This window comes from Symphalangus syndactylus, chromosome 17, assembly GCF_028878055.3.
Source record: "Symphalangus syndactylus isolate Jambi chromosome 17, NHGRI_mSymSyn1-v2.1_pri, whole genome shotgun sequence".
Taxonomy (NCBI): Eukaryota; Metazoa; Chordata; class Mammalia; order Primates; family Hylobatidae; genus Symphalangus; species Symphalangus syndactylus.
This window is the reverse complement of record NC_072439.2, coordinates 11,021,176-11,131,598: the sequence shown is the minus strand read 5'-3', so window position 1 is coordinate 11,131,598 and position 110,423 is coordinate 11,021,176. Positions and strand designations below refer to the sequence as shown.

Below are 110,423 nucleotides of genomic sequence, written 5' to 3'. Positions count from 1 at the left end.
TGACGTGAATTAGGGGACTGCAGCGGGCTGGGAGAGACGCCAACGGGGCGGGCAGGGCATGGGGAGCTGCTGGGGAGGCCGAACATCCCTGGGGAGTGTTGGGGGAGAGTGCAGGGCTGGGAGGCCCCGGGGCAGGTCGCGCAGGCCCTGCGGGAGGTGGGAGCCACCGCGGGCTGTGGGCAGAGCAGGGCCGCGCCCGGCTCCAGGCTCGCGGGCGCCCGCTGGCGGCTGCGGGAAGAACAGGCCGTGGGCGGTGCCGGGAGAGGAGGGCGGAGGCGGCTGCGGGGGTCGAGGGCTGGATGATGGGGTGGAAGATGGGGCCCGGGCAGGATGGGGGCTGAGAGGGGTGTTACGAATTGTGTTAAGTCCCTGGAAACCAAAGAACGAGCGGCCGGAGAAAGGGGCGCCGCTTTAGCAGGGCGGCGGGGACAGGCCGCCTCCAGCAGGTGCCTCAGCTTAACCCTGGAGCGGGGACGGAGCTGTGCGGCTGCGGGCGAGGCTTCGGGGCCACCCAGGACTCCTGCTTCAGAAGTCAGGGGAGGGCGCCGGGTTCAGTGTAAACTGCCGTCCAGGCGGGAGGCCGCGGGGATGTGAGAAGCGGCGGGAACCAGGACAGGGCCTGAAGGCAGCTGACCCGCAGCGCCGGGGCCAGACCTCAACCTGATGAGGACTGAGCTGCCTGTCTGAGACGGCACGGATGGGGCCGGGCAGGTCTGGGAGAGTCCACGCAGATTCTGGAGCGGGGTGTGGGACCAGAGGGTAGAAACAGAAGCGTGGGGAAGGGCACGGTGGCTCCCGCCTGTAATCCCAGCACTTTGGGAGGCAGAAGCGGGTGGATCACTTGAGGTCAGGAGTTCGAGACCAGCCTGGCCAACATGGAGAAACCCCGTCTATACTAAAAATACAAAAAATTAACCGGCGTCGTGGCGCATGCCTGTGGTCTCTGCTACTCGGGAGGCTGAGCAGAATCGCTTGAACCCAGGAGGCGGAGGTTGCAATGAGCTGAGATTGTGCCACTGCACTCCAGCCTGGGCGGCAGAGCCAGACTCCGTCTCAGAAAAAAAAGAAAAAAAAAAAAAGAAACAGAAGTGCGGCTGTGGCCAGAGAGGCCTAGAGACAGAGCCTGGGCCTTGAGTTGGGAGTGGGGCCCGGCAGTGGCACCCTAGGGCTAGAAGCTCCCACCCCACCTCCTGGACACCCCCCAAATGCTTGTGGACCTAGGGCACCACCTGGCCACCAAGACATGTGTCTCTCTGAACCGGGGGTATCTTTTTGCTTTAAATACTAATACATATTTTCCCTGATCACACATGCTGGATTCCAACTGCAGAAAACCAAGGGAAGTACCCATTAGCAGCCACGTGCTGGCCAGGCAGGGGCATGTGCAGGGAGGGCTTCTATGGACAGGAAACTTCCTGTAAAGGTCCGGACAGTAAATTTTCAGCGTCTGCCTGGCAGAAGTAATACAGGTATGAATGGGCACAGCTGGGTGCCAGTAAAGCTCTGCAAAAGTGAAGTGAGGCCCGGCACCCATTCCCATTCCGCTTTCCTCAGGGAGGGGCCCTGGGGCTTGTTCCCAGCTAGCTGCCTCATGATGGGCGCGGCCCCACACATCTCTGTGTCATTTGCTCTGCAGATGGACCTGGTAGCTCAAAAGCTCTGTCATTTCTTTTTTTTTTTTGAGACGGAGTCTCGCTCTGTCCCCCAGGCTGCAGTACAGTGCAATAATCTCGGCTCACGGCAAGCTCCACCTCCCGGGTTCACGCCGGAGTAGCTGGGACTAAAGGTGACCGCCACCACGCCCAGTTAATTTTTTGTGTTTTTAGTACAGACGGGGTTTCACCATGTTAGCCAGGATGGTCTTGATCTCCTGGCCTCGTGATCTGCCCGCCTCGGCCTCCCAAAGTGCTGGGATTACAGGTGTGAGCCACTGCGCCCAGCTCCATTTGTTTTTTTTAGACGGGGCCTCGATAAAGACTTCAAGTGTGCACCACGGTGCACCACTAGCACTTTTGATTTCTAATGCTCAGGGTTGAAAACCATGTTGCAGATAAAGCTGTTTCAGCGGGGCATCCACTCATTTCCCACTTTGCTTATCTGAGGCGAAAAGCACCTAACACCTCAGCAATTTTTTGTTTGTTTTTTTTGGGTTTTTTTGAGACAACAGTCTCGCTCTGTTGCCCAGGCTGGAGGGCAGCACTTTCGGAGGCCGAGGAAAGAGGATCACCTGAGGTTGGGAATTCGAGACCAGCCTGGCCAACATGGTGAAATCCTGTTTCTACTAAAAATACAAAAATTAACCAGGCGTGGTGGCGTGCTTCTGTTAATCCCAGCTACTCAGGAGGCTGGGGCAGGAGAGTTGCTTTAACCTGGGAGGCAGAGGCTGCAGTGAGCCGAGATCGTGCCACTGAACTCCAGCCTGGGCTACAGAATGACAGTCTGTCTCAAAAAGAAAAAAAAAAAAAAAAGGCCGGGTGCGGTGGCTCAAGCCTGTAATCCCAGCACTTTGGGAGGCCGAGACGGGCAGATCACAAGGTCAGGAGATTGAGACCATCCTGGCTAACAGGGTGAAACCCCGTCTCTACTAAAAATACAAAAAAATTAGCCGGGCGTGGTGGCGGGCGCCTGTAGTCCCAGCTGCTCAGGAGGCTGAGGCAGGAGAATGGCGTGAACCTGGGAGGCGGAGCTTGCAGTGAGCAGAGATCGCGCCACTGCACTCCAGCCTGGGCAACAGAGCAAGACTCCATCTAAAAATAAATAAATAAAAAATAAAAAGAATTCTGAATGCTGACAACCGAGACTACAATGAGCCCTGCCTGCACACGCCTTCCCTCCCTCTCCTCAAGCTGGACCTGGGGTAGGCCTTTGAAGCTGGGTCCCATACAAGCTTCTGCTGTTCACGCTGAAGTGAACCTGGCCAGTGCTGCCCAGAGACCTCCGGCGGCCACCTAGCAGACAGACTGTAGCAGGATGAGCTGCAGACAAAACTCCTCAGACACTGAATTAAATTAGAGGTTTTTATTCGGCCAGCAGCGTTGGCAGACTCACGTCTTAAGAGCCGAGCTCCCCGAAAAAGAAAATTCTTGGCCTTTTTAAAGGCTTACAACTTTAAGGGTGAAAGGGTCGTGATACATCAAGCAAGCGTGGGAAACGTGACTGGGGGCTACATGCATCAGCTAACAGAACAAAAAGGTTTACAATGCTTTTTCATACAGTGTCTGGAATTTACAGGTAACACCAGTAGTTTAGGTCAGGGGTTGATATTATTATTACTTTTTTTTAACTCCTTGCACCGGGCAGTGGTGCCAAGATTGTCTGGCTATTTATCTTACTTTTGTTTTTTTCCCAACTTTTTGCATTTTCTCTCCTCCTGTCTTGTGAACTAGGCAAGGTGGCGGGAGGAAGGCAGCAGGAGTAGTAGTGGTCTCCTTCCTTCAGACCACACTCCAAACTTTGGACCGTTGGTTTCAAGCCCAGGTGGGTTCAGGTCAGCCCATACATGAATTTTCAAATATTCTACATATCTCAGGAGCTGCCAGCCAAGACTCGCCCCCACTACTGACTACCCAGCCATGTCCAGTGGAGGGCTTGAGAGGCACGGCCGAGTGCAGCACTGTCCCACTGGCTGCAGGCCCCTCTGTACCCCACCCAGGCAGGTCCGGTCCCATCGACTCATGCTGCCTGGGGGGCTCATGCTGTACTGGAGCTGAGCTTATAACCCTGGGCCGTCCTTCCTCTGTCCAACCCACCTTTTCCCAATCAGAGAGAAAAACACGGACCCACACTTTCTCCGTAATTTGATTCCAAACTGAGAAGTAAGAACATGAGCAAATCTTATTCTTTTTTTGAGGCAGAGTCTAGCCCTTGTCGCCCAGGCTAGAGTGTGATTTTTCACCTCCTGGGTTCAAGCGACTCTCCCGCTTCAGCCTCTCAAGTAGCTGAGATTATAGCCACACGCCACCATGCCCAGTTAGGCTAATTTTTTTGTATTTTCAGTAGAGACAAGGTTTTACCACGTTGGCCAGGCTGGTCTCGAACTCCTGACCTAAGGTGATCCACCCATCTCGGCCTCCCAAAATGCTGGGATTACAGGCGTCAACCACCGCGCCTGGCTGCAAATCAGGCTTAAATTTGAAGATAGAGCCAGGTGCAGTGTCTCATGGCTGTGATCCCCGCACTTTGGGAGGCAGTGGGAAGATCACTGGAGCCCATGAGATTTAGGCTGCAGTGAGCCATGATCACACCACTGTACTCTGGCTGGGCAACAAATTAAAAAAAGTGGAGAGACATGATAGAAGAGGGCCCACAGGAGGCTGTTGTGGGGCATTTGAGGGTGAGGGTGGGGCTCCTCACATCTCCCCTGCCCTCACCTGCCTGGCTGAGCTCTCACCCTCCTGTCCACTGCCCAAGGGGAGCCCCCCACCCGACATCCCTGGGCCGCTCTGCTGGGTGCTTAGTGAGCAAAGTTACCACCTTCCGCCTGGGCTGAGGGTGACTCCAGCACTGAACAGGGTTGTTCTCACGATGTTCTCCAACCCAAGTATGGCCATCAGAGAGCCCACGGAGGGCTGCACGGTACCCCCCACCCACAGGCATGGCCACTTTGCCCTGTTCTTTCAAGCATCCTGTGCAAAGGAGACAGAGCTGCCCAGGCCATGGATGGTGCAGCCTAGCCACAGGGCATGGCTCTCTCCTGGACGCGAAGCCCCAGGCTCGGGGGATGGGGCTGGCTGCAGCCATGGAGCCTGCTGGGAGAGGAGACCCCACCAGCGTGGTGTCAGGAGGAGAGTCAGGAGCTTCTAAGAAGCCAGGCAGGGGTGAGGATAGAAGGAAGGGGCTTCAGGTGGCCCAACGGTTCCTGCTGCTGCTTCACTTCCTGCGGGAACCCTCTGCAGGACATGAGGGAAGCCAGAAAGGAGAGAGCCCAGGCCAGATGGGGGCTTGAGAAGGGGCTGCGCTTAGCCCAGGAGTGGCCCCCTCTACGTGGGGCGCCCAGAAGACAGCGTGAGGCCAGGCAGCTGCCCCGAGGTCAAGAATGCTGAGGGGGCCAAAGGGACGGGGCCACACCTGGGCTTGGGCACCCAGCTCCACAGCTGTCCCTGCAGACAGGAGCAGGGGCGGCCGAGTTGGGACGGGGCCGGCACAGCTGTCAGTCTTAGACACACAGAGACCATCCAAGCAACACGACCACACACCCCTAAACGTCCAACCTGAACCTCCTCACACCACGAACCTGAACCAGGCCCAGGCCCCTCCGAGAGCCCCGGACGTCGGGAAGAACAAGCTGCGCAAAGGACTGGAACCATGTGCGCCTTTATTAGCTGTGCCACTACTTGAGAGGGATGAAGCGGGAGGAGTGGGTGGCCCCGATGCCAGGCCGGCCGTGCTTTACCGGCTTGTAGGTGATGGAGAACTCGCCTAGGTAGTGGCCAATCATCTCGGGCTGCAGGAGACCAAGAACAAAGCTGGGTGTCAGGTGATCCTGCCCGCGTCAGGCGACCCCAGCCCACCCCAGCCGGCAGGGACGGCCGCACGCACCTTGATCTCCACCTGGTTGAAGGTCTTGCCGTTGTAGACGCCCACCATGCTGCCCACCATCTCGGGCAGGATGATCATGTCCCGCAGGTGCGTCTTCACCACTTCCGGCTTCTCCATGGGCGGCGCCTCCTTCTTGGCCTTGCGCAGGCGCTTCAGCAGGGAGTGCTGCTTCCGCCGCAGGCCCCGGTTCAGCCGCCGCCGCTGGCGCGCACTGTACAGCTGCATCAGCTGCTCGCTGGGAAAGATGCACCAGGCAGAGTTTTGTGAGCGGCCCGGCCTGGGGAGACCCTACGCACTCCGGGGGACAGAGAACTAAGGCTTGGTTCTCCCCAGGGACACAGCCGCACTGGACTTGTCACTGTCCATTGTAGTGACTACAATGAACACGCCAAGTCCCTCTGGCACCCCCGCCAGATATGCGCGACTCACCGCTCAGATGCAAGAGCCACCGTGTGACTGCAGAGATTCAGAGAGAACAAGCGGCCTGGAGACCACAGCCTCAGACAAGGTGCTGCAGCGTACAGCTCGGGCCAAAGGCCTCTAAAAACGCAGGGGAAGGCAGGGAGGGCGCGGTGGCTCCCGCCTATGATCCCAGCACTTCGGGAGGCTGAGGCGGGAGGGTCGCTTGAGCCCAGGAGTTCAAGACCAACCTGGACGACATAGAGAAACCCTGTTTCTACAAATAATTAAAAAGCAAGGCCGGGCGCGGTGGTTCACGCCTGTAATCCCAGCACTTTGGGAGGCCGAGGCAGGTGGATCACCTGAGGTCAGGAGTTTGAGACCACCTGGGCAACACTGAAACCCGTCTCTACTAAAAATACAAAAATTAGCTGGACGTGGTGGTGGACCCCTCTAATCCCAGCTAATCCCCGCTACTCGAGAGGCTGAGGCAAGAGTATCGCTTGAACCCGGGAGTCGGAGGCTGCAGTGAGCTGAGCTGGAGCCATTGCACTCCTGCCTGGGCGACAGGATGAGACTCCGTCTCAAAATAATAAAAAATTAAAAAATAAAAGCGCAAACCAGTTGCCCACCACCACCCTGCCTGGAAAGGACCCAGCGACTGCCACCGCCCTTAGAATCTAAGGAGTCTAACGCTGCCCCTTATTCTAAGTCACGTGGGCTACAGACAGTGGGCTACACCTTCCAACTAAGCCGCGGAAAAGTTTGACAATGGGGGGGCAGGTTGAAAATAAGCAAAAACCTCAACGTCTCTGGACAGTTTTCTGGGCGCAAGACCACACTCAGTCCCAAACCCGGACGGAGACTGTGCTCGCCCACCGCCGCAAAGGCGCTTGGACCCCCGCCCCGCCGCCCTCGCCCGGACAAGCCCCACCGCTGGCCCAGCCCCTGCCCGCGACCCCGGCCGGCCGCCCTTACTAGGACATGTCCAGCAGCTGGTCCAGGTCCACGCCGCGGTAGGTAAACTTGCGGAAGGTCCGCTTCTTCTTCTGCTCTACTTCTGCCTGCGCGGGCGCGGGTCGGGCGTCAGCGGGATCCCGACACCCACCTCCCGGGACCACCGGACCCGAGGACACCGCGGAAGACGCGCGGCGCCGCCTGGGACAGAAGCCCAACAGGGACACACCGCCTCCACCCGTCCCTGGGAATCACGCGCGGCTCCGGGTTACGGGGACCCGGACATAAAAGCCCTGACAGGCCTTCCCGGCCCCGCGTCGTCCCGACACCCACCAGGTCCGCCCCTCGCCCCGACATCCAGCCGCCTGCAGGGTCGGGAGCAAGCCGCCGTAGCCGCGGGGACGAACTACAGCCCCCGCGTGACGGTCAGAGGTTGGATGGAGCTGGATAGACCAGACAGAGAAGCGCCAACTCGCAGCACTCACCATCTTGCCGGATCCTCAGAAAAGAACTCTCTGGTCCGCGCCTGCGCAGTTATCGCGAGACTGCCGGAGTGTTCCGCCCCCCTCGGCCGTGCAAGCACACGCGCTTCCGCTTTCCCGGCGGCGAACACGCGCCCTCTGCCGTCTGGAGGGCAAAACACAGGCTGCGGGGATTAGAGCAGCCGCCGCCTGAGGTCTGCAGAGCCGCTTCCTCCACGGAGTGGGAATTTGGACAAGTCGCCGCCCCTGTCTGAGCCTCGGGTTCGTGCTCCGTCACCTACACCATGGCACCCATCTCAACAAGTATTTGTGGAGCGCCTACTGTTTGCTCGTAGGTGCGGTTTGGCGGTTCAGGTCCCAGTGTGGGAGGAAGACAGGAGGTCATTACAGATACCGGAGCAGGGGGACAGGGCCTCGCTGAAAACCATTCAGGCTTTAACAGATAAAATTTTGTATATAAAGTTAGGGCAACATAGTGAGACTGCCTCTACAAAAAAATACAAAAATTTGTGTTTACAAAAATTTGTGTACACACGGACATAAAATAATAATAAATTCCCAGCTACTCGGGAGGCTGAGTCTCGAGCCGAGGAGGTCGAGGCTGCAGTGAGCCGTGATCGCGCCAACGGCACTCCAGCCTGGGCGACAGAGCAAGACCCTGTCTCAGAAATAAAGTTAGGAATATCACTGGGTTTGTTAAGATATGTAAATGTAATATGAATAATAAGGATAGCTCGAAAAGAAAACGGAGTAACTAGAACTATGTAGGAGTGATTTTTTTTTTTTTTTTTTTGAGACAGAGTTTCACTCTTGTTGCCCTGGCTGGAGTGCAGTGGCGTGATCTCGGCTCACTGCAACCTCTGCCTCCCAGGTACAAGCGATTCTCCTGCCTCAGCATCCCAAGTAGCTGGGATTACAGGCACCTGTCACCATGCCCGGCTAATTTTGTATTTTTAGTAGAGACAGGGTTTCTCCATGTTGGCCAGGCCATGTTGGTCTCGAACTCCTGACCTCAGGTGATCCACCCACTTTGGCCTCCCAAAGTGCTGGGATTACAGGCGTGAGCCACCGTGCCCGGCCTAGGAGTGACGTTTCTATATCTTACTGGAATTAAGTATAAAGTTGAAGGTGACTATTAACTACGACGTGGCACCTGGCTGGGCGTGGTGGCTTACGCTTGTAATTCCAGCACTTTGGGAGGCCGAGGCGGGCAGATCACCTGAGGTCAAGAGTTCAAGACCAATCTGAGGAACCCCAACTCTACTAAAAATACAAAAAATTAGCCAGGCATGGTGGTGGCATTCCTGTAATCCCAGCTCCTTGGGAGGCTGAGGCAGGAGAATCACTTGAACCTGGGAGGTGGAGGTTGCAGTGAGCTGAGATCGCACCACTGCACTCCAGCCTGGGCGACAGAGACTCCTTCTCAAAAAAAAGAAAAAAGAAAAAAAGCACAAAACCTCTGGGAACCCAAGCTTAGCTGTGGCACTGTCCAGGGAGCTGAGGTCTCCCCAGCCGTCCCCACAGTCCCAAGGGAAGCCAATTACACTGTACTCAGGGAGGGCCGAGTCTCCGTCCTGAGGAGCACAGGACCTGTGTGTCGGGCCCATCCATGTTGCCCATTTTCCTGCAGCAGATAGCGTCCTGGCTGGAAAGCTGATTTTGTGAGTGCTGCTCCTTGGCTGGGGGAGCTAATGTAACGGGAGGGGCTGACACTCAACACCATGATGACCTGTGGCGTGGAGAGACAGCCGCCCCCGCCGGGCCCTCCTGGGAGTTGGGGCAGCAGCTCCTGAGGACATGGGAGAAGGCTCTGACAGCAGGGAATGGAGCTGGCTTCCTGGGCTTAGGCGTTGAGGGGTACTGTCTCAGTGAAGAAACTGCACTGCACAGGGATGTTGGGGGTACCCCTTTTCTTGGCTCTCTCCGAACTAAGTCAAACCTTCTGTCCCCAAAATATGAACTGGGGCCGGGGGGGTGGTTCTGGCCGTCGCCTGCACAATCTCACGCCTGGCACACTGTAGGCTTCCAGTTTGGGACTTCACGGTCCTTTTTTTTTTTTTTTTCCTTGTTTTGTTTTTTGAGATGGAGTTTCACTCTTGTTGCCCAGGCTGGAGTGCAATGGCGAAATCTCGGCTCACTGCAAGCTCCGCCTCCCAGGTTCAAGTGATTCTTCTGCCTCAGCCTCCCGAGTAGCTGGGATTACAGGCACACACCACCGCACCCGGTTAATTTTTGTATTTTTAGTAGAGACAAGGTTTCTCCATGTTGGTCAGGCTGGTCTCGAACTCCTGACCTCAGGTGATCCACCCGCCTCAGCCTGCCAAAGTGCTGGGATTACAGTCGTGAGCCACCGCGCCCGGCCCTTTTTAAGTCTCGCCTTCCCTGCCAGAGTGACAGAGTATCACTTCCCAAAGATGCCCCGTCCTAATGCCCAGAACCTGGGGATATGTCACCTTCCATGGCAAAAGATATGATTAAAGGTCTTGAGATGGAAAAGCCTGGAACCCACATTCCCGGAGAACACCGGTGGTGGCCACGTCCTAAAAGTCACAGCATCCCAAGACCCACAGGGATGGGCCCAGCTCCCCATTCAGCCTCTGCCCTGAAGCCCACCAAGAGCCAAGGGCAGGGCGAGGGCGCCTCCGCCGCGTTTCAGACCTTTCCTAGGCACCGGAAGGGTAGGCACAGGCCAAGACCAAGGAGGGAAAAGACGGACACAAAGTGGTTTCTAATCCAAACGCACTTCTCTTTATTCAAACCAGGGTCAAACCGGTCAATGGGAAACGCCCTGAAGCCACGTGCCTGGGGAGAAAGGCTTCCTACTAGGTTCGGTTCAGCGCTGCGTGGGATCCACGCGGCTGGCTGTGCGCAACCCCCACAGTTCACCTCAGACACTACCAAGCAGGTCAGTCGACAAAAGCAAGGAATTAAACAAAAAACAGAAACACACTCAGTAGATTTCTTCTTGAAGCTCCCAGAGTTTCCGGACCACCAAGTCCCAACCCCCAAAGCCAGGAGCGAGGGGACTAACAGCGCACCCCCTCCACCAGTGCCGACGGAAACCCTGTTTTAAATTAAAAAATAAGCCAGTATACATCGTAGAAAATTTCTCTTAAAAATCTCACAATTTGTAAATGTATATTTTTTCTTTAACATAAAAGTTTACAATACACTGTAAAACAAAAGGCTCAGGGAAATAATTTCCAAAAAAAAGGAAGAAAAAGAAACCTGAAGTTCTGAATTAAAGCTGAAGACATTTTTTTAAACCCTGTTGTTGAACCAGTGACTTTTTTTTATTGTGCTGATGGGTTAGAGAAAGAAATATTTAAAAACCTCAGTCCAGACGACACCCACAGCCGCTCCAAAAGCCTCGCGCCCTCCCCCCGCCCCCCCCAAGGTTGAGTCGCTACTTTGCCACCACGTTTGTGATTGTCACGAGTTCACAAGTTTGGAATCCTGGGTCTGGGCCGTGCAGACATCGCGGCGCCGCGGGCTAGCGTCGGTAGGGGTGGAACCCTTGCACGTTGTGGTTCTGCCCTCGTCCAAAGCCGCTGCCGCCGGCGGGGGGGCCCCCCGACCCTGGCACGGAGGGACCCCCGTAGGAAGGAGGCTGCTGGCTGGGGTCCGAGAAGCCCTGTCCAAAGCCACTCAAGTCCTGCCCGTAACCTGCTGGGGGAGAGAGTCCTGTGAGCTCGGGGCAGTCCCCGGGCGGTTGGCACTGCCATCAAGCGAGGCCACCTGGACGCAGTTCTGCCGAGCCTGCCTTGAATCCACAGGCCCCACAGGGTGGGGGTGGGGCCCTTCTGAGGCCAGCACCTGGGCCAGGGAGAGGACCCCAGGCATGTTCTCTCCCTCAAAAACATGTGAGCAGGCGCACACACAGAGAAAAGCGGCTTCCGGAGCCCTTCATGGCCCACATAACCTCACCGCTTCCCTGTTCAATCCCGAAGACGTGGCTGGGGGGTGAGGGGAGGTGGAGAAGCCTCGGGGCTTGGAGACACACATGGCCAAGGCACGGCGGACCGGGCTTCTAGAAAGCTGGCTCTCGGAGTTTCAGAAAACCCGACAGGCCCTTGCAGCAATACCAGGCCTGCCCCTCCATCGCAGACCAGACCCCACGTTGTCCTTCCCGTCAGGGCACGTCCATTGGTGGCACGTGTCAGGGAAGGGTTTCTGGGCCCAACCTGACTGCTCCAGTGACACCACTGGCTGAGGGGCCAGCACACCCTGCAGCCTGTCCGGCCCACACAGCTGACCTCAGGAGTGTGGACAGCGGCGTCTTCACAAGGACAGAGCCGCTCGGACTGCTCCCCACCCGCTGCACGCCCTGCAGGAAGCCCCTCCCGTGCCCTCTGGGTTCCCAGTCGGGTGCACGCGGGCACAGGTGGGCGTGGGCTCTCTCTGGGGGATCCTGGGCCCACTGAAGGCTCGTGGCCAATGTCTTGGCACCGGCAAGGACCCCTTCCCAGAGGGCACCGCCAGCGTCCACCCCCGCCCGGGACGGCAGAGGAAGCCACGTCCACCTCCCGGTGCAGGCGGGTGGGAGGACCCTGGAGAAGGAGGCGGCACCTACCTAGGCCACATCACTGCTCAGCCTGACCATAAGACTGTAAACAAAGTGTGGGCCGCAGCCCGGCGGGGCTGGAGAATAGGAACCCAGGCCTGGCAAGAGACGAGACCGGGGTGACCAACCCAAGCAGCCGCCACCAAGAGCAGCGGCTGACACACGCCACGCCCCAACCGGGCGCCTCACGCCCCCCTGCCAGTCTCAGACACGCCAGGATTTGGTGGTGAGTGGGTCAAGAACCCACACATGCGGCAACCTCGGCCCAAGGCCTGGGCGTGGGGGCAGGGGAACCAGAGCCATGCAAGGTGGGTAGGCGGGCACCTCGGCCAAACACAGCTCCCACACCCCGGCCTCCACCAGGCCTAAAGGAAGCGTGTTCACAGGCACCCCAGAAGCCCGTGGCCACCTGGAGACAGGTGCCCCATGTTCTCAAACCCTGCTTGTGAATGACCCCTGGTGCTGGAGGAGCTGACCATGGTTGAAGCCCTGCCCACTGAGGCCACCGCACTGGTCCTGAGCAAGGCTGCTGTGACTCCTGGCTCGGTGCAGGGCGAGAACTACAGACATGCAGACCTTGACCCATGCTGACCCCGCCCCCCACAAGCTCCTGCCCCGGAAGCACATGCGCTGCCTGCAGATCACGTCCAGGCAGACCCAAGCCACGACAGCCATCCAGTCCAGCGCGAAGCCCACGTCCAGGTCACGCCTGCTACAGGCCCAGCTTCTGTCCCAAGCAGGGTCTGGACCCAGCGGGAGGCTGATGACGCCAGAAACTGGAACCCACCAAGGGGCCAGTGCACCCGGGACCCACACCGAGGGCCTCGACCTCGAGACAGTGATCACAGCCTCCTGGGACTCACTTCCCTCGACCCAGTCGCCACTCAGGTTCCCACACATGCACGCCCTGCAACACCTGCTGTGCGACGAATGCTCTGCTGCGACAAGACTCCCACGCTCCCTTCTGCCGGGCCCGAGTTGCCACGAGGTCTCTCCAACAACCCCTGCACCCCCCTCCCCCCTCTCCCCTTTCCCACCAGGTAAAGGCTGGGGGGCGTCCAGCAGGGGAGGAAGCAGAAGAAGGCAGGCCGTGCCCAGGGTCCTGGGGCCAGCGGGGACACGGCATGGCAGGAGACCACTTACCATACTGACCATAGGGAAAGTCTGGCTGAGCTGTCGGGGGCTTGCTCATGTCCGGGGCAGCCTGAGACGGAGGCGGTGGGAAAGCCAGAGGTGCTGCCCCGGGAGTGGCCGGTGGAGGAGGAACCCCGGGAGGGGCAAACTGATCTGGCGGTGGAGGTGGAGGCCCGTAGCCAAAACCTGCAGAGCCACAAGAGGGCAAGGCACAAGACACGTTGTGCAGCTGGGGGCAGACCAGCAGGAGACCCACGCCCAGCCCAGCAGGAGCTGCCCAGACGGGACTGCCACCCAAACCCACAGAACGCCCAGGCCTTGTGGAACCACAGAGCCACAGTCCCGGGCCGCCCCACCCCAGGAAACACATGCTCCTGGGAGCGTGGCGGGATGGTGAGCTGCAGCAGGGCCGCCCCGTTCCTCGCGGAGCAGCCGCCAGGTGGGCCTCAGACAGGAACTCAAGGAGCAAGTAACCCCGCAGCAAAATTGCTCTTTCAGAGGGACAAAAACCTGCCACCGTGCCTGGTCCCCATGTTTAGGAAGCTGCCACACAGGCAAGGGCCCATCCTGACGTGCTTGGAAGGGACTGCCATGCTGGAGGTGCTGCCACCCTTGCCCTGTTGCTGGATATCAGGCGGGCCGAGGTTCCACCCAGCTCCCCTCCTGTCAGTCATCTGGCCTACAGGCCTCCGTGTGCAGAGCCTGATCCAGGCCAGAGGATGGAACTGCCTGCTCCTGTGCCACGGCCACGTGGAGCCTCCAAACCCCCGAGACGGGACTAGCTCACACTGTGATATGCCCCAACTGTAAAACACCCCCAGGGCCCAGGGACCGCAGGTGACATCAGATCATGATACCGTTCCTGCTGGTTGCGTGCTGTGAGGTGCAATCCCTGGCTAGGCAGGTAAGGGACGCAAGGCTCCTAGAAAGGACACCCCACGTATGGCCCATGTCCCTTCTTCTCTACTGGAGAGTGCCAAGACCTCACCCTGGGGGCCCCGTCTAAAATTCTGGATGCACTGAGGTCAGGAGTTCGAGACCAGCCCGACCAACATAGTGAAACCTGTTCTGTACTAAAAATACAAAATTAGCCAGGCATGGTGGTGGACACCTGTAATCCCAGCTACTCAGGACGCTCAGGCAGGAGAACCGCTTGAACCTGGGAGGCAGAAGTTGTAGTGAGCCAAGATCGGGCCACTGCACTCAACCCTGGGCAACAAAAGTGAAACTCCATCTCAAAAAAATAAGGCCGGGCGCAGTGGCTTACGCCTCTAATCCCAGCATTTTGGGAGGCAGGCGGATCACAAGGTCAGGAGATCGAGATCATCCTGGCTAACACGGTGAAACCCCGTCTCTACTAAAAATACAAAAAAATTAGCCAGGCATGGTGGCAGCGCCTGTAGTCCCAGCTACTCGGGAGACTGAGGCAGGAGAATGGCGTGAACCCAGGAGGCAGAGCTTGCTGTGAGCCACAATTGTGCCACTGCACTCCAGCCTGAGCGACAGAGGGAGACTCCGTCTCAAAAAAAAAAAAAAAAAGAATTAGAGCTTGTGCACCCTCAAACAAATGCCCCCTAATCCTGAAGTACGAGGCTGAGAGACGAAGTCCAGGCTCTGTCTCCTGAGGAGCCTGTGAGAACTGGTCAGGCGCAGACATTCCTGCCGTGAGCTCTCCAACCCACAGGAGCCCGGGCCGCCCTTCAGCCTAACCAGCGAGGCCACAGGCGACGGAGCCCATCTGCAGGTGAAGGGCCTGGTGGCAGGTGACCTGCTGACCAGCCGGCACCCCACCTGTGGCTCTCCCTGTAACACAAGACTCCTCATCGCCCCCGCCCACCGCCTGGCGTCTCCGGAGCAGGTGGGAGGCCCTCTCACAAGGCCCCTAGACTTACTGAACTGTGGCGGGGCACCATAGCCCTGAGGGAAGCCCTGGGGAGGGGGAAAGCCTCCAGGAGGGGTGGACACGATGTAGGAGGTGAACGGTGGGGGTGGCGGGGGGGCTCCTCTTCCTGCAGGGGGCGGTCCGTAGCCACCTGAAACACACAGTACAGGGGTGATGGACAGAGAGCGCTGGACGACACAGCCTGGCCAGTTAGACCCAGGCCCCTCACCCTCTTCCTCTCCAGCACTCAGGACACAGGAACCAGGCTTTGCCGGCTGCCCCAGAACGCCTGGCGAGTCAGCCTGCCATGTGGCTTCTGTCCCCGCCTTTGCTCTATAAACAAGGACTTACCAATTGCCTGTCCTGCTGGCACCCACATTCCTAGATAAGAAAACAGAAGAGGAGGTTGGCGGCGTGTCCACCCAGCTGTCCGACGCAGAGAAGGAGCCGCAGAGCATGGATGTCAAGGGCTGGGACCGACCCCAGAGCCTCCTGTGCTTAGAGCCTGTTCATCCTGAGGGCAGCACCCCCTGAACCCTGAGCAGAGAGGCACTCCCCACCCCTTGTAGAACAGGCCTTAAAGCCACTCTCCTCTGTGCCCTGCCAGGTGGCGGGCACTGTGTCTACTGACTGGGGCACGGGCAACCTCCTGGCTCCACCTGAGGACCCCAGAGAAACCTGAGACTTCTAAGCCTCGAGAGGGCAGGGACAGTCCCCACAGCACCTCCGAGTTTCCAACAAGGGAGGCTCCAGAGAAAAACGTTTTAGACGAGGTGCAGGGAAGCCACAGTCTTGGGACCTGGACGAGGCACATCTGGAACCCTGACCCACAACTCGGTCGGGCTGCGGCCAAGCCCAGGGGTTCCGTGGCTGCTGGAAGCTCCGAGGAGGGCAGGCTGACCACACATGGGCCTAACCACAGAGAGCCCACGGCACTGCAGAGGGAACGGCAGGTGGCAAGGATCCAAAGCCTGCCGGGTCCTCACGGCTCCCGGGGGCAGCACCCCGATTCTGAGCTCAGCTTGGCAATGCCAGCCCTCTCAGGGTTTTGTGCTCAGACCCACCGTGGCACACGGTCGCGAGGCACAGACGCTCACTGCAGCTCTTCCCGGTGACAGTGAGTCCCAGGCCCCGGACGGGCACTTAAGCTGTGGCCACCCCACTACTGAGGAGGCTGCGGGTGCTGCCCGGGAGCTGGCTCTCAGCGGGCACCTCACAGGGACTCAAGGACACTGTGCCGCGCCAGTTCTGTGAACCACGGCTCTGAGCATGCACAGCAGAGGTGGAGAGGCCGCAGCGACAGCAGAGCCCAGGATGCCCGGGTCGAGTCTGAGAAGGGGGACACGCCCGTCGGCACCTCTGCGTCGGCCTTACCTTGCGGGCCATATCCTTGCTGCCATGTGGGCGGGGGCTGGCCTGCCCAGCCATTGGCAGCGTTGGGCACAACCCGGCTCCCCCACTGGCTGGCACCTGGCTGTCCCGGCGCTTGGCTCTTGCTGTCCCGAGGCTCAGCTCGTTTAACTTCCACCTAAACAAACCGAGCTCTGGTTTAGGGTGAGGCCGCGGGTCCCAGCACCCCCTTCCCTTTAGACACACCCTCGGGTAACTTACAACTACACTTAGCATCTTACAACTTAAGACTAAATACTTAACTATAAACCTTATTTAGGCCAGTAGCATTTTTTTCTTAAAAAATTCTTTTGTGTTGAATTTTTTTGTTTAAAAAATGTTTCTCAGGTACAACAGATGCAACTGTAAGACACACAGAGCCTGCCCGCTGCGGGGCAGCAGGACCGAGCCCAGAGCCCTCGGGGGTTTCGTGCGTGATGAAGGGTCTTTCACTCAAGTAAAATGGCAGCGTCCTCCTTCCTCTTGAAAACATGGGGACAAAAAGGGACCAGGATCTTCCCAGCAATCGGCATCCTCATCGCCCTCTGGACCGCTCGGAGCCCGCCCACCTGTGCTTTTAACTCATACCTGAGAAACACGGTTGGTGTTTTACTTAGATTTTTAAATTTAAAATGTCTAATGGAAGATAAAGACTTACCTTCCCCAGGCTAACGCTTAAAGAATCTCAATTAACTCAAAAATAATGTCAGAGGGAATGGATGTGATAAGAGAATCTTACATTACATCTAACAAAAAAAAAGTAACAAACATGCAATAAAATGGACATTTGGATCAGTAAGCAATCTTCATACTGTGTTCGCTCAGCAGCCCGGGGCCCTTCCTCTCTAGATGTGTCAGGAGCCACAGCCTTCTCAGGAGGGTGCGGGGCCGGGGACAATGGATGGAGCAGGCCTGACCTACTTATTCTAGGCGCAGTGGCTGACCTTCCTTTAATGCCTGCTTGAAAATATGGGCGGACTGACAACAGAAAGATCCCCCAATTCCGGGGCTGCCTCAGCATTTGAGAATCCTGAATTTGTCTTATTTTTCTGATAAACTGTAATGAGAATAAAGAGACAATGGATCCACCTGGCGTCAGCCTTGGGGTCTCAGTCTGGAGAGCTGCACATCCTGAGTTCAGAATCCCTCAGTTCTGCCCGTTAGAGAACAGACAGCAGCAGCCGCAGAGGCACGAAGCCCCCACCTGCCCAATGCCCCAAGGACCGGCCTATGATGGGAACAGGATCCGTTAGCTCAAGGCAGTGCGACAGCAGGACCAAGGGACCCGTTTCAAAGAACTTGAATAAGCGAGTCTTCACACACCCTCCTCAGGGGACTGCAGTTCCTGCTTACAAAGCAGAGCGGTCCTTGTACTTAAAAAAAAAAAAAAAAAAAAAAAAAAAAAAAAAATTCTTTCACCCTTTCCTACCTGAATGCAGCAATGCAGTCGCCTGGCATGGAGGGTTAACTACCGCCCGGGACCAAACACTCTACAAATGGAAAACCCCCATAAGGGGCTGGCGGCGACGCCAAGTGCTGGTCCAGCCAACCGGTGAAGGCCGGCGCCGGGCAAGCTGGACTCCAGCGACTGTCTGGCTTGGAAGGCAAGACCCACGCTGAGGTTGCCCAGCTCAGGAGCTCGCGCAGACCACAGTCATGGCTGGGGCGACCCAGGGGCTGCCCAGGGACGGCAGCAGGTGTGTGCACTGTACAGAGCTCTTTCTGCCCCATATATCAAGACCATGCTTTCCCCAAATTATCAGTGTCGTAGTCCCTTAAAACACTCAGCACAGACTTCTCGAACCCCTGCTTGTACTGTCGCGCACCCATGCAGCCTGCATGCTAATTTTAAACTACAAGCTGCACTGAATGTCAGAACAAGGATTGTGTCTCCTGTTTTAGTTGGGTTCAAATGGAATTAATGAAGTCTGCAACCAAATCTAAGCCACGTGTATACAAAAATAACTACACATGCTACTGTTTTTAAAAAGGTTCTGCTATCGAGACCTCTGGCTGGGGTAGAGGGCGGGGGCAGGAGATAAAGAGCGTGATGCTCCCTCCAGGACATTTTAATTGAAAAAACAACCATGGCCTTGTCAGAGGGGCTAAGCGCCTTCTGTTAACAGGAGCCGCTGCCGCACCAGGGAGGCCGGGTCAGAATCCCACTGGCTGTGTGAGGCGGCCTGGCAGAGCCAGCAGAGCTCCCTGGTTTGAAAGGATCAAGACAGGAATCCTGCAAAAACCTGGACCCCTAAGCTTTTGCTAACTGCAAGAAATTCCACACTGTAGAATTTCTACCAGTTATTTATTTCAGAGTCCACTTCTCAAGAACCTCCAAGGGTCCAGGTAAAACAAGGATTTAGGGACCTCTTTCTGACACACACTTTCCAAGGGCTGGCCTGGGGGTTGGGGGGTGGCCTCCTGTCCCTCTCACCTCCGGGGGTAACACAGTATGAAGATGACACAACCAGAGGTCACTTGACTGCATGGTGGCTGAGTACTACCGAGAGCATGTGGCTGGTGCCGGAGTTCCACAGTAAGTGACCCAATTCAAACAACCAGTCCTTCATGATGTTTCCACTGTGCTTTCGATTTTAAGCGGAACCTCGGCTCTCAAAGGTCCCTTGCTGATCACATTACAGGTCAGTGTCAGACAATGGGGATTTGCAGACATCTGAAGGAGTGGTCGTGGAAACCAAGCCTGAGGCAACGCTGCGGTTTCACTGGAGCCAGCCCCAACACCCACCGCCACAGCCTCCCAGCCTCAGCCCCCTACCTGCCCAGTCCCAGGTCACCCAGAGGGAGGGGCTCCAGGAACAAAGCTGGGAGACGCCCACCCCGCAGGAAGGGTGCTCGGGAAGGATGAGACCCTCCTCACGTCTACAGACCCAGGCCCACCTCACGCAGCGAAGGTTCACAGGATGAACTCGCCCGACCCTTTCTGTGAAGGAATGTTCCTTTCCAGTGAAACCCCTAAGTTGCCTAAGACTTGGTTTGGTCTTAAGGTAAAATAAAACTACAACTACACACTTTTTTGCCCATGATGTCGTGAAAATGCATGTTGACAGCCTGGTCCACTGATTGTTCGTCCTCGAAAGTAATAAATCCAAAACCTAGCCAACGACGAAGAGTGAATCAAGGTAGCAGGGTGTTGTGACACAAAACAGGATGATGAACAGTATTAGGGACGGGCCAAGGGATCGACCTTGGGTTTCAGCTAAGCTGTGTGTGGGGCGCTGCGGGCCCCTGGGGCAGCTGCCTCCCTCCCCAGGAGCCGCCACTCACTGGACACGGAGTGGACAGACAGTGACGTCTGCACTCCCGGTGACAGCTCTGCTAACTGAGGCCTGAGTCAAGCCTCCGCCCCAGTCACCTGGGGCTGGGGCTCCGTGTCATGGACAGATTTGGAACAAGGAGCACATCTTAAAAAGCAGCAGCGGAGACAGTGGAACAGTGAGGGCCTCCATTGCTACTGGCAGACAAAGCACCCCCCAGGGGAGGGTCAGAGGCCCGTGCTGGAATATTCTGGCTCTCGCCTGTGGAGACATTGCCAGTGAACCCTGCAGGCCAGGGGTCCGCGTGGAATGCGCCACCTCAGTCGGGTGTGCACCGTGGATGTGTGTCTGCTTCTCTGAAACCCAGGATTCTCCCCCTTGGCTTGCAATTTGCTTTGCAGCTAGTGCTGACAGCAGCCATATATCGTTCTAAAGCGTTAACAGTTACAGTATCTATCATAGCTGGTGCCTCGCTAGGCTTACGCAACACCGTTGGGTAAGCCCAAGGAGTCCTAGGAGAGGTCATATCGTAGGCATATATGCATATTCTATACAGGTAGATAAACAATGCACAAAGATACAGGCCACAACGGGTTCCAGCAGGTCAGACTCTGCTGTCAGCAGCAAGAGCGAGATGCACCATGGGATCAAAACAGAAAATTTTAAAGGCAAAAAAAATTTAGCATTTCCCAAACACGAGAGTGGCAGTATAAACGAAGTTTAGTGGGTCTGGGGTGGGCGCGGCCCCCCGGCTAACGGGGCGGGTCTCCTCCTCTAGGCGCAGGAGTGCGCTGGGCTCTCCAGGCCTCCCGGGCTAGGTGGAGCGCGACACCGCAAAGCACACTGTCCTCCCGAGGCGGGGCCCAGGCGGCACTAGCCCCTCCCCAGATGGAAGTGCGCGGCAGACAGCTGCCCAAGACCTCACAGAACAAAGACGGACGCGGGAAGAGCTGAGACCGGGCTGAAGATGGGCCGCCCGCGCCAGAGGCACAGGGTGCGTGACAAAGCACCACACAGCAGGGGACAGCGCAACACGGGCGTGAGGCGTGAATGAGCGCGGCAGAGAAGGGCCGTGGGGGTGGGAACAGGCAAGGGTCCCCGGAAGGAGCAGCCCACCATGGGGCCTCTCAAGCTGAAGAGACAGGGGCCAGGGCTGCTGTAGCTGGGACCAGGCAGAAACAGGTCAAGCAAAACTGGGGGTGGGGAAAGATGGAAACGGGGCAGAAAGGGCAGCTCAGACTGAGGGGACAAAGGTCACTGTGGTTCAGGAGCCTCCCACTGTCCTGAGCACACGTGTGCACCTGAGCGTGACTGTGCACGCAGTGTCTGCAACCAGACAGGAGGAGGAGGAGGAGGAGGAGGAGGAGGAGGAGGAACCAGGAGGGCAAGGCACACAGCGAGAGGAGCGCGGGATGGAGAAGACCTGAGGGGAGTGAGAGGCGAACGAGGCAGTGGCTGGAGCGGGAGGGCCGAGGGCAGACATGGGAGGGCCAAGCAGGGACCCGCACAGACACTGTGTGCCCGAGACACAGGCGGGGTCCCCGACAGGGACATGGTCATGACCTTCAGTCAGTGGAGAGGAATAGGGAGGAGCTGGCGGGGAGGGGGACATAGACCCGTCTCAAAAGATGCAGAAAGGCCAAGGGAAGGGGACACGCTCTCTGGGAGGACCCGCTAAGCAGCGCCGCGGCGTCTCTCCAGCCCTCCACTTGCCTGACACCCAAGGGACACTTTCAAAGCCCAACAGCTAAGGACATGTGGCCACGTGCTGGCCCCGAAGTGCTCTGTACACCAGTGTGGACTCAGCAACACTCGCCATGTCCCGTCCACACGGGACAGGACAGGACGCGAGGAGAAGGGGCGCCAGCTCTGGGCAGCCGGAGGGGGACCGGGAGGATCTAGAAGCAACCCTCAGATTCCCGCGCACTCAAGTCTCCCAAGATCAGAGGCAGTATTGGAACACAGCATCGGTGATGAAACAACGTATTTAGAAGTAGACATTTTCGCAAACTGCAGGAGTGTCTGAAACCACAGGGCTCGCCTGGTCCGGGCACAGTGCAAGAGGCGCTGGGTCCTGGGGAAGGCGCCCTGAGCGCTGTCTAGGAATGCGGCTGTCAAGAGGCGACATCACCACTGAGGAAGCGGGACAGAAACACCTGAAACTTCGTTTACACCCCACTGGAGCAAAGCCGCTCCCTCCTCTGACTGCGGGACTGGCCTGTACCTGTGTGATATAATTTAGCACCTGGAGAAGAGAAATCTAAAGAGATATCGTTAATCACACACAATTCACAGAGAGAAAAGGAAAAACAGCTTACTTAACATCACTGTACTTTACTATGAAACACTTAAGTACGTCACTAAGCATGTATGTCTAAATTAAGTTACGACTAAGACTTAACAGCGTAACCGACATGGAGGAGGAGCGCTCCTAACCGTGGGGAGGGAGGTTCAAATGGCAAACTATGCTCCAGCATGGCGGGCATGCTGCGGCGCCACCTGGCGCTCGGGGCTGCCCCGACTGACCTGGGCCGGTGGTGCGGGGGCGGCACGGACGCGGCGGGCAGACCCAGGCTGCAGATCTGCTCACGTGGCCGGCCAAAAGCAGCTGATGAACCAAAACCATGCGGGCAGGCGGGACAGACAGCAGCAGCCACGGAAAAGGGGCACAGAAACTGGGCGCCCATCGTCCCAGCTCCACAAACCAGCATGGATGGGCGTGCAGGAAGCTGAGGGGAGGCCCTGAGGTGACTCCTCACCCCTCCTCCCACCTGCCCTGCTGACTTCAGAGAGGGGAGAAAACCGAAAAAAAAAAAAAAAAAAAAAAAGACAAGAAAAGAAACGAAAAAAAAAAAAAAAAAAAAAAAGCATGGGATGGATCACGGGAAGTCCAAGCTCCACACGGAGCCAGCTGACCCAGCTGACGACACGAAATGAGACCGGCCACACTGGGAGGACTGGACGAGGGTGAAGGAAGGTCAAATGCAGAAGGACCACACTCTTCCGGACAGTGAAAAACAGAACCCAGGCCGAGACTCATGACAAGTCATAAAAACTTCAAAAGAACAAGCCAAAAAACAATGTGTGACGTCTGACCTCGGGAAGCACAGACAGGCTGAATGGGGTGCACATGAGGAGCCCACGTTTTAGTCATTTGTCTCCAAATCGTCCTTTCCTGAGGCTGTTTGCTACAGCCGCCACCTGTGTGTGCCTGGCGGGTGAGATAGTTTGCCATCTGAGGGAGGAGCAGGGAGAAGGCCGAGGACAAACTAGATCTGCCCTTACCTCGGGGCCTCTGCTTCTCGGCATCATAGATCATGACTACCTCCGTGACCTGGAAGGAGAGAGTGGCGTCAGCCCGGGCACCAGGGCCAGCGCTGCGGGTGCTCTTCCGAGGGCACAGCCTGTTCCCATGAACACAAACTCTCAGCATAGGGCGCGCCCTCCTTGAGCGGGGGAGGTGCACGGGCCATGGCTGCTCCATGGGGCTGCTGTCTGAGAAAGGCGGGAGCCCCAACACTCCCAGGGCCAGATGCAGGCAGGGAGAAGCAGCTCCAGGGCAGGCGTCTGGATACCCGCCCCCGGGCTGCCCATGACCCCGCTCACGTGTGTGCTGAGGGACGTGAAGGGCCAACGATGCCGACCACGCATCCTAGCAGGCGACGTGAGAGCCAGGAGACCCCACAGAAGCCCTTCCCACCAAACACGGGAAGCAAAGGGCACACTCGGCCCGCACTCGAAGTGGCGGGGCAGCCACACACAGCTCCTCTGCAGACCCTGGTCTTCCAGGCCCCGCTCAGGGCCTCTCATTCCTGGCCCAGGCCCGTGGCACCATCAGGTACCACCTGATGAACGTGCGCAGTACTCAGACATGCAGGGCTGTCCTGCTGGCGGGGCACGGCACGAGTCCCAACAGGACCTTGGGGTGACCACACGCCCCTGCCTCAGGTGACTGGGAGGGCTCCCCACCGGCCCCCTCCGGCTGTCCCAGCTCCCTCTGGCACCAGGCTCAACTGAGCTCGGGCATTTTCCCACCTGCCCACTGGAAAGTCAGCTGTGTGGGGCTGGCTCGCCCAGGCCACACTGAACCCCGTTTCCGTGTAACTGCCCCTCTCTGACACTTGACCCCACGGTGTTCACAATGGAATCGGGCGGCCGCCCTGAAGGCTGTCAGGCTGGTTCACTGCCCAACTACCCTACTGGGACATGAAATGGCCATGAAGGCAAAGCCTGGGCTTTCCGTCTTTTCGGAGGGCGCAGGCATTGGGGAAACACGAGAGCGCGAGCTCCCAGCCTGAAAGGCCTGTGCACCGTGGCTCCGCCACTTCAGCCCCAAGAAGGCCGAGGACTGAGCAGAAGCGGCTGTGTCCCAACAGTGCTGCTGGGGTGGGGAGAAACTCACCACTCCGAACTTCTTGAAGTATTCCCTGAGCTCTGTCTCACCACAATTGTGAGGAATTCCGCCGACAAATATCTTATTTGATTTACTGTTATCGCTCCTGGGTCCTTTCTGCTGTTGAAGAAGGGAAGGACAGTTAGTTCACGCAGGAACCCTCCAAACCCTCCCGCGAGTTGCGTAGGACATAAAGGCCAATCTGCGCTGGTTTTAAGAGTCAGATGAAAGCCAGAGCAGAACACTCCACAAGCCTGCTAAGTCCAAAGACACTGGGCTCTGCTGAGACGCTTTCTCATTTTTCAAGAGAGACCCAAGGAGACAGGGATTTAGCATTTTTGCAGGGCTGAATTTCAGCTAAACTGACACACAGCACGGTGTGTGCCTTGCCTTCAGTTATTCTGAATCGCAACCACTACAAAGTGGAAAAGTGCTTCCGTGTGAAGGCAGGGACTTCAGGATGGCAGGGGAAAGGCAGCAGCAACTATGAAATGAGCAGAGATGAAGCTGGATTTCAGGCTGTAGTTCTCCAGCAGGTGACAGTGATGACTGCGGAAACCTCCAGCAGCTCCAGAGCTGCGTGAAACACTGGCCCAAACCACACAGCCCCTTCTGCTGGCCTCCCACTGGCAAGGGCGCCTGCTCCTGGACACCACTTCCCGGGGCCTCGGCACTCACTGGGTGGCCAGAGCCAGGAGTCTCGGGTCCAGCTCCTGGGCTGCCCTTGGGGATGGGGTGCTCTCCTCCTGCCCCCACCCACCAACCATCCTTTTTTTTTCTTTCCTATCCAAGGCTATATCATATTTTAAGTTGTCCCAACTGCTTTGAATTAAGAGACTATAAATATTTGGGGGTGAGTGCTCGCTGCCGTGACTGTAGGGATGGTTTCATGAGTGTGTGCATGGGTCAGAATCCATCAAGTGGCGCAGTTTACTACATGCCCATTATATCTTAATAAAAGCTAGAGAGACATTAATTAATAACCAGACGGAATATGAACCTTGGATTCCAGTCTGAAAAAACCAGCTATGTGAGACACTTGTGAAACAGTTCTGGAGCTGGGAACATGGCCTGGACACAGATGACACGGGATTCCCTGCAGCCGCTTTCCAGCGTGCTGACGGTGGGTGCATGCGGGGGTGGCCGTCATTTTAGGAGACGCACCCTCCGGTCCTTAGGAATGGTGTATGTGGACAGAGATGGATGTCAATACATATAGATACATTTGGCAAAATATTAATAATGGATAAATCTAGATGGTATATTTAGATATTCTTTGTGTCATTCTTCTAATTTTTCTGTAGTTAAAAAGTTTCCCAATAAAAAGTTAAAAAAAAAAAAAGAACTGTTCCAAGTGTTCTGAAGCCTGCAGTAGACGGGATTCTGCTAGAAATGCAGATTCTTGGGCCCCGCCCTGCTGCCCACACTGTGGAGAGGCTGGCACCCGGTGCCTCAGCAGGCCTCCAGGTCTGCACTGTCCAGCACGTTCTGTTGGGCTAAGATCTCTTCCATCTGCACCGTCCCACCAGGCTCCAGGTGCCGGTGTGAGAACTGCAGGGCTGGAGGAAGGTGAGGTGTGAGTGGTGGTGCGATCCAAATGCCAAGGAGACCCCATGCCAGGACGGTGCCCTGTCGGCCAGGCAAGCACCAGGGCCGCAGGTCAGAGAATCCAAGTTGCCGCATCAGGGGATCTCAAGTGGAGCAGTAAAGTGGCCAGCACGAGCTGACACGGCCCGGCCCAGCCCCGGCAGTGGAAGGATGGCCCACCTCTGAGGAGGGCCAGGCAGTGGGAGGGGCAGGCCCGGCACAGAGGGCACACAGGGCACAGAGGGAAGATGACTGGCTCCTGATAATCAATGGCATGAGCTATCTTTTTTTTCCCTTAAGATAGGTAAGTAGGAATTTTCTTGGCTGTAACACTCACGGCACTGATAAATCTGGGTGATCCTCAGCTGCTCGAGTGCCAACCTAGAAGACCTGTGTCGCTCTCAATCTTAATGAGCGACAACAGCAGATTGAAGGCACACATTTCCTTTCCATGTGGAGTGGAGAACACACAAGGAGGCCGCCCAGCCCAGCCCCTTACCCATCCTTCCTTCGGCCGTGTTCTCTCTGGCTGCATCCCCCGGGGTGTGCATGGCTTGGGGTCGATCTGTAGGAAATTTCAAATCAGCTGGTTGTGAATAAGAGGCTGTTTCTCTAGGAAAGAAGGTGTCAGCACAACAGCAGCCACAGCACAGCAGCCCGGCCCGCCCTACCCTGCCCCGCCGGCTCCATTCACCCTGTATCCTCCTGCAATATCCAGCCTCAGCACCAAGGCTTAATCCTTCCCAATGAACCCCACGTTCAAACATGCTCTAACGCAAACATCGGTCGGAGTCCAGGAAAAAATGAAGCAGAGGAAGGACAGGCGAGACACAGAGCGGGTGTGAGCTCCCGAAGGGCACTTACGTTTCGGCCGTCTAGCGTGTGCGGTCTGCTGGCCAGCACCGTCCCCACACAGTTTGGGTCTTTAAATTTGACAAACCCAAAGCCTCGAGACTGGTTGGTGGTTTTATCTTTCATGATAACACAATCTACGACTTCTCCATATTGGGAAAAGTAGCTGCGCAGAGTCTCTGCTCAGAAATCAGGAAGAAAACAAACACACAGGGCCAGAGCATTAGGCACGTGCCTGGTGGTGCTGCCGGCATGCACCCTCCTCTAGTCCACCAGCCACACACTGAGCGACGCGGCACTGGGGGATTCTGCTCCACACACACTTGAGGTCCTCACGTAAATCAGGGGCTGCCAGTGAGCACAGCAGTGGCCAGCGGTTACAACCTGACTTTGTGGGCGTCCAGGAAGGCAACGTTTAAGGCAAGGCAAACACAACAACTCTGAATGCTGGCAGTGGCCAAGGAGCGCCGACTTTGCTACACACTCTTTCCTCCTGTTCTGAACTCAGTAACAGCCTGGCCAGCCCCCAGCCCCCTGCACTTCCAGACAACAGCTGTCTGCCTCCACAAGCCACCTCAGCCCGGAGCTAGGAACCTGCAGCTTGAAGTCTTCTCTGTAACTTGGGACGGAAGTACCAAATTAACAGTCTCAGAGCAAATACACTTGCTCTGCCCCAGCCAACTCCAATGTCCCCTGCCCAGAAATCAGAACAATGTCAAAAGGGCTTTAAAACATCCAAGACAGTAGCAAGAGGCGGGCAGACAGAGCTTGAAGGCCAAGGTCCTAGAGCCCTGTCTGCAGTACCCACCTGACAGCCCTTCCCCACCTACCTTGGGTCGTGCTCCAGTCAAGACCGCCCACGAAGAGCTTCCTGCAATTCAATGAGAAAACATTCAGGATCAAGACAGTGCTCACCTTAGAAACGCTCCCATCCGAGCCAAGCTGGTCTTAATTCAAGCCACAGAAGCAGTTTACGCGAACGTGCTTGTGCACGTGACAGCACACAAAGCTCACAGCAATGGCGAGTCAGCCTCGCCCATGCTGTCTGCAGACATGAAAGATGATCCCAAGCCTTGCCATGGGGAGAGGACTGTGCCACAGAGCCGCACGCCGACCTCAAGCGCAGCAAGTGACGAGTTCCTGCGACAGGCCACGCTCACCTGCGCTGCTGCCGAGTGGGACACAGGCTCACTTTCCTACAGCTTTTGCAAGTATTTTATAACCAGGAAAAAGAATGTAGAAGTCTAGATCTGAAATGATGCACAGTAAACTAGACGCCTATGCCACATGGCCTCTGAATTACAACCTGGGGCGGGGCTGGGGGGACACAGACAGAAGCCTCCCAATGAGCCTGCACTCACGAATGAACGAGGGGCCCACAGACGAAGGTGAAGACCCTGAAGCACCAGTCTCAGCACTGGCCCCACTTACTTATCCCCGACAAACCCGCGCCACCCCCATTCTGGGGCTGTCTCTTATTGGCAGATGAGAAGGGCCTGAAATTCAGTCTCAGCACTGGCACTTCCTGCCTGCCTCCCACCAAAGACCCGCGCCACCCCCATCCTGGGGCTGTCTCTTCCGGGCAGATGAGCTGGAGCTCTCCCAAGGCGTCTGCCATCGACCCTGAAGCGACGCCCGAGGGCCCACCCACCTTTCCACCTCACTGCCGCTCCAGGTGGCCCCAGGGCCCTTGGCTGTTCCAACTCCCAGTGGGGACTGTGCCACCTTGCGTCCGCCATGGCACCCACTGGGCATGTCTGAGACACATGGGCCACAAGGCTTACCCAGGCACGGGGCCTTAGATGTCATTCAAGCTTCCCCCAAACCCAGGAGGCAGGGAAGAGGTGGTTCTATTGGCGACTCTCCCATCCTGCCTGCTTTCCCTGGGAAAGAGGACACGTATTCAGAAATGAAGTCCCTGAGCTGAATCTCAGCGGTGACTCAGTGCCAGCCCATCATCACCCTTGGTCTCCAGAGAGCAAAACACCATGCAGGCCACAGCTCCCACCCGAGCCGCAAGAATCCTGAAAGCACCATTCCCACGCGGGGCCCGTGTCCCTGACGGCCAACACACCACCCTTGGTTCCCACGCGGGGCCCGTGTCCCTGACGGCCAACACACCACCTTTGGCTTCGGCCTTCAGCAAAAACACGTTACTGCCCCACCAGCACTCAGGAGCAACGTGCTCCTCCCCGCTCCTGCCAGCTCGCCAGGAAAGACCCCTGCAAGGCGGCTGGCACATTCATCACCTCTCATCAACCATCACCTGGGACCTGCGCACTCAGCCCCCACGAGTCAGCCCCTGGCGAAGTGTCTGCCACGGCCAACCGCCAGGAGCTTGTCTCTGTTCCTTCTTTTTCCCTAAGAAACGCTAATTTAAATTTAGTGTGTGAAAAACAAAGCATGTTCCCACCACAGGAAAGGCACCCACTGCCGTCTTCAAAATGTCAACAAGCAACCCCCCAGCCCCATTCTTCGGCGGGGAGGGCTGAGGCGGGAAGAATTAGAGGCCGGGTGTGCCAGCCGCCCTGTGCTTCCTGACCCTTAGAGACAAGATCTGAAAAGGCAAATTTCAGGGAAAACCATGCTGATCACGCAACAGCAACAGGCTTAGGTTTAGGCCTCATTAACTTAAAATCCTGCGTCTCCCACACACTCTTCGCAATCAGGCCAGGGAGCGTTGAGGTCAGGCCTAGAGACCGTGGGAGGAGCGAGGCCTCCGCGTGCCTCACTCCCCATAGGCTGTGCCCGCGCTGAGTCAGGGCCAGCCCCGCCCACATCCATGCCAGCAGGGCCCGGCACCCAGCAGGAGTTAGCAGCAGCCCCCACCCCATGAAGGAAGGGCCCTCAAGGCTGGCTGGAACTGACTGGAAAAATGCTCATTTACACAATCCTTTGGAATTAAAGTTCAAGCATTCTCAAAAAGCAAACAAACAAACAAAACACACACACACAAAAAACCCTGAAAACCAAACCAAACCCAAGTCACTTGAAATAGCCTCTAGTTGGCACTGCACCCACCAAACAGCCAGGTAACAGGCAGGTGTCCTCCAAGCAGTCCAGTCCCCCTCCACCCCCACCTCGCTGGCAGAAGGAACTCGTCAGACCAGTCCAGTTTCGGTCCTCATTTAAATTTCAAAAATTGTGTATTAAGGGGGAAGGGTTAGAAACGCACAGCTGAGAAACCTGAAACAGGGCCAGGGGGTTAGATAACCTGGTATCAATACTGTCTTTCTCAGCTGGGTGCAGATCACGCCTGTAATCACAGCATTACGGGAGGCCAGGAGTTCAAAACCAGCCTGAGCAACAAAACGAGACGCCAGGTAGTGGCGGGCACCTGTAGTCCCAGCTACTTGGGAGGCTGAGGCAGGACGATCGTTTTGAGTCGAGGTCAAGGCTGCAGTGAGCCGTGATTGTGTCACTGCACTCCAGCCGGGGTGACAAGAGATCTCATCTCTTAAATAAAATTTAAAAAAATAAAAAATATTCAAATAAAACTTAAAAAAAAAAAAACTTCCTCAATTTTTTTTTTTGAGACGCTGTCTCGCTGTGTTGCCCAGGATGGAGTGCAGTGGCACGATCTCGGCTCACCGCAACCTCCGCCTCCCAGGTTCAAGCGATTCTCCTGCCTCAGCCTCCCGAGCAGCTGGGACTACAGGCGCCCGGCCAGCTAATTTTTGTATTTTTAGTAGAGATGGGGTTTCACCATATTGGCCAGGATGGTCTCGATCTCTTGACCTCATGATCCGTCCCCGCCTCAGCCTCTCAAAGTGCGTGAGCTGCTGCGCCCAGCCACTTTCTCAATTTTGACCACTGTGCTGTGTTCATGTGAGAGAATGTCATTGTTCTTGGGAAACAACAGATATCTCAGTGTCCACATAAAGGGGACTGTATCGGTCTCCAGCTACTCTCAAATATTTCAGTAGAAACACACACAGTGGGGACGGGTGCAGTGGCTCAGGCCTGTAATCCCAGCACTCTGCAAGGCTGAGGTGGGCGGATCACCTGAGGTCAGGAGTTCGAGACCAGCTCGGCCAACATGGTGAAACCCCATCTCTACTAAAAATACAAAAATTAGCTGGGCTCAGTGGCACGCACCTATAATCAATCCCAGCCACTCAGGAGGCTGAGGGAGGGGTACTGCTTGAACCTAGGAGGCGGAGGTTGCATTGAGCCAAGATCGCGCCACTGCACTCCAGCCTGGGCTACAGAGTGAGGGTCCATCTAAACACACACACACACATACACACACTTCACTGGGGGTGGGGCAAGAGGCACCATGTGCCAAAGGGTAAAATGTCAGCCAATGGCGAGTCTGGCAGGGCCAGAGGATATGGGAATTTTTGTAATTTTCCTGTAAGTTAGAAGTTATAAGGCCAGGCGCAGTGGCTCACGCCTGTAATCCCAGCACTTTGGGAGGCCGAGGTGGGCGGATCACCTGAGGTTGGGAGTTCGAGACCAGCCTGACTAACATGGAGAAACCTCATCTCTACTAAAAATACAAAATTAGCCGGGCGTGGTGGTGCGTGCCTGTAATCCCAGCTTCTCGGGAGGCTGAGGCAGGAGAATCACTTGAACCCGGGAGGCGGAGGTTGTGGTGAGCCAAGATCGTGCCATTGCACTCCAGCCTGGGCAACAAGAGCAAAACTCCGTCTCAAAAAAAAAAAAAAAAAAAAAGAAGTTATATACACAATTATGGCATAAAAGACTTCCATTACTGAGAACAAGACAGAATTTAAGTTTCTTTTGAAATAAGTCTCATTACTTATGAAATCTGAGACAGCAACACATAGCTTTCGTTTCACATAGCTGTGTCTCGAACTCCTGACCTTAGGTGAGCCGCCCGCCTCGGCCTCCCCAAGTGCTGGGATTACAGGCGTAGCCACCGCGCCCAACCACACTGTGTTACTATTGAAATATCTGAGAGCAGCTTCCAACGCTAAAGCTTCCTGTGTCCATGTTTCTTTTACTACTGCTCAGGAGCCACCGGCTAACACCTTCTCCCTGGTCTACAGACAGAAGCCTCCAGGAAGTCCCGGAAGGCAGGGTCATCTCCTCAGTGGCAGGGACTGCCTCCAGGGCCCTGGCACAAAGTCCCTACTTCTGAGTCTCAGGATGTTTTAATCAATAAAATATGAAAGCTCCTGGCTCCCAACCTCACCAGGTCGTGAGTGAGAAGCCGGCACCCCAGAAACATGTGGGGCCCTGGGCAAGCACCTCCCAGACACTGTCCATCAACTGCCCAGGCAGCAAAACCAACTCTCACACAAGTAAACGTCGGAGTCCAGGGAGCCGGGCACGGGCAGAGGCCAACAGGAGGAGCTGCTGGCTCTCGTGGGCTTGCTACGGGGCTGGCAGTCCGCTTGTCCTCAGCTCCAGGCTTGCTCAGCCTGCACCTGGGCTGGAAGCGTGTGGACCGAGGACGTTAACGGGGCAATGCAACACTGGCCTATGCAGATGAAGGGGTCAGCGAGCAATGTGGCTCCTGCACTCTGCCTCTGAGGAGGCCCTGCCTCTGAGGGGCCCGCTGGGTGGGAGAGTCATCACCCAGCTGATGGCATCTCTGACACTGGAAGTCGCGGCTCCTACAGACCTCACACCCCACAAACCCAAAAGGGGTGTTCTCATCAGTGGGGGAGGCGTGGGGCGAGCTCCACTTCTTCCCTTGCAACCTGGAGTCCGGTGTGCAGTCTGCCCACCGAAGGTCATGATGAACATCTCCCAGGATCTGCAAGCCTGGCACCCTGGACCTGCAGCTCGACACCTGGCAGGTGCTCAATCCACGGTGGCCGGCGCAGCCACCCTCTTCTGCCTGTTAAAGCAAAAGCCGTTTTGGATGGCAACCTCGCTTGCTGCGTGCCATCGGGGCGGGGTGGCTGTGCGGTATTTATGCGTGAAGTCCATCTGCAGAGGCTTCCTCTGGCCCAGGCTGACCACAAAGAGCCCTGACCTCCTGGCAGCACCAGAGCGGGCTTCAAAAAGCGGCGGCCAGCCCAGCCCTTCGGGGCCAGCAGCCTCAACGGGGGCAGTTGGCAGGCGACCCTTCCCTTCCTGCTGGGCCGGGGGACCAAGCCAGGAGGAGCCTGCCTCCCCACAGACCCCACCTGGCTCTGGGCTCCGCCAGTCACACTCAGCTCAGTGCACAATCTCAAGAGGCAGAAGCCCAGGCCCAGTGGCGGCTGATGCATGGGGAGCCCTGCTCTTCTTCCAGAGCATGAGGAAGAACCTTTAGGGACTTTCCTGCCCCTAAGACCAGGTGGGAACCGGGACCACTTCACCCACTGCCTCAGGCCAGTGAGCCCAGCCCCACCCTCCATAGCCTGGCCTCCCTCTCACCAGCAGGGTAAGATGCCCTCCCCCAGCCAACGCCTGCAGGGTGTGGGGTCCACAGAACACAGGAGCAGTCCGTGAACAGGAACGCGCTGCTGTGCTGAAGGAGCCCATGAATGCCTACATCCTGGGTGCTAACTGGTCACCCTCATCCTCTCCCTGCCAGCCTCACCCTCCCAGGCGGACCAGTGTCCTCCTTGGCAACGCCTGGAGACAAGCTGGAAGCTCAGCCCATAAGCATCTGTCGAATGAGTGGCCTCTGCCAAAAGCCCTGTCACAGCTCTCAGGGATTCTGACATCATGACATGGTGTCACGGGGACCAGGCCTGGATGGGAAAAGGCCTCAGTCCACAGAAGACAGCACAACCTCAGATTGACGGGTCGCACCATGCGCACAGCCGCCCGACCAGGAGCGCCCTCCGTGCGGGGCGGGCAGTGGAGGAGTGTGGACTCCCAGCTCCGGCTCTTCCACTCCCTAGGGTGACCCCGGGCACATCCCTCAACTCCTCTGTGCCTCAGTCTCTCTGGCAAAGCCAAGAGTTAGAGCCAAGGCTACAAGCACAGCTGCGCACGCTGTGCGCTGCTGCTAGCTCTGGGCCACTGGGGAGCTGCTGCTGTGTGAAGGGCAAGGGCCAGGGGCCATGCTGCTGCCTTTCTAGACGCCGGCCTGCTCCAGACCATCGGAGCCAAGGCGAGCCAGTCAGGAGCTCATCCAACCTCACGGCCCATTCACAGGAATCAAAGGAGCCGACACAGGACAAGCCGTAAACCACAAGGAGCAGCTGCCCCCAGCGCAGGGGGAACCAGGCCAAAAGCACAGATGCTCCCAGACGGTGGCTCCCCCCCAGCAGGACACTGGGTGATGTCCGGGGACATTTGTGGTTGTCACGACTGGGGGTACTCCTGACCCGGAGTGACTGGAGGCCAAAGATGCTGCCCAGCACCCTGTAGTGCCCACAGTGCCCCAGAGTGATCCAGGCCAGAGTGCTGGCAGAGCCCAGGAGACCTGCCTCAGAGTAACCTCAAATGCACCAAGAGAGCCCCAGAAAGGCCGGCACAGCCCTATGAGGTTCCCCATCACTCCCCACACTGCAACAGCCTCCCCCAGATCACGGCCCTCTCTGGCCTGACCAACAATCCCTGCCAGGTGCTTCGTGCTCACTCTGCACAGGTACAAGTGGTCACGGCCTCTAGGGGCCCAGCCAGGAGCCCCACTCAGGATGTCTCCTTCCACAGCCACCCAATAAACCCAGAGACCTGCCATGGGCCTGCTCTGAGCTGCACGGCCCCGGCCACAGTCCCATGGGCACCCTCAAAGCTGCCCAGAGGCGGCTTTCTCCTCTCTCCGCTGTGTCCTTCCTCCCTCTGTGACTTCCCTACAGTATTTCCAGGTGTCCCCGTCTTACCATTCCCCAGTGTACCAGATAAAATCTTCCATAAACCTCTCTCCAGTTCCATGACCGCGTGCTGCCTTGGAGGCCAGCAGAACACAACGGCCTGGGCGCTGGAGGTGACCCCTCTGAGCCTCTGTCCTCTCCCCAGGAAGCCGGGCACGGGCCCTATCCCTGACACCTGGCCCACCACCCAGGCGCCCAGCATCCAGCAGCTACTCGACAGGATGCGGCGACCCCGGCTGCACTGTGTCAGCTTCCCAGAATCCAAGTCAAATGCGCTCAACCCAGACTTTAAGATGACTTCACAAGGCCAGGGAGGGCACACTGGAGACTCAGGCCTTCCTGATCACCTGTGCCCTGAGCGCTCCAGGCCACCAGCTGGTGCCAACCCTCTAACCCTCCCAACAGGTCAGTGCCTGTCCCCCACCCTTCACAAGAGGACCGGGACAGGCCCCGCTCCCAAATGAGGACACTGTCCATCATATCCACCACGTGGGGTCCATGTGCCAAACCCACCATGGTCCGGACAGGGACTCCCCACACCCCACCACTCCTATGCGCTTCCTCCCGCATGCAGTCCCCCTCCTCAAGCTGACTGAAGTCTGTGTGCGTAAGGCATCCGTTATCAGCGGCAGGCCTCAGCTGACTCTCATCCCCTATCAGGCTTTACATGGACTTCTAAGCCAGCACAGGTACCCTCGAAACTTGGGACAACTTCTCAGACTCAAAAGCAGAGCTTCCCCCAAGGATGGCTCCCTAGCCCACCTTCCCAGGGCAGCAGCTGCACGGCCACAAGTGTCCCAGAACAGGGGGCTGCCGAGCTCCAAGTCTCCTGAGGCGTTGACCCCGCACCCACGCGCGCGCCAGGCCCAGCCCTCCAAGCGGGGTCCGGCGGGATCTCCTGCCTCCTCCATGGCAGTGAGCAGTGAGGGCTCTGCATCAGGAAGAGGCAGCTCCTCAGGCTGCCGAGCCCCCCCAGTGGATAAGGGACACCACAGACCCATGGCGTCCTGAGAGCCGCCATCTGCTGCAGAGAAGGCCTGCTTCCATCCAAGCTCAGCACCCTCCCGCGTGGCACCCACCGCACCTGCAGGGGACCTGCCAGGAGGGCGCTTCGCAGGGTCACAAGCACTTCACCCACATAACAACTCCACACAGCAAGGAAGTCAGAGTAGACCCTGGACTCCACATAGAACAGAAGCTGGTCTCCCATGCGAGGTGCAGCTGTGGCAACACTTCTTGCCCACGGAGTCTGACTTAGAAAGCAGTGGACACTCCCGGTAGCCGAGGAGGAGAGCAGGGTCCATGCACTCCAGTCCTCCTCCACGCAGCCCGTGGCGTCCGGGTGGCCTGCAAGCCTATCTGTGCTGTGGGTGGGACCCCTCCAGCCCCAGCTGCCCCACTTCCCAAGGGTGTCCATGCAGGGAGGGAAGGGGCAGGAGCCCTCACCTCTCTCCAGCCTCCTCACAGCCACGGCTTGGGTGGAACAGGCCCACGTTCACCCGCGGCTTGAATGGACCTAACCCAGGTACCCGATCTGGGAGCCCTTTCCCTGCCTCACCCCAAAGTCGATGGCTCCATCCCCCGTGGCCGGTGGACTCCCTGCTCAGGCCCATCCCTGCAATGTCTCCCACACAGGCACACGGACCCTGCCAAGTCAAAGTGCCTGGAGAGAACTCACAGCACGGGCAAGGCAGGGGCTAAGTGCTTTCATCACGGTTCTCCAACGGAAGGTGCTCTTTTGTTTTGTCTGGGGAGGGGGAGAACCCACAAAACGCATTTCCCATCCACAAGTGTGACCTGTAGCTGGTGGGAGAGGGGCCTGCCAAGGCAACCCTCTAGCAGCAACCGGTCTTGCACTAGCCAAGCCCAGCGCTGAGAACACAGGGCGCTGCTCAAAGCTAAGGGCACCGAGACATTTACACCAGACCACTAGGAAACCCAACCCAGACTGTTTTGCCGAAGAATGCAACTCTAAAACAACGTCGCTGCTGCAGGAGCCGCTCCTACCAAAGAATGGAGCCGAGCCCCTGGGCACAGCGAAATGAGGTTTCCCGGCCCGGCGGGGTCCGGAGCAGGTCAGGCTCCTACGGGAGGGGACGCCTCGGCTCAGCAAAGATCCGCCGGCCCATCGCCGCCTCGGAAGCGCTGACTCTTCCTTCCGCAGCTCAAGCCCACCCCCGGCGGGGAGGCGCCGAGGCAACGTAAACATAGCAGGCCCCGGCTGACCCGAGCCCCCCGGGCCCTGGGTTTGCGAACTCCTCCCAACCTTACCACTCTGGGGGGGTGGGATGGGAGCGGGGAGCCGGGAGCCCCGAGTGGGATAAGTTGGGCGGTGGCAGAACCGGAACCCTCGGCTCGGCTCGCCACGTGCGCCGCCCGCCAAGTTTGGGCGCGCGCTGGGGGCGCCCCGGACCACCCCCCAGGCCACAGTTCGGGGTCCCCCGGCCAGGAAGCCGGGATGCGGCGGCCAGGGCGCCCCGGACTCCCCGCAGACTCCCTCAGGTTCTCATTCGGGGTCCCCCAGGCCAGGAAGCCTACAGGCGGCAACGAGGGCGCCCCAGGCCCCCCCAAGTTCCCGTTCGGGGCCGCCACGGCCGGGAAGCGGCGGCGGGGGCCCCCGAACCCCTCTGGCTCCCATTCGGGGTCCCTCAGGACGCGCAATCGGAAAGCGGCGGCAGGAGCGCCCCAGGACACCTCCCCGAGGTTGTCGTTCGGGGTTCCCCCGACCAGGAAGTCTGGAGGCGGCGGAGGGGCCCCCCGGACCCCTCAGGCTCTCCTTCAGGGTCCCCCAGGACGGGAAGCCGGGAGGCGGCGGCGGGGGCGCAAGGACCCCCCAGACCCCGGGCACCCGTCCAGGGCCCCCGGCGCGAAGCCGCGGCGAGTCCGGGTCCCGAGTCCGCCCCCGGCCGGCGTGACCTTGACGGGGCGGCCCCGGGGGGCGGCGTCTGAGGCCGGGCGGCGGGGAGCGGCGGGCCGGGCTCGGGGCGGAGACGCAGGCCCGCGCCGCTCGTCCTCACCCGATCTCGTCAGCGCCCGAGTTGTTCATGGCGGCGGCGGCGGCGACGCTCGGCGCTCCCGGGCCTCCTCGCTCGCTCCCGCCTCCGGAAGGTCACCCGCTCCGTCGCCCTCCCCACAGCCGCGGCCCGGATCTGCGCAACGGCGGCGGCGGCGGCGGCGGCGGCAGCGGCGGCTGCCTCCTCCCCTCGGCGCCAACGGTCACCGCGCGTCCCCGCGCCGCCGCGCCGCCGCCCCTGCGCACGCCCGGGCGCGCTCCCGCACGGGGCCTCCGGGGGCGGGGCCAGGGGTACTCCGTCTGTGCGTGCGTCCCTGCGGCGGATTTTGCGCCGCCGCAGTCGGGGCCATCGCGCGTTTTCCTTCCTCCTCGGAGGCTCCCGGCGTTGCCGCGGGGCACGCTGGGAAATGGAGTCCCTGCGCTGGCCCCGCCCCTGCGAGGGGAGGATGCGCGCGGGCCGAGCCACGTGCGTGCGTGCGCGCGCGCGGGCTTGCGTGCGTGTGCGCGCGTGCGCGTCCGGCGCACCGGGCTAGGCACGGCGGGCGCAGGCGCGGCTGCCGCTTCCTCTTTAAGTCTCCACTCGGAAGCGGTGGAGCCGCGTGGGGTGCTGGGGGGAGTGGGAGTGTCCCCGCCCGCACCCCAGGCGGGCGGACGGAGCGGGAACGGCACGTGAGCGTCCCGCGCGAGGCTCCTTCCCCTGTCCGCGTTTCACAGAAGAGGATCCCGAGGGTCCGAGAGGCTGAGTCACTTGGCCAAGGTCACCCAGTTCGGGGCTGAACTGGAATCAAATCAAAACAATTAACTAAATTCAATGACTATGAAAAGATATTATTGACCCCCCCAGTGCTATTACTATTAATAGCCAAATACTGTTTTAGTTGCATCTGTTAATTGCATACATCAGTGGTTCTTTTTCTGGGTGACTTTGCCCCCTAGGGGATAACTTGGCAATGTCTGAAAACGGTTTTGGTTGTCACAACTTGAGTGCGGGGTGCTGCTGGCATGGAGTGGGTCAAGACCAGAGATGCCGCTCAGCACCCTGCAGTGCACAGGACGGCCCCCCAAAAAGAATGATACCCGTCCTCCAATGTCAGCAGAAGGAGGTGGAAAAACCGTCTAGGCTGACGGTAGTAAACAGGTGACCCGCAGGGTTTTGTAAAACCGGGTACGTGCTGCCTACTGCTTTTCTCCTTAATCTCACAGCCCATTGACAACCTGATCGTTTGATTTATTCATCATCACAGAATTAAATAAATACAAGGAACAAGGCCGGGTGAGGTGGCTCACGCCTATAATCCCAACACTTTGGGAGGCCGAGGATCAATTGAGGTCAGGAGTTCGAGACCAGCCTGGCCAACATATATAGTGAAACCCCGTCTCTACTAAAAATACAATAGAAAATTAGCTGGGCATGGTGATGGGCGCCTGTAATCCCAGCTACTCGGGAAGCTAAGGCAGGAGAAATGCTTGAACGCAGGAAGTAGAGGTTGTAGTGAGCCGAGACCGCGCCACTGCACTCCAGCCTGGGCAACAGAGCAAGACTCCCTCTTAAGAAAAAAAGGGCCGGGCATAGTGGCTCACGCCTGGAATCCCAGCAGTTTGGGAGGCCAAGGCGAGCAGATCACGAGGTCAGGAGATCGAGACCATCCTGGCTAACATGGTGAAACCCCGTCTCTACTAAGTACAAAAAATTAGCTGGGCGTGGTGGCGGGCGCCTGTAGTCCCAGCTACTCGGGAGACTGAGGCAGTAGAATTGCTTGAACCCAGGAGGCAGAGCTTTCAGTGAGCCGAGATCGTGCCACTGCACTCCAGCCTGGGTGACACAGCAAGACTCCATCTCAAAAAAAAAATACAAGGAACAAGATCACAAACAAATAGTACAAAACAAAACACTTTTTTTTCTTTTATTTTGAGACGAGGTCTCACTCTGTTGCCCAAGCTGGAGTGCAATGATGCAATCATAGCTCACTGCAGCCTTGAACTCCTGGGCTCCAGCTATCCTCCCTCCTCAGCCTCCCAAGTAGCTGGGACTAAAACCCCATTTAAAATAAAACTGGCCGGATGCAGTGGCTCATGCCTGTAATCCCAGCACTTTGGAAGTCCAGATGAGAGAATCGCTTGAGCCCAGGAGTTCAAGACCAGCCTGGGCAGCATGACGAAACCCCATCTCTACAAAAAAAAAAAATAATAAGACAAAAATCAGCCAGGTTGCCGGGCGCGGTGGCTCACGCTTGTAATCCCAGCACTTTGGGAGGCCGAGGCGGGCGGATCATGAGGTCAGGAGATCGAGACCATGGTGAAACCCCGTCTCTACTAAAAAATAGAAAAAATTAGCCGGGCGTGGTGGCGGGCGCCTGTAGTCCCAGCTACTCGGAGAGGCTGAGGCAGGAGAATGGCGTGAACCCGGGAGGGGGAGCTTGCAGTGAGCCGAGATTGCGCCACTGCACTCCAGCCCGGGCGACAGAGCGAGACTCCGTCTCAAAAAAAAAAAAAAAAAAAAAAAAAAAAAAAAAAATCAGCCAGGTTTGGCCGGGCGCGGTGGCTCACGCTTGTAATCCCAGCACTTCGAGAGGCCAAGGCGGGCGGATCACGAGGTCAGGAGATCGAGACCACGGTGAAACCCTGTCTCTACTAAAAATACAAAAAATTAGCCGGGCGTGGTGGTGGGCGCCTGTAGTCCCAGTTACTTGGAGAGGCTGAGGCAGGAGAATGGCGTGAACCATTGTGCCACTGCACTCCAGCCTGGGCGCCAGAGCGAGACTCCGTCTCAAGAAAAAAAAATAATAATAATAATATATTTTTTAAAATACAGGCAGGGCATGGTGGCTCACACCTGTAATCTCAGCACTTTGGGAGGCCAAGGTGGGCGGGTCACCTGAGGTCAGGAGTTCGAGACCAGCCTGGCAACATGGCGAGACCCTGTCTGTACTAAAAACACAAAAATTAGGCAGGCATGGTGGCGGGCGCCTGTAATCCCAGCTACTCAGGAGGCTGGGGCAGGAGAATCGCTTGATCATGAGAGGTGGAGGTTGCAGTGAGCCGAGGTTGCGCCACTGCACTCCAGCCTGGGCTACGGTGCGAGACCCCACCTCAAAAAAAAGAAAGAAAAGAAAAGAAAGAGAAAGAAAGGAAGAAAGAACTAGAAGAGCCTACTTCTCTGCTTCTCCCTCTTCCCCATTCATTTCCGTCCTTCCACCCCAGGGCAAAGGCAACAAGAAAAAGGCTGTGCACATACTGATCTGAATTTACTCCCAGTGTGGCTATAAACAGATCCAACACACGGTATGTAGTTTTGGTCCCCTTTTTTTCGTGTAGTAAAATATATGTGACATAAAATTTTCCATTTTAATTATTTTTGTTTTTATTTTATTTTATTTATTTTATTTTTTTTGAGATGGAGTTTCTCTCTTGTTGCCCAGGCTGGAGTGCAATGGTGCGATCTCGGCTCACCACAACCTCCGCCTCCCAGGTTCCAGCAATTCTGCCTCAGCCTCCCGAGTAGCTGGGACTACAGGCATGCACCACCACGCCCGGCTAATTTTGTATTTTTAGTAGAGACAGGGTTTCTCCATGTTGAGGCTGGTCTTGAACTCCTGACCTCAGGTCCTCAGGTGATCCGCCCGCCTCGGCCTCCCAAAGTGCTGGGATTACAGGCGTGAGCCACCACACTGCGCCTGGTCAATTTTTTTTTTTTTTTTTTTTTTTTTTTTGAGACGAAGTCTTGCTCTGTCACCCAGGCTGGAGTGCAGTGGTGTGATCTCAGCTCACTGCAGGCTCTGCCTCCTGGGTTCACGCCATTCTCCTATCTCAGCCTCCTGAGTGGCTGGGACTACAGGCGCCCGCCACCATGCCCAGCTTATTTTTTGTATTTTTAGTAGAGCCATGTTGGCCAGGATGGTCTCAATCTCCTGATTTCGTGATCTGCCCGCCTCAGCCTCCCAAAGTGCTGGGATTACAGGCGTGAGCCACCACGCCCGGCCCTAATTTTTGTATTTTTAATAGAGACGTGGTTTCACCATGTTAGCCAGGCTGGTCTGGAACTCCTGGCCTCAGGTGATCCGCCAGCCTCGGCCTCCCAAAGTGCTCGATTACAGGCGTGAGCCACTGCGCCCGGCCCCATTTTAATTATTTTTAGGTGCACAGCTCAGCGGCATTAAGCACATTCCCACTGTTGTGCAACCATCACCACCGTCCTCTCCAGAACCTTCTCATCTTCCCAAACTGAAACTCTGCCCCATGAAATACTCACTCCTTGTCCCCTCCCCAGCCCCTGGCACCCCCCACCATCCTACGTTCTGTCTCTGTGGATCTGAGGACTCCAGGGACCTCCTAGGAGTGGAATCACATAGGATTTGTCCTGTTGTGACTGGCCTATTTCACTGAGTGTGACGTTCACTGCAACCTCCACCTCCCGGGTTCAAGAGATTCTCCTGCCTCAGCCTCCTGAGTAGCTGGGATTACAGGCGCCCACCACCACGCCCAGCTATTTTTGTATTTTTGTAGACATGGGGTTTCACCATGCTGCCAGGCTGGTCTCAGGGGATCTGCCCACCTTGGCCTCCCAAAGTACTGGGATTACACGAGTGAGCCACCGAGCCCGGCCCTGGCTAATTTTTAAAACATTTTTTTTGGCCGGGCGTGGTGGCTTACGCCTGTAATCCTAGCAGTTTGGGAGGCCGAGGCGGGTGGATCACATGAGGTCAGGAGTTCGAGACCAGCCTGACCAACATGGAGAAACCCCGTCTCTACTAAAAATACAAAATTAGCCGGGCGTGGAGGCACATGCCTGTAATCCTAGTTACTCGGGAGGCTGAGGCAGGAGAATCGCTTGAACCCAGGAGGCGGAGGTTGCAGTGAGCCGAGATCGCGCCGTTGCACTCCAGCCTGGGTGACAAGAGCGAAAACTCCGTCTCAAAAAAATAAATAAATAAAAATAAAACTTTTTTTTTGTACAGACAAGGTCTCTGCGTGTGGTCTAAGCTGGTCTTAACTCTTGCACTGAAGCAATCCTCCTACCTTGGGGTCCCAAAGTGGTGGGATCACAGGCCTGAGCCCCTGCACCTCCCCCAGGCATTGGGATCACAGGTGGGAGCTGCTGCAACCAGCCTATCAAGCATGTTCTGTGTGCCAGGATCACTGACAGCCCTGTGAGAGGGACGCTAGGACCAGGAAGAAATATCTTCCGTTAGTCAACTACCAAAGAGAGATAAAACAGCTTCTGGCCGGGTGCGGTGGCTCACGCCTGTAATCCAAGCACTTTGGGATGCCGAGGCAGGTGGATCACGAGGTCAGGAGATCGAGACCATCCTGGCTAACATGGTGAAACTGCGTTTCTACTAAAAATAAAAAAAACAAAATTAGCCGGGCGTGGTGGCGGGCGCCTGTCATCACAGCTACCCAGGAGGCTGAGGCAGGAGAATCGCTTGAACCCGGGAGGCAGAGGTTGCACTGAGCCAAAATCATGCCACTGCACTCCAACCTGAGCAACAGAGTGAGACTGTCTCAGAAAAACAAAAACAAACAAACAAACAGCTTCTGACCAGGACATGCCTGTCCTGGGGCAGAATGGGGGTATCTCCTAGAGGACACGAGGGCTCAGCTTGAGACAGAACGAGAAAGCGGCCTGACCAGGAGAGAGACTGTCTAGACAGGGGGAAGAGCGTGTGCCAAGGCCTGGGGCTAAGGAGCTGTGCAAGAGGTGGCAGGGACGTGTGGAGGTGTTGAGCACGCAGTGACGGGGCAGGCAGCTACACAGACGAGGTGACGCAGGGAAGGCCGCGTGTGGGAGCTGTTTCAGAGGCTGCCTGCATTCACACCCTGCCTCTGCTGCAACCTGTGAACCTCAACCTCTCCGGGCCTCAGTTTCCGTCATGTGTTAAATGGGGGTAATAACTGCACCTGTTAACCCACGCAGAGCGCATGGCAGGCAGGCAGGCAGCGCTCAGGGCTCATGACTGTGGCCCCACGTTCAGAGGGGGAAGGAAATCGAGTATCAGAGCCAGGACGCCACCGCAGCGGGCTTGGGGGCCCCCAGGAAACAGGCGGGGGATGTGCTTGACCCTAAGGGGCTACCCTGGGCTGGGGGAGGCCTAATTCCACCCCCGCACACCCCAGCTGCAGGGCCGCCCGAGGCAAGGGCACTGCTGGGATTGAGTCCTGGTATCCAGAACTAGAGGCGCCTTTGGGCAGAGCCCCCCATCAGGGACCCAGGGTCTCAGATGACCCCCAGCCTATGGGGGTGTGACATGGGCTCATGAAAGGGGGGCATCGGAGCTCTCATCCTGGGTCTCCACCCTCGTGGCCACCGGACCACCGGCTTTGCTTCTCAAAGCCTCAGTTTCCACATCTGTAAACTGACAGTTGGCTGCTCTGTCTATGGAGTAGCCATTCTTTTTTATTCCTTAATAAACTTGCTTTCAAAAAAGGAAGGAAGGAAGGAAGGAAGGAAGGAAGGAAGGAAGGAAGGAAAGGAAGGAAGGAAGGAAGGAAAGAAGGAAAGAAGGAAGGAAGGAAGGAAGCAAGGAAAGAAAGAAAGAAAAACGACAGTCATCACAGAACCTGGCGGGGCGGTGGCTCACGCCTGTAATCCCAACACTTTGGGAGGCTGAAGCGGGAGGATCGCTTGCGCCCAGGAGTTTGAGACCAGCCTGGGCAACATAGCAAGACCTTGTCTCTATTAAAAAAGGATAGAACTCACTGTAGCATCTTCTGAAGATTAAATGATTTTAAACATTTAAAACACTTCCAACAGCGCCTGGAAGATCCTCAGATTCTGACACCCCAGTGAGGAGGGGGCCTTTCTGCGGTGCTGACAGACGAAAAAACTATGGCACGTAAGCGGCAAGGCGGGGATTCCGGTCCCGGCCTGCAGGTCTGCGTCCCCGGGCGCGGGGCTGCGGTGCCCGCTCTGCAGAGGAGGCACCGAGGCTCCTTGGGGAGGGGGCGGCCGGGGCCCCTACCCCACTCCCGCCACCTCTCGCGTGGCCGCCGCTAGAGGCCGCTCCCGGAGCCGCGCGCGTCCTCTCGCGGGTCCGCCCCCCGGGCCTGTTAGACCCGCCCCCGGCCCACAAGGCTCTGCAGGGAGCGGGCCCGGGCGCGGCGCGATCGAGGTCGGGTCGCCGTCCAGCCTGCAGCATGAGCGCCCCCAGCGCGACCCCCATCTTCGCGCCCGGCGAGAACTGCAGCCCCGCGTGGGGGGCGGCGCCCGCGGCCTACGACGCGGCGGACACGCACCTGCGCATCCTGGGCAAGCCGGTGATGGAGCGCTGGGAGACCCCCTATATGCACGCGCTGGCCGCCGCCGCCGCCTCCAAAGGTAGCCCCCGCCCGGCCTGCACCGCCCCAGGGGCGCAGGGGAAACTGAGGCCGGGGCTGCCCCGACCCGGGGGCTCTGCAGCCCACCCTCCCGCTGGGGCGCCTCTGTCTCCTCGCCTGGGAAGTGGGGCTGCAGGTGGGGGCACACGGAGGCGTTCACGGGGAGTGCCGCGGGCGTGGGGCCCGCACACATTAGGCGCCGCCTAAATACCAGAAACTTCCTCTCCAGGGGGAGTGAGGCCCCCCGCTCTCCGGATGGGGACCTCAAACGTGAGACCTGGGTGAAACTGGGTGGAACCGGGTCCCCAGCTCCCTGTCTGAGGTCGGGAGGAAGGGGTCGTGCCAGGGAGAGGCTGCCCTTCTGCCTGCCTGGGACAGCAGCCCCGACTCGCCGGCTAAGAATAGCAGCCGGAAAGCTGAGCTCAGGGAGACAGCTGTCCCCGGGGTGGCCCTGGCCTGCCTGGCGTCAGAGGCTTAGGGCTGCTGAGAAAGGACTCCCTGGCCCCACACAGGCCCCATCCAGGGGTCGGGCCTCAGTGTTCCCACCCTGAAAATGGGCACGTCCAGTGTCCAGTGCCAATCAGGATTGAGGGGGGGCCCATGTGTGGCCCACTGGGGACCAGTCCTTCCCCTCCCAGATAGTCTCAAGTCCAGGTCTTGCCTGGCCACTCTTGCAAATCCAACTTTCGGTTGGAGGGAGGGGGAGAGAAAAGTAACCAACCCGAGAGATAAGGGACCCGGGACAAACAGCGTGGGCTGGGCTCAAAGTCCAAGGCCCTAGCCTCCCCACAGGCCTGGCCCCAAAAGCGGCCGTCTTCGGCCTCCCTGGCTGGTCATCCTCTCTCTGGCCGCTGGCCAGGGCCCACGCTGTTCCCGCTCAGGACTATTGTGTTCCGCCCGCCTCTGTCCATGCTGGCCCAGGGTGCCCTCCCGTCCTGTGGCAAATGTGACTCACAGCCCAGTCCAGCCCTGCACCCCCTCCTCCAAGCAGACCCCCAGCTCAGCCCTGCGCTCCTTCCTCCAGGCAGCCTCCCCAGCCCAGCCCTGCCCTACCCTGGGCCCCCTCCTCCAGGAAGCTTCCCAGCCCAGCCCTGGGCCCCCTCCTCCAGGAAGCTTCCCAGCCCTGCTCTGCACCCCCTCTTCCAGACAGCCTCCCCAGCCCTGCCCTGCCCTGCCCTGCGTCCCCTCCTCCTGGCAGCCTCTCCAGCCCAGCCCTGCGCCCCCTCCTCCAGGCAGCCTCTCCAGCCCTGCCCTGCACGACCCCCTCCAGGCAGACCCCCAGCCCAGCCCTGTGCCTCCTCCTCCAGGCAGCCTCCTAAGCCCGGCCCACCTAGTGATGCCAGGCGCCCTGTGTCTGCCCAGGGGGCCGGGTCCTGGAGGTGGGCTTTGGCATGGCCATCGCAGCGTCAAAGGTGCAGGAGGCGCCCATTGATGAGCATTGGATCATCGAGTGCAATGACGGCGTCTTCCAGCGGCTCCAGGACTGGGCCCCGCGGCAGACACACAAGGTGCCCCTCTGCCTGCAGGCCCTCCAGGACCCCCACTCCTTGGGGTGAGGGCACTGCTTCCTGGGGGTTGGGGGCCCGGGGATGCCAGAGGTGGAGGAGGTGGTCTTCTCTCTCGGGAGTCCCCCTGGCCGCTCCCTTTCTGCAGGTGGGGAGATCTTGGGGACCTCTCTACCCTGTCCTCTCTTTTTCTTTTCCCCTCTTCAAGGTCGTCCCCTTGAAAGGCCTGTGGGAGGATGTGGCGCCCACCCTGCCTGACGGTCACTTTGATGGTGAGGGGTGAGGGGACGTATCACAGGGTGGGCCTCCGCAGCTCCAATGCAGCCCCTCCTTTGCTTGTGGGGGGCCCTCTGATGTGCACTGGGGGGACAGAGCCCAGGTGGTTGTGGGCCTGGCTGTGAGGGCTGGCAGGGCACCGGGGATGGGCATGCTCACGGAGGGGCCCTGGAGGCAATCTCGGGGTTGTCAAGCCTGTGTGGGAGCCCCACCTCTACCGTCTCACTGCACCTCCACCCGCTCCGGGATGAGCTGGGTGAGGCTGGGCGAGGCGCTGAGCCCGGCTCTGACCAAGTGGGCTTCTGTCCCCTGTGCAGGGATCCTGTACGACACGTACCCACTCTCGGAGGAGACCTGGCACACGCACCAGTTCAACTTCATCAAGGTGGATCTCTCTGACTCGCTGGGATGTGGGAGGCCCTCGGGGAAGCCCCTCTGCCCACACCCCCACCTCCGTCCTGACCACTGGCCACTCCCTTCCACAGAACCACGCCTTTCGCCTGCTGAAGCCGGGGGGCATCCTCACCTACTGCAACCTCACCTCCTGGGGGGAGCTGATGAAGTCCAAGTACTCAGACATCACCATCATGTTTGAGGTGCGCCCACCTGGAGTTCCCCATGGGTCTCCAGGAAGTGACCTTGGATGGGGGTGGGAAGGGGCTGCTGGAGCCACCTTGCTACCTGGGGAGGGTCCCTTCCTGACCCCCTGGATGGGTTGGACTGTGCTGGTTCATTTAGAAATCAAAGTCCTTTGCCTGGCGGGGTGGCTGCCAGGAGCAGTGGCTCAGGTCTGTAATCCCAGCACTGTGGGAGGCCGAGGTGGGCAGATCGCTTGAGCCTAGGAGTTCAAGACCAGCCTGGGCAACAGAGAAAGACTGCATCTTAACTAAAAAAAAATACAAAAAACTAGCTGGGCATGGTGGCGTGTGCCTGTACTCCCAGCTACTTGGGAGGCTGAGGTAGGGGGATTGCTTGAGCCCAGGGGGCAGAGGTTGCAGTAAGCCAAGATCGAACCACTGCACTCCAGCCTGGGCAACAGAGCCAGACCCTGTCTCAAGAAAAAAAAAAAAAAGGCCGGGCGCGGTGGCTCACGCTTGTAATCCCAGCACTTTGGGAGGCCGAGGCGGGTGGATCACAAGGTCAGGAGATCGAGACCACGGTGAAACCCTGTCTCTACTAAAAAATACAAAAAAAAATTAGCCAGGCGTGGTGGCGGGCGCCTGTAGTCCCAGCTACTCGGAGAGGCTGAGGCAGGAGAATGGCGTGAACCCGGCAGGCGGAGCTTGCAGTGAGCCGAGATTGCGCCACTGCACTCCACCCCGGGCGACAGAGCGAGACTCCGTCTCAAAAAAAAAAAAAAAGAAAATTAAAAAAAAAAAAATGAGTCCGGGCGCAGTGGCTCACGCCTGTAATCCCAGCACTTTGGGAGGCCGAGGCGGGTGGATCATGAGGTCAGGAGATTGAGACCATCTTGGCTAACACGGTGAAACCCCGTCTCTACTAAAAATACAAAAAATAAGCTGGGCGTGGTGGCGGGCGCCTGTAGTCCCAGCTACTCAGGAGGCTGAGGCAGGAGAATGGCGTGAACTCAGAAGGGGGAGCTTGCAGTGAGCCGAGATCGCGCCACTGCACTCCAGCCTGGGCGATAGAGCGAGACTCTGTCTCAAAAAAAAAAAAAAAATGGAAATCAGGCTGGGCGTGGTGGCTCACACCTGTGATCCCGGCACTTTGGAAGGCCAAGGCGGGTGGATCACTTGAGCCCAGGAGTTTGAGCCTAGCCTGGCCAATGTGGCGGAATCCTATCTCTACTAAAAATATAAAAGTTAGCCAGGCGTGGTGGCGGGCGCCTGTAATTCCAGCTACTCGGGAGGCTGAGGCATGAGAATCACTTGAACCTGGGAGGCAGAGGCTGCTGTGAGCCGAGATCGCACCACTGTACTCCAGCCTGGGCAACAGACCGAGACTCCATCTCAAAAAAACAAAAACAAAAAAAATGGAAATCAAAGTCCCTCACCAGCTCAACAACCTCCCATGGCTCCCCAGTGCCCTGTGGTTCCGCCCAAGCCCCGCGTGTTCCCCTCCCTCCGGCCGCCTCCACCTGGCTGTCTTCGCTGGTTCAGCAGTGCTTGTCTCACTGTTCCCTCCGCCTGGTGGAGGCGGCCTGTCTGAGAAGGGCTCTGTGTGGTTGCCCTGGGCCACTGTTGTGAGAGCCGGCTGGATGCCTGTGGCCCTTGGGGCAGCTTTTCTTCCAAAATGGGAACTAGTGGCCTGTGTTCTTTTTCTGTTGTGATTCTTTGGCTTCACCCACCACACTGGCAAGGTCTGGAGAACTGTGGAGTAGGTGCCCTGGGGGTGGCTCGAGTGTGGGGCTGGGGTTCCAGGACAGCCGGGAAGCTGCTGCCCGCATTGGGAAGCTGGAGATTCCCGCTCTTTCCTGGGCTTCCAGGGCTGCCCTGCCACGTGCCCACAGGAGCTGCAGCTGCCCATCCGGGCCTTGCCATCTGTAAACGCTCTTCAATGAGGGGTGGGCGCCAGGGTGCACGTGACCCCCATGGCCCTCAGAGGTGACCTGGCGCCATCCCCGACCAGGAGACACAGGTGCCCGCGCTGCTGGAGGCCGGCTTCCGGAGGGAGAACATCCGTACCGAGGTGATGGCGCTGGTCCCACCGGCCGACTGCCGCTACTACGCCTTCCCACAGATGATCACGCCCCTGGTCACCAAGGGCTGAGCCCCCACCCCGGCCTGGCCACGCCACACCCATGCCTTCCTCTGTGCCTTCCTGGCCGGGAGCCCAGGCTGTCGCACCAGCCCCGTGCTGATCCCAGCTGTGTGTCACCAGCAGGTTTCCCAGCTTCTCTGTGAGGGTCACTGCTGCCCGCGGCAGGGTCCCTGAGGTGAAGTAAACGCCGGCGCTGGGCTTGGCCAGTCGGCAGTGAGTGTGCGACTGTTACTTCCAGCGGCTGCTCCCTCACCTCCTGCCCATCCCACGGACACAGGAAAAGTGGGTGACTCCCCTCCAGGTTTCTGAGCGGCCCCAGGATCCCCCCACTGTCTTGCCCATGGCAGACATCTCCAGCTGATGCCCGATGTCCCTTCCTCAGACGAAAGCCACCTGACCCTTTGCAGCGGGGTCAGGGAAGGGTGTAACTAGGTCAGGGTCTCAGAGAGTGGCAGCACCACGGCCGGGGTGTGGGTGAGACAAGGATCTTTGCCTACCCCAGGCAGGAACCCACTTCTCTGCCCGCCCCAGCACACCCTGAGCTCCCCTCCTCCCGCCCCAGGAGGGACGTGGCTGCTGACAGCCCCATGCCCCGAGCCTCCCATTTCCAGATGTGGTTTCCTCTCGGGAGGCATCGTGTCCTCCGCTGGGCCCATTGCGGGGGCAGCCCCACCTGCCGGGCCCCAGGAACATCCCGGGTCCTGCCTGTCCGTGCCCTTGTGCCCAGCTGGTCACCCCATGCCTCCCGCTTTGCCCCCTGCATCCACATGGGGGCAGCCCGCCCATCTTCCTGGGGCCGTCCTGCCCGCCCCCTCCACTGACCTCCTTGCCCTGAGAGAAGGCCGGCTCCTGTGCTCTGCGCTCTGGCCCAAGGCTTCTGTTCCGCTGGCTGACGCCCTGTCCCCACCCCAGCATGTCCTGCCTCTAGGCTGCTTGACCCGGCTGGGCTGGGCACCTGTTCCCCACCCCCGCCCCAGTCTCCCAGGCCCCATCCCAGCCTGGCCCATGATAACTGCTGGTCCCCAGAACTGTCCCTGGTGTGCAGCAGGCATGCAAGGTGGGCCGGCAGAGCGAGGTCCCCAGGACCGGTGGCGTGTGGCGCTGAACACAGGAAGATGGGACATTTGCTAAATCAGTGCACGTCCCTGATGAGGACTGGACTTCGACGGATGAAGGGGCTGGTGGGGTGGAGCCAGGGTCCCCCGAAAGCCCTGGGTGGAGAGGGTCCCCAAAGTGGGGTCAGATAGCCTGTGAGGCTCACAGCCCTGCCCTGCAGCCCTTTGGTTTGGACCAGGTACCACCTCCCCATCTCCCTGGCCCCAGCCCTCAGCTAACCAGCCCATCCCACCGCCTGGAAATGGGCCAGAGGGCAGTGGCGACCTGCCCAAGTCCACACACAGGCCACAGGCCACACTCTGAACCCCAGGGCAGGCTCAGACGGGCTTTGCTCAGCCTGCCTTAGGGCACAGAGGGAGACTGAGTCAGGGCCCTCCCAGGAGGGATGGGTGTGCCGCCTTCCACACTCGGGACTTTGGGCCATGATGTCCACCCCAGAGTCTTCGCAGAGCAACGGGAAAGGACCCTGCTGGCAGGCACAGTGCCCATCTCTGCCCCCGGCTCTGCTCCCACCGCCCCCAACCCAAGGGCGGCATGCCGCAGGGGGTCTGTGATCCCCCCACCTCCCCGGCTCCTTTTTTTTTTTTTTTTGAGACGGAGTCTCGCTCTGTCACCCAGGCTGGAGTGCAGTGGCACCATCTCGGCTCACTGCAAGCTCCGCCTCCTGGGTTCACGCCATTCTCCTGCCTCAGCCTCTCCGAGTAACTGGGACTACAGGCGCCCGCCACCACACCCGGCTAATTTTTTGTATTTTTAGTAGAGACGGGGTTTCATCGTGGTCTCGATCTCCTGACCTCATGATCCGCCCACCTCGGCCTCCCAAAGTGCTGGAATTACAAGCGTGAGCCACCGCGCCCGGCCCCTGGCTCCTTTCACCCACACACCACACTGGGAGGCAGCAGCCCGAGGGCAGGTTTATTGACAACCTCACGGGACACAAGCAGGCTGGGGACAGGACGGCGACAGGCTCCGGTGGCGGCGCTACCTGCGATACCAGATCTGCAGCCTCCGCTCCCGCTTGATCTTCCTCTGCAGCTGCAGGATGCCATAGAGCAGGGCCTCGGCCGTGGGTGGGCAGCCTGCGGGGACCTTGCCTCAGTTTCCCTCCCTGCAGCCGGAGCCTGTGTGACCGCGTGCACAGCGCAGCCGGCTCGGCTTTTGAGGGGTCTCCCATGCCGGCCTCTGAAGGTGGAAGCTGGCAGCCCTGGGTGGGCGCAGAGGCCAGGGGCTGGGAGCTGGCGCAGGGGAGGTCCCTGCAGGAAGAGTGGGGTCCTCCCCTGGGCAAGGCCCCACTGCCCTCCACCTGTGGCTCATCCTGGGCTGTCACAAGAACCTCTTGGACAAGACGCTGACCTCACTAAGCCGGCCCCTGGCCCCAGCCCTCAGGACTCCATGGGGGCCAGCACTCAAAAACACACTTAGCAGTGGGGAGCAGGGCCCGGGGCTGCCCTGGACGGAGATGGAGGCAGGGAGGCTGGGTGGAGGGAGGGGAGGTGGCCCAGAACCTGGGCATCCCACGAGGACCTGATGACCCCCTTTCTGAGCCCCAAGCCGGAGCTCTTTGCTGGGGATCCCCCAGTCCCGGCTGCTGCGCAGGCTCAGAGCAAAGGGCTTGAGCAAGAGGACGAAGCCCAGGGCCCAACGGGGACAGCAGGAGTGGAAACAGGTGGGAAAGGACAAGGCCACTGCAGGGCCTGGGAAAGGGCGGCCAGGCCCCACCTGGCAGAGCTCTGGCAAGTCCAGGCTGCTCCAAGGGAGGGAGAAGCACAGTCCGCAGGGAGGGAGGGTGGAGCACAGTCCCCAGGGAGGGAGGAGCACAGTCACCAGGGAGGGAGGAGCACAGTCACCAGAGAGGGAGGAGCACAGTCCCCAGGGAGGGAGAAGCACAGTCCGCAGGGAGGGAGGGTGGAGCACAGTCACCAGAGAGGGAGGAGCACAGTCCCCAGGGAGGGAGGAGCACAGTCACCAGGGAGGGAGGAGCACAGTCCCCAGGGAGGGAGGAGCACAGTCACCAGGGAGGGAGGAGCACAGTCACCAGAGAGGGAGGAGCACAGTCCCCAGGGAGGGAGGGGCACCATCACCAGGGAGGGAGAAGCACAGTCACCAGGGAGGGAGGGGCACCGTCACCAGGGAGGGAGGAGCACAGTCCCCAGGGAGGGAAGAGCACAGTCCCGAGAGAGGGAGGAGCACAGTCCCCAGGGAGGGAGGGGCACCATCACCAGGGAGAGAGGAGCACAGTCCCCAGGGAGGGAGGAGCACAGTCCCCAGGGAGGGAGGAGTGCAGTCTGCAAGGAGGGAGGAGCACAGTCCACACTCGCAACCTGCCCCTTTGGTCTGCACTGCAGGGGAAGACGCCAGGGGCATGGGCTGAGCTCCTGACCCTGGGATGGACCTCTCTGTGCTGACGAGAGTCACGGGGAGGCCCAGGCTGCCCTGTCCACTGCCCCCAGGTAACCTGAACCATGCAGAACGCTGAGCAAATCAATGCCCTTTCCAGGGAAGTGGAATCCAAAGTCAGAGCCTGTTCCTCCACTTTTGAGAGGTGCCGGGACATGCCTCTCGCTTGCCCAACTCTCCAGACTCAGGACTCGGCTGGGCTCTCTGCACATGCGCTAATGCCGCAGCACAGGGTGGCCAAGAACAGGACCTCTGTCCCCTGTCCCACATGAGCGCCACCTCCAAGCCTGACTACCGCTCCGGGGGGGTGGCCCTTGTGGGACCACGTGAGGCGCAAGAGTCCCACGGGATCACCAGATAATAAAGAATGTTCCCGGTGCGGTGTGAATTTCAGGTATGCAGCCAATACTCTTTTTTTTTTTTTTTGAGATGGAGTCTCGCTCTGTCGCCCAGGCTGGAGTGCAGTGGCGCAATCTCGGCTCACTGCAAGCTCCGCCTCCCAGGTTCACGCCATTCTCCTGCCTCAGCCTCTCCGAGTAGCTGGGACTACAGGCGCCCGCCACCAAGCCCGGCTAATTTTTTGTGTTTTTAGTAGAGACGGGGTTTCACTGTGGTCTCCATCTCCTGACCTCGTGATCCACCCGCCTCGGCCTCCCGAAGTGCTGGGATTACAAGCGTGAGCCACTGCGCCCGGCCCAATACTCTTTTTTAGTGTCACTATAGCCCAACTATTGTTGGGATATATTTATACTAAACAATTACTACTAATCGTTTTCCTGATGGTCAAACTCAACCTAACCTCACAGACAAACTGAGCCTCCCACGTTTGCATTTGCCAAATCCGGCCACCCCGGGTCCCAGGGAGTCCTGCGTGCCCTTCTGTAAGGCTGAGGGCGCGGGACGGTGTCTTGGCCTCCAAGAGCCTTCTGTCTTGGTATTTCTAACTGCAGGTCTTTGGTTTCTGTCAGGCAGGACCATATGAAACTGCTGTAAACCAGGCGAGTGTCAGGAATTCCACTCAGCCTCCCCTGCTCCCTCTGATGCCTGAATACATCGCCGACTTCTCATAGGGCACACACTCCTCTAAGAGGGAGAGCCCCAAGTCGGCCCATCCGTAGGATGGGGGAGCCCGCCGTCTGCTGGGGGTGTGGGACTCCCTCACTGGGCCACTGGGCTCCGTGTGGCACTGGCCCTGTCCCCAGCTCCATCCCGGCCTACCTGGGATGTAGATGTCCACGGGCACGATGCGGTCACAGCCCCTCACCACCGAGTAGGAGTAGTGGTAGTAGCCTCCTCCGTTGGCGCAGCTGTTGGGGAGGTGCCGTGAGGGGAGTGTGCTGAGGACCCGCCTGCCCACCCTCCACCCTCCCTCCTCACAGCTGTCGGGAGGCACCGTGAGGAGCACCTGCCGAGGACCCACCCCGTCCACCCTCTCTCCACGAGGCCTCACCCCATCCCCACCCGCCTTCAACTGCAGGCCGGGCACCAATGAGGCTGGAACTTGTCACAGAGAAGCAATGAGCAACCACGCACAGGCTCCCAGAGCCCCTGTGGAACCAGTGGGGCGCAAGCACACACGTGGCTGATAACTCGGGGAAAAGTGCTCCCCTCCCGAGGGGGCTCCTGACCATCGATTCCCAGGGCTGAGAAGTGTCAGATCACATGTGTCAACAAAAAGCCACTTCAAACAGCCACAGTGGCGACACCCAGCCCCTGTCTATGGGGCGGCTGAGCCTCACAGGAGGCCCTCGCCCGATTCCGGCTCTGTCAGCAAGGTACTGGCGTCCACCCGGGGCAGGCAGCTGGAAACCCCAGGCGACCACACAGACTCCACTCCCAGCACTGCTTTCCACAGCCGTAAACATGGACGTAACCTGAATGCCCAGCAGTGGGAGATGATTATGAAAACTCTGGAATATTCTAATTAATTGTTTAGAATTAGGTTAGTAATACATCCACACAGTGGGATATTATTCAGCCAAGAAAAGGAGTGAGGCTCGGACACAGGCCACAGCACGGATGCACCTTGAGGACGTCACGCTCAGTGAGAGACGCCAGACATAGAAGGCCACACAGTGTGTGATCCTGTTTCTGTGAAATGTCCAGGACGGGCCCATCCACAGAGACAGGGAGGGGAGGTGTGGGCACCGCGGCTTGGAAGGGGATGCAGAGTGACTGCTGATGGGGACAGCATTTCATTTGGGGGTGATGAGAATGTTCTGGAATTAGAGGTGGTGGCCTAAAAACCACTGAACTGCTCGCTTTAAAAGGGTAAACTTAGCAAGACCCAATCTCTACAAAAATTTTAAAAATTAGGCACAGTGGAGCACATCTGTAATCCCAGCACTTTGGGAGGCTAAGGTTGGGGGATCGCTTGACCCCAGGAGTTCAAGGCTGCAGTGAGCTATGACTGCACTCCAGCCTGGGCAACTCAGTGAGACTCTTGTCTCTAAAAAATAAAAATAAAAATAAATATTGGCCGCACAGTGGTTCATGCCTGTAATCCCAGCACTTTGGGAGGCTGAGGTGGGTGGATCACGAGGTCAGGAGATCGAGACCATCCTAGCCAACATGGTGAAACCTCTTCTTTACTAAAAATACAAAAATTAGCCAGGTGTGGTGGCGGGCACCTGTAATCCCAGCTACTCGGGAGGCCGAGGCAGGAGAATCACTTGCACCTGGGAAGCGGAGGTTGTAGTGAGGCGAGATCGCGCCACTGCACTCCAGCCTGGGCGACAGAGCTAGACTCCGTCTTTAAATAAATAAATAAATAAATAAATAAATGTTTAAAAATGTTAGGAGACTAAATACCTTTCAGTGTTATGGTGAAATGACTAAAAATGATGGCAAGGCCAGGCATGGTGGCTTATGCCTATAATCCCAGCACTTTGGGAGGCTGAGGCGGGTGGATCACCTGAGGGAGTTCAAGACCAGCCTGGCCAACATGGTGAAACCTCGTCTCTACTAAACATACAAAAATTAGCTGGGTGTGGTGGTGCGTGCCTGTAATCCCAGATACTTGGGAGGCTGAGGCAGGAGAATTGCTTGAACCTGGGAGGCGGAGGTTGCAGTGAGCCAAGATCATTCCACCACACTCCAGCCTGGGTGACAGAGCAAGACTCTGTCTCAGAAAAAAAAACTGATGGCAAGTTAGAAGGCTGAGATTATAAAACTATCTACAGCACCTGTCATCACTTATGTGTGAGTAAAGCAGAGAACTGGGTGGAATGTGGGGTCTGCTGCGTGGGGGTGGATGGGAGGAATCGTTTTGGGGAGAGGCCCGCCAGCCCATCTGCCTGGGGTGGAGGCACCGAGAGGATGAAGGGCAGCGCCGGGACCACGTGGGATTTCACTAAATGTAAATGACACTTTTTTTTTTTTTTTTTGAGACAGAGTCTCACTCTGTCGCCCAGGCTGGAGTTCAGTGGCGCAATCTCGGCTCACTGCAAGCTCCGCCTCCCGAGTTCACGCCATTCTCATGCCTCAGCCTCTCCGAGTAGCTGGGACTACAGGCGCCCGCCACCACGCACGGCTAATTTTTTATATTTTTAGTAGAGATGGGGTTTCACCGTGGTCTCGATCTCCTGACCTCGTGATTCGCCCGCCTCGGCCTCCCAAAGTGCTGGGATTACAAGCGTGAGCCACCACGCCCGGCCTGTAAATGACACTTTTGATAAGCGCCATTAGGGCACAGCCAGGCCAGCACTGACGCTACGTCCGTCCCTGGAGACGCCCCGCCCTGCACTCACCTCCCCATGGAGATCACGTAGCGCGGCTCCGGCATCTGATCGTAGACCTGGAAGAGAGGCGGGGTCCGTGCGCAGCTCACTCTGGGCGCGGCCGGGCGGCGGGGACGAGGCCTACCTTGCGAAGCGCTGGGGCCATCTTGTTGGTGAGTGTGCCGGCCACGATCATGACGTCGGACTGGCGCGGGCTGGCGCGGAAGACCACGCCGAAGCGGTCCATGTCGTAGCGGGGTGCGGCTATGTGCATCATCTCCACGGCGCAGCAGGCCAGGCCGAAGGTCATGGGCCACAGAGAACTCTGCAGAGGCCGGGCTCGGGTCAGACGCCACCCCCGGAGCCCCGCGTGGCCCAGCATGAGACTCCACGTGGAACACCTAGAACCCCCGACTCATGTCCCGCGACGGCAGCCGGCAGAGGTGACAGGCACAGCGGCTCCTGCAGGTGGCCTCCGGGCCCCAAGAGTTGTAAAGCGCGCCCCACCAGCCACATTCAAATAAATAAAATAGAAATGGGTGAGACCTGTCTTCATCACACAGTTCCTCGAACCTAGTGTATCCTAAGTCCCACCATTTCAACAGGGGTCTCCAGCCACTCTCTGAGCGCGTGGGCTATAGGCGAGTAGCGCAGGTCTAACCGGGTACTCTGCGTTAACGAGATCTGGGTCCGCATACCAAGTGCGACGCCTCCAGGAAGCCCTCTCAGATCTCCTTGGCCACTCCCTCCCCGCTCCTCCATCTCTGTGGCTTCTCATTTCCCCCATGGTTCTGGCTCTCCCTGCACGCGGCTCTGAGACCTGGCAGGGGCCCTGCTGCATGTGTTGGCGGGTGACAGGGCCAGGCTACAGAGTGAGGCAGGGCTGCCCGGGCAGAAATGGCCAGGCCCACCTGCCCGCTAGCAGCCTGTGTTGGGACGGCCCCTGGCCATGTCTCAGGTTCCCTCCATTAGAAACTATCCTGCAGTGGGCATCCTTGTCTCGACCACTGCAGCCCTGGCAGGACGTTCGTTGTGGCATTGTTTAGGAAACAAAAAACAAAAGGAAACAGTGAACGTCCATCAATGGGGGACTGTTGAACCCGGGCTGTCGCGCCAAGTGCTGCAGGAGCTGGAGGGAGCTGCACGTGCTCACGCTGCAGGGGGATGGCAGGGGCTGCGTGGGGGCTGGCGCCACAGGCAGGGGAGGCTTTAAACGGGTACTGAGAAGGATCTACTGCCTTCACACGCACTCCTTTTAACTTAAAACACTGCTTTCACCTTAAAAGAGAAACAAGAGGAACACACAGAAGCCAGAAAGAGAATGACGGAAAGGGAGAGGGTCACCTCAAGCAGGCTCCGAATCCTCAGATGGAACCACAGGCCACCAGGCCAGCACAGGGGCCTCCGGGAGGGTCCACCCTGCTCCACGGCTGCAGGGGTGTGTGTGCATCAGTGTGCCTGTGTGCATGCATGCCAATAGGTGCACATGCATGTGTCCACACAAGTACGTGTGTGCATGTGTGTGGGTGAGTGTGCATGTGTGCATATATGTGCATGTGTGCGAGTCTGCGTGTCTGTACACGTATGCATGTGTATGTGTGCGCATGTGTGCGTGTGTGCATGAGTGCGAGTGTGCATGTATGTGTGCATGTATGTGTGCATGTGTGCGCACACGTGTATGTGTGCGTCAGTGTGCGTGTGTGCATATGTGCATGTGTGTGCATGAGTGTGCGTGTGTGGTGCGTGTACACACATCTGTCCATACATGTGAGATTGCATGCACATGTGCACATGTGAGTGTGCATGCATGGGTTGTGTGTGTACGTGTCTGTACGTTTGTGTATGTGTGTGCCTGTGAGTGTGCAGAGAGGCCCTGGTGCTTGAGGACGGCCTGCAGCTCATAGTAGACTCACCCGGCGGGCCCAGTTGACGAGGTCATCCAGCTTGGCCACCACATACTCGCCCCGGCTGCTGGGTTTGGGAGCCACGGCTCTGGCCTTTGGCAGGGCAGGCTGGGTGCTGGCACACAGACACACGGGCACAGGAGGCGTCAGCCACGCAGGTGCTTCCCAGAGGCGAATGCCAGCCCCCGCAGCCGCTGCCAGAGGCCTGGACCCACATGAGGTCAGGGACTGGGATGTGCGACCCCCTCCCTGCCCCATCCAGGCACCCCAGTGGCTGCGGCACTGATGCAGAAAATGAGGAAGGGATGAGGGTGGGGCGGGCGGGGGTACGACCTCCCCCAGAAGGCCAGCTTCACCTGCTTGGGCCATCGGTGGCCACGCTCTGATGGACACCTCGTGCCTGCACAGCTGTGCCCACGCTGGAGCTGCCGGGAGATGGAACGTGGGTCAGTGGCTGTCCCAGGCCCCTCCAGCTCCCCCAGCCGCACTCACTGTTGTCCTGCCTCTCCCCTCCCTGCTGCGAGACTGCTCTCGCCTCTGCCTGTCAGCACTTGGGCCACTGGCCAGAGCCCCTGGGGCCGTGTGGCCATCGCCCTGACCCCCAGTGATGGCCCAGACTTGAATGGAATTTCTTTTGTGATGTACCCAGCAGGTCAACAGTGTCCAAGCAAGGACGGTCCCAGGATCATCCGCAGAAGGAAACTGGCACCAGGCCCTCCACACATGACCAAGGTCAGATCCCTGGGTACACGCCCTCACCACCCTGTCAGTTGCCTGGGTCTCCAGGAGGCCTGCCCCTGGCTGCCATCTGCACAGGGCTCACAGAATGCCTTCCCACCCCAGGTGGCGGTGAGCTCTGACGGCACTGAGCCGGGCCCACAGGGTTTTCCTCCTGACTGTCCAGCCTTTGCCACTGCGTGGACTGTCCCAGGGAGGGTACCGGCACATCACGGGCAGCGTGTAGACCGTCACCTGCATCCTGTCCCTAACATGCCACGTGACCTTCAACAAGGCCCCCCCCGCCACCCCCAGCCCCGTTCGTCTGTCGCTGCTGAAGGCCCCTCCCAGCTGAGGGCTGGAGACTCAGGCACTCACCGCAGACCAAGGATCCAGAAGCCGCGCAGGCCAGGAGCTGCAGAGAGGACCACAGGGGTGGGGACAGTGAGCTGCGGGCAGCACCAGGGACCACTGAGTCAGGATCCCTGGAAGGACCGCAAGGCCGGCCTCCAGGCACTTCCCCGTCAGGCTCCTGCCCACACGGCCTAGCTCTGACCCCAACTCGAGTACCACTTAACAAACGTTAGGTAACGAGGGGGTTTTCAGAACGTGAGCGAGTCTTGGTCCCCTGCTTGAGGCCCCATGGCCCCGGAAGGAACCCAAACGCTGCCCCGTCTCCCCGCCCTGGTGATCTTCACTGGCACATGCCGCTTTCCTGTGCCAGGGCCTCCGCACTGGCTGCTCCCCTGCGGGGGACACCCCGCCTCACACTTGCACACCGCTGGCCCCTTCTCATGAGGCAGGTTTCAGCTCAGATACCCGCGGCGTCCCACCTACACCAGCACCCCAGGTCCTCTGGTTGCCGGCACCCGGTTCTATCTCCATCTATGCGTGCTTGTGGAGTGCCTGTCACTCCAGCAATGCCAGGGCCTCCCTGGGCACCCAGTGCTCATCCTGGCCTCAGCTGTGCGTGACAAGCGTGTGCTGGGTGCTCCAGGCCCTAGCTGGTGCTCGGGGGTTTCCCACGTAGCTCAGCACAGGCCCCATCCTCCAGGAATCTGCAGTCTGCTGAGCAGGGAGGGCGCTGCCCACGTCAACCTACACAGCAAAGCACCCCTAGAAGAGCCAGCCTCAAAGTAAGCGCAGAGGAGGGAACACGCCTGCATGAAGGCTCCTGGGAGAGCCTTCCCGAGGCGAAGGCTGAGGCCAGAGCAGGGCCTTGCCACACCCCAGGGCACTCAGCAGGAGGAAATGCCTGGAGGTGCAAGGAATCCTGGCTTGCAAGGAAGAAGCCAGAAAGGCAGGTTTGGTGCTGGTGACGGCTAAACTGTGTCCCTCCACCCGACCTGCATCTGAAGCCCAACCCCAGGACCTCAGAATGTGACTGCTTTTGGAGATGGGGTCTTTAAAGGGATCATTAATGCCTGGGCATGGCGGCTCACGCCTGTAATTCCAGCACTTCAGGAGGCTGAGGCAGGTGGATCACTTGAGGTCAGGAGTTTGAGACCAGCCTGGCCAACATGGTGAAACCCCGTCTCTACTAAAAATACAAAAATTAGCTGGGTGTAGTAGGAGGTACCTGTAATCCCAGCTACTCGAGAAGCTGAGGCAGGAGAATCACTTGAACCCGGGAGGTAGAGGTTGCAGTGAGTAGAGGGTGCGCCACTGCACTCCAGCCTGGGTGACAGAGGGAGACTCCATCTCAAAAAATAAATAAAGGGTCATTATAAAGTACAGTGAGGTCATGAGGGTAGGCCCTCATCCGATATGACTTATGTCTTGTAAGAAAAGGTGATCAGGACATAAACACGTACAGAGGGAAGACGCAGGGAGAAGATAGCCACGGAGAGAGGCCTCAGCAGGAACCAACCCTGCTGACCCCCTAGTCTTGGCCTTCCAGCCCCCAGAACTGTGAGAACATCAGCTTCTGTTTAAGCTGCCCAGGTGATGGTACTTTGTTGCTGTGGGTGAGGTGAGGCCTGATGGAGAGGTTGTGGGCAGCCTCCAGGGGCCAGGGCCAGGGTTTGATGCCCCTGAATGCGGCGATCCATGGAGCCTTCTCCTGCCTCTGAGCCCCTCCCTCACCCCAGCCTTGGCCTCATCCAGGGTTGCTGTTTCCCATGGCCCCAGGCTGCAACTCTCTGAAGGACACAAGCCTGTGACCTACTTCTTGGCATGCCTGAGGCTGGGCACAGCAGACAGGCTAACTGCCCAGCCCCAGGCTCCGGTGGGAGCTGCCCCACTCCAGGTGTCAGTTTCCCAAGCTGAAAATTCAGGACTTTGGATAAGCTCCTAACAGAGGAAATGCTCATCTGAGAGCCTCTGAGGTGATCTGTGGGATTCTGTGCCTCTGGGTCCGGGGTTTTTTGTTGCTGTTGTTGTTTTTGTTTTTTTGAGACGGAGTTTCACTCTTGTCGCCCAGGCTGGAGTGCAATGGCACAATCTTGGCTCACTGCAACCTCCACCTCCCAGGTTCAAGCTATTCTCCTGCCTCAGCCTCCTGAGTAGCTGGGATTACAGGCGCCTGCTACCATGCTCAGCTAATTTTGTATTTTTTAGTAGAGACGGGGTTTCTCCATGTTGATCAGGCTGGTCTTGAACTCTCGAACTCAGGGGATCCGCCCATCTCGGCCTCCCAAAGTGCTGGGATTACAGGCGTGAACCACCATGCCCAGCCTTTTTTTTTTTTTTTTTTTTTTGAGATGGAGTTTCACTCTTGTTGCCCAGGATGGAGTGCAATGGTGCAATCTCAGCTCACCGCAACCTCTGCCTCCCGGGTTCAAGCGATTCTTTTGCCCCAGCCCCCCCAGTAGCTGGGATTACAGGCATGTGCCACCACACCCAGCTGATTTTGTATTTTTAGTAGAAACGGGGTTTCTCCATGTTGGTCAGGCTGGTCTCGAACTCCGGACCTCAGGTGATCCGCCCACCTTGGCCTTCCAAACTGCTGGGATTACAGGCGTGAGCCACCGTGCCATGGGTAGGTATTCTTAACAAGGGGCCTGGTGAGGATTCAAAACTGTGAATTTGCTTGGAATAAAAAACAATATGTCTTTGTTGTCACCAGCATCTTATGGAAAATTAGTCCTTCATTCAATTCTCAGCGTAGGCTGGGTGCCGTGGCTCCCAGCACTTTGGGAGGCTGAGGTGGGAGGATTGCTTGACCTCAGAAGTTTGAGACCAGCCTGGGCAACATGGCAAGACCCCCATCTCTACTAAAAATACAAAAACTAGCCAGGCATGGTGGCACACACCTGTGGTCCCAGCTACACAGGACACTAAAGTGCCAGAATCGCTGGAGCCTGGGAGGCACAGGTGGCAGTAATGAGCCAAGATGGCACCACTGCACTCCAGTCTGAGCGACAGAGGCAGACCCTGTCTTAATTAATAAATAAAATAAAAAATTCTTAGCATAGGCAACAAAATACGGCAGTATTAGCAGGACCTGTAACTTTTCACCAAGAGGAATCACAGATGTTTCCTAGCCATGGTGCAGGGGCTGCAGACGTTGCCGTATCATCAAAGCCTCATTTCAACTCCTCACTCCTTCCAAACCACAGTCGTAATTAGACCTGCCGCTAGATCGCGTTCATAAGGGAAGCACTTAGATTACTAAGTCGCCAATCAGGTTTCAAGACAATCTTTTAATAACTGCCTCTCCGTGTAACTGATTTCCTTGCAATTCTATGGATTTTATTCCATGCATTTGATAACTTTATCTGAGCAGGGGTCCGCAGGCTTCAGCTGATCCCAAAAAAGTCCCTGGAGCAGGACAGGCTCTGCGAGAGGCCCTTACCTCCCAGGGGTGGGGAGGGAGGTGGAGGGTCCAGCAGGGTGGCGTGGATGCCCTGGGTCCTGTTCCTTCCCAGGCCCGGCCCTGTGACCTCGAGGACCTTCAATGGGCCTCAGTTTCCCAGCCTGTCAGGCAGGCCCCGCTTTCTCTAGGGCATCTCAAGGGCAGCCTTGCAGACCGTGCCCTGGTCTCGGAGACGTGAATGGGGACCCTCCAGCCTCTGCCCCGAGCGCCCTCCTGAGGCTGGGGGCTTCCGTCATGACCTGCCGGGCCTCGGTTTCCCCGACCGTACCCTGGACGCAATAGCGGAGACCGTTCATCGCAAGCCGGGCGGGAGCCCGAGAAGCGGCCGGCTCGGAGAAGCCCGGAGAGGACGGCGGCCACGACGCCAGCACCGACCCCGGACGCCACCACGGCACCCGCGGCTCCTCCGGCCCCAGACCCGCGCGGCCCCGCACCCGCCGCCGGTACCGCGCTCACCTGACAGCGCCGCCATCTTGGCCTCGGCCTTCAGACAACCTCTAAGGTCCGTTCTCCTTAGCGCTCCGGGTTCCAGGGACCGTCGCCCAAACCGACTCGGAGCGCATGCGGAAACCGGAACCTGGAGCCGGGAGGTTCCGCTGCGCTTTCGGCCTCCGTGGTCGTGCCTGCGCCGTGCACCCCCGGATCACCCGAGACGGAAAGGTCATCGGAGTGCGCACATGGGGACCGCGGGTCTACGGCGGACCGACAAAAACAGAGGCGACACTCATTTTCTTATTATTCCAGGAGGGCAAAAGTCACCATGCGTCCCTGGGTGGGCTCGAACCACCAACCTTTCGGTTAACAGCCGAACGCGCTAACCGATTGCGCCACAGAGACAGCGTTGCGGCCGGGCCCCCGGGGACACCTTATAAAGGATACGGGGCCTGCTGACGCTAAACGAGTTGCGCCTGCGCGGATAAGGCGCAGCGCGGGACGGAGGCCCGGCGAGAGCGACCCCTACCGCCCAGCTGAAATAGCTCAGTTGGGAGAGCGTTAGACTGAAGATCTAAAGGTCCCTGGTTCGATCCCGGGTTTCGGCAAAGGTTTTAGCGCCCCTTGCGATCATTAGTGTCTTTTGTTCAGGACTGGTCCGGCTGCCTCTTAGCCATCCCGGGCCCCTTCCCGGAACACCACCCCATTCTGCAGAGGAGGAGTTGGGACATGGACTCATCCCAAGGTAGGGGGGCTCAGACCTCACAACCCCAAAGCCTCCTCTTCCAACCCCCAAGAGGTCATGATTTCAGCTCAAACTTCCCCCTTCCCTGACACACCCTCGATTTTCCATCTTGCTTAAATTGATAAGTTTACAACCAGTACTAATTATATAAAAACTAACACTAAACGCCCAAACTAGCAAAACAGAGTTTGCAGAATGCTTTCTGCATGCATATCATTTAATTTTCACAATCCCACTGGAGGTTTTGTCTGCCTGTTTTATGATTACGAAAACAGAGGTGAAGGCCGGCGCGGTGATTCACGCCTGTAATCCCAGCACTTTGGGAGGCCGAGGCAGGCAAATCACCCGAGGTCAGGAGTTCGAGACCAACCTGGCCAATACGTAGAAACCCCGTAACTAAATCCCAGCTACTCGGGAGGCTGAGGCAGGAGAATCACTTGAATCTGGGAGGCGGAGGTTGCAGTGAGCTGAGATCGTGCCACCGCACTCCAGCCTGGGCGACAGAGTGAGACTCCATCTCAAAAAAAAAAAAAAAAAAAGAAAAAGAAAAAGTAAAGAAAACAGAGGCGCAAATTAGGTGAACACAGGTGAGTAGCAAGACTGGGGGCCCCTTGAGGACCACAACAGGTGTTTACTGAATTTGTGCCATGGGCTGGGGACCCGCTGCTGAGCAAAGCCAGGCCTGGTCTCTGCTCTTGGGCAGCTCAAAAGGATTGGAGGGGCCCAGCATGGTGACTCACACCTGTAATCCCAGCACTTTAGGAAGCCGAGGCAGGAGGATCACTTGAAGCCAGGAGCTTGAGACCAGCCTGGGCAACATAGCAAGACCCCATCTCTACAATAAATAATAATAATAAAGATTTGGAGGAAAAGCTGACAGGAACCCAAGAGGTTGGCAGGTGCACAAAACCCTCTTCCTTCTATAGTTCTCATAGCTGCCCGTGCTGGATGGTTTTGGGTTTTTTTTTATTTATTTTTTTGAGATGGAGTCTTGCTCTGTCACCCAGGCTGCAGTGCAGTGGCAAGATCTCAGCTCACTGCAGCCTCCACCTCCCTGGTTCAAGTGATTCTCCTGCCTCAGCCTCCTTAGTAGCTGGGATTACACGCACACACTACCATGCCCGGCTAATTTTTGTATTTTTAATAGAGACAGGGTTTGTTGGCCAGGCTGGTCTCGAACTCCTGACCTCAGGTGATCTGCCCACCTCGGCCTCCCAGAGTGCTGGGATTCAGGAGTGAGGCACCACGCCTGGCCATGGTTTTGGTCCTAAATTTATATGAATATTTTTAGAATAATTTAGAGTTCTGAGTACCCCATGCCCAGTTCATGAGTGTGATACGTTTGTCACATGATACATTATTACTGACCAAAATCTACACTCTATCCAAGTTTCCTGGGTTTCCTCTATTGCCTTTTCCTGGCCCAGGGCTCCATCCGGGACCCTACGTGGCACCAGGTGTGGTGTTTCCTCAGCTCCTGGGACCGTGGCCGTTTCTCAGGCGTTCCTGTTTCTGATGCCCTGCACAGTTCTGAGGCAGGACTTACTGTGGAACATTGCTCATTAGGGATTTTGCTTGTGGATTTTTTTTATACAGTCAGGGACAGCAGAGTGCCTCCCCTGTCCCTGGCGTGCCATGCCGGGGTCATGTGTCAGCTGCCCTGGACTCTTCCCGGGAGGAACAATGAAGCCAGCCCAAGGGTTTCTGGCAGCTCTTAGCCCTAGTGGTGGTGGTGGGGGATGGGGTGGGGACTGCAGCTGAGCTCAGTGGGGGCCAAGGGGGATGGTCCTCGGGCCGCTGGGATGACAGGGCCCCTGGGATTGTGTCTGCTGTTCAGGCTCTTGCCTTCCTATGGGGTCTTTTTTTTTTTTTTTTTTTTTTCAGACGGAGTCTCTGTCCCCCAGGCTGGAGCCTTGCTCTGTCCCCCAGGCTGGAGTGCAGTGGCACAATCTCAGCTCACTGCAACCTCTGCCTCCTGGGTTTAAGCAATTCTCCTGCTTCAGCCTCCTGAGTAGCTGAGATTACAGGCACCCACCACCACACCCAGCTAATTTTTGTATTTTTAGTAGAGATGGGGTTTCACCATGTTGTCCAGGCTGGTCTCAAACTCCTGACCTCAGGTGATCTGCCCACCTCGGCCTCCCAGAGTGCTGGGATTATAGGCGTGAGCCACCGCGCCCGGCCCCTATAGGGTCTTCATGTTCAACCGGGGCTGCTCTGTGTGACCAACAGAATGGCGATGATATTCATGTGCGGCTGCTGTGGCTCCTGGGCCGCTGACCCAGAAGCAAGCTGGCCGTTACAGAGGGCGGGCACTCAGGTGGCTTGACCCATGTGGAGGAGAACCACGGCCTCCTTCCCATCCCTTGCCCCGAGCGAGGCTCCTCAGACCCCCCGCCCCATTGGAGCCTTCCGATGATGTGGCCCCAACGAGCATCTGGACTGCAGCCCCACGAACCACCCCAGAAACCCCTGGCCGGGCTGCCCTTAGATCCCTGTCCCACAGAAACTGTGTGGAGAATATTCCAGGCGCTGGGTTTTGGGGTGGCATTCTGCTGCAAAGGGGGCTGACTGATGGGTGGACTGGACGGAAGGGTGAGGTAGGTGGGGAGAAGAATCTGGTTCAGGAACTCGGAGCCCTGGAGGACACCCCTGAGACAGGGAACATGGAGGAGCTGGTTTCATGGGGCGGAGGCAGGACATGAGCAGAGGGCAGGCAGCAGTTCCAGAAACAGCTCGGGCCAGTGAGAGGTGAAGGACCCAGAGCGGGGTGAGAGTGGGAATTGGGGAAGGTGAGGAGGGGGCGTGAGGCTGGCACAGGGAGGGAGGCAGAGAGGCACAAGAACTCAGGCAGGCCAGCTGCAGTGGCTCTCGCCTATCATCTCAGCCCTTTGGAGGCCGATGAGGGAGGATCACTTAGCCTCGGAAACACAGCAAGCCCCATTTCTACAAGAAGCACAAAAATTGGCCAGGCATGGCGGTGCATACCTGTGGTCCCAGCTTCTTGGGAGGCTGAAGTGGGAGGATCGCTTGAGCCAGGGAGGTCAAGGCTGCAGTGAGCCACGTTTGCACCACTGTACTCCAGCCTGCGCAACAGAGCCAGACCCTGTCTCAAACCAACCAACCAACCAACCAACCAACCAACCAACAAAAGCAAAACAGAAAATGCCTCAGGCAGTGGGGCCCATGAGAGTGAGGTTTCTGTGGTTTGGAATTCTCACTGTGTGCCTGTGTTGCCCCTGTAAGATGGACGAAGTGCCCCGTGCGGCCACCAAGACCTCCTTGTTAGAAGTGATCAGACAGGTGCGGTTGCCCCAGTGAGAGGGACCCCAATTCCCCTCACACTGCTGGGAACAAGTGAGACCAGCTTCGGAAAAAGCATTGGCAGGGACATGGGGGTCTCTGTGGCTCAGTGAAGGGGGTTGGGGAGCGTGGACCACGTGGTTGGGGGGCTGGCAGAAGCATGCACCCAGGCTCTGAGACACCAGCTGGGCCAGGCCAGAGAGGGAAGAGGCGGGGGTCAGGGGAAGGACGCCATGGTTTGTGGACAGCAGTTTTCCACGGAGCACCAGGCCATGTCTGGGGACATCTGTGGTCAGCTCGATGGTAGAGGCAGGAGCTCCTGGCACGGAGCCGCTCAGCACCCAGCAGGACCTAGGTCCAATGTCCTCAGTGCCAGGGACAGGCTCAGGTGGGTCTGCAGGGTTGGCTAGCTGCCAGGAGAGGGGCAGAGCATGCAGGCTTCTGATGGCAGGGCTCCTGGCGTCTCCCTACGTGTGCACAGGATCAAGCCTGTCTTCCCGGGGCTCCGGCGGCAGTCGAGGCACGCCAGCCATGCTGTGGGGAGGGCGAGCCCAGGAACACCCATGCTGGCATCCTCAGGGCCCCGGAATGCTCCTCACTGGCCCCTGACTCCCACTCAACTGCCTGGCTGACAACCCAGAGCACCCACGACCCCCCATTACCGAGAGAAGCACCCAGGCAGGGCCTGCCCCAGCAGCCTTAACACCGTCATAGCCCACAGGACAGTAAGGGCAGAGGGTGTGGGTGGGGTGGGAAGCACAAGGGGGCCTCTGGCACGTTCTGGTTCCACCTGCTGGGCAGGGCTTTGCTGCAAGATAGGTGCTCATTGTCATTCAGGCTGGAGTGCAGGGGCGTGATCTCGGTTCACTGCAGCCGCAGCCTTGACCTCCAAACAAGTTATCCTCCCACCTAAGCCTCCCCAGTAGCTGGGGCCACAGGCATGAACCCCACTGAGGCCCCTGGCTGCTGTTTATTTTTTTGAGGCGGAGTCTGTGTTGCCAGGCTGGAGTGCAGTGGTATGATCTCGGCTCCCTGCAACCTCTGCCTCCAGGGTTCAAGCAATTCTCCTGCCTCAGCCTCCCGAGTAGCTAGGACTACAGGCGCCCACCACCACGGTCGCTAATTTTTTTTAGTAGAGATGAGGTTTTACCATGTTGGCCAGGCTGGTCTCGAACTTCTGACCTCAGGTTATCCACCTGCCTTGGCCTCCCAAAGTGCTGGGACTGCAGGCGTGAGCCACCGCGCCCAGCCTCTGGCTGCTGTTTCAACAGCACCCTAGGCCTGCCAGTGAGGTGGGAATCCACCCCAGGACCAGGCCGTGTCCCTGGGGATGGCAGGGTCACTCTCCTATTTCTAAGCTTGGACAACCCATGCAGTGGGATGTGTCAGGGGGTTCAGAAAAGACAAAACAGAGGTCTGGGAGATGTTTAATTCCACCTTGAACAACTTGGCAAGGTCAGCAGACAAGCAAATGGGTAAAAGTACTTCACAACAGCAGAAAAGTTCCAGCAGGGGTGCGTGATTCCCACAAAACCGTGGCGATGTGTCCTACCCTCAGGAATCCACAATGGAGGGCGGCTCGGGGGGATTTTCCATGAGGCAGTACGAGGCCCGTACGTGCAACGCTAAGCCCCGCCTCAGGCGGTGGTACTGGCCGCCCGGAGTCCCCGAAAGAGCGACCAGTAGGGGACCAAGGCCGACGACCCTGACCCCTGCCTCCTCTGGGGTCTGCCCCACTGCTCCAGACAAGACAGACCCCAGCGTGCGGGTAGGAGGCAGAGCTGCCAGGGCCGGGTTTCCTGGTCTCGGAATTGAGCAGAATCAAGCGCAACAAAGGCCAGTGAACACCGAGTTCAGAGCAGCGGCCACCTTTGGCACCTCCCGAGTCCCAAGGGCCCAATATGAGAGTCCTTGTGGCTCCGTCCTGCTCAGTGACCTGCATCCGAGACAATCGTGTTCTGATCTCCTCTCCGGTGGCTGTGGTCAGCTGGTGAGGGCCTGGGGGAAGAGGGTCACAGCCCCTCAAAGCAAGGCCTCCAGCTCGGGCCAGATGCAGCCCAGCCAGTGGGGAGAAAGCAGCCCCCAGGCCACTGGGCCCTGGAACCCTGGAAATTTCACCAGCACTGCTGTCTAGGTGCAGCCTGGAGCATCTGCTGAGAATGAACAATTCATCGTCTGTGGCTTTGCTCTTAACAGCACATCTGACCCTGCTGGAGCCTGGCTGAGCCCCACGGAGTCACAGCCTTCAACAACCTGTGGCCCGGGCACCGTGTTGTGGACCAGAGCCGAGCTGGCAGCCACATCCTGGAAGCCGTTTCTCCAGACGGGAGCGCGGTTGGGCTCCCACACAAAGGCTGTGCTTCTGTGATGGCGGGCACAGGACAATGCATTTTCTCACACCACCCTATGGCTCCCACAGTGACCCTGACTGCTGCGGCCACCCTGGGACCCCAGCATAGCCATCCGGGCCGACGACTGAGACGGCGGTGACTGGCCATGCAGTGACAACACAGTGCAGGGAAATTCACTCAGGACAGGCCAGGCGGGCAGGGGAGGTGGAGGTGGTCTGGCCCATGGCAGCCAGGGCATGTGGCTGCACGCTGCGGTCCACTCACACACAGTGCGGAGCACCGAGGCCCCTGGAAAGGTGCGTGTCCCGCTCTTCTCCCTGCGGCCACGGCAAACACGACACAGAGCAGCGGCTCGTCTCTGCTCCCGCCTCTAACGAAGGCTGTTTCCTCACAGCTGCAGAGCACAGTGAGTGGGAGAGCAAATTCTGCAACCATCACAGGCGGAAACCACACAGGGGGAAATACACAAAACAGCAAACCCGGAAGAACCATTCCCACTTCCGAAGCTCCATAATCACGGCAGACGCTTCTTAAATCCTCCCGTTTAATATCAGATGCCACACATACGAGATAAACGTGCACATCGGGAGAAAGCACAGCACAGCCACGAGTACTGGCACACAGTGAATATGCTTCCGTCCTTTCAAAAGCCTTTCCCGAACGGTATCTTGTAAAAAATGCCAAAAATAAAATGAAAAAAACTGCCAGAAAAAGAGAACTGGCTTTCAATGTTAACGAAATGGATTCTCCAGAAGTATGGAAATCAGGACTGCCACGCAGGAGAACGCACAGACAGGTCCAAACGCAAATGTGCCCCCGAGCCCCCATCTTCAGACACGCTCACACACACTGGAGGCGCCTCCACCGCCAGGCCCCGCTGACAGCACAGCCGGCTGCTCCATCACCGACGGCGCCGGTTCCGCTCTTCAAGGAGCTGGTTGTCAAATATTTCTTTTTCCCTTCAGAAAACAAGAGAGTCTTCATTTTAGTAATCATTGTGTGTTAAAGAATATGAGAGGACCGGGTGTGGTCGCTCACGCCTGTAATCCCAGCACTTTGGGAAGCTGAGGCAGGCGGATCACAAGGTCAGGAAATCAGGACCATCCTGGCTAACACGGTAAAACCCCAACTCTACAAAAAATACCAAAAAAACCCCACAAAAAAACAAAAAAAACAGCCGGGCGTGGTGGCGCATGTCTGTAATCCCAGCTACTTAGGAGGCTGAGGCAGGACAATCGCTTGAACCTGGGAGGTGGTGGTTGCAGCGAGCCAAGATCACACCATTGTACTCCAGCCTGGGCAACAGAGCTACGTTCTGTCTCAGATTAAAAAAATAAAAATAAAAAAAAGAGTATGACAGAGAGTCTGGGCACGTTGGCTCACGCCTGTAATCCCAGCACTATGGGAGGCCGAAGTGGGTGGATCACAAGGTCAGGAGTTCAAGACCAGCCTGGCCAAGATGGTGAAATGCTGTCTCTACTAAAAATAATAAAAATTAGCCGGGTGTGGTGGTGGGCACCTGTAATCCTAGCCACTCAGGAGGCTGAGTCAGGAGAATCGCTTGAACCCAGGCACAGTGGGGGGGTTGCAGAGGTTGCAGTGGGCCGAGATTGCACCACTGCACTCCAGCCTAGGTGACAGTGAGACTCTGTCTCAAAAAAAAAAAAGAAATATATATGTATGTGTGTGTGTGTGTCTATATATATATATAAGAGAGGGCAGTTGTTTGACGGGGACAGAGCTGCAATTTGTAAAGATGAAGAAGTTCTGAGATAAGCAGCAGTGCTGGCTGCATAGCACTGTGAATGTGCTCACCGCCATCAAACCGTACACCTAACAAGGTTAGGATGGTAACTTTTACATGATGTGTATTTTTTTTTTTTTGAAACGGAGTCTCGCTCTGTCACCAGGCTGGAATGCAGTAGCACAATCTCAGCTCACTGCAACCTCCCCCTCCTGGGTTCAAGCGATTCTCCTGCCTCAGCCTACCAAGTAGCTGGGACTGACTACAGGCACGTGCCACCATGCCTGGCTTTTTTTTTTTTTTTTTTTTTTTTTTGAGACGGAGTCTCGCTTTTTCACCCAGGCTGGAGTGCAGTGGCTCAATCTCGGCTCACTGCAAGCTCCGCCTCCCGGGTTCACGCCATTCTCCTGCCTCAGCCTCTCTGAGTAGCTGGGACTACAGGCGCCCGCCACCACGCCCGGCCAATTTTCTGTATTTTTAGTAGAGACGGGGTTTCACCGTGGTCTCGATCTCCTGACCTCGTGATCCGCCCGCCTCGGCCTCCCAAAGTGCTGGGATTACAAGCGTGAGCCACTGCGCCCGGCCTTTTTTTTTTTTTTTAAGTAGAGACGGGGTTTCACCATGTTGGCTGAGATGGTCTCGAACTCCTGACCTCGTCATCCACCCACCTCGGCCTCCCAAAGTGCTGGAATTAGGGGCGTGAGCAACCGCACCCAGCCTTAACAATGTTTTAAAATATTTATTTTTAGAGACAGGGTGTTGCTCTGTCACCCAGACCAGGGTGCAGTGGCATAATGGCGACTCACTGTAGCCTCAACTCCTGGGCTCAAGGGATCCTCCCACCTCAGCCTCTCAAAGTGCTGGGATTACAGGCATGAGCCACTGTGACTGGCTAAAAATAATTTTTTACGAAAGAGTATGAGATGCCAAACTGTCCTTACTAAATGACCTCCCTGTAAAGGAAAATTATAACAACTGCTTAGCTAGCAACCCCTCTCAGGAACAGGGCTGCCCCGGATCAAAAAAGATCAACAACAGCTGCTGGCTCTGATGTGCGCCCCAGCAGACCCGGAAATAGGGGAGAGCACACCAGCCGCAGCGCCAGAGAAAGGCAGGCCTGAGGAGGACAGCCTTGGGAAGAGTGCAGAGCGGCTCATGGTGCAACTCGAAAAGGACAAGAGGGCCTGGGAAACGCCGTGCAGGGGGCGGGGACTGGGTCCCAGGACACCCAGTGTGTGACCCAAGACTCAACTGAGGCCAAAGGTCAAATACGATACTGCTCACTGGCCTTGTTATTTTGACCACATCCCCGGCATGATAAAATGATGGCCTGTGTATTCAAACCAATTAACTTCTCCATCACAGCAGCAGCACCGTTCTCACAGTTCACTGGAGGTTTTGATGGTACCTGGAAGCCGTGATGAACTCCTAACGGGTTTTGATGTCGGCAACCCAGACTCAAAAAAATCAGGAGGATGGAAGATTTCCACAGATGGGAGTGGAGCGGTGAAGAGGTCTCTGAGACGGAGGGAGAGGACAAACCAGCAGGCTGGGTCCAGGTGTCCTGGCTCTGACCTTACCCCCCCGGACCTCACTTATTCTTACAGCAAGCATGATGGGGGAACCATGAAGATCCAGCAGAAAACACCCAGTTTCTGTATCCAAAGGCCTCTCCTGTTCTGGTAAGCCAGCTGGGCCAACACTTCCTAAACAAAGCCAAATTCCACCTTTGGGCAGCTCTGCGCGGGTGGCCTGCCAATGCCACCGAGGCCCCACACCTCCTCCCTGACCTCTCTAGCGGCCCCTACTGCCCTGCCCAGGGAGGACATGGGGCTGGTGAGGGAGTTCAGTGTCGTCACCACGAGTCTCCTGTGACTGTGGGCCCGGGAGACGTCGGTGGCTGCGCAAGCCGCCCTGGCCGGGGACCCTGTCCTTGACTCTAGTTGAGTCTTCAGCCTGTCACTGCCCCGTGGGCCCCGCCTGGCTCCCAACAAGGCCTGGCCGCGTGCCCAGAGACAGGATTAGGTGCTCTGGGGGCCAAACATCCAAGGGCAGCTAAGCACACGATGTGAGAGAAACATCTTGATCACAGCATTCTTCTGGCTGCTGGAAAGTACCGGGCCCTGCTGCTACTTAATCTTGCTGCATTTCTCACACAGCCATGGGGCTGTGGAAAGAGTGGAGGAAAGTTCAAAAAGCAAACATCAGCCCCTGCAAAAAGAGATTAAGAACAGACATGGCCCAAGCACGCGCCCATGGCCCCGCGGTGCCCACAGCGACCAGCTGGGAGACCCGGGCCCAGCCTTCCTGGGGGGCAGGAGTGACCCACAGGGCGAGTTCAGCGTATGTGATCAGCTCACCACCCAGCACCTGGGCCACCTCATGAGGGAGAGGGGCTGTGGCAGCCTGGAGTCAAACTGCCCGTAGGTGTGGAAACAGAAACTGCAAGGCAGAGATGCAAGTGGCTGGAGATAGCGCCGGAAGCAGCCTACCGGTAGCTCAGCGAAGGCCCCTTGATGTACTTCTCCTCGGCCGTCTTGTAGTCCACCTCGTCCACCGCAGAGATCGCACAGATGATGGCCTGTGAGAGGGCACGGGACTCAGCAGCAGCAGGCACTGCCCAACTGGCCCCACGTGGCCCGCGGTTAAGAAGGCCGCAGGGAGCCCGGGTCACCAGGTTCATGCCTCCAGACACGGTCTAGCTCATGGTTCAGAAGGTGCAAACCTAGTCCATGAATCCCTGCTTGAAATGTTTCTTAACTAAATCAGTATTATCTTTTGGACTAGAGACAATAGCTCAGATCACTAAAAGCAGAGAATAAAAGGCAAGACCCAAACCCACAAGTGCATTTCTGAAAAATTTTAAGTTTTTTTTGGTTGTTGTTTTTTCTGGGACAGAGTCTCGCCCTGTCGCCCAGGCTGGAGTGCAATGGCACAATCTCAGCTCACAGCAACCTCTGCCTCCCGGGTTCAAGTGATTCTCCTGCCTCAGCCTCCCGAGTAGCTGGGATTACAGGCACTTGCCGCCACGCCCGGCTAATTTTTGTATTTTTAGTAGAAACGGGGTTTCACCATGTTGGCCAGGCTGGTCTCAAGCTCCTGGCCTCATGATCCACCTGCCTTGGCCTCCCAAAGTGCTGGGATTACAGACACGAGCCACCATGCCTGGCCTTAAGTCTATTGTAAAAAAAAAAAAAAAAAAAAAAGAGTATCCTGAATACACAATACATACCTGACATTAAGAAATCATCCCTATTTTTGGCTGGGCGCGGTGGCTCACGCCTGTAATCCCAGCACTTTGGGAGGCCGAGAGGGGCGGATCACGAGGTCAGGAGATCGAGACCATCGTGGCTAACTCGGTGAAACCCCGTTTCTACTAAAAATACAAAATATTAGCTGGGCGTGTTGGCGGGCGCCTGTAGTCCCAGCTACTTGGGAGGCTGAGGCAGGAGACTGGCGTGAACCCGGGAGGCGGAGCTTGCAGCGAGCCGAGATCGCACCACTGCACTCCAACCTGGGGGACACAGCGAGACTCCGTCTCAAAAAAAAAAAAAAAAAGAAATCATCCCTATTTTTTACTATTGTGATTATGGTAAACACATTTTTAACAGAGTCCATTTGGTTCAGAGCAGAGCCTCTCCCACTCGGCCCTGTGGACGTCGGGGCCAGACTGTTCTCTGAGGTGGGGCCATCCTAGGCACTGCAGGGCACTTAGCAGCGTCCCTGCCCCAACCCACTCCCTGCCAGAAGCACCCTTAGCTGTGACAAGCACAAATGTCCCCAGACACTGCCAGTGTCCCCCAGGGGGCAGAATCACCCTCCTTTTAGAGACACACACCAAAGTATTTATGGGCTTAAAAAAAAAATGTGGCCGGGAGTGGTGGCTCACGCCTGTAATCCCAGCACTTTGGGAGGTCGAGGCGGGCGGATCACGAAGTCAGAAGATGGAGACCATCCTGGCTAACACGGTGAAACCCCATCTCTACTAAAAATACAAAAAAATTAGCCAGGTGTCGTGGCAGGTGCCTGTAGTCCCAGCTACTTGGGAGGCTGAGGCAAGAGAATGGCATGAACCTGGGAGGCAGAGCTTGCAGTGAGCCGAGACTGTGCCACTGCACTCCAACCTGGGTGACAGAGCGAGACTCCAACTCAAAAAAAAAAAAAAAAAAAAAAAGCTTGAGGGTTTTTATGCTCCAAAAAATAATTCCAGGCAGGTTATGGGCACATTAGAGTTCATTATGCTATTTTCTTTTTGGGTCTATTTGAAAATTCCCATAGTTATAAAGTTAAATAGTTTTGAGTATGTTTTTTTCCCAAAGATGTACACATATGCCCAGCAATGTCCTCTCTGAAATTTCAGATACAAACTTCAAAATCATCTATATTTGCTCTTCACCAAGCCCCAAATCCGCAGCTGAAGTTCGAAATCACAGACAGTCTAATTTGTGTGTTTAACTTACCACGGGTTTATCAGAGTATGAGGCGCATTATCCACTTACAGTTTTTCAACTTATAATGGGTTTATCTGGGTACTAAATGCGATTCTGACTTGGGAATTTCCAACTCGCAGTGGGTTTCCCAGGTCTGACCCACCGAGGCTGGGGAGCATCTGTGCGCCCCCGGTGGGGAGGGAGTTCGCACCCCCTGGTGCTGACAAGCTTCTAAGCAGCTCCGTCTCTGCACAGGGGTCACGTAAGCGGCTCCGTCTCCACACGGGGTCAAGCGCACGCACTCGCATTTCCCAGCACTGACGGGATGTAAACACAGGAGGCCTCCGTGCTCCGCCAGCCGCCGAACAGCCAGGGAGCAGGGGCGAGCACCGTGGCAGCCTCCTTGTGCAAAGTTTTGGAAAATCCCAGCGCAGGCCCCTCCCTGCCCACGTGACACACTGGTCCGCGGCTCACCTCGGGCAGAAGCACGTCCAGAATGAACCGGATCTGGTCGCCGTTGGTGCGCCGGAGCACCTTGGCACCCACCTCCTGGTAGACGCCCTGCAGGTACTTCACCACCAGGTCCAGCTGCCCCTCATCCTCCAGGTAGGTCTCCACGCAGGTCACGTACTGGCTGGAGTTCAGGAAGGACTGCAGCCAGCGAGACGGCTTCCTGCTCTTCAGGATGGCCCGCAAGTGGCTCTCCGCGCCCTTGGCCTTCACGATGTACTCCACCAGCTTCTGGTTGGCCCGGTCCCGGGCGGCCCGCGAGCGGTCGGGGAGCACTTTCCGGCAGGGCTGCCTCTGCCCCAGGGGCCACCCCACCACGGGCTCCTCGGGGCTCCCCTTGCTCAGTTGAGGAAACTTGGTCCCCAGGACGTCCTGCTGGATGGATTTTCGGACAGGATAGCCTGCAAAGGAAGCACCTGTCGTGGGACCCGTGCGTGCGCTGCCTTCCTCAGGCGGCTGTGGGTCAGGGCCGATGGGAGGCTGCGACATGGCAGGGGTGGGGGCAGACCCTAGCGCTCGAGCTCCTTGTCAGCACGGGAGTGGAGCGTTCACACTCCTAAAGACACTTCCTCTGCTGGAACCCCTGGCCTTGACCCTCACTGGGCCCTGCAGCCAGGTTTAACTCTTAGAGCAGAGAAAAGCGCCTGCCCGTGCAGCACTGCCCAAGCAGAATCAATTCAGCCACGTCCACTCCTCCACCAACTAGGAAGCATGGAAAACTCCGCTACTGTCGATAAAGGAAAATGCTGGATCGACAGTGAAGTGGTGGCCAAACATGCCGGTGTTCGTGCTGCACTGGGTCTTTTTTTTGAGACCAGGTCTTGCTCTGTCTCCCAGGCTGGAGTGCAGTGGTGCAATCACATAGGTCACCACAGCCTTGAACTCTCGGGCTCAAGCCATTCTCCCGCCTCTGCCTCCCAAGTAGCTGGGGCTGCAGGCGCGCAAGCCACACGCCCAGCTCATTTTTTTCTATTTTTTTGTAGAGACGGGGTCTTGCTCTGTTGCCCAGGCTAGTCTTGAACTCCTGGCCTCAAGCAATCCTCTTGCTTCAGCCTCCCAAAGTGGTGGGATTACAGGTGTGAGCCTCTGCACCTGGCCTACATTCTTAACAATATCTGATGTGTGCAGCCACCAGCCACAGCAGGGACAGGCTGGATGTGGCCCATGGGATGAGGGCTCCAGGGCAGGCTGGGGAAGCTGTGCCAGTGGAAACCAGCAGCCCCAGGTCCCAGGGAACCTAAGGGGTCACGTCAAAACCTCACAGGGGTTGAACAATGCTGTGTGGCTGTGGACAATGCCTTGACCCCAATGTCCCCTTCCACAGCTTCAGACGTACTTGACCCCAACGTCCCCTTCCACAGCTTCAGACATACAAGATTGTTTTTTCCAAAGGGCTAAAAGGCTGACCACCTTTTCCAAGATGTGCCTGTAGACTTACTTATATCAGCCGCGTAATATTCCAGGAAAGAGCCAGCAAAAGACCCGCAGCCTGCAGGGGGTGGAAGGGAGAGAGCATTGTGTAGACCTAAGAGGAGTCCCAGGAAGTGTGTTCCAGGGGCCGGCCCGGCGTCTCTGTTTAGGAAATAATCAGGCCAGGCCAGAACCCCAGCCCACCCACAGGGAATGCCCCAGGCCTATGGAAATATGCCCCGCCTCCAGGCAGCTCAGGCCCAGCCCCTCCGAGGGGTCTTCAGAGGCTGGACGCCTGCTGCCTGGTTCCACCCCTCCCCAGCACCCCACGTACCTAACCGGACCCTGTAGTCGGTGATGAGGGAGACGCACCAGCCGATGGCCTGGTCGAAGTCCTCCCTGGCTTGGTTCTACAATAAGACCCGGGCAGCAGGTGTCAGTGGGAGGCAGTGCCAAGCACCCTGGGTTCAGAAGCCACACAGAACCCAGGGACCAGCCTGGTGTCCAGGCTGCTCACGCTCCAGCCCACACCTCCGATCCTCCCTGACAAAGGGGGCTGGCAGACGCCTCACAAAGGGATCCCCTGGTAAATGGGAAACGCACCAGGCACAGGTCTGGGCCCTGAGCTGCTCAAATAGTGGGCACAGGGGACCTGATGGCTTGGGCTGATCTGAACGCATCAACGGTGCAAACACCTCCCATGTGGCCACTGTGCCACGTGACAGGACATGAAGTCCTGGAAATAAGCTGCTGTAACAGCCGTTTTTCTTGGGAGCTGTTGCCTGCAGCCAGACTAGGCCAGCACCTGGGCTGCTCTCATAGCACCTGGGCTGGCAGCAGGGTGGGTCCTCAGAAAAGGACACAGCAGTCCCAAAGACGCCACAAAGCCACGACCATCACACAACGACCCAGGGAAGACTCTGGAGCCGAGGGCCACTAGGGGCACGGAGGCGTCCCATCAGCACATCCCAGGGCCAGGTGGATGCCGCTGTCTGCCCACCCAGCAGCCCCTGCACTTTCCTAAAGCACGGCTTCCCCAATATTATCCCTCAGAAGCCACGGTGACTACCACTGAATCAAGTGGGCTTCGGGACCACCACACACCTGAGTCACAAGCAGATGTGAACACACTCTTAGGAAGAAGCAGGCACCCTGCGTTCTCAGAACCCAGGGTTTTTGATATAAACAGCAGCCCTTCTGCGTTTAAGGCACGGAGCTTCCTGCTCTTCTCCTCACCCCACACCTTCATCCATTTTTAGAAAGTAACTCGGTTCCAGCTGGGCGCGGTGGCTCACACCTGTAATCCCAACACTTTGGGAGGCTGAGTCAGGCGGATCATGAGGTCAAGAGTTCGAGACCAACCTGGCCAATATGATGAAACCTTGTCTCTACTAAAAATACAAAAATTAGCCAGGTGTGTTGGTGTGCGCCTGTAGTCCCAGCTACTCGGAAGGCTGAGGCAGCAGAATCGCTTGAACCCAGGAGGTGGAGGTTGCAGTGAGCCGAGATCGCACCGCTGCACTCCAGCCTGGGCAACAGAGTAAGACTCTGTCTCAAAAAAAAGGAAAAGAAAGTAACTCAGATCCCTGAGAGTGGAAAAGACACCATCACGTTTTCTTTTTTTCCAGAGGAGTAAAAATAACTGCACTGAGTTGACATGTTGGTGCTGAAAGTCGCTACAACAAAATGAGTATTTCCAGAGGGGAAATAGACATTTCTGAGTTAGACAAATCCCTTGCAGTTCATCGACAGCACGTGATGAAAGCTGGCTGCAGATCCAGGGAACAGGAAGCCGCTCTGCAGCAAGCCATCTGCCACGTGGTATCGGCCAGGCTCATTGCGGCACTTGAGGGCCCACAGGGCTCCCGACGCTGAGCTAGGGATGCCCCCAGCCGCAAGGGGCTGGCTACCGAGGCCCCTGTGCCATGGGGTGGACTGAGACAGTCGGCCGGGGAAGGCAGTGGCCTTGCGCAGTGGCTCTCTGCTGCAGCCTTGCCTGGTGGCCCTGGGTAAACTGTCCTCGCCGGAGCCCCAGCTTCCTTACATGTAAAGCGGGGAAATGGGGCCGCAACTTCCCAGGACAGTGGTGAGAATTCAGCGCAGTGACTGAGCCCACGATCTAACTCTAACGGCCAAGCGCAGCCTGGCTCTGTTACTTCCCACAATCATTCACACGCGTACACCGCAGCCATGGATTTCAAGAGCTATACACAGAGGACACATTTACTAATCACAAAGTAAACCATTTGAAGCACAAAACATCATCCACCTACCAGAAGCATCTGTTTCTCTTTACAATCAAAGTGCTTTAAACTTTTAAGAGACACTGTGAAACTTGAAGCAGAGAGAGGGAAAAGTTAACATGAATGAACTTCCTCTAATAAGCCACAAACCTTTCCCTGCCTCTGATTAAGATCAGTGGAGGCCGCTGGAGGCCCCACCAGCCCCAGCTTATTTATGGAAGGTGACCGTTTCCCCAGCTGCGAAGAAGCCCCCAACGCACCATGGTGGGTCCAGTGACTTCAGCAACACTGACTGGGCCCCGCCAGGACAGGCCGACCTCGGGGCCTGGGTCTCCACTCCACACCTCCCACCCCTCGGGCGCAGCACAGAAGTACCAGATGACAACGGTTCTGCGCGTTCGACTTGGCAACATGCAGTGCGATGGTTTTAAAGGCTGCTTTCAGCCGGCTGATCCATCCACGTGTGTTTTCATCCCATGACTAAGGAACGACCAGGTAACCCAGGGGCAAACTCAGGTGGACGCAGGGATGCTGTCTGCACACCTGCATGGACCACATTTGGCTAGTTTGTGGGAAACGGGGCCCCAGTGAGTGTCTGGTTGGGCTGCCTTTCAAAGCCAGCAAATCAAGTTGTGAAAACTGGGGTGTCTGACCAGACCCTTCACACACAGCCTTTATTTTGACTCACCCTTCCCAGTGAGTGAGAGATCATAAGAAGGGCACACCTCCAGTGAGACCCCACTAGCCCTGCCCGGGCCTGGACTCCTGCCGGGGTCTCCCCTCTGCCCTTCCGTCCCCACGCCCGTTCTGACTCTGAGAGCAGCCAGCCTGCCCCCCCCAGGCCCATTCACAGAAACCAAGAACAGCGGGTTACCCTTTCATTTTCGGGTTCATGTGTCCTTCGATGTACAGCACACTTGCTTTCTTATCTCTCTGCCTGACGCTTTTGACCTGTTCACAAATCCAAGAAAATAAAACATCAAAACAAAAGAGATCGTGGATTTTAAATATTTTTTTTGTGACATCACATGATACATCTAACAGGCGTTGACCCCAGCTCTGGGGGTGAACCCAGCGAAGTCTCCTGCAAGGAGGCGCTGAGAAACGGCCCCATGATCTGCCACACACATCACCTGAACGCTTTCCCATCTGAGCGGAATCAGCCAGTTTTGTTTGGGTTTTTGAATAAAAAGAACCACAGCTACCGCTGCCAGCTGCCTCTTTAAATAAGTGTCCTGAGATTCTCCAGTGGCTCAGCACGGCAGGTTTGCCCTCCTCATGCTCTGGGTGAGTGGAGGAAGGGCAGAAAGGCTCGGGAGCAAGCCCAGGCCACACGGGGAGAGGCAGGGACTGCAGGGCGCTGCCACCTCCACACAGCCTCCCCAGTCCTGGCCTCCCGGGGCCACCGTGAGAAGGCAGTGAGGAGCACCGGCGACCAGCGCCTCCAGTGGCCCTTCCGCCCTGCACTCTCAGGGAGGCTGCCTGCTCTTATGCCCCAGGAACCTGTCACATCAGTGACCTGTTAACCCAGCAGGGACCCCAGAAACTGATGAAAACAAGGGAAAGACTAGCAAGGTGCGGGAGGGGAAGCCAGTGCCAAGGAAGGGCGGAGGGTCCAGAAGCCTGGCCTCCATCACTGCCGGCCAGTAGGCGACACAAGGGGCCCAGCTAGGCCATAAACGTGTTGAACCTCCCCAGCAAACACCACACAGATTCAACTCCAGGTTTCCCGGAACCATAATCAGTCACATGCAAGGAGCCTAGGTGACTCGGGTGAGGTCAGTCATTAAAGCAACAAAAGCGTCTCTGGATTACTGCAGGGCCAATGCCTTTTGGCATTTGTCTCTTAGGAGGATAAAGGGAAAAAAGGGGTAAAATATGAAGGAGAGGTGAAGGCCAGGACAGCACCTGTGCCCAGGACAACAATCAAACTAACGACCTGCAACTTCCAGGCCTGCACAGATGGAAGCAGAGAATCTGCCCCAGCTTGAACTCATCACCTACACCGGGAACTTGGACAGGATTTCAAATTCCTGTTTGTACACATGCAACCAACCCCACCACAAAATCCAAATTAATGAGCTCTAATGGGGGGAAAACGGGGTGAAATGCACAATATTTAAAATGAGCAAATCACAATTTTTTTTTTCCTTTTTCTTCCCCCCAGAGATGGAGTCTTGTTCTGTCACCCAGGCTGGAGTGCAATGGCACGATCTTGGCTCACTGCAACCTCCACCTCTTGGGTTCAAGCGATTCTCCTGCCTCAGCCTCCCGAGTAGCTGGGATTACAGGTGCATGCCACCACGCCCGCTAATTTTTTGTATTTTTAGTAGAGACAGGGTTTCACCATGTTGGCCAGGCTGGTCTCAAACTCCTGACCTCAGGTGATCCACCCACCTCGGCCTCCCAAAGTGCTAGGATTACAGGCGTGAACCACTGCACCTGGCTGCAAATATTTTTTTCGAGCAGGTCTTTCTAAGCCTGCTTGGTGAAAATGTGGCCTATAAACTTAACACCATTGTGCCTTAATTTAGGTACAGGCATCTCCTTAAGTCTTTTGTATAAACCCACCAACTTTTCCCAGGAAAAACAAAATAATGAAAACATTTATCCAGATCAAATTATCAAGAACTAAGGATGGGTGGAATAAAAATTCATGAAATTTAAGTAACTACATCTTAGAAGACGGAGGAAGCTGTTCTTACCACTGCTGGCCAGGAGGGGTATTTTTTATATTTAAGCCAGACTAGCATTCCTACTTCGAACGAACGTGGTTCTAGAATTTAAAGAAAAAAGAAAAACAAAAAAAAGAATAGACAAGTCAAATCCATATCAAGCACCGGGTGTAACAGCCTGAGAAAACACAGCGCGATATTGTTGAAACCTGACTTTATGTCATTCACTTAAAAGATGAGGAGAATGTGAAAGGCAGATTCACATACCCCACACTACTTGAGTCTAACCACCAATGATGAGACAGTGAAACCAGCAGCTGAGTGGGGTGCTGCACTGGGTTCCCAGCTGCGACAAACCCACCCTCGGGATGGGAGGGGTGCCATGAGGCGCGGCTGGGGCTCTGTCCTATGTGCGCGACTTTCATAACTCTAAAATAACCCCGCTGGAAGACACTTTTAAAGAGCGTGTGGCACAAAACAGAGGTGAGATAACAGCACGCGGAGAAGACCCAAACACAAGGACTGAGATTCTAAAGAGGATTCTGGGAAACTACAGTCAAAAATGGGAAAATTATTTAAATCATAACTACAAACTACTTTTTTTTTTTTTTTGAGACAGAGTCTGGCTCTGTCCCCCAGGCAGGAGTGCAGTGGCACCATCTCGGCTCACTGCAAGCTCCGCCTCCCGGGTTCCCGCCATTCTCCTGCCTCAGCCTCCCGAGTAGCTGGGACTACAGGCACCTGCCACCGCGCCCGGCTAATTTTTTTTTTTGTATTTTTAGTAGAGTCGGGGTTTCACTATGTTGGCCAGGATGGTCTCGAACTCCTGACCTCGTGATCTGCCCACCTCAGCCTCCCAAAGTGTTGGGATTACAGGCTTGGGCCACCGCGCCCAGCCTACAAACTACTTATGAATGAAATATTTTCAATTCCAAAAAAACGAGTGAATTATTTAAAATTTTAAAACTAAAGTAAGGCCGGGAGCGGTGGCTCACGCTTGTAATCCCAGCACTTTGGGAGGCCGAGGCGGGCGGATCACGAGGTCAGGAGATCGAGACCACGGTGAAACCCCGTCTCTACTAAAAATACAAAAAATTAGCCGGGCGTGGTGGCAGGTGCCTGTAGTCCCAGCTACTCGGAGAGGCTGAGGCAGGAGAATGGCGTGAACCCAGGAGGCGGAGCTTGCAGTGAGCCGAGATTGCGCCACTGCACTCCAGCCTGGGCGACAGAGCGAGACTCCGTCTCAAAAAAAAAAAAACTAAAGTATTAGAAAAACTACTGGAAATAGTCTGTCCTTAGACACACAAAGCCTGTGTCCGACCGCACTGTGGAAGGAAGGAAGTGCCGTAGTCCATGAACAAAGATCAAAACCTAAAGGCCTATAAAGTAACCAACGCGACCAGAGGAAAAGGGAGGCCCACTGGGGTGAGTGTCTGCTATGAACGTGGCACAGAGTCCTTTCCCCGGTGAGGGGCATTTAGTCTTTAAGAGAAACTTCCAGGCCCACGTGGACAAACAACCAATTCAGAGGCCGGTCAGGGAACCCTCATAAAGATGCCCAGCCTGACAGGTAGGAAACAAAACCAAACGGGAGCAAAACCCAGTTCCCACTGCAGGCAGAAGCCAGGCAGCACCAGGCTCTGTGTGTCCCGGTGACCCGACCCCAGTGGGGCAGCGTGGTCAGAAAGGGCCCTTCCCAAGGGCACTGTGCTCTTCCTGTGTGCGAACGGATCCTGCAGAAATGATTTCCTAGAAGTCCCCGACGGGTGTCCCATAGCACCTGCCGTCCTGGGACCATCCAAACAGGTGCCCAATGAGTGGGGCAGGGTTTGGTGAGTGGTGACTGCTCACCCCAGAGGAAAAGGATCAGAAGAGCATGTGGAAAACTGTTAAAAAGTCTGACCATTAGCATTAGGCAAAAAAGGGAAAATGTGAGACTGTAATGAAGCCCTTTCAATGATGGAAAAGCAGTCAAACAGTGTGGACGAAAAAAAAGAACGACACAACAAGGCCACAGGCACGCGAGTGTGTGTGGAATGGCGCTCCCGAGGCTGCACACGCACCAGCTTCCTGGCGGGGGTGGGGAAGCCCAGGAGAGAAGCCCCCTCACCTCCCTGTGTTATTTTTGCAACATCCTGTGAATCTATAATTATTCTGAAACTAGACGGTTAAAGAAAAGAAAAACAAGACTCAGTTAAGAGGAATGGTTCCTGGGCGAGTCTAAAGCGGGGCTGGTTCTCGTGACTTGGTTTGCGAAGCTGACCTTCTGTTCACAGCTGGCTCAGATCTTTGGGTCTCTCATTTCTAGTCCCTTCCACGTAGATGCTCAGAGGCACCTAAAGGCAGGTTTTCCTCTGGTGCAAGCAGCTACTTACAGGAGGGGCGTGGGAGCAGTTCTCCCTCGGGCTGAAGACCCGGCCTCCCTGGACAGCCCCCCAAACGCCATCACCAACGGAAGCCGCGAGACAGTACGTGGCCACACCCAAGCAATGGCGACACAGCCCCTCAGCTCACTGGGCCGTTCCCTCATTCCCAGCAAGGGGACAGGAGGACAAGGGCTTGAGGTAAGTGACAGGAGTAATGCTCTAACAGGGAGGGCTGGGCCGTCTCTTCCCAGGAGTCCCTCTTCCCTTTGTGTAGGTTATTCTTAAGATAGAGGACTGAAAACCTGGCACTTCTGAAGGTCCCTTCCAGGTCTCGGTTCAGTGGGAGAGAAATGAACTCGCAGGAGACCTTTTGTGGAGAATGTAAGGCCCGGTCTCAGAGCCCCGCCGCCGCTGCCTTTGAGCGCACCGTTAGGACTGCAGGCGCACCCCCTGGTCATTTCTTACCATGGTATAAAAGGACTCTTGGTGGCTCCTCGTCTTCCTCATCTTCCTCCAGGATAGAACGCATGGAATTAGACCCCATGGACTCTTCGGAAGACTGGCAGTCTGCCAATAACGTGATATTAGACTTTCGTTGTCATCGTATTGTCTTGATGACTCATCCCAAGAAAACATTTCATGACACATGACCATCGATGCATAAAGAAAAGGTTCCATGCTATACACAACTCCACACTGCCAAATTCAAATAGAGTGCGCTTCTATTAAACTACATTTTAAAGAAAAACGCAAGAGGGAGGGAGGGAAGGAGGGAGGGAGAGAGGCCTGCAGTGAAGGGAAGGCGGGCCATAAGCAGCAGCCACCTCAGCCACAGAAGCTGCGCGCACTCTGGATGGGAATCCCTTTTGTCCCAGCCTGGCTGCCCCTTCACATCTGAAGCACTCAGTAGATGTGCAGGGAGGGGGCCAGGACAGGAGCTGACTATGGAACAGGGCAGGGGTGCGGATACGCAGGGAGGGGGCCAGGACAGGAGCTGACTATGGAACAGGGTAGGGGTGCGGTCACTTTGTCTTCAGAGCATGGCAACCTCAGTTCCCTGCTGCTTCCAACGTGCTAAGGAGATGATGACCTCAGGAAAGAAGTTCAGAGTACAGACTGAAATATCTACGCAGTAAGTCTGTAGCGAGTAGATTTCCAGACATTTGATCATGCGGTAATTAAGATTTCTGAACTAGCATTTAAAAAATTAAGGATGCTACAATGTTAAAAGGAAAAAGTCACAGTGCTTGCCTGCAACCACACCACACAAAAATATATCTGCACAGGAATTCTTAAAAAGTCAGTCTTTAGAGTGAGTGAATCACTTTCGAGATTCCTGCCCAACTTAATAGGAATGCGTTATTGCTTCCGTAAAAGAGTTAATCCTCGGGGTGCAGCCGCAGCTGCGGCCTCAGCACAGCCACAACGCTCCCAGCCCCACCGCAGACAATCATGGTCCGCCGCCCCTCTCCGGGCTCCCCACTCACTCAACTCCCTTCCCTTCTAAACAAAAGTAAGAAGACAAATATTTAGAAGTTGAAGCAATTATAGCCCAGTGGGGAGACAAACAAAAAGGAATGAGGAAGTCTCTGCTGTAAGTCTGTTTTGGCAACGATCTCACTAAAATCTGGTCAAAAACACCCACGTGCCTGGCTCCCAGCCTGGCTGCGGAGGGGCAGGACTCCACCCTCTGCGCTCTCCTCCTCCACAAGAAACTTTTACCTTTCTCCAGCTTCTGGGAATCCGGGCAAGGAGGACATCTGGTTTCATCCACAGAGGTGTGGGAGGGAGGCGGGCCGAGCCTAGCGGTGCTGCGCAGGGTCATAGACTCTCTGGGCCCCAACCCCAGCCCGGGGGATGGTGCGGCCCCTGCTGCCCTGGGCTCCAGCTGCCCGGCAGGCGGCCTCTGGCTGCCATCCAGGCGCAGCCTCTTTTTTGCTGGGCATTCTCCAGGCTCTGAGCAGGCCAAGGGCTCAGGGGCTGGGAGCACAGTGAGGCTGCCCAAGGGCAGACCGGGGTCGTGTCCCTCAGCGTTGGCACAGGGATCGTCCTCCCTGACCCCGGAGGGCAAGGACGGGGCTGCCCAGCTGCCTCCTTTGCTCCCCATGTCTCTCTCCGCGTCGTCCTCTGAAAGGGAAGATCCACTCGGGCACAGGCTAGCCTTCTGTGCTGAGTTTCTTCCCCGCTTACTCGCAAGAGTCCAATTTCTGTGGTGGATTCTGGACCCGCTCTCATCCTGGGCACCACCTCCAGCTGGGAGGACCGACGGGCCTCTTGGGTTTTCACTTCTCCTGAGCCCCTTCTTGTGGTCCACTATGCACTCGGGGTCCTTTTCACAAGTGAACGAACTTGACGGGCTTTGTTGCACGCATGGCCTCCTCCTGTGAGGTCTGGAACTGCCCAACACGTCTCCGCGGGGAAGAGATGAGGAGTTCGAATCACAGGGTGAGGAGACGTGTTCCATGGGCTTCCCTCGCAGAGACCGGTTGGCTCTACCTGTCCCTGCAGAGCTTTCTTGACTCCAAATGGGCCCGTCGCTCAGAACATCCAGAGCCACGCGGAGCGACCGTCTGTAGGCCAGTTCTTCCAGGGGTGCCGCAGGCACCTCATTCTGCGAGGCTGCAAGGACCGAACAGACACAATGCCGGTTACATTCACTACGCAGGCACTGCGGTCACGGCATCGCTTTAGAAGCCCGCTTGTCTCATTCTGACGGCTGGTTTCATACCTAAATCGCTGAAGGGGAGGACTAACATTTCTCACCTACATTTTCCCAAAAAGGGGACGAGGCTACAGAACAGCTATTCATTCCGGGATTCCAGGCTTCATTTTTTTAAAAACCAAATTTACTGACCTTAACTTGATTGGCTAAAAAGATAAATTCCTCCAAGTTACAAAACAATACCGTGAACAAAATGTATTGAAATGTTTTGCAAATCCTGTCTCAGCCTTACAATTTCAAATTCAATCAGGGTCAATAAAAACCAATGCCAAGTAAATAAAGAACTCTGCTGGCAACGTGTTCTTGGTGGGTGTGGGGGTCGGTGGCAGCAAGGAACAGGAGATTTAAAAGGCTCATTGTGGGCTGGTACATTTTCAGTACTTCTTTGCAAGGGCATTTCAAAGCCAGCAAAGAGCATCGTGGGCCTCTGGTTTCCAGCCCAACCTCCCTGCTGCAGTACTTTTATTTATTCATTCCGACATACAGATACGGCGCTATTTATTTGAACAAGATGCTGGATGTAATATCACAACTCAGCGGGCATAATGCCTCAATCAGAACAGTATTCTCCCCGTTGAATATTAAAGGCACCAACAACCAGCCAGCCCCCCAACACAATCTGTGCCAACAAGGACGACGCCATCCAAGATGACGGTCAGCCCTGCCTAAGTTATGCAGAGATGGATCCTGCTTTAAACAAGAGCTGTTTTTCGGAAGACACAGGAAAATAGACCTGATTTTATAAACATCATTGGAAGGAATTCCGGTCCATCTTTTCACAAGAGAAACAATTATTTGCAAATGGGATAAACAGTTCCACTTTGAGGAGAAGGAAGGCTGGCAGGTTTGGGTTTGCACAACTGTGGCTAGGGGGCAGGCAGTCGCCAATGCTCCTCACTTGTCATGTGTGTGCATGACCAGTCCCCGGGTGGGCTCAGGCAAAGCTTTCCTCACCCACAGCGTGCAAAGGAGGTGGGTGCTGAACTGAAGGCCTGGGAGAAACCGCACCCGGATGTATAGGAAGCCGAGAGCTCCACTTCCAACCTGCCTCATGCCCCCCATGACAGTGCCTCAAACAATGGGTGCCACCAACCCAAGTGCCAGGCCACCCGTTCTCTCCCTTGGGCTCCGCTCTGGAATTTTAAACACAAAACCAACTGCTTCTCAAACCTTGGGCTGAGACCAGACTGGCCAGGCAGCAACAGTACCACGGGAAGTCTTACTACAGGAAGAGGAAAGGAAAAAGGAGAACCTCCCGCTCATGGCAGCAAAGTCCTTCCTCGTCTTGTGTACTGGAGGCCACGGAGGTAATGAGATGACCTTGATGCTCACCACTGACCATTCTGGGCGTCAAGAATACGAGTGGTTCTAGGGTAAAATTCTGGAAAGGTTTAAGAAAGCAAATCCATTTTTCCTTCTCCTTCAGCTCAGGGGATTCGCGTTGCCTTGTATGAAGAAAAACATGGTGAACAGGGTGAATTTTTACCCAGAAAGCTGAGCCTTCACATTCTCCCAAATGACCTCTTATTTTATGAAAACCTTAAAAATACACTCTTAAAAATACGCTCTTACCTAACGAGGAAGCAATGGCTTCAATTTGAGACTTCTCTAGGATCTCAGCTTCAGTGCTTTTCACCTTAATTCTGCAGAGACAGAATGGACGTTACACACCACCAGCCAATGCCACCAAGACATTTTCAAACATGTTTTCCTTTAGATAACAAAAGAATTAATTTCATTTTCCTCCTCAACCTTCCACTTAAACCAAAAGTCACAGCCAACTAGGAATTCATCCGCCTGAGGTTAGAGGCAGCAAGAACCCTGGTGAATGGTTTTTTTTTTTCCCTTTTAAGACAGAAAAGGTTGGCTGGATTTAAAAGTAAAAATGAATTCAAATTGTGACTTTTATGAGGCAAATCCTACTTTCAACTGCACAAATAACTCCTTTGTTAGATTTTCAGAGTAGATGGTAATGTCACTAAAAGCTGTTTACAGCCCAGCAGGTGTGTTTTGGTTTAAAAGGATGTGCTTTCCTTTTAAACTCGAGTATTCAATTACCTTCCCAGCCGCAGGAAAGTGTGAGCTAGGGACCAAGTGAGCTTCCGAGGCAGCTGTGAAGATGCAGGCAGGAAGGAGTGGGGCAGGGGGAGCTCCACAAGGAAGAGCAACAGGGGAGCCAATGGCTTGGACTGCGCGGGATCAGTCTCCTTGCTCTCTTCAGAACTGCGAATTCTCACGACAGACGCGCCCTCGCCACAATCACACAGGACTGACTGCGGCATCAGAATCGCCGTCATTCTAGATGATCTACACGTTCCTAGTGCCAGACGCGCCCTCGCCACAATCACACAGGACTGACTGGGGCATCAGAATCACCGTCATTCTAGACGATCTACACCTTCCCAGTGCCAGACACTCACGGAGCAGAACAATGTGCCGCCTGGTCATCAGTTATTTGCCTTTTGAACGTTAAACACTAGTTTAGAGTGACAGGCTCAAAAACCAAATATTTCAAAATTGATGGGCCTGTCACAGACGTTCCTGAAAAAAGACACACAGATCTCTGGGAAGGAAATATCCCTATTTTTCTGGCATGGCACTGATTAAGAAATAGTCAAAAAAAAAAAAAAAAAAAGGAAATATCCCTATTTTACCCACAAATAGGGTCTACCCTGAGTATAATTTACATGTATTCAATGTTTGTACCAATCTCTCCATAGATACCACAGAATGCCTCGTTTGGATCTTCAGCTTCCAAACTGACATAAAATCAAACTAGTTGCTTTCTCATGAGGTTATTATGAGCATTAATGAATTACATAAATGGTGAATAAGCCCATTAAGAGTGGGCTTCAACTGTTTTGGGGGAGTAGGGGATTGAAGTATCAGAAATCTACACAGTATTAAGAAAACAGTATTAAAACAACACAACACTTAACTTTTCCTCTAGGGAGAGGATTTGAACATCCAGAAAATGTTCCTTTTTTCTCTTATTTTTTGTTGAAGTCTCGGTTTGGGCCAAAACCTACATTTAAAACAAAAGAAGATGCTTGTTATTAAAACAGCTGATGTAGTAAGAAACAGTGGCAAAATTTAGTACAAATGCAGCAGGTAATCCTGAAGGCCTATAACCATGGGATTTCAGATATTTGGTCCAATCCCCATTGTTTCACAGACGGGGAAACTGAGGCATGAGAGGCCAGTGGCAGACAAAGACAAGGACCCGGGCTTTTGCATTGCAGCTGAGCACTGTCTGCTGAATTGCTGGAAAGCATCCCCTGAACACCACCATCATTTACTATCACAGTGCTGCCTGCCAGATCTTTCCTTGAGTTAGAGCCTTACATGCCTTTTTATAGCTGATTCTCTTTTTTTTTTTTTTAGTGTGAAAAAAAAAGACATTTCTGGAAGTGTAACCTTGGAAGCACTAGACCAAAACCCCATTAAATGGGGAACGAGAATCAGTGCCAACCGTTCTGGCTCAATTATTTCACTGAAGCAAATCCTAGGTATCTCCTGATAAAGATTTTACTTGTCACCCAAAAGTCATTTCTAATTCCTGACATTACAGAATAATGGCTGTCACCTTTGCAGGCCATAATCGCTTTTCCCATCGGCAGAGGACATACTTGGCATCCGCCATCATTTACACTCATGTGGCAAGTGGCAAGTGGCAATGATTTGGCACAAAGAAAGTACTCCCAGGTCTGACGCCGATGTGCCCTGCAACAAAATTTGCACGATGGTTTATACAACTGTTTGCTTGCGGTGTTAACACAGACACAGCCCTCAGGGGCAAAGGTTAGCTCGACTTAGCCTCAAGTAGATGGTTCAATTCCACAATCTTGCATTGAGAGGCTCAATGCCAAAAAGCAGACTGACAAACAGAAACGACGGGGCTCGGTACCCAGGGAGGTGCCTGCATTTTTTCATAAATAAAATACAGCACAGTCCCTCCCAAAGGTTCTGTCTAGATTATTTTTTAAAGGCTCCTGAATAAATCATCTGCGTGCGGAAGACCTGCCTCCGACCTCGGCAGGAGAGGCATTTTACACAATCAAAGCTCACAACCCTCCCCAATTTGGGGAGTTAACAGTTGACCACAGCACACACACAAAAAATAAGACCGGAAAAACGACTGCTCTTTTGGCTGCCATGTCCCTGAAAGAACGGGGACAGCTGCAGACCGTTCATAGCATCCATGGGAAGGACTGGCTTGCCTGTTGACAGAAATGTAAAGGAGGTTTGGGGGTGCGGGTGGAATTTACCAACAACGGAGCGGGGCCTCCCCGCAGCAGGGAAGAGGGGGTTCCCGGCAGAGGTGGGGGTGGCGTTTCCAGCAACAGAGGGGATCACAGCAGCAGCAGAAGTAGGGGTCCAGGCAGCAGGGACAAGATTTCATGGTGGAGGGAGGGTTGTGGCTTGCAGGAACGGAGGATTTAGGCAACAGAGAAGGGGGTCACAGCAGAAGCGGGGGGACTCAGGGAGCAAGGATGAGGGCTCACGGAGGAGGTGGAGCGGAGGGTACAGGTGGCAGGGATGGGGGATTTCACGGTTGGGGAGGGAATCCAGGGAAGCAGATGGGGGTCCAGGCAAGAGATGGGGTTCACGACAGACGTGAGGGGGATCCAGGGAAGGAGATGGGAGTCCCGGCAGCAAGGATGGGGGAGCGGGTCCACGCAAGAGATGGGGTCCGGGCAGAGTGGGGGGCCCACGGCGGCAGGGACGGGAAAGGGGGTCCGGGCAGAGTGGGGGGCCCACGGAGGCAGGGACGGGAAAGGGGGTCCGGGCAAAGTGAGGGGCCCACGGAGGCGGGGACGGGAAAGGGGGTCCGGGCAAAGTGAGGGGCCCACGGCGCCAGGGGCGGGAAAGGGGGTCCGGGCAGAGTGGGGGGCCCACGGCGCCAGGGGCGGGAAAGGGGGTCCGGGCAGAGTGGGGGCCCACGGCGGTAGGGACCGGACGCTCCCGGAGGAGTCTCTAGGCCGGGACCGCCCCTCCCCCCAGGCCCAGCCTCTTCGCCTCAGCCCCGCCCGGCAGAACCCAGGGAACGCATCCCGCGGGCTCACCGGGCCCCCGGCTTTCCCCAGCGCGGCGCCCCAAGCTCGGGCAAGGAGGTCGCGGCAGCCCCAACAGCGGAGTACCCGCCCGCCAACCGCTGCCGTCCGCGCCGCCAGCGCTCACCGCCTCCGCCGCCGCCGCCGCCGCTCCCCGCGGGGCCGGGGGCGGGGCTTGCCTCGCGGCGGCGCCAAGCTCCGCCCCCTTCCCCCACCGCCCAATGGGGCGCGCGCGTTCCTAAGGATCGCCGGCCCCGCCCTCTCTAGCGTCCAAGGCAGCGCGCCGGCCCCGCCACTTCCGCCGCGCGTCTATCCTTTTTTCCCGCGAGTCCTGCCTGAGGAGAGCGGTTGGCGGGGCATGTGTGGCCGCTCCCGGGCGCCGCCCTCCCGCGCTCCCGGCCCTTTGTCCTCCAGTGAGACCCCGGACGCCGCCCTCGCGGGTCTCGGTGGGAAAACAGGCTCCCCAGCCCGCGGCGACCCCTGAGAAACCCTTCCAGAACTTTCGAGAATCTTCCAGGTCCTGAGGCACCTCCCATCCCGGGAGCTGCGCGCTACGGACCCAATTCCGGCTGATCGCAACCGATCCCAAAGCCGGGCATCCCCGCAAAGGCGTCATAAGCTTCTGAACTAGAGCAGGCCCCACCCCAGGAGGGTCCCAAGACCCCAGGGGTCGCCGTCAACAGCCGCGGGTGGCGGGAGCCCCGGAGCAGTCGCTCCATCAGTGTCAGGCCTTTCCCTGAGCGGTTTTTTATTTCGTTTCAGACGGAGTCTCGCTCTGTCACCCAGGCTGGAGTGCAGTGGCGCGAGCTCAGCTCACTGCAGCCGCCTCCTGCTGGGATTACAGGTGCGCGCCACCCCAACCGGCTAATTTTTATATTTTTAGTAGAGAATACTAAATGGTGATCAGGCTGGTCTCAACTTCCTGACCTCAGGTGATCCGCCTGCTTCGGACTCCCAAAGTGCTGGGATTACAGACCTGAGCCACCTCGCCGGCCCCCACAGGTCTTTAAAAGCAAAGGAGGCCGAATTGGCGGATCCTTTAAGCCCAAGGATTCGAGACCAGCCTGGGCAACATAGCGAGACCCCATCTCTATAGAAAAGATACAGGCTCACTCCTGTAGTCCCAGCAGGAGGCCGAGGCAGGCAGATCACGAGGTCAGGAGATCGAGAACAGCATTGCCAACATGGTGAAACCCAGTCTCTGCTACAGATACAAAAATTAGCTGGGCGTGGTGGCCATGCCTGTAATCCCAGCTATTCAGGAGGCTGAGGCAGGAGAATTGCTTGAACCCGGGAGGCGGAAGTTGCAGTAAGAGGAGATCACGCCACTGCACTCCAGCCTGGGCAATAGAGTGGGACTTTGTCTCGAAAAAGGAAAAAATTAAAACACATAGCAGCATTCGGCACGCACTGGCCCCGACTTTTGAAGGGGAAGGGGCGACAGCAAAGCCGGCTCTAACTTCTTTTTCCTTCTCACACTTGCGGAACTAGAGGGTTTGTGCCTTCGGTCGATCCCAGCAACCTCAGCGACTGATTTTTTTTTCCTTTGTTAAATTGAGAATTTTCACCTTTCACTTTTTTTTTTTTTTTTTTTTTTGAGACGGAGTCTCGCTCTGTCGCCCAGGCTGGAGTGCAGTGGCGCAATCTCGGCTCACTGCAAGCTCCCCCTCCCGGGTTCACGCCATTCTCCTGCCTCAGCCTCTCCGACTAGCTGGGACTACAGGCGCCCGCCACCACGCCCGGCTAATTTTTTTTGTATTTTTAGTAGAGACGGGGTTTCACCATGGTCTCGATCTCCTGACCTCATGATCCGCCCGCCTCGGCCTCCCAAAGTGCTGGGATTACAAGCGTGAGCCACCGCGCCCGGCCTTGTTTTTTATTTTTATTTACATTTTTGAGTCGAAGTTTGGCTCTGTGGCCCAGGCTGGAGTGCAGTGGTGCAGTCACAGCTCACTGCAGCCTCAACCTCCCAGGCTCAAATGATCCTTCCACCTTAGCCTCCGGAGTAGCTGGGACCACAGTGCGCACCAGCATGCCTGGCTAAGATTTTTATTTTTTGTAGAGAGAGGGTCTTGCTTTGCTGGCCAGGCTGGTTTCCACCTTTTGGGCTCAAGTGATCCTCCCACCTCGGCCCCCCAAAGTGCTGGGATCACAGGTAGGGTCCACCTTGCCCAGCCAAGTCTCAGTTTGTCTATAAAATGGGTGGTGGTCTGTGGGTGGTTGGCAAGAACTATGTCTCTGAGATCATCCTCTCACGTTAAATCTGAGCTGGCGGTGGCTCAGGCCTGTAATCCAAGCACTTTGGGAGGCCAAGGCAGACATACCGCCTGAGGTCAGGAATTCGAGACCAGCCTGGCCAATATGGAGAAACCCCCATCTCTACTAAAAATACAAAAATTAGCTGAGCCTGGTGGTATGGACCTGTAATCCCAGCTATTTGGGAGGCTGAGGCAGGAAAATCTCTTGAACCCGGGAGGTGGAGGTTGCAGTGAGCTGAGATCGCGCCAATGCACTCCAGCGTGGGTGACAGAGCAAGACTGACTCCGTCTCAAAAAGAAAAAAAATCCCGAGCTGGCGTGTGACCTGCTTCAGCCCAGGGAATACAGCAGAAGGGGCACTGTGCCAGATCCAAGCCTCTGCCTCAAGAGGAGTGGGGCCCAGTGCGGTGGCTCCCGCCTGTCACCCCAGTGCTTTGGGAGGCTGAAGTGTGAGGATCATATGAGCTCAGAAGTTCGAGACCAGCCTGGGCAACATAGTGAGACTCTGCCTGTACAAAAACAAAAAAGAATTAGCCAGGCATGGTGATGCACACCTGTAGTCCCAGCTACCCAGGAGGCTGAGGCAGGAGGATTGCATGAGTCTGGGAGGTCGAGGCCGCAGTGAACTGTGATTGCACCACTGCACTCCAGACGACAAAGCAAGACACTGTCTCAAAAACAAAACACTGAGCGTGGCAACAGCTCACGCCTGTAATCCCAACACTTTGGGAGGCCAAGATGGGAGGATTGCTGGAGCCCAGGAGTTCAAAGCTCCTATGAGCTCAAATGAGCTATATGTTTTTTGTTTGTTTTAGAGACAGAGTCTTGCTCTTGTTGCCCAGGCTGGAGTGCAGTGGTGCAATCTCGGCTCACTGCAACCTATACCTCCCAGGTTCGAGCAATTCTCCTGCCTCAGCCTCCCAAGTAGCTGGGATTACAGGCACATGCCACCGCGCCCGCCTAATTTTTGTATTTTTAGTAGAGACAGGGTTTCACCATGTTGGCCAGGCTGGACTCGAACTCCTGACCTCGTAATCCACCCACCTCGACTCCCAAAGTGCTAGGATAACAGGCGTGAGCCACCGTGCCCGGCCTCTGGCTCTGGTATTAAATAAATTAATGCTTTTAAAGTACTTGTGCCAGTGGTGGAGTGTTAGGTGTTATTAAATGTCTTCTCTATTCGTCTGTGAGTTCCCTGAGTCCTATTTCCTTCGCCATTGTACGCCCAGTCTCTGCCACTGAGCACTCACTCAAATTTTGTTTAAAGAATGAATTTCTCTCCTAAACCACAGAGATTCGCAGTTGCAGTAAAGGGTCGGCTTCTAAGGCAGCACAAAGGCCTCGCAGGTCGCTGCAAGAACGTCCTTTCACAGGCTCCGTCCGGCTCGCACGTCAGTTATGGCTTTAATTAAAACGTTTCCCCTTCTGCTGGAAATGTATCATACACAATTCCCTCTGTTACTCAAGACGTTGTAAAACAACAGTCGCTATCGTAGTTTTGTTAACCAGACCGCTATTGTGGGACATTTCAGTGATTCCTGATTTTTCCATGATTTAAATAAGGCCACAGAAAGCAACTCTCGTATGTAAATCTTGGTGCACCTCTGATTATATCCTTACGATAAATCCCTGGAGGCAGAAATTGCTGGGTCTGAGGGTCTGGACATCCTCAAGGCATTTGACAGATAACGCCAAGTTGCTTTTCAGAAAGGTACCAATTCACATCGGCGGCAGCCCCGTATTACCATGGCCCATCTAACACCCTGCACGAGGGCCGGGCGTGATTATTTCTCTCATCTTTGTTAATTTGATGATGGGTGAAAAATGTATTAAGTTTGTTACTGAACCATGAACTAAATCAAAGATTAAAACACACAGACACACACCTAGTGTGCCAGCCTGAACCAGAACTGAATCTATATTTTCTAAAGTGATTGAACTGTAACATCAAAATAGCCTCTGAACTGAAACTCAACCAGTGTTCCAACCCATTCAAGTACCTAATTAGGCCATAAGGGGACCACACTGGAAACCTTGACCAGACCTTGACCTTGTTAACACGGAGCTACGACCACCAGCTTTGACGGGCCCTACTGCCAAGGAGCTTTACAGATGTCCAATTACCAGCCCCCTTCACACAAGCCAGGTTTACATAGGAAATTCAGAACACAAGAGAGAGGGCTGTCACTGGTGTTTCTGGAGATCCAGGGGCTCCACGGAAGTCAGGAATTGTCTTGGGGAGACCAGGATGACTTGAGCCCAGAAGGTCAAGGCTGCAGTGAGCCGACATTGCTCCACTGCACTCAGGCATGGGCTATACAGAGAGACTCTGCTGCTACAAAAAAAAAAAAAAAAAAAAAAAAAAGGCCAGCCGGGTGCGGTGGCTCACGCCTGTAATCCTAGCACTTTGGAAGGCCAAGGTGGGCGGATCACGAGGTCAGGAGTTCAAGACCAGCCTGACTAACATGGTGAAACCCCCGTTTCTACTAAAAATACAAAAAAATTAGCCGGGCGTGGTGGGGGGCACCTGTAGTCCTAGCTACTGGGGAGGCTGAGGCAGGAGAATGGCGTGAACCCGGGAGGCGGAGGTTGCGGTGAGCCAAGATCACACCACTGCACTCCAGCCTGGGCAACAGAGCGAGACTCTGCCTCAAAAAAAAAAAAAAAAAAAAAGAAATTTTCTGTAGAGACACAGTCCTGCTCTGTTGCCCAGGCTGGTCTCGAACTTCTGACCTCAAGCAATCCTCTACCTTCGACCTCCCAAAGTGTGTGGTCCATGCCTCTTCCTCTTATAAGGACACCTCATTAGATTAGAGCACACGCTTCTCCACTACAACCTCATCTTTTTTTTTTTTTTTTTTTTTTTTTTTTTTTTGAGACAGAGTCTCTCTCTTTCGCCCAGGCTGGAGTGAAGTGGCGAGATCTCGGCTCACTGCAACCTTCGCCTCCCAGGTTCAAGAGATTCTCCTGCCTCAGCCTCCTGAGTAGCTGGAACTACAGGCACGAGGCACCACGCCCGGCTAATTTTTTTGTGTTTTTAGTAGAGACGAGGTTTCGCCGTGTTGGCCAGGCTGGTCTGAAACTCCTGACCTCAGGTGATCCACCCGCCTCGGCCTCCCAAAGTGCTGGGATTACAGGAGTGAGCCACCGCGCCCGGCCACAACCTCATCTTAACTAATTATGTCTGTGGAGACTCCACTTCCAAGGAAGGTCACATTCTGAGGTTCTAGGGAGACGTATATTTTGGCTGACACTATCCAACACGGTCCAGCGAGGATGAGTGTGAAATCAACCTTAGCTGCGTCTAGTAGCTGCGCCATGGGGACACCCCTCATTTCAGGGCTACCTCGCTCCGCCGCACTCGTGGGACACTTTCCACACTGGAACATAATTACTGGTCTACACACTTGTCTTTCCACAGGACGCCGGCCTCCTGCAGACAAGCGACCGTGTGTCATTCATTCTTGCATTGTAGAGGATGAGAAAAAAATTAATTTTACCAGCTGGCACCAGAATTCATTTTAGAGACGCTACTGGGCTCATTTAGGAAAATACCTTAATTAGGGCCAGGGGCGCGTGAGGGAGGCCTGAGGGCATGAGATAAAAACGACCCACAAAGAGACCGCAGAAGTCCTCTGCAAGAGAATACAGCTGTGGTTTGGGGGTCGCCGGAGAGCGGCTGTGGAAGGTGGGGACTCAGAGAGGTGAAGACACAGAGAGACAGCCAGAGAGACACAGGGAGGACAAATGGGGGGGTCAGGACGTCCCCCAGCATTTCGGGAAGGGCAAGGGCTTTCGGAAACTGGCCTCCCCCAGCTAACACAGAGCAAGATGGAAATGCATGTCCAGCTACTCATGAGGCTGAGGCAGGCAGATCCCTTGAGCTCAGGAGTTCAAGACCAGCCTGGGCAACATAGTGAGACACCATCTCTACAAAAAAAATAACAAAATTAGCCAGGTGTGGTGGTGCACGCACCTACGGTCCCAGCTACTCGGGAGGCTGAGACATAAGGATCATTTGAGTACAGGAGTTCGAGGCTGCAGTGAGCTATGATTGCACCACTGCACACCAGCCTGGGTGCCAGAGCAAGACACTGACTGACTCAAAGAAAATTGAAGGCCAGGCGTGGTGGCTCACGCTTGTAATCCCAGCACTTTGGGAGGCCGAGGCGGGCGGATCCCGAGGTCAGGAGATCGAGACCACGGTGAAACCCCGTCTCTACTAAAAATACAAAAAATTAGCCGGGCGTGGTGGCGGGCGCCTGTAGTCCCAGCTACTCGGAGAGGCTGAGGCAGGAGAATGGCGTGAACCCGGGAGGGGGAGCTTGCAGTGAGCCGAGATCGCGCCACTGCACTCCAGCCTGGGTGACAGAGGGAGACTCCATCTCAAAAAAAAAAAAAAAAAAAAGAAAAAAAAAAGAAAATTGAGGCAGAGGCTGGGCGCGGTGGCTCACACCTGTAATCCCAGCACTTTGGGAGGCCAAGGCGGGTGGATTGCCTGAGGTCACGAGTTCGAGACCAGCCTGGCCAACATGGTGAAACCCCGTCTCTACTAAAAATACAAAAATCAGCTGGGCGTGGTGGCGGGTGCCTGTAATCCCAGCTACTCAGGAGGCTGAGGCGGGAGAATCATCGCTTGAACCTGGGAGGTGGAGGTTGCAGTGAGCCGAGATCATGCCATTGCACTCCAGCCTGGGCAATAAGAGCAAACCTGCATCTCAAAAAAAAAAAAAAAAAAAGAAAAGGAAAAAGAAAATTGAGGCAGACACAGGCAGGCCTTGCTGGAGCCTGGGTCACCCCAGTGGCCCTGGCTGGCACCCAGCAGATGTGCAGTATGTGTCTGTGTCCCCATAAGGGATAAACATTAAGGTGATTTTGGGGCCAAGCATAGTGGCTAACACCTGTAATCCCAGCACTTTCAGAGGCTGAGGCAGGTGGATCACTTGAGGCCAGGAGTTTGAGACCAGCCTGGCCAACATGGTGAAACCCCGTCTCTACCAACGTGGGTGGGAGGCGTTGGGGGACCTGGGGCCGTCCTGGAATAAGGACAGAATCAGTGTCTTTTCCATCCTGTTTCTTAGCTTTGTTTGACTGGTTACCTGGGGCTTGTATTACTTCTGTTATTGTAAAACAAACAAACCAAAGTAAAAAGAATTTTAAGACCCTTGATAGGGTCTGGCTCTGTGTCCCCACCCAAACCTCACTTTTTTTTTTTTTTTTTTTTGAGACGGAGTCTCACTCCTTCGCCCAGGCTGGAGTGCAGTGGCGGGATCTCGGCTCACTGCAAGCTTCGCCTCCCGGGTTCACGCCATTCTCCTGCCTCAGCCTCCCGAGTAGCTGGGACTACAGGCGCCTACCAACATGCCAGGCTAATTTTTTTTTTTTTTTTTGTATTTTTAGTAGAGACAGGGTTTCGCCGTGTTAGCCAGGATGGTCTCGATCTCCTGACCTCGTGATCTGCTGGCCTTGGCCTCCGAAAGTGCTGGGATTACAGGCATGAGCCACCGCGCCCGGCTCAAACCTCATCTTGTAGCTCCCATGATTCCCATGTGTTGTGGGAGGGACCTTGTGGGAGGAATTGAATCACGGGAGCAGGTCTTTCCCGTGCTGTTCTCTTGATAGTGAATAAGTCTCACGAGAGCTGATGGTTATATTTTATTTTTGAGACAGAGTCTCGCTCTGTCCCCCAGGCCACAGTGCGGTAGTGCAATCTCGCCTCACTGCAACCTCTGCCACCTGGGTTCAAGTGATTCTTCTGCCTCAGCCTCCCGAGTAGCTGAGATTACAGGCACCCGCCACCACACCTGGCTAATTTTTTGTATTTTTTTTTTTTTTTTTTTTTGAGACGGAGTCTTGCTCTTTCGCCCAGGCTGGGGTGCAGTGGCACAATCTCGGCTCACTGCAAGCTCCGCGTCCCGGGTTCACGCCATTCTCCTGTCTCAGCCTCTCCGAGTAGCTGGGACTACAGGCGCCCGCCACCACGCCCGGCTAATTTTTTGTATTTTTTAGTAGAGACGGGGTTTCACCGTGGTCTCGATCTCCTGACCTTGTGATCCGCCCGCCTCAGCCTCCCAAAGTGCTGGGATTACAAGCGTGAGCCACCGCGCCCGGCCTTGATTTTTTGTATTTTTAGTAGAGCGAGGATTTCACCATGTTGGACAGGCAGGTCTCAAACTCCTGGCCTCAAGTGATCCACCTGCCTCAGCCTCCAAGTTTCCCTGCACAAGCTCCCTTGTCTGCTGCCATGTGAGACATGTCTTTCACCTTCTGCCATGATTGTGAGGCCTCCCCGGCCACGTTGATCTGTAAGTCGATTAAACCACTTTCTTTAGGCCGAGCACAGTGGCTTATGCCTGTAATCCCAGCACTTTAGGAGGCCAAGGAGGGTGGATCACAAGGTCAGGAGTTCAAGACCAGCCCGGCCAACATGGTGAAATCCCATCTCTACTAAATATACAAAAACTCAACTGGGCGTGGTGGTGCACGCCTATAATCCCAACCACTCGGGAGGCTGAGGCAGGAGAATCGCTTGAACCTGGGAGGCAGACGTTGCAGTGAGCCGAGATCACGCCATTGCACTCCAGCCTGGACAAAAGGAGGGAAACTCTATCTCAAAAAACAAAAACAAAGAAAGGGAGGGATTAAGGTAAAATGTCATATGTCTGGGCTCTAATCCATTGTGACTGGTGTCGTTATAAAAGAAGAGATTAGAGCTGTGCACAGTGGCTCATGCCTGCAATCCCAGTGCTCTGGGAGGCAGAGGTGGGAGGACATTTTGAGGCCAGGCCTTTGACACCAGCTTGGGCCACATGACCAGAGACCTGTCTCTACAAAACACTAAAACATTAGCTGGTCAGCCAGGCCCAGTGGCTCACGCCTGTAATCCCAGCAGTTTGGGAGGCTGAGGCAGGCAGATCATCTGAGGTCAGGAGTTTGAGACCAGCCTGACTAACATGGTGAAACCCCGTCTCTACTAAAATACAAAAATTAGCCCGGTGCAGTGGTGCACGCCTGTAGTCCCAGCTACTCAGGAGGCTGAGGCAGGAAAATCGCCTGAACCCGGAAGGTGGAGGTTTCAGTGAGCCGAGATGGTGATACTGGACTGCAACTTGGGTGACAGCGTGAGACTCTCTCTCAAAAAAAAAAAAAAAAAAAAAAATTAGCTGGGCATGGTGGCACACACCTGTAATCCTAAGCTACTTGGGAAGCTGAGGTGGGAGAATCACTTGAGCCCAGGAGTTTGAGACCAGCCTGGGCAACATAGCCAGACCCTGTCTCTCCAAAAATTTTTTTTAATTAGCAGTGAGGGCCGGGCACCATTGCTCATGCCTGTAATCCCAGCACTTAGTGAGGCTGAGGCGGGCAGATCACCTGAGATCAGGGATTCGAGACCAGCGTGGCCAACGTGGTGAAACCCTGTCTCTACCAAAAATACAAAAATTAGCCAGGCATGGTGACACGTGCCTGTAGTCCCAGCTACTCGGGAGGCTGAGGCAGGAGAATTGCTTGAACCCAGGAGGCAGAGGTTGCAGTGAGCCGAGACAGTGCCATTGCACTCCAGCCTGGGCGACAAGAAGGAAACTCTGTCTCAAACAAACAAACAACAACAACAAAAACCAAAGTCATAGGCCGGGCATGCTGGCTCACACCTGTAATCCCAGCACTTTGGGAGACCAAGGCAGGAGGATCACCTAAGATTGGGAGTTTGAGACCAACCTGACCAACATGGAGAAACTCCGTCTCTACAAAAACACAAAAAATTAGCCAGGCGTGGTGGCACATGCCTATAATCCCAGCTACTCGGGAGGCTGAGGTAGGAGAATCGCTTGAACCTGGGAGGCAGAGGTTGCAGTGAGCTGAGATCGCGCCATTGCACTCCAGCCTGGGTGACAGAGCAAGAATATGTCTGGAAAAAAAAAAAAAAAAAAAGCCTTTCATTTTAACTGTTAGGCATTTCAGGGCAGGCTGCACGGTGTCATCTGCATTTCAAAAAAAAAAAAAAAAAGTGCTGCCATTTGAGGATTTCTCTCTTCTTTCTCTTTCCTTGTTCTTCTCCCAGACGTGGGTAATCTACAACCGTCTTTTATTTGTTTTCTTCAAGGTCCTGCATCATATAATCTTACATTGTTCTCAGCCAATAACTTCCTTCTTTGTCTGAAACATTCGCATGCAGACACAGTCTGCAATTCGCAGACAACCTCCCTGTCCTCCCATCTCTCTCCTGAGACTGACTGCTGCACCTGCCACAGAGAACCCCGAATTATCGGGGTCACCCCCAACTCTGTTTCAGTTTCTACCCCCAGACACACTGACCTCTAACGCAGATCTTGCAGGGTTTTTGTTTTTTTTTTTTTTTTTGAGATGGAGTCTCACTCTGTCGCCCAGGCTGGAGTGCAGTGATGTGATCTCGGCTCACCGCAACCTCCGACTCCCGGTTTCGAGCTATTCTCCTGCCTCAGCCTCCCGAGTACCTGGGATTATCAGTGCCCGCCACCACACCTGGCTAACCTTTACATTTTTAGTAGAGATGGGATTTCACCATGTTGGCCAGGCTGGTCTCGATCTCCTGACCTCAGGTGATCCACCTGCCTCAGCTTCACAAAGTGCTGGGATTATAGGCGTGAGCCATTGTGCCCAGCTGGATCTTGCCTTTTTAAGTCCCGAGACCCTTGGCTCCGACTCCAGGCAGACAAAAACTCCAGGAAGAAGGCCCAGCAGCGCCCAGAGAAGTGTGCGCACAGGATCTGGCTTTCCTCACCACTTCAGGGTCGGACCCCAGCTAGGAATCAAACCTGGGCTTCCTTCCCCCTCCTTTTGCTTTCGCAATTGTCTGTACCATACTTATATCGGCTGTGGTCTTCGTCTCGCCCACCGTGGCAGGTGACCACAGTTGTGCAAACATGACACTCTAAATGTGTCCATTGCAAAGTGGATTTGAGGGAACCTTGTTTATTTTTATATATTTATTTTGAGACAGGGTCTCACTCTGTCTGTGGCTCAGCCTGGAGTGTGGTGGCATGATCACAGCTCACTGCAGCCTTGACCTCCTGGGCTCAAGCGATCCTCCCACCTCAGCCTCCCGAGTAGCTGGGACCACAGGTGCGCACCTCCACACCCAGCTAATTATTTTTTTCTTTTCTTTTGGAGATGGGGTCTCACTCTGGCACCCAGGCTGGAGTGCAGTGGTGCAATCTTGGCTCACTGCAACCTCCACCTCCTGAGTTCAAGCAATTCTCCTGCCTCAGTCTCCCAAGTAGCTGGGATTACAGGTGCCCGACACCACTTCCGGCTAATTTTGTGTTTTTAGTAGAGACGGATTTCTCCATGTTGGTCAGGCTGGTCTCGAACTCCCGACCTCAGGTGAACTGCCCGCCTCGGCTTCCCAAACTGCTGGGATTATAGGCGTGAGCCACGGCGCCTGGCTTTTTTTTTTTTCTTGAAGCAGGGTCCTGCTCTGTCGCCTGGGCTGGGGTGCAGTGGTGCAACGTCGGTCATTGCTGCCTCTACCTCTTGGGTTCAAGTGATTCACCTCCCTTAGCCCCCCAAGTAGCTGGGACTACAGGTGACCACCACTATACCCGGCTAATTTTTTTTTGTATTTTCAGTAGAGATGGGATTTCACCATGTTGTTCAGGCTGGTCTTGAACTCCTGACCTCAGGTAATCCGCCCACCTTGGCCTCCCAAAGTGCTGGGATTACAGGAGTGAGTCACCATGCCTGGCCTTGTTCCACGGGTTTGATAAAGGTACCATGTTCTGCGCCCACCTTGCGCTCTCAGACCGAATAGCTTCACTGCCCTAAAAATCCTCTGTGTTCTGCCTATTCATCCCTCCCTCTGCCGGCCCCTGGCAGCCTCTGATCTTTTTACTGTTTCTATAGTTTAGCCTTTTTCCAGAACGTCCTATAGCTGGAATCCTGCAGCATGGAGCCTTTTCAGATGGACTTCTTTCACGTAATCACATGCATTTGCAGTTTCTCCATGTCTTTTCCTGGCTTGAGAGCTTTTTTTTTTTTTTTTTTTTTTTTTTAGATGGAGTCTTGCTCTGTCACCCCGGCTGGAGTGCAATGGTGCGATCTCAGCTCACTGCAACCTCCGCCTCCTGGGTTCAAGCAATTGTCCCGCCTCAGCCTCCCAAGTAGCTGAGATTACAGGCACCTGCTAGCACACCCGGCTGATTTTTGCTTTTTTATTTTATCTTATTATTCTTATTGAGATGGGAGTTTTCCCTCTTGTTGCCCAGGATGGAGTGCAATGGTGTGATCCTGGCTCACTGCAGCCTCCACCTCCTGGGTTCAAGTGATTCTCCTGCCTTAGCCTCATGAGTAGCTGGGATTACAAGTGCCCGCACCACCATGCAGGATAATTTTTTTTGTATTTTTAGTAGAGATGGGGTTTCGCCATGTTGGCCAGGATGGTCTCGAACTCCTGACCTCAGGCGATCCACCCGCCTTGGCCTCTCAAAAGTGCTGGGATTACAGTCGTGAGCCACCGCGCCCGGCCTATTTTATTTTATTTTTTTCAGACAGGATTTCGCTCTGTTGCACAGGCTGGAGTGTAATGGCGCCATCTCGGCTCACTGCAGCCTCCACTTCCTGGTTGAAGCAATTCTCCTGCCTCAGCCTCCCAAGTAGCTGGGATTACTGGCGCCCACCACCATGCCTGGCTAATTTTTGCATTTTTAGTAGAGAAGGGGTTTCACCGTGTTAGCCAGGGTGGTTTCGAACTCCTGACCTCATGATCCACCCGCCTCGGCCTCCCAAAGTGCTGGGATTACAGGCGTGAGCCACTGCGCCCGGCCCCTCTATGTTTCTTTACACCTTTCTGTGATTCTATAATTATTTCAGAATTAAAAGTTTTAAAATACATTAAAACATGTTTCAAAAGCCAGGCATAGTGACTCACACCTGTAATCCCAACGCTTTGGGAGGCTGAGGCAGGAGGATTGCTTGAGCCCGGGAGTTCAAGACCAACCGGGGCAACATAGCGAAACCCTAATAAAACATTTTAAATAATTTTTTTTTTTTTTTTTGAGTTGGAGTCTTACTCTGTCACCCAGGCTGGAGTGCAGTGGCGTGATCTTTGCTTACTGCAACCTCTGCCTCCCAAGTTCAAGCGATTCTCATGTCTCAGCCTCCCAAGTAGCTGGGACTACAGGTACACACCACCACGCCCAGCTAATTTTGTATTTTTAGTAGAGATGGGGTTTCACCATGTTGGCCAGGATGTTCTTGATCTCCTGACCACGTGATCCACCTGCCTCAGCCTCCCAAAGAGCTGGGATTACAGGCGTGAGCCATTAAATAATTTTTTTTTTTTTTTTTGAGACAGAGTCTTGCTCTATAGCCCAGGCTGGAGTGCAGTGGTGTGATCTTGGCTTACTGCAAGCTCCGCCTCCCGGGTTCATGCTATTCTCTTGCCTCAGCCTCCCGAGTAGCTGGTACTACAGGTGCCCACCACCACGCCCAGCCAATTTCTTGTATTTTTAGTAGAGACAGGGTTTTACCTTGTTAGCCAGGATGGTCTCGATCTCCTGACCTTGTGATCTGCCCACCTCGGCCTCCCAAAGTGCTGGGATTACAGGCATACACCACCGCACCCGGCTAAATAAATTTTTTTAAAAGGACTTCCTTGAGATGTCAGCTGTCCCCAAAGCTGGCGGGGCTGTAGTGTGCAGGGCCGCAAAGGGCCACCAGCATGGCTGCTCCCAGGCGGAGGACCCTGAGTGTCCCCTGCAGCATGGGTAGAAGCAGGGTCCCTGCAGCAGGCGTTTCCCACCTGTACTCTGGGTGCTCCTGACTCTGGGTTCCCCACCCTCCACTCCAGCCAAGACTAACTCCCATCTCTCCAGGTGGCGTGGAGGGGTCACTGTGCAGCCTCGGCCACACCCCTGGGGTCCCTCCCAGGATGTCTTCCTCCACCCAGACCCCTGATTGAACAGCTTGGGGGGCCCCGGACGGCAGTGGTCACTCGCTGGAGCCGTGGGACCCACAGGCCCAAGCTCTTTGGGGACAGGGCCTTGCAGAGGGGATGGGCTGACGCATCTGGAACCCATCTCCTCGTGGAGAATCCCTCGGCACAGTGTGTCTCTGCAAACCCCTGCTGGGACTGGGAACGCCTGCCAGGGAGCGGCTCTGCATCCTCTGTCATAATGAAGGAGGGTGTTCATATTCTGCAGGACAACCCAGGGTTCCAGAAGCAACAGGAAAAAAACTCCTCTCTCAAAGCACAGACAGGAGAGGTATGCAGGGCTGCAGCGGGGGAAGGCGACCACAGTGTCCCCGGGCAGGCGGCGGCTTAACGTGCAAAGCCTCCAGGAGTCACCGTGACCCAAGTCTCGCAGGCGCTGCAGTCCCCCTGCTGGTGTGGGCGCTGGAGTGTTTTTTTGTTTTTGTTTTTGAGACAGAGTTTCGCTCTGTCGCCCAGGCTGGAGTGCAGTGGCACGATCTTGCCTCACCGCAACCACCGCCTCCCAGTTCAAGTGATTCTCCTGCCTCAGCCTCCAGAGTATCTTAGATTAAAGGCATGCGCCACCATGCCCGGCTAATTTTTGTATTTTTACCAGAGACGGGGTTTCGCCACATTGGCCAGGCTGTTCTCAAACTCCTGACCTCAGGTGATCTCCCCCCTTCAGCCTCCCAAAGTACTGGGATGACAGGTGGGAGCCACCACACCCGGCCCAGGGGGTTTTCAAGAATGTGGCTGAACGCCGGATCACCTGCTGCCTAAAGAACCCTGCCCAGCCAGGACCCTTCTGTTCAAAACCAGGGTGGAGGACACAGAAATGCAGGACGCCTGCTCCGGCTCGTCACAGAGATGAACGGTGGCAAGTCCTGAACCTCCAGGCAGCACAGTGCCCTCTGCCGACCTGGAGTCTCTCCCGTCTCCTCAACACAGTGCCAGTCCCCAGGACGGAGGGGGCTTGTTAGGAGGAAGCATTTGAGCACAGCTCCCACCTCCTTCACAGGCCACCTGCAGAAAATGTTACGGATGCCAAGAAGTGCCTGGGGGTTGGGATTAGAATCCAGGACGACCTTGAGTTCCAGAAGGGCTTTGGCAGCAGCTGAGAGTGAGGTGCCAGGCACCCCAGGGGCATCAAACCCACAGAGAGACGGCAGGTGGCAGGCACTAGGGTGGAACCACGTCCCCCACAAATCATCCACAGACTGCAGTTGTAACCCCAGGACCTTACCTGGAAATAGGGTCTCTGGAGATGTAATCAGTTAACATGAGCTCATTCCAGAGTACAGTGGGCCCTGATCTAATATGTCTGGTTTCTTTATAAAGATGGGAAATTTGGCCGGGCGTGGTGGCTCATGCCTGTTATTCCAGCACTTTGGGAGGCCAAGGTGGGTGGATCACCTGAGGTCAAGAGTTTGAGACCAGCCTGGCCAACATGGTGAAACCACGTTTCTACTAAAAATACAAAAGTTAGCCAGGCGTGGTGGTGGGCACCTATAATCCCAGCTACTCGGGAGGCTGAGGCAGTAGAATTGCTTGAATCTGGGGGGCGGAGGTTGCAGTGAGCCCAGATTGCACCACTGTACTCTAGCTTGGGTGACAGAGTGAGACTCCATCTCCTAAATAAATAAATAAATAAATAAGGGGTGATTTGGGCCAGCCATGGTGGTGGCTTACACCTGTGGTCCTGGCAGTCTGGGAGGCTGAGGTGGGAGGATCGCTTCAGCCCAGGGGATGGAGGCTGCAGTGAGCCACGACTGCACCACTGCACCCGAGTCTGGGCGACAGAGCGAGACCCTGCCCTGCAGACGGTGAGACAGTGACTGTGTGCCATTTCAAGCCACCAGGTTTGTGGTCTTTGTTACAGCAGCTTGGCCAGAGGCCCCCACCGCACGGAGCCCCGAGGAAACCAGCCTGGGAATCACAACAGTACCCAGGGCCTCCAGGATGGCAGTTCCAAACACCACACAAACAAAGCTGATTGCAGAAAGGACCCATGTTTGAGCTCAAATGGAGAAGACGCTGGAGAGATGCTGGGGGCCCTGGGTGGGTGGCTGAGAACACGGCGGTCCCTGCAACTGCCCCGTGCTTTCCACGCCCTGTGACGGCTGCCTGTCAGTAACGGGGTCGGGATAGGCGATGTCCCCGATTTCCCTGTCTTTGCTATTTTTTTTTTTTTTTGAGACGTAGTCTTGCTCTGTCACCCAGGCTGGAGTGCAATGGCATGATCTTGGCTCACTGCAACCTCCGCCTCCCGGGTTCAAGCGATTCTCCTGCCTCAGCCTCCTGAGTAGTTGGGATTACAGGCACCCACCACCACGCCCGGCTAATTTTTGTATTTTTAGTAGAGACATGGTTTCACCATGTTGGCCAGGCTGGTCTTGAACTCCTGACCTCAGGTGATCCACCCGCCTCGGCCTCCCAAAATGCTGGGATTACAGGTGTGAGCCACCGCGCCCAGCCCCAAGTTGCTTTTCTAAAACCATCCTCCAACCTGGCATCCCTAGAAACAGACCCAGGAACTGAAACCCTGACCTCCTTCTCCGGAGTTGGGAGACAGTGTATCCCAGGAGCAGGACCAGAGTAACACATGCCTTAGCACCCTCCCAGCTGGGAAACATTTGCAGTTTTTGCTGGAAAGGGTTTAATAACCCCATCCCAGAGAGCTGTGTCAGATCACGGCAAGAGAAGTGGAGAAGGGGTCGTTCGGAAAAGATGAGGAGGATGGTAACAGAAATACAAAGGGCTAGCGAGCTTGGGAAAAAATATTTTGGCTCCTAGTGGTAAATTTTCTAAAAGGGAAACCCGGCTGGGGTGGTGGCTCACACCTGTAATCCCAGCACTTTGGGAGGCTGAGATGGGCGGATCGCTTGAGCACCCGAGTTCGGGCTCAGCCCAGGCAACATAGTGAGACTCGGCTCTTAAAAAAATGGAAAAAATTAGCTGGCCATGGTGGCGGGCGCCTGTAGTCCCAGCTACTCAGGAGACGGAGGCTGGAGTCGAGGCTGCAGTGAGCCAAGATTGTGCCACCACACTCTAGCCTGGGGGACAGAGTGAGGCCCTGTCTCGCCCTGTTGCCCAGGCTGGAGTGCAATGGCGCGATCTTGGCTCACTGCAACCTGCGCCTCCCGGGTTCAAGCGATTCTGCTGCCTCAGCTTCCTGAGTAGCTGGGACTACAGGCATGCGCCACCACGCACAGCTAATTTTTGTATTTTTAGTGGAGACAGGATTTCACCATGTTGGCCAGGCTGGTCTCAAGCTCCTGACCTCAGGTGATCCACCCGCCTCAGCTTCCCAAAGTGTTGGGATTATAGGCGTGAGCCATGGTGCCTGGCCCAAAAATTGTTTAAAAAATCTATTCCACCAGGGAGGCCGAGGCAGGAGGATCACTTGAGCCTAGGAGTTTTTAAATTTTTTTGTTTTCCTTCGTTTTAATAAAAATTGAGATGGGGTGGGGGGTCTCACAGTGTTACCCAGGCTGTTCTTGAACTCCTGGCCTCAAGCCATCTTCCCACCTCTGCCTCCCAAAGTGTTCAGATTAA

The 110,423-nt window shown here is 56.1% G+C and overlaps 6 protein-coding genes, 2 non-coding genes and 1 pseudogene across 24 annotated transcripts; 2 read left to right on the top strand and 7 right to left on the bottom strand.

The window, feature by feature from the left end:
- Window positions 1–5,294: 5,294 nt before the first annotated feature.
- RPS15 (ribosomal protein S15) lies at window positions 5,295–7,494 on the bottom strand. 2 transcript variants are annotated; one of them, XM_055248305.2, is made up of 4 exons: window positions 7,380–7,494; window positions 6,916–7,001; window positions 5,539–5,773; window positions 5,295–5,443 (listed from the first exon to the last, which is right to left on the bottom strand). In XM_055248305.2, the coding sequence occupies exons 1-4, from the start codon at window positions 7,380–7,382 to the stop codon at window positions 5,330–5,332; spliced, it is 438 nt and encodes a 145-aa protein (XP_055104280.1). In that variant the 5' UTR covers window positions 7,383–7,494; the 3' UTR covers window positions 5,295–5,329. The 2 variants fall into 2 exon arrangements, with proteins under 2 accessions (XP_055104280.1, XP_055104279.1); XM_055248304.2 differs by having other exon boundaries at window positions 7,228–7,413.
- Window positions 7,495–10,101: 2,607 nt separating this feature from the next.
- LOC129465759 (DAZ-associated protein 1) lies at window positions 10,102–37,432 on the bottom strand. 7 transcript variants are annotated; one of them, XM_055248287.2, is made up of 13 exons: window positions 37,197–37,431; window positions 27,283–27,323; window positions 26,465–26,631; window positions 26,100–26,165; window positions 24,023–24,133; window positions 22,906–22,954; window positions 19,376–19,458; window positions 16,331–16,484; window positions 15,308–15,337; window positions 14,967–15,107; window positions 13,084–13,260; window positions 11,950–12,038; window positions 10,896–11,042 (listed from the first exon to the last, which is right to left on the bottom strand). In XM_055248287.2, the coding sequence occupies exons 1-12, from the start codon at window positions 37,223–37,225 to the stop codon at window positions 11,950–11,952; spliced, it is 1,137 nt and encodes a 378-aa protein (XP_055104262.1). In that variant the 5' UTR covers window positions 37,226–37,431; the 3' UTR covers window positions 10,896–11,042. The 7 variants fall into 7 exon arrangements, with proteins under 7 accessions (XP_063476673.1, XP_055104261.1, XP_055104259.1 ...); XM_063620604.1 differs by having other exon boundaries at window positions 11,019–11,042; window positions 24,023–24,130; window positions 37,197–37,432; XM_063620603.1 differs by lacking the exon at window positions 11,950–12,038 and having other exon boundaries at window positions 10,102–11,042; window positions 24,023–24,130; window positions 37,197–37,432.
- Window positions 27,330–37,178, bottom strand: LOC134733004 (uncharacterized). Of its 2 annotated transcripts, XM_063620608.1 has the most exons (4): window positions 35,264–37,178; window positions 34,942–35,138; window positions 28,237–28,335; window positions 27,330–27,702 (listed from the first exon to the last, which is right to left on the bottom strand). In XM_063620608.1, the coding sequence occupies exons 1-3, from the start codon at window positions 35,594–35,596 to the stop codon at window positions 28,251–28,253; spliced, it is 615 nt and encodes a 204-aa protein (XP_063476678.1). In that variant the 5' UTR covers window positions 35,597–37,178; the 3' UTR covers window positions 27,330–27,702; window positions 28,237–28,250. The 2 variants fall into 2 exon arrangements, with proteins under 2 accessions (XP_063476678.1, XP_063476677.1); XM_063620607.1 differs by having other exon boundaries at window positions 34,942–37,178.
- A 6,802-nt stretch (window positions 37,433–44,234) lies between the features above and the next one.
- GAMT (guanidinoacetate N-methyltransferase) lies at window positions 44,235–49,221 on the top strand. 3 transcript variants are annotated; one of them, XM_063620606.1, is made up of 6 exons: window positions 44,237–44,507; window positions 45,869–46,014; window positions 46,220–46,283; window positions 46,605–46,672; window positions 46,773–46,883; window positions 48,734–49,221. In XM_063620606.1, exons 1-6 carry the CDS (start codon window positions 44,327–44,329, stop codon window positions 48,806–48,808), a joined length of 645 nt encoding a protein of 214 aa, XP_063476676.1. In that variant the 5' UTR covers window positions 44,237–44,326; the 3' UTR covers window positions 48,809–49,221. The 3 variants fall into 3 exon arrangements, with proteins under 3 accessions (XP_055104265.1, XP_063476676.1, XP_055104266.1); XM_055248291.2 differs by having other exon boundaries at window positions 44,243–44,507; window positions 48,877–49,221; XM_055248290.2 differs by lacking the exon at window positions 48,734–49,221 and having other exon boundaries at window positions 44,235–44,507; window positions 46,773–48,563.
- Window positions 49,222–51,013: 1,792 nt separating this feature from the next.
- On the bottom strand, window positions 51,014–63,279 carry NDUFS7 (NADH:ubiquinone oxidoreductase core subunit S7). 2 transcript variants are annotated; one of them, XM_055248295.2, is made up of 8 exons: window positions 63,135–63,279; window positions 59,240–59,276; window positions 58,501–58,569; window positions 58,154–58,259; window positions 56,386–56,565; window positions 56,271–56,317; window positions 53,740–53,828; window positions 51,014–51,203 (listed from the first exon to the last, which is right to left on the bottom strand). In XM_055248295.2, exons 1-8 carry the CDS (start codon window positions 63,148–63,150, stop codon window positions 51,106–51,108), a joined length of 642 nt encoding a protein of 213 aa, XP_055104270.1. In that variant the 5' UTR covers window positions 63,151–63,279; the 3' UTR covers window positions 51,014–51,105. The 2 variants fall into 2 exon arrangements, with proteins under 2 accessions (XP_055104270.1, XP_055104269.1); XM_055248294.2 differs by lacking the exon at window positions 51,014–51,203 and adding an exon at window positions 52,909–53,482 and having other exon boundaries at window positions 63,135–63,270.
- Window positions 63,280–63,441: 162 nt separating this feature from the next.
- TRNAN-GUU (transfer RNA asparagine (anticodon GUU)) lies at window positions 63,442–63,515 on the bottom strand. Its single transcript has one exon. It is a non-coding gene; the product is annotated as a tRNA-Asn (tRNA).
- A 130-nt stretch (window positions 63,516–63,645) lies between these two features.
- Window positions 63,646–63,718, top strand: TRNAF-GAA (transfer RNA phenylalanine (anticodon GAA)). Its single transcript has one exon. It is a non-coding gene; the product is annotated as a tRNA-Phe (tRNA).
- Window positions 63,719–68,572: 4,854 nt separating this feature from the next.
- On the bottom strand, window positions 68,573–69,394 carry LOC129466802 (uncharacterized; annotated as a pseudogene).
- PWWP3A (PWWP domain containing 3A, DNA repair factor) lies at window positions 68,573–92,855 on the bottom strand. Of its 6 annotated transcripts, none has more exons than XM_055248131.2 (14): window positions 92,676–92,841; window positions 91,196–91,332; window positions 90,549–90,634; window positions 89,182–89,252; window positions 86,610–87,506; window positions 85,353–85,454; window positions 82,552–82,622; window positions 80,721–80,797; window positions 79,877–79,937; window positions 77,938–78,013; window positions 77,632–77,682; window positions 76,158–76,594; window positions 73,746–73,834; window positions 68,573–70,468 (listed from the first exon to the last, which is right to left on the bottom strand). In XM_055248131.2, the coding sequence occupies exons 2-14, from the start codon at window positions 91,253–91,255 to the stop codon at window positions 70,411–70,413; spliced, it is 2,136 nt and encodes a 711-aa protein (XP_055104106.2). In that variant the 5' UTR covers window positions 91,256–91,332; window positions 92,676–92,841; the 3' UTR covers window positions 68,573–70,410. The 6 variants fall into 6 exon arrangements, 5 of the variants coding, with proteins under 5 accessions (XP_055104106.2, XP_063476672.1, XP_055104104.2 ...); XM_063620602.1 differs by having other exon boundaries at window positions 92,791–92,840; XM_055248129.2 differs by lacking the exon at window positions 92,676–92,841 and having other exon boundaries at window positions 89,668–90,634; window positions 91,196–91,254.
- Between the last annotated feature and the right edge of the window lie 17,568 nt (window positions 92,856–110,423).

Excerpts from the sequence above, each read along its gene's own strand:
- RPS15 (XM_055248304.2), bottom strand. The coding sequence starts at position 7,251 with ATGTCGGGGCGAGGGGCGGACCTG. Across the intron at positions 5,774-6,915 it reads CAGCTGCTGGACATGTCCTA|CGAGCAGCTGATGCAGCTGT; the intron begins GTAAGGGCGGCC and ends CATCTTTCCCAG. Across the intron at positions 5,444-5,538 it reads TCAACCAGGTGGAGATCAAG|CCCGAGATGATTGGCCACTA; the intron begins GTGCGTGCGGCC and ends GGTCTCCTGCAG.
- PWWP3A (XM_055248129.2), bottom strand. The coding sequence starts at position 89,906 with ATGACGGCGATTCTGATGCCGCAGTCAGTCCTGTGTGATTGTGGCGAG. Across the intron at positions 82,623-85,352 it reads AAGAGTCCTTTTATACCATG|AACCACGTTCGTTCGAAGTA; the intron begins GTAAGAAATGAC and ends TTTAAATTCTAG. Across the intron at positions 78,014-79,876 it reads AAGAGAAACAGATGCTTCTG|AACCAAGCCAGGGAGGACTT; the intron begins GTAGGTGGATGA and ends GTCTTATTGTAG.
- LOC134733004 (XM_063620607.1), bottom strand. The coding sequence starts at position 35,596 with ATGGACACCCTTGGGAAGTGGGGCAGCTGGGGCTGGAGGGGTCCCACC. Across the intron at positions 28,336-34,941 it reads GCAGCTGCTGCCCTGGGAAG|GGAAAGCAGGCAGGATGGGA; the intron begins GTGGGCTAGGGA and ends CCTCTTTCCCAG.
- NDUFS7 (XM_055248294.2), bottom strand. Across the intron at positions 58,570-59,239 it reads TTCTGGATCCTTGGTCTGCG|CTCCAGCGTGGGCACAGCTG; the intron begins GTGAGTGCCTGA and ends ATCTCCCGGCAG. Across the intron at positions 56,566-58,153 it reads TCGTCAACTGGGCCCGCCGG|AGTTCTCTGTGGCCCATGAC; the intron begins GTGAGTCTACTA and ends CGGCCTCTGCAG.
- GAMT (XM_055248290.2), top strand. The coding sequence starts at position 44,327 with ATGAGCGCCCCCAGCGCGACCCCCATCTTCGCGCCCGGCGAGAACTGC. Across the intron at positions 46,015-46,219 it reads CCCCGCGGCAGACACACAAG|GTCGTCCCCTTGAAAGGCCT; the intron begins GTGCCCCTCTGC and ends CCCCTCTTCAAG. Across the intron at positions 46,673-46,772 it reads ACCAGTTCAACTTCATCAAG|AACCACGCCTTTCGCCTGCT; the intron begins GTGGATCTCTCT and ends TCCCTTCCACAG.
- LOC129465759 (XM_055248284.2), bottom strand. The coding sequence starts at position 37,225 with ATGAACAACTCGGGCGCTGACGAGATCGG. Across the intron at positions 22,955-24,022 it reads ACTTCAAGAAGTTCGGAGTG|GTCACGGAGGTAGTCATGAT; the intron begins GTGAGTTTCTCC and ends CTCTCCTTCCAG. Across the intron at positions 16,485-19,375 it reads ACGACATCATGGGCAAAAAA|GTGGAAGTTAAACGAGCTGA; the intron begins GTGTGTAGTTGT and ends CGGTTTGTTTAG.